Below are 142,876 nucleotides of genomic sequence, written 5' to 3'. Positions count from 1 at the left end.
CTTTCACTGTAAGTTTTCATTCCACGAGAAGCGACGCTCGAGTCAAGTTTGACAGTGGCGTGATTTTCCTCGACCAATCACAATTCTTTGCTACGCATAGCAACCAATGAGATTGCTTCATTTTGTATAGACAATAGATTATGTCCAATAGCTTTTTTCGTGTTCGCCAAAGTGGGCAAAGGCGGCTATTTGTTCTTACCACATTTTGACGTCATCTGTGATCTATTACTGAAAAGACGCACGGCAACATGGAATCTAGTCAGTACAAGCTCTACTAGGTGCGTAAAGAATTCTGTGCGGCTTTAAAAATCATTTTTCCTTGAAGATGATTGGTCAATTATTTACGGTCAGATCACCTGGCGTAAGCACGGCGCAAAACCTCCAAATATGGAATTGACCTATTCAACCGTTGTACAACCACCATTTTTGAAAAGAAAATTTCTTTGGGGTTCTGCAAGGCTAAAAGTTCACTGAAAATTACGTCGATTTATTCAAGATTTTTCGCTGGATTTGGGAGAATAAGTGTAGACAGAATTACCTTGATAATACGGCGTTTTTGGGCGCGGGAAATCTGGACGCGTCCGACCATCAGAATTCTTCACGTGAAGGTGCGTTTGTAGATTTCGCTGTCAGTTTGACAGTGAGTAAACTAAGGATTATCCCTCCATTTACAGTTGAACATTCCCATTTAAATGTCTATAGGAAAGTTATTTCTAGAAACTGCCATGATCTCGGGAAATATGCGTAAAGACAGAACATAATTATTAAATCTTAGTACAAAAATAGTTGCACAAGCTCGTATGGTTCCATTCTTCGCTAGCTTGTACCTTGTCTGAGATATTCAAGCTAGGACATTTAGAGATATTTAGAGATGTCTCAGAGGACCGAAGCAATTTTGATAGGCAACATCGATAATCTGAAGACATAGGGAAAGAAGGAATTAAAGCCGTTGGCTTAGAACTCATCAAAGTTTTACAACGAATTGGTTGTTTTAACTTTTTCCTGATATCGTAAGCTTATTGTGTACATTATATTTTATTGTTTGACTTCAAATTTTAGGAAGCTCCAGCTCCGCTATGGAAACTCGACTTTGTGTAGTGGGAAAAGAAAATGGAGAAAATAAAGAACTCATGCAAGCGATTGAGGTAATGTTACAGTTAGTATATTTTGTTGGAACAGTCTAGTTCAATAGGCTACACATCTGAAAGGAGCCTTGAAGTGTCTATAGGCGTATTGCTCCTCCCTCTAGAACTAGAAGGGGCTGAACTGTTAAACTGTATATTGGGACATTCAATTAAATTTTTCTTCTTGCACCCCTCCACTCCTCCACCTCTCCCCTATGGAGGACAGATTCCGACAACCTAGTTTTTCGTTGTCGGCACCTTTGAAGTTTGGATCGAAGGGGTTAAAAATTTGTTGGACGGTTTTATGACTGGCCCTGTTGCCCTCCATAGGGGGTAGGGGAATATAAATATGGAATGCCCCATTTGTATAATTTTCAAGTTTAAGGTTACAGTATACCTTCAGATCGGCAATTTTCTTCAAATTTGGATTTTTGGTTCAAAGTAATTGTCGAAGAGTAATCTCTAATTTCTGAAAACAACATTGAAAAAAACTTAATATTGGCGGAGAAATGGAGGGTTTACGTTATGGCCGGAAGTAAAAGTTCCCTCTTGATTGACAGCCCTATACCGTGCATGCAATCAACCGAGACTGCTTTCGCGGGAATATTACCTATATGGATACCACGAATTGGCTGGCTATTCAGTTATAATCAGCATCGTTAATCCAAACATTTTTCGTATTAGATGTAATTCTATTAAGTTATAAGTAAACATGGATCACGGAAAACTCCGTTTACCAGTTCGAAAAAGCGAAGAACGAATGAAAATACATCAATGAGTGAAGAAGCGAAAGTTGGCCTCGCGGATGAAGCTACTGACGTATCAAGCGGGCAAAAAGATCGAGTCAAGAGAAGAGAAAGGTTCCGTAAAAATTTGGGACCTCGACAGCGATAACAGCGATGTTTACAATGACTCTTTTGTTGAGTCCGATACCGATGAATCGTCTGACTCATTGAGATCCATTGGAATATAATCCATGCACATTTGCTCCGCCGCGCTTTCTTTAGTTTGTTCTCGTCGCCCAGCTACTCTAGCGTTCGTATCCTTTTCCGTCTTCCCCATTTTGCCAAACCAGCTTCAAGAAAAATCCAGCTGCAGAAAAATTATCTCTCCGCCTTGAGCGCATTGCGAAACACAAAGTTTTTTTTGGAGATTCACGCGTAAGTTTCACCGCGAGTTAATGGTAGTAAATTTTCCAAGCGCTGATTGGCTCAGTGATCTGAGAACCCCGTTGAAGGCGTTTGTGGACGGAGTTTGTTTGCGAAGCAAGAGATTTTTCTTAGCGATGTTTTCTCGAATAAATTTTTTCGCTTGAAGCAGACACTTTAAAAAGTTACAACTCAAAGTGAATTTGTTTGTTTGCCCTCAAATTTGTACAGTAGCTAGATTAACATATAAAAAACAAAAAGCTCTCTGCAAATTGTTTATTTCGAAATATTTTTTCTCCGAGAGCGATTTTTGTACGATCACTTCACATTTTTTAAATCCTATTTCGAAAATGTTCTGTAACTTTTTACTGTGATTGAATATGGAAAAACGCAGACACACTTTTTAGCGCTTTTTGTGCTGAAACCGAGGGAAAAAATAAATTGGCGAAAAACAAAATTCGGTTTGACTTGTAGCTTCCCAAAGGTGATTAGGACGCTTCCATTTAGTGGCCCTGAAAAAATTGGCAATTCATTTTATTTCAAACGTTTTGGTATGGTTTGATAGCCAGCTCTATGAGCTTTAATTTGATATCGGGGTTTAGGTATCTACAGCTTAAACCGGACGCGCTACATCGCTTGGACGCGAGACACCCCTGAAGGTATACGGTAACCTTAATGCTGCCCCCAGCATTGCATTTACATCTGGTAACCTAACAATTAAGCAATCTACATGCTTTGTTTTTTATATATCTACGGTATATATTAGTAAAGTACAATGTGTCTTAGCTGAAAAAACACACCCCTTATCCTTCTAATTTCAAGCCCAATGTACTGTACCAAAAATTAGACCATGGCCCCTAAAGAAATAGGTCTACAGTGACTGCAGCCTCAATGTAGGTTTATAGAGATCCTTCTCACCCTGTCATGTTATTGACATGAGAACTACAGTATGCTTTAGAAACATTTTATGCTACACAGATATGACAGTAACTTGTTGTTGTTTAAGATCTGATATCCTTTTCTTTCCTCTTTTCCTGTAGGCTCTTAATGTTCCTGTAACCATATCAGATAATGTCAAAGAATCATTACAAGCAGTAACCGATAACATTGAACTAGTCTTTGTATGTGACCCATTTGAAGGGGAAGACTTTGAGCTTTTATGCAAGGAGGAGCAAAGGATCATTGGACCTCCGATAGTGCATTCGTGCGCTAAGCAAGGACAGCCTTTACCGTACAATTCCAGACCTCTTTATTGTGCAGTGATGAGTAATCTTATCATATGTTTTACTGGATTTCGAAAGAAAGAAGAACTTGGACGACTTTGTAATCTAGTTCATCATATGGGTGGTAGTATACGACGAGAATTCAGTGGAAGGGTGACACAGCTTGTTGCCAACTCAATACATGGGCAGAAGTACAGAGTAAGTATGTGGTACACTGCATACAGATGGGTTCTTGATGAAGCATGAGGATGAAATGGCTGGATATTGCCAAAGTTAGTTTTTTTTAATGTTTATGGACCTCAACTGCATCGTGGTCCATAAACAGGCAAAAATTGAAAATAACAAGGCTAAAATCCAGAGCCATCATTAACGGCCGTAAACATCCAACCATTTTGACCATACAAGCTCTAGGTCATTAGAGCATTTATTGTTTGTCATGAAGAAAATGCTTTTCTCGCAGGACAGTAGGTAACCTCAAGTGGGCAAGATACTCCATCTTGCCTGCTGGTGGCTTGAGAAGCCTGAAGCACAGTACAGCATTTAATTTATCTTGCCTACTTGCAGACCTTGCCATATAATAAAACAATATCTTCCATCCTGGAAGATAGAGAAAGACTTGGCACTAATACATGTTTCAACAGACTGTTTAAGAATTTAAAGTTTTAAATTGGACAATCATTTACTTGTGCATTAACCCTCAGGCTGCAGTGAGTCTTGGAACCACTGTTATGACAGAACAATAGGTTGCAAAGTGCTGGGAAAGACGACATGAGATGTGAGTAAAAATGTTGTTTGGATGTTCAATACCAAAGTGAAATGGCCATAAAGTCCCAGTTATATCCAATTATTAGGTGACTCTGCCAGGAGCCTACACCAACGTAAAACTAGATGTAGCTTTGATATGACATCCACGGGTTGCAGTCCTCCAGAGGAAAAAAGATACATGTAGCAGCTCAACATTTTACTACTGATGGTACCTTGCAAACTTAACACAACCAATTGGGCCCAAGGAAAGGCATACAGTATCAATGACATGGTGTATGTTAGGTTTGGAGATTTTGGAACTTTTCTGTATGTTGGAAGGTTTCCGTGCCCTTAGAAGCGTGCATTATTTTTTAATTACCAGTTGCCATCTTTTTTCTTATGTATGGAGGATTGGAAGTTTAAGCAGCCCGATTGTCTTTGTACAGTTTCTCGTGAGGAAAGAACTATTGAGCACAAACTGAGACACTTCAGTTCTCTCACTGATGCACAGGGTTCGTACAGTGTCTGAAAATTGCAAGGACATGTGGAGTTTAAGTTTTTGCCAAACTGCAGCAAGTTTGCCAGCTAGTCAAATTTCAAATTTGCCTTGGTCAAAATGTTCAATGGCAGAATCTGGAGAACTCTCCCCATGTTAGCCAGGTACATGTGTTTCCACATTGCACCATGAGGGCTGTAGGTTCACAATGTAAGTTACAATGCATGTATGGTTATTACTAATATTTACGTTTTGAGGAGATCCACTTGTTGTTTGACTATGGAAAAAGAAAATTGATATAATGATTGGAAAATGTACAGAATAGGTCTTGAGTTCTGCATACACTTAAAATAATGTGTAGGAATGCTGTTGGGAATATTACTTTGAAAAAAAGGACATTGTTAATTTTCTTTTGTAGTGGAGCAAACGCAATGGATGATGGAATGGTAAGTTTTTTTCCTCTGATAGTTAAAAAAAAAGCCAACAGATCAGAAGTGATCAGATTCGTCTCAGTTTGCAGTCAGCTGCAGATTCTTGTGCATGAGCAATCCACTGTAGAAAATATTTCAGCACACTTTGGAATCTTGAGCAGGCTGCCTGTTGCCAGCATCTTGTAAGTAAGTCTTAACCTTCCGCTACAGAAATTTCCACCCTTGATCTCAAGTCGCAGGAAAGACCATTAGGCTACCACGCAGACAATGTTGACTTGTTTAATTTGTCACAGGAAAAATTCAAGATGATGCCATTTCATATGGAAGAATCCACAGAGCAGCAAGGTACTAATAACTCCTGCTCAGTTCTAATAAATTCCCTGTAAAAGATAAGGCAATTTTAATACCTCTTTGCTAGCAACTTAGGTGCAAAAACCTCCCTTCAGGTCTAGGGAGACTTGCTTCTGCAGACCCCATCTTGTTTCTCAGTAACACGTCGTAGACTTGTTTATACATGTAGGTGGATTTTGCGGCAGTTGGCAGAAACAAAATTGTTAACAGCACGTATATTAAGAAAGCTATGTCCGATAACCTGGGGCTACTGCAGGGGTTTCATTAACATTTTCAGTAGGTCGGAATGCAATTGGTTTTCACAGACTGGCAAAACATTTTGAACTGAACTTCTTTATAAGAAAACCACTTACTACATTCTCTATTTTCTAATTGCCCATAATTTACGCTGTTTGCCCCCCAAATTTGCATAAACTGAACTATTGTTGTAAAATGGTTTTGGGAGGTCCGCATATTCCTAAGAACATTTCACAACAATAGTTTATGCAAAATTTGGGGGGCAAACAGCGTGAATTACGGCAATTGGGAAATAGAGAATTCAATTTGTAGGGCTCCTTGATTAACCTTTTGGCTTCTATTAAATCTCATCAGTCAAACTAAAGCTTAAATGGTTGTTTACAATTTACCCAAAAATTCCGGAAATTTCGATCAGAATGTAGATGATAAGACAATTTTGGCTCGACCAACCGGAAAATTTCCGAAATAAACGCAACCCTTGGGAAGGGAGTCCAAAATTTTCAGCCAAAATATCCGAGTGAAAAATGTGCTTACTATTCGCAGTTCTTCACCGTCATCTTGGAATAATGATCAGGTCGAACTCGTCTTTTGTCTCTTTCGGTAACTTGGGTATTTTGGGTAAATAGTAAAGAGCCAATCCAAACGGAACTTACCATGCGACATTTTTGCTTACCATTTGCTCAACCGTTGACGAACGTAAATGATAATTGACCGATGTCTCCTACATATCTATACAACCATCTTTCCAATATGTGAATAACTGTTTACAGCAGCCGTGGATAATAAACTCTCCATACAGCTCTTTTTCCTTTTGTATCGTCCCTCTACAGAGACCGCAAGCAGTACCATCTCCCCTCTGAGCACACCCGTCCCAGGTCCCCCCAAGCCTTTGACGTCACGGCAGCAAGTGGCCATGGAACTTTTGCAAACAGAAAGAAACTACGTGGAGATTCTTACAAACATCCTCAAGGTATCAGAATGGCTGCGGCTGGCTAAACGGGTCAATTTAAGCAAAAATGTTATAGGTTTGGGTTTTTGTGTACTTTCATCCGCAGGTAGTGATTTTGAAGCACGTGGCTTAAGGAAAGGTGTGACCCAACTTTATTAAAGTTGGTTTTAAAGGAGCTCAGTGACGGTGTTTTGAGTTATTTTGGCCACATACAAAATTACCTTTAAATGGTAGGATACCTGAATTCGAAAATAACAGTTTAATAAGATAGCAAAGCGTACAAAAATTATTGCAATGATCATTGTCACAGCCGGCGTTATAAAAACTTCTAAATTAAGAATTTCACTCTACTTCGTGAAGGGCCTGCTACGACAAAACCTTTGCGAGGCTTGTTCATTTCAGGTACGTGGTACTTGGCCAAGGAAGTTTCTCATGCGACTAGTGTCCGCTATAAATTGCCGGAGAAATTTCGTCGTGTGATAGCGCCTGTTGAATTTAATTCATGTCTGATTTCTCAAGCGCCTTATTTCATTTAGGTTTTCAAAGAGCCACTTGAAAAGGAACCACGGGGTGGATCAATCATCTCGGCTGAAGACATCAAGACGATCTTTGGTCGTTTACCTGGCATTTTGGCGGTTCACAAAAAAAAATCATGGTGAGATACCCCATAACAGCGAATTACAAAAAAAAACTCGCGGCTTTGTGTGTTGAGCAGTTTTTTTGTGTGTTGTGTGTTGCGCAGTTTAAAGACCGTTCATAGTTCATAGGAAAGCAAACAAAATTTTAATAGAATAATTCAATTAAAAATGACAGGATAAATGACAGTTATCACTGAGGTTTTTAACAGGGTTTAGCATTTTATATTTAACAAAGGTTTTATTCCGCGCGAAATTTACGGAACGTTCAGCGCGGTCAGAGAGAAGGCAGTATTTACGTGGAAGTATTTTAATTAAAAAGCGTGCTTGTGAGGATGAATCCCTAGGAGCTATCAGGAAATTTTTGAAAGATTTTTTAAATTATGCAAGAGCCACTCGAAGGCATTTCTGTCAACCTTGCTCTTTAATTTTTTGGTTACTTGCCGCGTATTTTTAATACGATGTAACACTCGGTTCATCCTGCTTCAATATACGAGATGCCCGCTCCTGATGTGCAAAATATTTCATAATCGTTCCAGTGTGATTAGAGTATAACGATCTTTGGTATAAGTGAAAGGGTTTTATATTGTGAGTAACTTGTTTTATTTGTGAGTATTGTTCATATTCTCTTCTTTGCAGAATGAACTTGAAGTGCTAGTGAATGAATGGAAAGAGGACAAATGTATCGGGAACATCATTATTAACCACGTAAGCGATTACTTTACAAGAAAACGCCATTGGTAAACTATCCTCCCTACCCTTCTCTTTCGCGCGCTTGATTCCCATTCCCCCTACTCCTCCTCCCTCCCCCTCCCCCCCCCCCCGCTCTCAATTCCATTTCCGATAGAGTCTGAGATTCAGCCAGAAATTTGCCACACCTGCTTGGCGCAGCGCTCTGTTATCTCCCCTCGGGTCGAACCTAAGACTTCCCCCTCAAGGGGCAGAATGACTTGACCGCGCAAATGAGATTGAAATGAAACTCTTACTAAGGTTGTTGGTACTATGTGGGATTGCTAAATACTTTAATATTAGATTTGCCAGTTTTAGAAAACGGTTCTATTCGGTTTGGATTTACTCAGGCTGAAGACATGGTTAGAGTTTATCCACCGTTCGTGAACTACTTTGAGATGACGAACGAAACCGTGGCGAGATGTGATCGAGATGTTCCAAGATTTCACGCCTTTTTGAAGGTTAAAAGGGCTATTCCAACCAATGAACCTGCCCATAGCCTACCCGTTCTCATAACTGTGAGCCAGCATCAAGTGAACGTTTTTTTGGTCAGTTTTATTTGTTCCATGATTCATTCAATAATTTACTGTTAACTGACTTTTTACGGTAACTGCTGAAATTCTCGCGCGCTCATTGGCTAATTTTCATCGTGTCAACGAGCGAGAGCGAACAATTTGACTATTCGTTATCGTGAAAAAACAAATTGAAGTCAGTTTTTCATGCGTTTGTCCTGTTATTGATCATGAATTTCGTCATAACATTGTCAAAGTAGTCTGCGGACCCTTTAACAATGTTATGAAAAAATTCATGATCAATAACGGGACAGACGCATGAAAAACTGACGTCAATTTTTTAACTCCTCTATGTTATGTAGCAGGTGCTACATACCGCCGGTTACTTACAGGGAAATTTCCGTCTGCACCACATGCTGACTGACTCTTCATTTGTTGTGTTTGTTTAACTAGGCATGTCTTAACAGCCGGAATGCGAGGGACAGAGCTTGGCTGACCTTCTCATCAGACCGGTTCAAAGACTGCCAAGCATGAATTTACTTCTTTTAGGTAAACAGAACTGATAAAATTACAGCCCATCAAACACTGGTGGGTAAACGTAAAACACAACCCAACGCCTTTCAACTTGCTTAAATGTTTTGAGATCCCCACGAACCACGAGTGGTTTTCATTAAAACGCTTGTGACTGTCCCGATCACCCGCCCCAAACGGGATTGTATTCTTAACAAGCGATCCCAGTTGTCAAGGCCAGGTCCTCTCCATTGTGACGCCTCGATAGTCTTTCAATATGATCGTCTTTGCATCTTAGTCCTTTTTGGAAACGACTGAAGCGATTGATCAGTTAATTTTTTCCCATTTATCCTTCGATTCGATGTTTCATGTTTGCACGTTGCTATCAAACGTTGTGGCTTGGAATTAATCAATTTAAGTGATTTTAGTCAGTTCAGAAAAATTGACTGGGATTCTGGTTCCTCAGATCTTCTGAAACACACAGACAAGAAGAACCCCGATCACTCAGCCCTTGTCAAGGCAGTGAATTCACTCAAGAAAGTTGTGACGTAAGGCTGTTGTTAGATGTGATTGTAGAAATAGGAATCCTACAGAATACTGTAGACTGCGGGCAGTGTCTCTTTTGCTCGAAAATCCGTGGGGAAGAACGCAAAAACGACCGCTCACTTCTGTTGAACTCTTCTTTGCGTTCTTCCCCACGGATTTTCGTTCGAGTTAAAGAGAGACTGCTCGCAGTCTAAGAATACCGGTATCCTCGAAAATGTACCTCGAACAAAAGAACATTGGCCATCTCCTTTAAACGTGATTCTGAGAAGTTCAAAGGAAGAAGCGTTTTTAGACTGTAAAATGTAGAAATAAACTTCACTTGTATTATGATGTCACACGTAACATGTGCATTTTCTACTCTTGCTGTGCAAAATGTAATTCCAAATGGCTGTTGGAGTGTGACTGCGATCACGCCAAAAAAGAGTAGCGCATGGAAAGGTCACAGAAAACCGAATAGCATTTGAAATTCTCAGCGCAGTATGGTTGTCGTGATGAGTTTATGCGATGGTTAATTTATCCGTCCTTATGTCCTTATGGTACTGTCCTTTCGTGGCGTGATCTATGAACATGAATACGAACTTCGTGATTTACGAAGAATGCCTGACTTTCAACAATGCGTGATTATTTTTCTACGTTTCTCTGTAGCCCTAAATAGTTTAGCGATTAATTGGGGTTTCCTATATATGATAGCTCATGAACAGTTCGTTTTCCTTTATTTGACAGCTCATGAATAGTTCGTTTTAGGACTAGAATTTTAGATTTCGATTTCAGTTGCGATCAGCGTCAGTATTGCGAACATTCAGTTGTATTCAAGCTTAGTAGTAAACTTCATCGTATTAGTTCTTCCAAGTCACAGAGATCCACTTTTCAGAATCTACTAATCAACTTAAGTAAAGATTAAACAAATCTCTGGTGGTTTGATTCGTTTGTTGCCTTCTGCACCATGGCAGTTGTGTTTTTATGGCGATTTAAAGACTACGAGTGGTCCCTCTTTCGCTTAGTCCATCGTGCGTGACGCATAAGAAAAGCTCGAGGAAAAAATTTCACGCGAGCATTTTTTTCCTCGAGGTTTACTTACGGTTAACTAAGGGAAAGAGGAATTCTCCTAGTCTAATGGCGATTCTGTACTTTGTGACGCAAACACAACAACAACAAATTGGACAAAATAAATAAAACCCCAAACCCGTCAAAAATTGACGCAATTTGAATGTATGTAAGTTTATTTTTATGCTTGATTTTAGTATATTTAGGACCAGGAAAGGGAATTTCCCATAGAAGGTCTATTAAACGCGTGAATCAACAGTGAGATGTTAAGTTTGTGCCGCTTGTGGGTAAATAACAAACATTTCGACATATTGAACACTATTTTGTCACTAGAAGCGAAAAAAAGTGAGTCAAGTGTTGGAAAAAAATTACTCAGTCTGCATGGTCTGTACGGTCTGCAGCCTGCAGTCTGCATGGTCTGCGTTTTGGGGTGACCGACTTTTTACTATTCTAATATATATCGTTAATCTATGTTTTAATGTTCAATTTGTTTATTGCTGACCCCATTTCACTTACACAGGCAAGGTGACACATTTTACATATACAGTATAATTTTATGACTTCAGTAAAATGTAGGGTTATGTTGTGCTATTAAGATACATGTGCTGACTTAAAATCCAGTGGCAGTATTAGTGATCAACAGCTACCAGTAGTAACGAAAAACTACAACTACTCATTTCTTGTCATGCGGCTTCGTTGTCAATGTTCAACCTCCATGAACATCTGTGCCTATAGAGAAGCTGATACAATATTGATTCAAAGACATCTGTTCATCTAGAATCTTTAACAAGAAAGTACTGCTAAATATGCTTGGAGGACTGAATTGTAGACACAAAGAAACGGACTGACTATACAGCTTGTTTTCATTGTTCATATTGGGCATGTTAGAAAAATGCACATTTGCACGTGCTCTGGATTCTAATGTAGGTTGAGAAGTTGAAATCCAGCAGAAGCCATTGTTTTGTCAAGGCAAGATTTAAATGCTTGCCTCTTGGCAATTTCCAGGCTGAGGTTGTCCCTTGTGGCAGCCTTCCTTGGGCAACTGCATGGGTTCTTAATTTCTTATTTGACCTGGCCCACATTATGATGGAAAATATTCCTACTAACAAAATTCAAATTCAGTTCTCTATTTCAAAACTATCCTCCCCGATTCCAAAAATATGAACAGCAACACCACCTGGAATCAACAAGCAGTAAACCTCCAGTTCAGTGCCCCAAGAGTGGAAAGAAAAATGAAAAAAGCATATAAAGAAAGAATCATAAATTAAAAAAAACACTCGTAATAATTGTTTTGCAAAGTAGTTCAGCTTCAGCCAAAGTAATAAAAAAAAATCAAAAATGAAATTAGAGCGAGAAGCAAATAGCAAATGGTTATTTTTTATGGAAGAAAACGAAACTAGCTTTCAGATATACCAAAAAGCATGACAATAAATAGACATTTACAAGCAATAGAAAAGGCTGACAATATTTTAGGGGAGGGTACCTTTGGAACAGGTGTAAAGGGTGATATCAAGGCTAAAATGTTTGTTTCAAGTTCTTTCATAAGAAAAGTCTAAGATCATTAGTGAAAGTATTGTTCATTCCTACGTCTCACTCTAGTTTACTTTTTGGAGTTTGCTTGGATCCAGATCCAATTATGATTAAACCAATTTATTGACTGTGATCAAGAAAGTATAACACTAAACAGACAACTATTTTAGGAAGCTAACATCTGCGAAATGGTGAGGCAATTGCTCACCAGAGCACATAATCTTGATAATGTTTGAACAAATGTGATTGGCTAATTTTAGGTTTTGCCCTTTTACTGCCAAAGTTGTGAAACAATATTAGATACTAGATCTGTTGTTTCTGTTTTTTTAAAGTTTTTATCATTAGACATGCACTTAATTTTAGATATTGCCTCATGGGTTAAATGAAATCACTCTAATTTAAATGTAGGGATTGCGACCAGCCTCGGTGTTCTCATTGACTTGGTTCAGAAGTCATTACCATTGCAATATCAAAACACTTGTATAGCTATGCTTCAATCCTGTCAGAGTTTAAGATTTGTTTTGTTTTATACACGCCTTGATGATATGGTTGCGTTATAGTTGATTATTTTAACCTATCATATACTGCATGATTAATTTCATTTAGTATTTCATTGCAACAATACTTTAAGTAATGATAATATCTACAAATGCAATGTCAACAAATGCAGTTGCAATTTCACTGGAACAATACTTTAAGTAATGATAATATCTACACATGCCATGTTTTGTTTAAAGATTGTAAAAGCAAGATCAGAAATAGCATTAAATAAGAAATACAAACACTCTATTTTATTAGCGCTAGAAACTGTAGAGAGTATACTACAAACATATTAATTCCAGGAATATTTATTTTGAAATGTTTTGGTTGTTATAGAATAATTCTGAGGTGGATGCCAAACTTAAAGGAGAGGTGGAGGCGACAATAGCACCTTGTCTTTTTTCAACCGGAGGTGGAGGGGGGGGGGGGAGTGGTATTTTGACGACGACATCCAGTCATTAGTGCTGGCGGCGGAAAGAATGGTCGTTTGCAAGTTCAAAGAAATTGATCTTGCTAAGGTCATTTAACCTTAATAAGCTGCTATCACAATTGGTGTTCGCAGACAGTAGTCTTGCAGCTAAAGTAGACAACATGCATTATATATTATCTTATTGTTACATTACAAGCATTGATTTTCTGAGGATAAGCATTTGCATAATTGTACTTTTTTTAGCTGAAAACACTGTATTATTTTTAAAACACAGTTATTAAAGAGAGATGCAACGAAAACTAGATGTGAATATGATCTATTTTAAGTTGTTATTTCAATTAATTAAAAACAGTAATTATAACTGATACACTGGAGGTTAAAGTAACTAATTCGTTTAACCCATTCTTTTCAGCTATTTTGACAAGAAGTAACTAAAAAAAATGGGTTCTCTCAGGTGCACCTTGGGTACCATTTTAATTAGTTAAATTAACCAATAAGTGTGGTTACTAAACACACAAAAAAATAGTCATTTTAACCAAAGGTAATGTTTGTCCCAATTTATGATAAACAGGTTAAAACTACTATTTCTTAATGGTTAAAATGACATGAGAAGTGGCGGCAGTTTAACTAAACAAAATAGTCGAAACAAACAAATCAATAGTCATAATAACTATAATAATTAGTTGTTTCAAACCAAAAGAAACCAGTTAATTCAAACCATTTTAAAATGGTGACAACAACCAAAAAGAAAGGGTTCTCGCAGATGCATTTGGCAAATATTTTAATTGGTTGTTTCAACTAGTCAGTTTTTACAGTGTATATGTGCAAATTTCAGCGTGCATTTATCGCCATTTTCTCAATCACTCAGCAGGGATATTGGCTCAAAAAATAATTAAAGGTTTTTGTCTACGTGATGCAAAGTAAGATATAGAGCAAAATTGGAGATGAATAGGAACTGACTTTCGTTCTTCTAGCCGGAAACAGTTACTCATCTTCACTGCTACGCAAAACTTATGTCACCGCATGCAGGGGCCATGTCGCGTGGGTTATTCGGAGAGTTTTCCTGTGACGCTGAAAAAAAGAGCCATACTACACAAAGAAAGTCACGTTTTCGGTTATTTTGGCATGTGTCGTGTTACTTTTTTTTATCCGGTTTTATATGTTACTCTATATATTTAACACTCATTCGTTCTGTTAAATTCCTTACCGAAGTTCTCTTTCTCAAAAAAGGAAATTTCGGAAACCGCAGAATGGCACTAATATTATCAGATCATGTTCCAGTTTCATGTAAAAAGTTGACTTTCCCTTAGATTAAAATAAGTAATGACTAATTTTAATTTCTTTTTCTCGTGGATAATAATAGTACGGTCCACCTACTTTATTAAACGCCAATTCCGGGAACGCCTCATCGTAACTCTAGTAACAGCTTTGAATATGACCACAAATTTTCCCTAACTACAAATTCAGACCTCTCTTGCCTTGCTTGAAAAATAAGTAAATTTGTTAAAATGGGCCGGATTGTTCGAAAGCTGGTTAATGGCAACCTAGGATTTAAATTTAACCGATGCATTCTGAATTTCTCTCGGCGTATAAAAACGTTTCTTTTTTTTTCTTTTAATCATCGGCTGATGTTTTGCGTAGTTTGAGATTACTCAAACTCAGAACTGAGGCCAAGTACCATAAACAGAAAACTTCACTGAAAAGTTACAAAACTAAAATCCTCACTTATCCTGGGTTAGCGTAATCGCGGGCTTTGAGCAACCTGGCGCAAGTTTCGTACCGTGCAAAAACCTGCGGTATAAAATAACAGGACTGATTATTCTTATTTTGGTTCTGCTTATTAAAACTTGGCGATGATTTCCCAGCCGTCGGTTGCCAAGTCGGACCAAGATGAATGTTGACAAAATATTCCTCCACATTGTCAGTGCGTCTATTGTCAAAATTCGATTACCTTCTGCAGAAACCACTAAATGGTTCCTTCGCTCCGCTTCCTCGACATGTTGCGCGTGAACTGCGAGGCTGTCTTGTTAGTAAACCGGCACAAGTTTCGACAACTTCCGTTTAGTAATAACTTTCACCGAAACCTCGATATCTAACACAAGTGACCTCTAAACAGATTTAGTGCCGGTTCTGCGAGGTCTGCAGACTGTTATATTTTTACATTTGTCAGTCTTTATAAACATAACGATGTATTTAGCCAAACCGGTTTTCAACAAACTTTTATTTTATTCGGCGAAAGCTCTGATTATGAATGATATTTATGATCAGTATCAAGAAGCTTAGTTGAATTTCTCTCTTTTGTTGAGAAATTCCAAATTATAACGACAGAGACACCCAACAAAATACAACGTACTAAATTTTTCCTTGCGTGATCAACACAATGGTGGTTTGTAGACAGGCACAAAAGTAAGCAAAACAGGCGTGCCTGAGGGTCTCTGATGCGGGAACTGTTTACCGCAATTAAAAGAGAAATCGAATTACACGGGCGAAAGACCCTGCCTATCCATCCGATATATTATGGAGTTTAAAAACTACAGGCAGCATTTGCTGTGTGATTGATTGATTTTCAATCACACATCTTGTTTTCGAATAAACAAGCAAATGTCTATTGGTTTTTCAATCCGTGAGAAAAAAATCAATATCTCGTTAACAAACTCGAAAGACAAAAGACAACAGCTTTCACAGCTGTATTTTTTGAAAAAACTCGAGAAATTTCTAGCCAAAACATTGAACAGAACAGTTCTTTGATCAGTTAGGATTCCGACCGATGATCAATGTTTCAGTGTTATTTTTGTATCTACCCCCCGGGCAATATATTTGTTTTCTGTGTCCGCTCTTTTATCGAAGCGTTATATTTTTGGAAAGAGGGCAAAGGTTCGCAAGATCTTTCATCTCCGGTTAATCTTCTGAAATAGAAACGCTTCTCATTGACTTAAGTTGTTTTGATTTGCAAAATCGAAGAGGTATAAAAGCTAACCGTTTTATCCTGATAAAAGCATCTGTCTATTAATACCAGATGAAGCTTTGAAATCTTTTTAACGAGAGGCGAGTTGTTCTCTTAAAAAACGAACCAACCCACTAAAAGTAGTTGTTAGTTAACTTATCAGTGAGTCTCTCGAGCTTTAATTAGATCCAGATGACAACGGTTAGGCAGTCTTTGTTCCCTGCACTGTTTTTTAGAGACTCAACACGCAGTTAATTCAGACTAAACAAAAGGGTTATCGCTTCCATTGACTGGACACAAACACTGAGTCACGAAATCACGACAATAAAAACACATCCGTCAGCAACAACTGATCTGTTATATCCTTTGCTTTGTGAATGGCGGCGGATTCTTTTGAAACATGATGATGGCTTGCTGGGTGAGGTGAGGTGAGGTGAAGAACTGAAAAAAAAAAAAAAATCGGGCTAAAGGCAGTTGGAAATTGAATCTAGGATGTTTAGATGGCACGAAAACATAACAGATGGACGAGAACCATAAAAACTTAACTTGGTGAAACTTGGAAGTCTGAAGCACAAAACTGCTCACTTAGGCACACTTTTAATCTGTCCAAGAGGCTAAACGCGCCCCTGAACTGACGGAATTTTTAATGTTAATTCATGTTTCCCTTCAATGATGTATTGTTCATAACAGGATATGAAACCAAACTAATGTTTATGAAAATATTGATTGAATACAAATGTGACATTAAAATAACGGTTGGTCGATGAACTATTCCCAGCATGTGAAATAGTGATTCATTTTCCATGACAGACGAGGCTCTTCTGTTTATTTGTTTCTTCGCACGAAACAAAACCGCAATAACAAAGATTTCAAACCACACAGACAATTATAAACTTATGGGCGACACTCTTGTACAATGTTGGAAGATTTAAAAGTAATTATCTTGTAAGCAGAATAATCTCCTTGAAAGAATCTAATCCGAGATCTGTAGAGAAGATCTAGAGATAAGCAATTGCCAGAAACTATACATCTTCTTACAGAAGCAAATTCGAGACCCGTACGTGTCGTGCGTGATGTCCTCGATCCACGCGCGTAACTCACCTTGGCACAACTCCAGTGCTACACTGTTTTACAATCGCCCCATCTGGCGCTTTTCGACGCTATGGTGAGTGAGTACATGACCGAGAGAGTCTACTCGAATAAGCTTATTTAGAGGTTTTCATTGGCATTAACCCAGAGATTATCAGATGATATTCTTTTTCATTAATATATTTGATAGCCCGATTCTTTTCAGACCATTGCAAAAATCTTTCGAAATAAACTAAATTTAGCCTTCAAGACTATTCTTGAAACGCAAATTACCTTCGGTAAAAAGCCCCCCAAAAATAATGGCGCCCGAAAAATGAACCAACCAAAATATTCTTAGTTAGAGGACAATCTATATGGTACTACACAACGAATGCTTTGCTTAAAAGTACCGCTGACAAGGAAATGTAAGCACGGCGCAAAACCTCCAAATATGGAATTGACCTATTCAACCGTTGTACAACCGCCATTTTTGAAAAGGAAATTTCTTTGGGGTTCAGCAACAATTGAAGGCTAAAAGTTCTGTGAAAACTACGTCGATTTATTTAAGATTTTTCGCTGGATTTGAGAGAATAAGTGTAGACAGAATTACCTTGATAATACGGCGTTTTTAGGCGCAATGGATGCCGATAATTCGGGAAATCTGGACTCGTCCGACCATCAGAATTCTTCACGTGAAGGTGGGTTTGTAGATTTCGCTGTCAGTTTGACAGTGAGTAAACTAAGGATTATCCCTCCATTTACAGTTGAACGTTCCCATTTAAATGTCTATAGGAAAGTTATTTCTAGAAACTGCCATAATCTCGGGAAATATGCGTAAAGACAGAACATAATTATTAAATCTTAGTACAAAAATAGTTGCGCGAGCTCGTATGGTTCCATTCTTCGCTAGCTTAGTACCTTGTCTGAGATATTCAAGCTAGGACATTTAGAGATATTTAGAGATGTCTCAGAGGACCGAAGCAATTTTGTGAAACATTGTTTGGAAAATTATATCATCATCTATCGATAGACAACATGATCTGAAGACATAGGGAAAAAAGGAGTTAAAGCCGTTGGCTTAGAACTCATCAAAGTTTTACAACGAATTGGTTGTTTTAACTTTTTCCTGATATCGTAAGCTTATTGTGTATATTATATTTTATTGTTTGACCTCAAATTTTAGGAAGCAGCAGCTCCAGCTCCGCTATGGAAACTCGACTTTGTGTAGTGGGAAAAGAAAATGGAGAAAATAAAGAACTCATGCAAGCGATTGAGGTAATATTACAGCATTTTGTTGGAACAGTCTAGTTCAATAGGCTACATATCTGAAAGGAGCCTTGAAGTGTCTATAGGCGTATTGCTCCCCCCTCCAGGACTAGAAGGGGTTGAACTGTTAAACTGTATATTGAGACATTCAATTAAATTTTTCTTCTTGCATCTCTCCACTCCCCCACCTCTCTCCCCTATGGAGGACAGATTCCGACAGCCTAGTTTTTTGTTGTCGGCACCTTTGAAGTTTGGATCGAAGGGGTTAAAAATTTGTTGGACGGTTTTATGACTGGCTCTGTTGTCCTCCATAGGGGGTAGGGGGAATAAAAATATGGAATGCCCCATTTGTATAATTTTCAAGTTTAATGCTGCTCCCAGCATTGCATTTACATGTGGTAACCTATCAGTTCAGCAATCTATATGCTTTGTTGTTTATATATCTACGGTATATATTAGTAAAGTACAATGTGTCTTAGCTGAAAAATCGCACCCCTTATCCTTCTAATTTCAAGCCCAATGTACTGCACCAAAACTTAGACCATGGCCCCTAAAGAAATAGGCCCACAGTGACTGCAGCCTCAATGTAAGTTTATAGCGATCCTTCTCACCCTGTCATGTTACTGACATGAGAACTACAGTATGCTTTAGAAACATTTTATGCTACACAGATATGACAGTAACTTGTTGTTGTTTAAGATCTGATATCCTTTTCTTTCCTCTTTTCCTGTAGGCTCTTAATGTTCCTGTAACCATATCAGATAATGTCAAAGAATCATTACAAGCAGTAACTGATAACATTGAACTAGTCTTTGTATGTGACCCATTTGAAGGGGAAGACTTTGAGCTTTTACGCAAGGAGGAGCAAAGAATCATTGGACCTCCGATAGTGCATTCGTGCGCTAAGCAAGGACAGCCTTTACCGTACAATTCCAGACCTCTTTATTGTGCAGTGATGAGTAATCTTATCATATGTTTTACTGGATTTCGAAAGAAAGAAGAACTTGGACGACTTTGTAATCTAGTTCATCATATGGGTGGTAGTATACGACGAGAATTCAGTGGAAGGGTGACACAGCTTGTTGCCAACTCAATACATGGGCAGAAGTACAGAGTAAGTATGTGGTACACTGCATACAGATGGGTTCTTGATGAAGCGTGAGGTTGAAATGGCTGGATATTGCCAAAGTTAGTTCTTTTTAATGTTTGTGGACCTCAACTGCATCATGGTCCATAAACAGACAAAAATTGAAAATAACAAGGCTAAAATCCAGAGCCATCATTAATGGCCGTAAACCGCAACACCTGTTACGGCTGAGTATGTTTGATGAGCCCTTGGTGTTACAGCTGAAATTGTCTCTTGTTGATACAATTCAGCCACATTGTAACAAGCTTGTTGGAATGAAGATCGAGGCAACAGGTGTCTGGAAATTTAATGACAGCCCTGAACATCCAACCATTTTGACCATACAAGCTCTAGGTCATTAGAGCATTTATTGTTTGTCATGAAGAAAATGCTTTTCTTGCAGGACAGTAGGTAACCTCAAGTGGGCAAGATACTGCATCTTGCCTGCTGGTGGCTTGAGAAGCCTGAAGTACAGCACAGCATTTGATTTATCTTGCCTACTTGCAGACCTTGCCATATAATAAAACAATATCTTCCATCCTGGAAGATAGACAGACTTACCACTAATAAATGTTTCAACAGACTGCTTAAGAATTTAAAGTTTCAAATTGAACAATCATTTACTTGTGCATTAACCCTCAGGCTGCAGTGAGTCTTGGAACTACCATTATGACAGAACAATGGGTTGCAAAGTGCTGGGAAAGACGACATGAGATGTGAGTAAAAATGTTTTTTGGATGTTCAATACCAAAGTGAAATGGCCATAAAGTCCCAGTTATATGCAATTATTAGGTGACTCTACTAGGAGCCTACGTTAACGTAAAACTAGATGTAGCTTTGATATGACATCCATGGGTTGCAGTCCTCCAGAGGAAAAAAGATACATGTAGCAGCTGAACATTTTACTACTGATGGTAGCTTGCAAACCTAACACAACCAATTGGGCCCAAGGAAAGCCATACAGTATCAATGACGTGGTGTATGCTAGGTTTGAAGATTTTGGAACTTTTCTGTCTGTTTTTATAAGTATTTGGAAGGTTTCCGTGCCCTTAGAAACATGGGTTATTTGTTAATTACCAGTTGCCATCTTTTTTCTTACGAATGGAGGATTAGAAGTTTAAGCAGCCCGATTGTCTTTTACAGTTTCTCGTGAGGAAAGAACTCTTGAGCACAAACTGAGACACTTCAGTTCTCTCACAGATGCACAGGGTTTGTACAGTGTCTGGAATATTAAATGGTAAATTTGCAAACAGTTTTTCGAGGCCTGCCAGAGTCTAGAAAATAAAGATCACACCTGAAAATTGGAAGGACATGTGGAGTTTATGTTTTTGCCAAGCTGCAGCAAGTTTGCCAGCTAGTCAAATTTCAAATTTGCCTTGGTCAAAATGTTCAATGGCAGAATTTGGAGGACTCTCCCCATGTTACCCAGGTACATGTGTGTCCACATTGCACCATGAGGGCTGTAGGTTCACAATGCAAGTTACAGTACATGCACGGTTATTAATTATATTTTGGTTACGTTTTGAGGAAATCTACTTGTTGTTTGACTCTGGAAAAAGAAAATTACTTGATATAATGATTGGAAAATGTACAAAATAGGTCTTGAATTCTGCATACATTTAAAATAATGTATAGGAACGCTGTTGGGAATATTACTTTTAAAAAAAATTGTTAATTTTCTTTTGTAGTGGAGCAAATGCAATGGATGATGGAATGGTAAGTTTTTTCCTCTGATAGTTAAAGAAAAGCCAACAGATCAGAAGTGATCAGATTCGTCTCAATTTGCAGTCAGCTGCAGATTCTTGTGCATGAGCAGTCCACTATAGCAAATATTTCAGCACACTTTAGAATCTTGAGCAGTCTGCCTGTTGCCAGCATCTTGTAAGTAGGTCTTAATCTTCCAGAAATTTCCACCCTTGATCTCAAGCCGCAGCAAAGACCATTAGGCTACCACGCAGACAATGTTGACTTGTTTAATTTGTCACAGGAAAAATTCAAGATGATGCCATTTCATAGATGTTTTCTCAGTTTCCATGGATTTTCTGATGACGAGAAAAAACACATGGAAGAATCCACAGAGCAGCAAGGTACTAATAACTCCTGCTCAGTTCTAATACATTCCCTGTAAAAGATAAGGCAATTTTAATACCTCTTTGCTAGCAACTTAGGTGCAAAAATCTCCCTTCAGGTCTAGGGAGACATGCTTCTGCAGACCCCATCTTGTTTCTCTGGAACACGTCGTAGACTTGTTTATAGGTGGATTTTGTGACAATTGGCAGAAATAAAATTGTTAACAGCATGTAAAGAAAGCTATGTCTCATGACCTGAGGCTAGTGCAAGGGTTTCATGAACGTTTTCAGCAGGTCAGAGAGCAACGGGTTTTCACAGACTGGCAAAACATTTTGAAATGAACTTCTTTATGAGAAAACTTACCTCAAGATGGTTGGTAATTGGTTTTCTTGATGCACGCTCCACAGAGCCATTATGCAATTATTTTGACAACATTGCCTTCTAGGTGGGGTGCCCGTGGAAGCCAGTGATAGTCGCTGTACACATCTTGTTGTGGAAGACAGTGTCACAGAGCTACCAAGTGGTTTAGTGGACCAGTCTCATTGTCAAGTTGTTAAGCAGGAGGTATGTCTACGTGTGTTGAACTCTAGAACTGCAACTGCTGTTGAGAAAAAAAAAACCACCAGGATTGTGAGAAAGTTTTGAACTTAAGGTGGCTATTATGTTGTCGATGGAGTAGGTAGCTGGTTTGCCACCATTTTCTCAAGAATGCAGTAAATATCCCAACAAAGTAGACAGCTGAGACCACGAGGCAGATGATGATTTTGCCAGTAGTCAGCTAATTTTGTCAATCCTGACTACCGCATAGTAAATGTTGATCTTGTTGTTATGAGTACTCATGGGATGGGAGAAGAAAATTTTTCAAGGCAGGGTGTCGACAAGGAATTCGAACGGGTCAATTCCCACTGCTCCCACCAAATTATATTAATTTGCTGGGTCATGAAGTTGACCTTGTAGGGTTTTTGATCTGAGAACCCTCTCTTCTCTGGAAGACTTCAGTACATGTATGGACATACGAAGACAAGCCCTTCAACTTTGTATACAAAAATTTGTAAACTGACACATTCATGTTAGTAACTCTTATGATACTTCTTTGGTAATTTTATATTTATAATTAACGAGTGCATGAGAGGAACAATTTATTTGATTCTTAAGCTTGTGGTCTTAATTGACTTGCAGTGGTTCTGGGCCAGTATTCACATGGATGCATGTGCAGATGAGTCATTTTATCACTTCATTGCTATGGTGAGTACTAACAGGCAGACAGGCAGACAGACAGACTGACAGACAGACAGACAGACAGACAGACAGAGTAATTGAACATTACTTCAAAAACATTGGTTACTCCCACAAGTGACAAAATTCATTTTTCTTTAAAATCGCAAATTTATTTCTACAAGAAAAGTTTCATCCTCAGATGAGCTTGAGCTACCTTGTACATGTATGTTAAGTTGCTTTACTGACTTGGGTGTTGACTTTTGGAGAAAAAATTCAAAGAGGAGCAATTATGCTGTTTAAAGAACATTTCCTCAAATCTGACCCTTAGTTGTGGTCTTAGCAAGTTGTAACTTTGTAACTTTAACCAGGGAACATTTAAAAGCAACCCTGAAATGCTAAAACCGTCCTGTTGACAGCGATTTGATTGCACCCACACATACACTGAACTATGAAGCTGTTTCATCTGGAAGTGTCATTTGATAGGTTATTGTCCTGTTGTATCTATTACCAGGACCCCTCTGTGACCACCTCCCAGCAAATCACACCAGTTGGCAGTCGAAAGAGGAAACGCCGCAAACTCAAGGACTCAGACCTCAGTGACTTGCTCTCCCCAGAGTCCCCTCTGTTCCGTACAAAGCGTAAGAGTGGCGACCTGTTGTCTGTTTCCGCTTCTCTTCTGGACAACACCTTAGTGTCACCTGCCACGCCCAAAGGTAACACGCTTTACCAACTTCTGTCCCTTACTACATTCTCTATTTTCTAATTGCCCATAATTCACGCTGTTTGCCCCCCACATTTACACAAAATATTGTTGTGAAATGCTTTTGGGAGGCCCGCATATTCCCAAGAGCATTTCACAACAATAGTTTATGCAAAATTTGGGAGGCAAACAGCGTGAATTACGGCAATTGGAAAATAGAGAATTCAATTTGTAGGGCTCCTTGATTAACCTTTTGGCTTCTATTAAATCTCATCAGTCAAACTAAAGCTTAAACGGTTGTTTACAATTTACCCAAAAATTCCGTAAATTTCGATCAGAATGTAAATGATAAGACAATTTTGGCTCGACCAACCGAAAAATTTCCGAAATAAACGCAACCCCTGTGAAGGGAGTCCAAAATTTTCAGCCAAAATATCCGAGTCAAAAATGTGCTTACTATTTGCAATTCTCCACCGTCATGTTGGAATAATGATCAGGTCGAACTCGTCTTTTGTCTCTTTCGGTAACTTGGGTATTTTGGGTAAATAGTAAATGGCCAATCCAAACGGAGCTTACCATGCGGCATTTTTGCTTACCATTTGCTCAACCGTTGACGAACGAAAATGATAATTGACCGATGTCTCCTACATATCTATACAACCATCTTTCCGATGTGTGAATAACTGTTTGCACCAGCAGTGTATAATGAACTCGCAATACAGCTCTGTTTCCTTTTGTATCGTCCCTCTACAGAGACCCCAAGCGGTACCATCTCCCCTCTCAGCACACCCATCCCAGGTCCCCCAAAACCTCTGACTTCACGGCAGCAAGTGGCCATGGAACTTCTACAGACAGAAAGGAACTACGTGGAGATTCTTACAAACATCCTCAAGGTATCAAAATGGCTGCGGCTTGCTGAACGGGTCATTTTAAGATAAAATGTCATAGGTTTGGATTTTTGTATACTTTCACCCGCAGCTAGTGATTTTAAGAAGACGTGGCTTAAGGAAAGGTGTGACCCAACTTTATTAAAGGGGCTTTGTTAAAGTTGGTTTGGACAGCGACTGGGCAAAGCATACAAAAATTATTACAATGCTCATTGTCACAGCCGGCGTTATATAAAAACGTCTAAATTCAGAAGTTCACTCTACTTCGTGAAGGGCTTGCTACGACAAAACCTTTCCGAGGCTTGTTCATTTCAGGTACGTGGCACTTGGTCGAGGAAGTTTCTCATGCGACTAGTGTCCGCTGTAAATTGCCAGGGAAATTTCGTCGTGTGATAGCGCCTGTTAAACTTAATTCGTGTTTCATTTCTGATTTCTCAAGCGCCTTATTTCATTTAGGTTTTCAAAGAGCCACTTGAAAAGGAACCGCGGGGTGGATCAATCATTTCTGCTGAAGACATCAAGACGATCTTTGGTCGTTTACCAGGCATTTTGGAGGTTCACAATAAAATCATGGTGAGATATCCCGCAACAGCGAATTAGAAGAAAACTCGCGGTTTTGTTTGTTGTGTGTTGCGCAGTTTAAAAGACCGTTTATAGTTCGTAGAAAACCAAACAAAAATTTAATAGAATGATTCGATCGAAAATGACAGGAACGTTTAGGAACTGAAGCAAAATTGACTGGACATGTAATTGAGGTTTTTAACAGGATTTGATATTTTATAAAGGTTTTATTCCGCGAGAAATCCAGGGAACGTTCAACAAGGTCAGAGAGAAGCCAGTATTTACATGTATGTTCCGTGTTAACCGTAGAAGTATCTTAATTAAATAATTAATGCTCTTGAAGATGAATCCCTAGGACCTATCACGAAATTTTTAAAAGATTTTGTAAGTTATGCAAAAGCCACTCGAAGGCATCTCTGTCAGCCTTGCTTTTTAATTTTTTGGCTACTTACCGCAGTATTTTTCTTATGATGTAAGGTCTATGATGTGAGTAACTTGTTTTGTTTGTGAGTATTGCACATATTCTCTTCTTTGCAGAATGAACTTGAAGTGCTAGTGAATGAATGGAAAGAGGACAAATGTATCGGGAACATCATTATTAACCACGTAAGCGATTACTTTACAAGAAAAGCCATTGGTAAACTATCCTCCCTACCCTTTTCTTTCGCCCGCTTGATTCCCATTCCCCCTCCTCCCCCTCCCCCCTCCCCCCTTCCCCCCTCCCCCTTCCCCCCTCCCCCCAATTCCATTTCCGATAGAGTCTGAGATTCGGTCAGAAAAATGCCACACTGCTTGGCGCAGCTCTCTGTTATCTCTCTGATTGGTTGCCCGCTCGATTTTCAATTTTCGCGCGTAAGTAACAACGTCATCAATAGAGAATTCCTCGGGTCAAACCTAAGACCTCCCTCTCACGGGGCAGACTGACTTGACCGCGCAAGTGACAATGAAAGAAAACTCTTTACTATGGCTGTTGGTTCTGTGTGCGATTGCTAAATACTTTAGTATCAGACTTGCCAGTTTTAGAGAACCGCTCTGTTTGGTTTTGATTTCCTCAGGCTGAAGACATGGTTAAAGTTTATCCACCGTTCGTGAACTACTTTGAGATGACGAAAGAAACCGTGGCGAGGTGTGATCGAGATGTTCCAAGATTTCACGCCTTTTTGAAGGTAAAGAACGCTGTCCTCACCAATGAGCCTGCCCATAGGCTACCCGTCGTTCTCATAACTGTAAGCCAGCATCAAGTGAACGACATTTTACGATAACTGCAGAAATTCTCGCGCGCTCATTGGCTAATTTTCATTTTCAATAAGCGGACAGACACAGACATGAATTTATAAGACACGATGCGTCAGCGAGCGAGAGCAGAGAAGTTCAACAATGAATTTCGTCATAACATTGTCAAAGTAGTCTGCGGAACCACTCGACTATCGCCTCACGGGTCCACAGCTACTTTGACAATGTTATTGCGAAATTCGTTGTCAATAACAAGACAGACGCATGAAAAACGGACGTCAATTTGTTAACTCCCATATGTCGGAGACGCCACCGGTTATTTACAAGGAAATTTCCGTCCGCAACGCGGGCTGATTGACTGTTCATTTGTTGTGTAACTTGTTTTACCAGGCATGTCTTAGCAGACCGGAATGCGGGCGACAGACCTTGGCTGAACTTCTCATCAGACCGGTTCAAAGACTGCCAAGCATGAATTTACTTCTTTCAGGTAAACAGAACTGATTAAATTAAAGCCCAGCAAACACTGAGCCAAACTTGGTGAGTAAACGTAAAACACAACCCAACGTCTTTCAACTTGCTTAAATGTTTTACAGATCCCCACGAACCACGAGTGGTTTTCATTTTAAAAACGCTTGTGACTGTCCCTACCACCCATCCCGACCGGGATCGTCTCCATTGTGACGCCTCGATAGTCTTTCAATATGATCGTCTTTGCATCTTAGTCCTTTTTGGAAACGACTGAAGCGATTGATCAGTTAATTTTTTCCCATTTATCCTTCGATTTGATGCTTCATGTTTGCACGTTGCTATCAAACGTTGTGGCTTGGAATTAATCAATTTAAGTGGTTTTAGTTCCGAAAAATTGACTGGGATTCTGGTTTCTCAGATCTTCTGAAACACACAGACAAGAAGAACCCCGATCACTCAGCCCTTGGCAAGGCAGTGGACTCACTCAAGAACGTTACGACGTAAGGCTGTTATTAGATGTAATTGTAGAAATAGGAATCCTATAGAATACTGTAGACTGCGGGCAATGTCTCTTTTGCTCGAAAATCCGTGGGGAAGAACGCAAAAACGACCGCTCACTTCTGTTGAGCTCTTCTTTGCGTTCTTCCCCACGGATTTTCGAGTTAAAGAGAGACTGCTGGCAGTCTAAGAATACCGGTATCCTCGAAAATGTACCTCGAACAAAAGAACATTGACCAGCTCCTTTAAACGTGATTCAGAGAAGCTCAAATCATAATTTTATAGCACAGTAAATGGTTTAAACCCAGGAGTATCAGCACGAACTATTTTTCAACGACTGACTCTGGAAAGCGGGTACACCAACTAAAGAACAAAAGCGTCTCACAGATGCTAACAACTACCAACACCATATAAACAACTTATTTACGACATAAACAAACCCGACGGACGGACCTCAAACAGAACGACGTAATTGACCAGCAATAGATGGATCGAAACTGACCAATGAGTATCTGGCAACCTTTACACGGGTCTTTCAGCCAATACCATTACGGCCGAACTGACCAATCACTTTCAACGGACCAGACTTAAGACACCATCGACAGGCAAGTATTTTTCATTTGACCGTGAAAAAGAAGTTCGCTTAACAGTTCTTTTCAGAACTACCTCCACCGAGACGATTCCTCTATACGCACAATGAATTCCCCAAATCAGAAAACCCAGTAACAATGGATTAATGATGAAGAACAACACTCGACAACTGATTGAAATCAATTCTGAGGACTAAACATGTCGAGGATGAAAATGGATCGCAATGTGTTGCAGAAGGAGCAAATTGGGAATACGTGACTGACGCTCGCGTTTACACATTTTGCCCATATTTCTGTAAAATTTAACAGCAACAAGCTTTATTACCAAATAGAAAAAAGAAGTTAAACTTTACAATATAATATATTAATACAAAAAAGAGGTAATGTTTACTCAGGATAACTATAAAGCTAATCGAGCTGAGTAAAACTGAAGTAATGTTTAAGTACAGGAGGTAGGTTGGCACTAAAGCTTGCTGAAAGCAATTAATTAGTCAATAAAAGAGAGACGAAAAGAAGAAATAAATAAATAAATAGATAAATAAAAATAAATAAATAAAATAAATAAACAAATACCAGTTGAAAACTCATGAACAGTAAGACTGTAAGATGTTTAGCTTGACTTTGTTTTTAAACGTTTTAAGGGTAGGTGTTTAATGCTTAACAGTGCTACAGACTATATCTAATATTGGTAATATTCCACACTTATCTAATTCTGACCCTGAATCCAACACACCTTTTCCAACCTTTTCCTTCGCCAAAAACTGTTATTAATTTAGCAAATGCCCGATATCTGCTCCGCTTTATACATCATACCTTTGTGATCGTGCTTAATGAGTGTTTAGCTTTTCTTCTCTCTAGCCATATCAACGAAGACAAACGAAAGACAGAAGGTCAAGTCCAAATGTTTGAAATCCTCCGAGACGTCGATGGCTGCCCTGTGAGTATGACTAATTTTCATTTTTGAGATATTTATAATTGGTCTGTTGTGGTTTAAACGCTTTTCATGTCTTATTTTACGTTTCATTCTTATCTTCCTTTTCACAGGCATACGTACTGTCTTCACACCGTGTTTACGTGTCCAAAGCCGACACGTTTGAACTGAGCGACACGATCTGTGGTAAAGGAGAAGCTGTGACTATATTCCTCTTTAATGATAGTCTGGAGGTAAGTTTTAAAACATCATGAGTGTAGAGAAGTAAAAAGCTTATACTCGGGAACAATCGACGGTTTCCTAAGTTCCCGAAGAGTTTTCGATTCTTTGTTACTAGTGCTTACCAATCTAAAATAGCACGAGTACTCCAAGAGTTTTCAGGTAACCCTATTCGCTACCGCTATTAGCTTACGACACGTTGCTTAGCGACAGTCTTTCTGAGGACCGCTGGCCAGCCAGTTCTCGGAGATGAGCGCTATAATTGTGTTACTTGCAGGTGACAAAACGGCGAGGCTTGAAAGTGATGAACAACGTACCGCTCCCCATGAAAAGCCCGGCAGGGCGCACGCCGCAAAAGGCCTACAAACACGTGAAGTTCATGCCCCTGGCACATGTCAGACGCGTGGTGGACATCCGGGATAATGATGGTAAGAAGTGCACCACCAGAGTTAAATAAAACTTACCTTACCAAGTCATTCACGTCTTTTTGTTTATTTTCCAAACTTCCCAGTGAATCAGAGATGCAGAAACGGCAAGTACAATTTATCGGCGTGAGATTATTTGATTCCAGAGCCTTTTCCGTCACAGCAATCAAGAATATTTTGTTTTTGTTGTCTTTTTCGTTGATTATTGGCAACTATACAACTTACATGTACACCAACTGTATATCTCTAAGTCTCCATCGTCGATAGCTCTGCTTTTCACATTAAAATATTTGTGTTGTGTCTTGTTTTTTCTTTCCTAGATTGTCAAAATCTGTTTGGAATCATCTATCGCTGCCCTCAGGAAATGAAAGAGACGCTTCTGATGTTCAGACTGGTAGGGGAAGATATGAACAAATCAGAATGGCTTCAAAACCTCACTACGGAACTAGCCAATACCACTTGCACTGCAGACAAGGTAAGACCTGGACACTAAACCTTACCTACCACTCCCATCCTGCGCTAAATTGTCTTGGATCACGTATCATGAAACTTAACTGCCATATTATTGCTTTACAGGAGAATTTTCTGACCACAGTTGACCCACAGGAACTGATGTTGTCAAAAAGCGATATGTCAAACGGAACTCTCAGTAGAGCTGTCAGGTAAGCAGTTAGGCCTCGAACATTGCTCGTTAGCTATTTTCTATCTCTATCCGTGGTTTGTCGGGCGAGACAAAGTACAGTAAAGAAAAAAAATGTATGAACCCTGTATTACGAATGTGAAACTCTCGGCTTTTTGGTGAAATTTCGACCAATATGATCTCGACGTGCGTTTCTGTACTATCAAGTGGTTTTTTTTTTTCCTTCAGTCGTGGATATAATCAATTGTAAGTTTATTCTAAGTTGTAATACACTGTTTGTTTTCGTCGCCATCAACACAGGGTGGCGAAAAGGACAACAAGAAAGGTCAGCCGAGCGTTTTCAATGAACAAAACACCCAAACGAGCAGGAGGAACCATAAGACGTTCGGTATCCACGTAAGTTTCCAACAGTTAAGGATGTGTTTAAAAAAAAAAAAAAACCTTAGTGAGAGTTGCGGTCACGGGTCTTCTCATGGTTAGTGCGCTCGTCTCCGGATCGAGCGGTCCGGGTTCAAGCCCTGGTTGGACACATTGTGTTGTATTCTGGGGTGGGACACTTTACTCTCACAGTGTCTCTCTCCACCCAGGTGTATGAATGGGTACCGGCGAATTTAATGCTGGGGGTAACCCTGCGATGGACCAGCATCCCGTACAGGGTGGGGTAGAAATACTCCTAATCACTTCATGCTACAGAAACCTGAGATAAGCGCCGGCCTGATGGACAACTTGACTCGCATGCAGACTCAACTATTAAAAAAAAAAATGCTTGTTGTTGTTTTTTTTTTATCGATATTAATCAGCTCTTTTTGTTACTTTTTCAGTTCATCACCAACAAGGCGATTTTCTTGCACAAGCCCTCTCGGTGTATCAACGCGAAACAATCAAGCCTGCTTCCAGGGGGGTAGGGTGAGGGCAACAAGTGTAGGAGCCGAACCCATGAGCCCGTCATAAACACGTCAGCGTCTGTGGTATCAAAAAGGATTTGACCTTCAGCTAAATATTCATGCTCTAACAATTTCAGTGACAGAAAAAATTTCTTCCACCTAAGGGAAAATTGAGAAATAAATTAATGCAAGCGATTTACTATTCCAGGGTCGAAGAAGGGATGAAATGAATGAGTTGCCAGTAATCGGATACCCATGTTTGCGCGAAGAACTCGGATCGTCAGGGGGCAAACATCGCTAGTCCCTAGAAGGAAATGTATGGCGAAAAGTTGTTTCGAGGTACAAGAAAACGATTTTTGAGAGAGATCAACGCTTTTTCGCCGTCGTTTTTAACGCGAATGGATTTGGGCAATGTTGATATGTGGAATACGTAAGTTTTTGTTTGAATAACCGTGAAATATGCGACAAAATCTACCGATAAACACCGTTGCTTGCGTGAGGTTTAGTGCGAAATTTACATCGCGTAATGGTCTGAAAATATTACAAAATTAATTAGGTATAAATCGAGAGGAAATAACCCAGTAAAGTCTTTTAAGTCGTGTACAGGCTACTTTTTGCTTATTTGAAAGCTAATAATACTGGAAATAAGCCCGGTGGCGATCATTGTACTATCTGGGGTTGATTTAATGACAAATGAGTCCGCGCGACTCATGCTGTGTGGCTACTGTGTTGCTCAAAGCCTTTGTTTTGCTTCTAAAAGCACGTATTTCAGTGATTTTCCTTTTCTATAACAGATCGAGGGTGGCTCCTTGAATATATCACTGAGTATTTGTATTTAAAAGTGCCATTTGTGCGTGATTATGCTTTCCAAAGTTTGGTATTGACGGTTGAGTGAAATTGCCTGACACAAAGGGCAGTAGTTCCTTCTGCAATTTTCGATTTCTGTTTTAGAGCTTCTTTTCTGTCTTTATATTTAACTTCTCGGAGGGTCTTTTCTACCATTTGCTCCGGGTAGCCTCTCGAGATCAGGCGTGTATTGAAATTTTCAATATTCTCTTCAATATATTTCACAATAAACCTCACGCAAGCAAAAGGGAGTTTATCGGTAAATTTGATTACTTATTTCACGGTTATTCAAACGGCAACATACATTTTCCACGTATCAACATTGCCAAAATTCATTTGCGTTAAAACAACGGCGGAAAAGCGTTGATCTCTCCCCAAAACCATGTTTTTGGGCGTCGAAACAACTTTTCGCCATACATTTCCTTCTAGCGACTTGCAATGTTTGCCCCCTGACGATCCCAGAGTTCTTTGCGCAAACACGGGTATCCGATTACTGGCAACTCATTCATTGTACCAGTCAACATAACTTCATTGCTTGTTATAACGAGTTACTTACAGAACAAGCAATGATGCAAGTGCATCTAAAATTACGCTGACCATCATTCAACTGTTTGCTTATCGTGTGCTAAGATTCGAACCACAAAGCTCTGTGTTTCCTCTGAGTTTACGAGGAATATCTCCTTTGCTGTGCTAGGTTGTAAGGACGTTTAAGAGAATGAGTAACGTTTTTGACAAAAAAAATCCTTCAAACTTTGCTTCACCAGGAAAGGTTGTGTTGCATACTGAGCTTTTCAATGATGGATTAAAACGAGGCATTTATCGTACGAATGCGATCAAAAAAAACAGTAGTAGAATACGATTTGGAGGAGTCGATTGTATAAAATTCTGGCGACCAGGAAAATCGTCTGCCAGGGAAGAGAACGGAAGAGCAGTTTAGTTTGTTTGGGGAGACTAAACATTTTCTTATGTTTTCCAACGGAAAAGTAGCACTTAGCTTAGCTGACAAGAAGGCCCTTGTCCTTTCAGTGATCAGTAAGGCCTTCTTTCTTCGCCGGTCGCGAAGCACAGATTCATTTGTCTGTAAATTAGATAAAACAAGGCTAGTTAGAGGCGCCATTCTCATTTTGTGGAAGATTATAAGAGATTAACAAGAGATAATTTAATTGTAACCTTTTTTAGCGTTAGTTTATGAAGTTTAGCTAAGATTTTTAGGGCCTGTTTACAAGGAGGGAGTGTTACCCTAGCAAGCGGGTTAACCCTAGCCGGAGGGCAAAAGATAGCCGAGTTTAGAAGCAAAATTTCACGGGCAGGGTAACCCTACAACCCGGGACAACTTAATGCGCGGTTGCAATCAAAGGGTCTGGAAACAAGTAGAAAGTTAACCCGCCTGCCAGGCTAACCCTAGCACGCAGATAGGGTAACCCGCCTACCCGACTAACCCTGGCTGCCTTGTAAACACGACGAAGGAAAAAAAGAGGAAATGTGTGAGTGCAAGGGTAACCCGCTTGCTAGGGTAACCTCTCCTTGTAAACAGGCCCTTAGTAGGGCAGGAGACTTTTTCAGCCATGTTAGAAACCCTTGTTTATAACTGGTTGGTTGAAAAAGGAATGAAGTAAGTGGTCTCTAGAGTATTTGAAGAACCTTAGTAATCATATGTAATGCGGTTTTTCCAATGACTTTGGGAATTTTGTTGTTTTTGCCATTTGCGTCGTGATACACTTGAACAATCTCGGAACATGCTCAGAACAAACTTGCAACATGCTCAGAACAAACTTGGAATTTGCTTGAACTCGAAGAAGTGACCAGACTTCCTCTTTGCCCGATTTCCCGCGCTTGCCATAACTTTTATGTTTTCTCCAGCGTTTTTGATCGGTTACAACACTTTTGGTTGTTCCTTGACTCCTATGTTGTCCGAGTTTGAAGCGAAAATATGCCAGACGTCCGTGAGAAAATGTTAGTAAAGGCCGCAGCAGTGGTAAACCAAGTTATTAGGCGATAAAGTAGGTAGATAACACTTTCTATGCATTTGTGGCGCTTAATTTTCGGTGACTTTTTTTAACTTAGAACTTGAAAGAAAGGAGTATTTCCAAAAGAAATGAGACGTTATTAAACGGCTGCTTTAGGAATCTCGTTCCCAAAGGTCACGATCCGTTTGCGCGCGGGCTCTGGAAAAAAATCTGCAGTTTTTGGCGGGAACTGCGCGCGTGCAGTGCCTTTGACCGCTGTCGGTTTGGTTTTTTCCCGCCTTTTTCACTGATGCTACAAGTCACATGCTGATTGGTTTAGAGTTCAATATATGTTCCGTTTGACGACAGTCCTTGGAAAACCGCTGAAAATGATTAAGAAGATTACATTTCTCTACTTTTAAAAGGAGATTCAATGTAAAGAACTTGTGGATGGAAAGGAGAACGATGAAAGTATTTAACTGATTGAAAGACTATTCATGCTTGTAATTGCATGTAACGCAGAAATGTAACGAGTCTGTAAATATGTTGTTTAAAATATTAATAGATAATTATGATTAAATAAATCACTTTTTGTGGTATCACATCCTTAGTTGTTGCTTCTAAACACATTTCTTGTTATTGTCTTGCTTGATTGCCTTGGCAGTAACTTACCCTTTCTTCATACAGTACACCAATATTCTGTTAATGCAGTGAAAGTCCGAAAATATGCTCCCAAATCTTAGACGCAAAAGTCCGTTCAAGAATTAACCATGTCAAATAATTGCCATTTCGTAGGAGGTGTAATAGACGAATTCGGCTAACGTTTTTGCATCTTTGTTGCCACCCAACTCACATCGTCTATATGCATGTGAGAGGGTCGTCAACATACCAAAGTTTTCGGGTTTGACTCTAAGTGTTGACTTAGATTTTTGGTAGAAAAAAATGAGAAGGGAAATATAGTTAAGCATTGTTGCATGGCATCGATCGTTTACGAAAGGGAAAAACGTTTCTCCCCGCCCGTGACTAATCTCATATAGGGATACATTTGACAACAACTTGACTCAGCAACTGAGGAAGTGTACAAAGCTTCCGCGAACTCTGCGAGAGGGCTCCTCCAGGGAAAATAAAGTAGCCACGCGAAGAGCCTGCTCGCAGACTACTGCGAACAGATTTGTTCAGAATAAGAAAGCGCCAACACCACTCCAGGAAACTTAAAACACATCACATTCATTCTCACCTTGTATCGCTGTGCGTACTACGTCAAACACGAGAGAAAGTGTTTCATCGGGATATCCAAACACTGAGAAGAGAGTTGAAAATACGACACGCTGCAAAGTAGTTTTTAACGAAATTCGAAGTGTTTGGATGGCCAATGAAACAGTCTCAAGTATTTGGTATATCTTCTCAATCGAAACAAAAACTAAAGAGTAAACGGAGAAGTAAAATCGTCAAAATCTATGACCGGCTATCCAAACCTTCACGATTGTGATTTTCTTTGTTTTAACTTGATGAATTGTTAATGAGTTTGAGAAGCCACAATCATGTGCAGATGGCTGAAAAGACTTCAACACGAGATTTCACCGACAAAGGGATGTCAATTTCTCCGCCAATTCCTTACGTTTGCTTGCGATTGCAGCCTAGAAAAGGGTTCAGCGAGGACGGTAAACTTTTCAAGATGATTATATATGCGTTATAAAACCCAAAACTCCTGAAAATCGGCATAGACGAGGTCAAACAAACAACGAGCTTGCCACAGTTAACAATTTTTAATGTGCCTTCAATGCCGTACAACGTTACAAATATGTCACTAAATATGATGTATAATGTCCACATAATCAGGTAACAACAAAAGTAAAAAGAGACGGCATGACACAAGTTCAAAGCGTGTGAGATTAAAACAAAACTAAAATTTTTAATTTTCTAAAAGCTTAATCGCAGAGGCCTGTTGTGTCAAATTTTAGAGGCCAGCTTGAATATAAAGAAGAAATGAATAATTGATGTACCCAGAAGGACCCAGCTCATTATCATCCATCAAATAAAGCCCGGCGTGATGTTCTTCATTCATACATCAGTAGCACTGAAGGTTTTATAAGTCGGTATCAACCCCGCAACTCCTAGTGTCCAAAATGTTCAAATTATAGATCTTACCACAGCAATCAGTTGATAAAAGGAAAATAAATAACTGAAAAAAAAATTGTCAGAAGTCGATAAAACTTTTGCCATTACAAATTAACACCATCGTTACATGTATTATAAACAAGAAAACTTTAATTTACACTGCTTCAGTAAAACATTTTAACTGTTTTGCAGTTGCAGTTGGTACAAGGAATTACTTCTTCTCGGCTAGGGTATATCACAGACTTATTCAAATCCATGTAAGCGCCGCACTCGTGGACAAGTTTGAAAAGTGACCAAAAGTGGTAGGCGTGAAAACTAGCGCCTCCGCAAGTTACCAGAGACATTTTAGAGTAACAAAAGGTAATTTAATTAAACCGCAACAATAGAATTTTGTGCTAAACGAAGCACATCTTTAAAGCAAAAACTTAACGTGCAAAATATCAACGTGAAAGTGTGCGCAAATTCTGGAGTTCGGGATAAACGGCTCCGTCATTTACACACAACCTCCAAAATTAAATCATCAGCAATCCGCTGGATTCGAATCCAACGTAACTACAACACAATTGATTGTTTTCGTCCCGTGTGTTTTTCGCCCATTGTTTTGTAACACAGGGAATTGCTAACTCTTCAGGGGGCCAACAGCGATGTAATTATATAATTCCAAGAGGTTTGCTTGTTTTTCTTCATTCAGATGTACATCTGCAGCCGCACTGAAAGTTAATGAGTCTCAGTCAGTTAGAAACTTCGCCTAAAATTTGACAGCTTGCAATTGTTTCGTCCAGGTTTGTTGAACTATTTTTAATTAACAAATTTGTTCAGTTTAATCTCAGTGGTAGAACTAAAACTACACAGTCGCAATTTCTACTATACTTCAATAGCTTCGCTGCTTAACGTGCAGAGTATCCAAGTAAATAAGAAGTCGTATACCACGCAATTTCTCTGTTTATATCGTTAGTAACAGTTAAGAAGGTGCCTTATTTCAACAGAATATAATGTTATAGAAACTAAAGAAATGTTTTCATAATTTGTTTCGTAAATACATCATTTCTAGTTAAAGCAAGTGGTACAATGAAATAATGTCGCAGTTAGTAACAGTTTTTAATGCTTCTTCTCTCTCCTTGTATGAATGTAAAGAAGAATCTTCAGTTCGGTTTGAAAAACCGAATTGATGCAAAGTGTTCTATATTTCGTTTAACTATCTAGTGATTCACCTTTATTCAGTTTGACGAATAGAACATCTGAAAAAATATAATTAAACGAGTCGAGCATCTGAAAAAAATCCTGCCAGTAACTTGATTTTTCCCCGCTAATCCTGAGTTCAAATCGATATTCGGCTACGCTTACAGTTAGTAGTTCTCAACTCCCAATTGATGGTTTGCAACCAATCCCGAGGAATTGAAATGACAAAGGCATAGAGGCCGTGTTTGATGACCCAAACAAAAGAGGCTAGTTAGATATATTTTGTTAATGCCATCCGATGTTCAAAGATTGTTCAAATGTTGTTGCTTACAATGGTCAATGCGCTTAGCTACACCTAGCTAGTTCACAACATTTTCGATGCCATCGAAATTATTGATATTGTATGGTGAAGCGAAATCGTACATGTATTGCTTTGTGTTCCCGAAGGTATGTTTAATTATCTTTCGTAGTTTCAAAGCGATTCGCCTCGTTTCGATATGCTCCGAATAAAATATAATAGCCAAACTCTCGCATGTAAAGAAAAACAAAGTTGTGACTGACTAGGGTCCTTTAAACTGAAAGAAACGAATTTATCATCTAAACACAATAGGCTTAAAATCCTAACTGACGGGAGGCAGATCAGTTGGCTATTTACAGGCATGACCGAGGAGTTGAACTAGGGTCTACCGAGAAACAACTCCAATCCAATATGGCGGGGATTACAGTGCGTCAAGTGAGAACCAAAAATTAGAACTGTTTCAGGGGAACAAGATATCCATATAAGCCTGCGAAGGTCACACACGCCGCGCCCTGTGCCCCACCGTTCTGCAACAAGGTAGTATTGTTAGTTCATACCTCAAATGCTTTTTGTTTTTTTTTTGTTTTTTTTACAGGCGATGATTCGCTCTTACAATAACCTGAAGAAGTAAAAATGGCACGCCAAATGATTCTCGTTATCACGATACTGTTAATGGTGTCTGTAATGTTCTACAACATTTCCAGCCAGCAATGCGGGATTGACACCTATTCCGTCTACCAAATGATGCTTCGGGGCCACACCTTTAAGAAGTTGAGGGCTCGGCCACTTTCGCTCGACTGCAGAGAGGCTTGCATTTCTGATGTCAGATGTCAAAGCTATAACTACGTCATGTTTAAAGACATATGTGAGTTGAACAACAGGACCAAGGAGGCTAAACCAGAGGACTTTGTCAAGGACAGCGACAGATACTACATCACTAAGGCCCCAAAGAGAGGTAATAGGTTAAGTCTCTATACGAGCCAAGTGACCCAACATGCTGGTGCACATCTCTTTCTTCTGTAGCATGAAGCGACTAGGAGTATCTACTTTCCCCCTTCCCCACGATGGGATGCTCCCCATTAATACACCTGGCTGAAGAGAAAAACTGTGAGATTAAAGTGGTTTCCCCAAGAACACAACACAATGTCCCTGGCCAAGGCTCGCACCTGGATTGCTCGATCCGGAGTCGGGCAAACTAACCATGAGGCTACGGCGGTAATACACCACGCAAACGATAAGAAGAACAAGATTAGGTGACATGAATCCTTTTTCCAAGCTGACGATACTGGAACGATTTTTTTTCCTGTTGCCTTTAACACTTTTCAAAAATTCCAGAAATTGTTTTTGCTTTGGCGACAACCTTGAGTTCTCATGTGATTATTTCTTTCAAATCCAGTTCCCCTTGGTTCCATTCCCGCGCTTCCTGCAGATTCGTGTAAAGAGATCAAGGCGAGTGAAGGAGAAGCAGTGGTCAGCGGTAATTACTGGTTGGACCTCGAGAAGAACGGAGACCCTTTAAACCTTTACTGTGACATGACAACTGACGGAGGTAAGCAATGGATAGAATTCTCTGACTAAAAGAGGCCATGTCATGCAAGTACAGGACAACAAGTACAGGACCCTCGAGTTATCAGCACAAATACCTGGAATAGCTTAGTCCTGGGAGTAAAGACCACAATTTTGTTCACACTCATACAGAAGATTGCAATAAATTTTTATTACTTCTTGGTACTACTTGCAAACGTAGTAGAATAAAAGACAATCTTTCTGTTATAGTCTTACCTCCAGGTTGGTATTGCTATCGTCCGGGTGACTCTTGTAAGCACATCCGGAACTCTGGGTACTCCAAGGGAGACGGGGAGTACTGGATCGACCCCGAGAAGAACGGAAACCCTTTAAAAGTCTACTGTGACATGACAACTGACGGTGGTAAGTGATGGCTAATTTCTTGAGTAACAAAAAAGCAACTTTTGATTTTGATTATCCTGAAAATCACAAAAAGGCAAAATGCAGTTGCTTATTGCGGGTAATCAAATAATTAAATCCACCCTTAGTTAGATCCTTACTCCAGTGAAAATTGTGTAGGATGAAAGATCATGAAAATCTAGCGCGAAATTTTTTAGTGTTGGTGGGATCGAATTTCTGCCCTAAATTCAGAACATTTGTAAACTAATTGAGTAAAACCAAATTTTTAAATTTTGACGCCATGCCAACAGGATATATTCCGATAGTATGAGAAACTCCGGATACTTTCGTAAACTGATTAGGATTCTCGAGGGTTTTCAAACTTGGAGAAAGATGAAAGTTGAAATCAAATCTGTGAGAAAAAACTATCAACCAGAGACTCGGAAGTAACGGAAACAGCCTCTACAGTTAATTTGCCAGCTTTAAAATGTTGTTTCACAATTTTGACGGCTTAAATTGGAAAACTTTTGGGAAACACGATTCTTCAGGATTTTTTGCAAGATTTCTCTTTTGTCTGCAACAAACTCCTGCAAATTTTCACGGTAGATGCATCACATGGAATATTTCATTTAACACACTCACAATGTTTACTTGACCATAAGCCAGACCTCAATGAATCACCTCCAGGTCCCTGGTAACGGTTTCCAATCCAATACTGACCTCCTTTAGCTCACTAAAGGAGCTCAGTCAGTTGTTTTGGACGCGAAGAGAATCTGACCGTTAAATTGAAGGAAACCTGAAAATAGTAGTTTGCAAAGATGGAAAAACACCAAAGAGATAATCATAAACTACGAAGGAACATATTGATGTCCGGATTTATATTATGAAAACCGTGCTAATTTCAACACGAGCACCCTGACACTTTTCCCAGAAAACACAAAGGCTTTTTCACTCAATCAGTCACAGGCATTGTGTCACTACACAGCCTACTCACCCACCTTGCTTGTGGCTGGCTGGCTATCTGCCAGCCCCCAAGGCTGCAGGGCGTGAGTGGCCAAAGCTTGTCCTGCAAAGAAAAGGACCAGTTCAACTGAATAAAATGCCACTCTCTGTGACCCACCCCTCCCCCCTGGGGTTAGACCCTGGGTCCCCAACTTGGAATCAGCTGGTAGCCAGGCAGCTGGGCTGCCTGTCTCAATCCTTGTCAACGGAGGCTTCACTAGGTTTTCGAGCAAGTGCACGGTTTCATATAGCCCGTACACGGTTTTTATAAATTCAGACAAGTATATATGTATGTTTTGTAAAATTGTAAATGTATGAGTAAAAAAATCAAGTCGTTGTTGTTCTTGGTGGTGGTTTCAGGAGGCTGGCTTCTTGTCTCTAAAGTTGGGATTGACGAGTTATTAGCCACTCCGCAGTTATCAGTTGAGACAACATACCAAGGAATAAGCAGCTATCACAACAACAGAACGGTTCTCTCGCAAAGCGCCATGAATGAACTGAGAGCACACCTGTCTTTTACACAACTGAGATTCCACTGCAGTAAACAACAGGGACGTACGTTCCACGTGACTACGGTAACTAACAGCACTGGGGAAGCTGTGGTCCAGTACTTTAGCGGTCAGACAGATGTCCAACCCGAAGCCTGTGGTTCGTTTGTAAAAATGGATAATGACGACTCTCTAATGTCCGGAGTTTGCCATAAGTGGGGATTTGAAGCGGGTGTGTATCGAGTTGGTAAATGGGGACATGACGGCAATAACCAAAACCGGTTATACAAACACCCTGCTTTTGTTGATTCATTATATCACTGGATCGTGGGAATCTCAATGTGTGATGATTGGATATCTGACGTGTCTTTTGGTGATTTCTGGAAAGTCTATGTTCGTTAAAAAAGCGGATCGAATTGATCTGGTACCGCAAATACCGCCCAGTAGGCCGTTTCCGAGTTGCCTTTACCATTTGTGTCAAAACGAGACTGCTAATCCTTTCACATGATAACGTGTTCCGCCTACAGGTACATTGGCTTATGAATCAAACTCATTTTCATATGAAGAGTTTTGCACGAAGACTCGTTTTCAAACAGAGGCACAAGCTAACTCGGAAATGGCGTGTTGTCGCCTGTTATGTGACTTACATTATCCGCCATTATGCAATTTTAACACAAGGCTCTAGCTGTACACAGTGGTAAACATAATTAAGGTGCTGGGAAGTTTTAGAATAGCTTAATCGGTTATTACGCTGTATTATGTAACTACCAAGGCAATTATAATCAGATTACCAGTCTAGAAAATACCAGGTGACGTCCTGTTACTAGTTTACCATGAGTAATATATAGATTTAGGCCAGCCTAAAAGCGTAGCTCCTGGGCCGGGTTGTTCAAAGCCCGATTAAGCTAACCCAGAAAAAGGTAGAATTTTGATTTGAGTTTTGTAACTTTGCGGTGAGGTTTCTGTGTATTGTTTGGCCTTCTGTTTTGAGTTTTAATAATCACCATATACGCAAAACAAAACAGCAAAACACATTTGTATAGAAGAAAAAGTTATAATTCGATTAACTTTTAATCCTGGGTTAGCATAAACTGGCTTCCGAGCAATCCTGCCCTGTTTCCAACAAGCTAACCCAATATGAGCCGGCGATCCAATCAATAACCAGCGCTTGGTCAGCGGTCAACTTCAAGAAAACACGTGACCTCGAGGAGCTGTAAACCTGAGCCCGCGATATGGTCACGTGATACTGGTCAGCGGATACCTTGTATTGACAGGTGTCAATTGATCATAACATGGATGTCCAATGTCAAGGAAGCACACGGTAAACCAAGGCTGCATGTCTTTGTCAACCTATTATTTGGAGTATGGCCGCTATGTTGGGCAACTCCGCCGTCGCCGTCGTCGTCGTCGTGCGTACGCGCCCACGAGCAATACCGCTAGCCATGGTAACCATGAGAAAATCAACTCATGGGTTTCCTTTTCTTTCCCATATGAGTATGGGGCTCCGCTTGGCGGCCCTTCGGGCCGCCGGAGCTCCGCTATAAAAAACTAGAGGACAAAACGTGGACGAAGTAAAGCCTGGTGAGATTGAAATGCACTGTTGTTGGGAAAACAAAGATGTGGCCGGTCCAGTTTGGTGGAAAAGAGGGTGTGGTAAGAACAAATCAGATTGGAGAATTGTGGCTTAGCTTAATTATGAAGGGAGGGATTCTCTGACACCCGTGATTTCGAGTTTCGTGATCGTTTGCTTACAATGGAACAAAGAATTTGCCTTTTGACATCTCGTATTCGCGACATTTTTAGCTTTTAATTAAATAAATTAGTTTCTTAAAAGTCTTTAAAAGCCAATGTTAGTTCGGGTGGTTTAAAACCTACCAAATTGTCTATTATCGAGCTGATTTGACTTAGAATCCTCTTCTGTAAAAAGTTATTAAAAACACCCAAAACTCCGTCTTGTTGGGTATTTACAATTCAGATCAAATCAATTCTAACTATAAACAAACTGAAAATAGCGTAGCATCTTGTTTGGGACAGTTCCAAACGACAGAGACATCAGTTCTTACGAAGTGTTCTGCATGTTGTGAGCCAACGCCTGTGGTACTGATACCCTTTGTCCAACGTTAACGCATGATCCTTTTAGGTGGGATTATCTCACCCTCCTCTCCCTACTGCTAGGTTTGAACGAAATGTGTCCCAGCTGAGTCATTCACTTCTCGTCACACAGAATCGGCAGATGTCGGGGTTACTTCACTGTCCGCGTCGGACTGGACTTGATGCAAATTCTCCTCAACTTACTTAGCACTGTTAGAATGGTATTTCTATAGCAACATAATCTGGTATAATTCCAAAACCAAAACACGTCCAAAATTTTTCTGGTAAAATTGAATTCATTTCGTTTCTGTTTTATCTTAGCCTGCGTTAGTACTACTCTCCTCCATAGTCTCTTGTTTCGGAATGACACGCAACGCTCCCGCAAAGAAACAGTCTCTGATTGGGCAAGTCTCAAAAGGCGAATTTTAGGCTAAAAGGTTTTTGCAACTAAAACCGAAGCTGTGATTGGCTGATGTCGGCAAGGGAATGCTGTGTCGGTAGTTGGCAGCCGTTTCTTTGGGGGAGGGTTGCGTGACATCCCAAAAGAGACTACTTTGGTACCTGTAAGTAGAAACGAAAAAAAAAACTGAAAACACATATTTAACAACAGTAACGGTGCGTTTATTGTGCAAATTTAGCCTATTACCACGACAAAACCCTTCATGTTACATTCATTGGATTGCTATTGTTTCTAAACTCCCTCGCGTTTGTTATTTTCTTAGCTTTCCTTCCTTGGTCGATATCACATTATATTTCTCAGCTTAAATCGAAGAATTACTTTTCAGTCCCTAATCACATCGCACGGACGCTTTCTTAAAGTGCTGTATCTTTCAAAAATGTTATTTTATCGATATAACACAAGATAATGGCTAGAACTTGCGCCAATTTTTGCCCACTGCCCGAAATATATTTAAACTTTGTCATGGTCACTTTTCATGAAAAAAGAAAAGAATCTAGATACAAACAAACCAACAAACAAAAAGAAATAAGTTTTCTGTTCACGCTAACGGAAGCGCTCGAGCAGCAGGCTCTCCTTCAATCACATGCCCATCACGTGCTCTATAACACTGTCCATCTCTACACACTGGGAAGTCCGCAGTACAACAGTAGGTAGGCACTGCGGGCGGAGGTGGGCAGCAGACCGTGTACATAGCCTTCGTGCAGCATCTGTTGTGTTGGCAACAAGTAGCGCTCGGATGGGGACAGCATAATTGCTCTTCAAAGGTTTTTCCTTTAAAGGTCAAGGTACCTAAGGGAGAACGGTGGTGTTACTTCAGTGAATTAAGAAGAGCTGATGGAGTCTGTTAAAAATTTGGCTTATACTCAGCCAGCAGCCACCTTCTCCAGATCTTGATATTGGGAATTTTATAACTTTTATTGATGTTTCTAAAACTTCACCATATTAAGTTCATCGATTTGGGTAGCGAATGGGTTTAATTTAAAACGATATTTCTCCGCAGATTGGCTCCAAACATAACGTACAGGCCTAACGTACAAATAATTTAACTATCGTTTCCTCGTCATTCGAAGCATCACAACGGAGAATAATATATATATATCTCTTTGGTGGACACATAACAGCTGTAAGACAAGTTTTGACATCGACATCAAAATTTTGACTTCAAAATACCTTGTTTATTACCCATCCCTCTACCCTACCTCCTCTTTACTCCTTAGGAATTCGATTCGGTTGGTTAACTGCAGTAAGCCGGGATTCCGTTAGCTAAGTTTCCATGGTGTTTATAACTGTTGCATCGTCGAATTCTCACGTTTGAGATGGTGATGACCTTTTTTAATTAATTCAATACACAAAACTGACCCATAAGTCTAATAAGACAGCATCGCTCTTCTAGAACCAACTTCCGCCGGGTTTGTTTATATCCAAACATGTGAATTCTGCCTGTTTGCCATACATGTTTTACCATGTTTAATGGTTGTTTGAGAATTTGATCAGTTGCAAAAGACTGACAACCTTCTCTTTTTCATTCTGAATAGAAAAGAATATATATAGGTAGGGGATGAGTTTGTTTATACCAGTTGTCACGCTATGATCATTTGCTCGACAACTGTGAATCGATCACTCGATCTTACGAAAGTGAAAGTGTGGAAGGCGGAAGTAAAGCACAGGGCGGTAAATGATAGCTCCGTCTTCTCTTTTGATTTGTATCCTACCTTTGCAACAAGTCTGTTGTTCTTTACTGCCACAACAGGCTGATGTCTGAGGGTCACAAGCTTGAGGATAAGGCTGGGAACAACCGCATCCTGCACGAACGTAATTTGCGTCTTCCATACACCGAGCAGTTGCTTGTTTGCACCAAAGAGACACGGTCAAATCATCGCCTGCCGCCTTCCAGTATTGCCTGGCCACGAGGTTTGCAAACGTTGTGAACTGAGAAAATCCTGGCCCACCAAGTGTGAACGACATGTCGACCATCACATTTTGTACGGAGCAGCAGAGACCGTCGAAGGTTGCAATCACTTTCTGGGCATCTGCGATGGCTGTCTTCAAGCTGATATCCAACAATTCTTCGATCTGCTCTTCGGTAAGGCAAGGAACGGAGGAACAATTGCAAGGAACATTCCACCTTGTCACAGGACCGTTCTCAAACTTGTTGTAGTCAGCTCCAATGGAGTCAAACACTTCTGGGGCGTCCTTGTTTTGCATGTTGTAACCCACGCCTATGGTTTTGATGCCCTTTGTGTCGAGGTAAACGCAGGCTTTTTTTCCTTCATGTCTGATTATCATTGGCTTTGGATCGCATTGATCAGCTCTGAAACCTTGGACTAAGGTAATCAGAGAAAGGGATAGTACAATCATCTCTCTTAACTCCATGTTTCTACGCTCGGAATTCTCGGAAAGTTTTACGCCTTGTTCACTTCCTCATGTCTCGTTCTCATGTGTCACGCGTATCACGCACTAACAGTCACGACTGGAAGAGTCACGTACCACGGAGGTACACCAACATGCCGTTTTCATACTGGGCTCTGTAAATATCTGCGAAACATTTCGACGAATATCTGAAGTTTGGGGAAACGCACAGGCCTAAAACTTGGAGAAGTGTCTTATTTAGTTATCTTCTATAATTAACATCATAATTTCATAGCTTTTTCCACTGGATGGTCTTCGATTTATTTTTGAGTTATTTTTTTGTAAAAAAAATACCTCTTAGTCGGCGCGTCGGGTATGTTATGGACGGGTCAATGGGTGAGTGAGTGAGTGAGTGAGTGAGTGAGTGAGTGAGTGAGTGAGTGAGTGAGTGAGTGAGAGATGTATGTATGTCACACCAATCAGATTGGATCTACTATAAACAGCTAATCAAATTTCTTGTTGTAAAGGTAAATGGTATGTGAGAAGATTTGATCCCGATAGAGTTCAGAACGGCCATATTTATTCTTCTATAAAAGAGGAGGAAGTATTCATATATTGGGTTTACTTCGACATTTTCTGTGGGTTAGGCTGAGGATTTTAGTTAAATGAACGAGATGAGCCTTGAGGTTTGAAACAGTTCGCGAGTTAGTAGTATGCAAATGCAACGAGATATTTTTATTTTTAGTTACAAAGGTAACTTGATACTTTTGTTTTTCACAAGGAGTAAATTCAATTAGAGGTCACGAATCGTCGCGTCTAGTTCTTAGGACATGTTTTAGAGGGGACGAGACTTTAGATTTGAAACAGTTCTAACGTTTACAATAGTAAGTGCGGGTAACAATTGTTTTGTTCTTGTTGCATGCAAATATAACGAGGCATTTCTGTTTTTTAGTTAAAAAGGGTAATTTGACACTCTTGTTTTTCACAAGGGAGTAAATTCAATTAGAGCGGACGAATCGTCACCACTCTTTCCCACGAGATGTTTGCTATCTTTAGTAACAAATGGTAACTTAACACTTTTGTTTTTTATATGGGAGTAAATTCAATTAGAGCTGACAAGTTATCGGCTATTGTTTCCAGGATATTAAACAAAAAAGAAGGTCTCGTTTCTGGACGGTTTTTACGTCTCTGCAGTAGCAGTTTAATAGTTTTATTTGATGACATTCATTTCAGTCCGATATTTTTAAAGGTAAAAAGTATGAAAACTGTTCAAATGTTCTTTGAAGACTGCGTGGCACCAAGTTAAATTGCATTTAATTAAATCAGACTTTCAACGTGTCAGAGGTTTTTTTTCTCTTTCTTTCTATTTTCGGTGAAGTTGTGTTGTGTTCTGTAAAAAGGTAAACGTACGACTTATATAAAATGCGAGAAAGTCTCTAAACTAACTTGAGTATTTTTGAGCAAAAATTTCTCTTGGGGGTTGGAAGGGTTATGTGATCGGTGAGCGAGGGAGTTATGCATGTGCGCGTGTCACACCAATCACAGTGCGGGTTGTATCAAAGAGCGAATCAAGTTGCCTGTTAGAAAATGAGATGGTATCTACATTAATCTGGAGACGGGTCAGATTACTGTAGTTTGTTCAGTCAAACATTTTATGGCTTACTATTTAGCTATCTTACCATGACCGATGTAACATCGCAACCAAAAAAACTTGTCAAATTAACCAAATCATTACTGTACCATGAATACTTCTATCTCCAAAACTTCACAGGAAAAAAATAACTCTTGCACGCCTTGCGTGCCTATGTTTTTATTGCGTTACAGTGAAAACGATCTATAAAAAATACGCAGGATCTGAAACGTCACTTAGCAACTTCGCTGATAAGATGGCTCTCAAAGGTAAAAAGTAGTTATTTTCATCACCCCTCCCCCCCCCCCAAATAAACTAGCCCTGATTACGAGAAAACGTGCACTGTAGACTGCTCAACAACTTATTTTTCTACTAATACCTTGTCTCTCCTTCATTTGCTTAGCATTGTCAACATTGTGATTCTACGGCAACGCAACCTAGTATAACCCCTCTAGACACTTTTAGGTAAAAATGTTTCTTTTATCTCGACCTCGTAAATAGTGCAAATGCCAGGGAACGTCGAGAGTTACTATTCCTGAAAAATTGTTGGATCGGAATGAAAAGTCGAACGTTGGATCGGAAATGTAGCATAAAAAGTAAACAAACAATCCAAAAACAAAGTTGAAAGAATAAAGCTTATAAATTAAAACGGCTTCTCAACTCTAAATTGTGCTTCACTGAAAAGCTTTCTTTCAAATTCTAATTAGCGAATTTTTTTGACAACAAGTCCCCCGCTGATTTACCTTTTATCAAGTTTTGATGGAAACATAACGAAACCTCAGACAATTATGGCGCAGTTTGTATGTTTATGCTGGGTGTGGCGTGAGAAAAAAGCTTATTTACAAATCTATCGCAAAAACAAATCATGTTTCCTCATACGTGATCGAAAACTCACTACACGAGAGTTTGTTCGAGTGTTCGGCTAACAAGCTGCTAAAGAGGTGACAACAGGATTACACTCCAGTTCTAGAACAAGTTTTTAACAGCTGGTCGTTTTAAAAGTGATTATTAATTCCCAAAAGCCCCGCGCGTGTGGCGTGTAAGTCACGCTTGACATGACTTGACATTTTTGACAATTTGAATTTTAGCGCGAGACAGCCATGTGCAAATTGAGTGTTATCGCTTTCCGAATTCGATCGGGTTGCTTTCCGTTTTATTTGTGTGCATGTGGTATGGATACTTTCGAATGACTATGGAGTCGATTGGGAAAGTTTTGGCCTTTTCTGTCCTGTTTCAAGGGTACACATTCATAACTTGTCAACGGTGCGATTTTTCGATTCAAACTTCGCCGTCAAATTGGGTTCGAAAACCTTGTGCTTTCTTCTTCGACAACAAGCCCGAAACGAAATACATTGGATTTGAATTCCGATTGAGAGATGACACGGCGACGAAACTAGCTTTTGAAGTCGTGGAAGCGAATTTTTACAAGTTCTTTCACAGCCCTTTGACGCCTTGGAACGATAGCTGTGATTGTACTGAAGTACCATGTTTGAACGACGAGCAATTGATCAAGTTGTTTGTTTTCAGCGTGGAACAAACTCGCGAAGAAGCGAGATGGGCATTTTCATTTATTTCTACGTTATGCTGCTCTTTACAACAAGCTTTAGAGGAAACTGTCTATCGTTTAACCGAAGAACAAGTCACCGAGTTAACAAAAATCCCTTTGAAAGAAATTAACATGCAAAAATGGACAACACATTTGATTGATGGACTTCGACAAACGGAATGGTGTGAATCTTTCAAAGCGAAATGTGACAATGTTGTTCATCGCATTTGGGAAGGATGCGAAGAGAAAAGGAGGGAAAAAAGAGATATTGGTGTCAAATCTACGACAATGTGTGGTCCGTCTTCTTGCAATCACGGTAAGCTGCGATTATTCAGATCTTTCAGTCTCGTTTCATTCATGTTTGCATAGTGTTGTTTACAACAGGTAGCGGTTCCCGAATAAACAAATTAGGAAAGAATGCCCGAGAAATGCATTTCCGACGAGAAAACTTTCGAATTATTTTTACTTTCATGTGGTATTTATTATTGCTATGACTAAAATTGGTACAATATCTCTAAAAGAAAGCGAAAATGAGCTGAATATCTGATATTTGAGGTATATATAAACTTAGACTAAAGCTTCCGCGAGTTTCATTGTAATTTTTTTTGTTCTGTATGTTCTGCCAAGGAATAAATGCTTTCCTTTCAGGGAAGCGTTTCTTGAAAACAAACCAACATATTAAAATCATATTGTTATCACTTTTATTGCTCAGTTTAAGCGTTCAACCTCTTTGAATGTATTAAATGTTTGGCAATGATGTAATTAATAAGCTTACATATTGCTTTTTCATTTATAATAAGTGAAAGATATTTGCCCATTTCGGAAAGCACAAATTACAATTTGTGACTTCAGGAAAAGCAGAATACAAATTGGAATAAAAATACGGTTGCCGTTATCAAAAAATCAACAGAAGAAAAATTGAAAAGGTCAGATTATGTTAACTAATAAACGCTTGAGGCAGTCAGAATCATTTATCACATAACTCACTGATAAGCAGTTACAAACTGAAACAAAAACACAATAGCCATCAATTGAGGACAAATTAATTATATCTTTCTCCACATATTTGATGGATTCGTCAAAAGGGAACCGCGGAAACATTTGCTAAACATTAAGGGGCCGACTTCATCTTTAATGTAAAAGGAGGAACTAAAATGGAGCGTTAAGTGCAATTTTAATATACCGATTGCATAAATGCTATTGACAACTCCAAAGTAATTTTTTTCAATTGTTATTAATTTTCGTCGTCAGTGTGTTGGCAGTCGTCAGGGCCGAATGAATGCAAAGAGATCGTCGAGGAGAAAGCTCTGTTACTATTTAGGGTAGTTTGGTTTACATCGTACTGTAATTAAATATTCGTTGTGGTATAGTGGCCTATAGTAAGTCGTTTTAGTATGATTCATTTTTCAGGTGCATGAACCATACAAAATTTTTAAAACTGGCTATTCAGCATCACTGAAACCCCAAATCAGGTCTTATAAATTAAAATAACAGAGGACTTTAAAACGCACCGCCACGAAAACTCGGGCAGGGAAATAAAAAGATTTTCGTAACGCCATCATTTTCGAAAAGCTCCGCTCTCAAAATGTTTTCCGTCCACGTTAAGACGCAAAGCCGGCGTTTTCAAAATCCACCGGTTTGAATAGCGTTTTCGAAAAGCTTCGTTTTCGTGACGGATTAGTGTGGACGGTAGGCCTAACCGTAGAAATAAAGCTGCGTTTTCACATTTCTCGGGCGTAGTGCAGTGTGGGACGGGGCCTTACTAGCGAGTGTGACGCGGTTTCCTCCCCTGAGGTGCACGCGGTGCGCATGGCGTTCTGGGCCTGTCACCTAACCATCAAGCCTAGGCGGCCTGGGGACTAGGCAGCAAGATATTTTTCCCCTTTCTTATTTTGTCCCGTTGCAGTACCTCGTGTACGCTTTTAAGAAGCCACGTTCGATATATCAATATTCTAACATGGCTCCGAGGCTTTCGGGTGTAAAAATTGTAATTTTTTTAAGTTTCTTTAGTCTCTCAATTACCAAAAGAGACTTGGATACAAAGAAAACACCACCAAGTATAGAAATGTGTCCTGAAAGCCTCGGAGCCGTGTTAGAATATTGGTATGTCGAACGTGGCCTATTGCTACTCCTTACTGTTGTTTTGTGATGGTCGAAGACACATTCGCTGAATTGCACATTTGGACCAAACTCGGGTTTTTCCCTTTTGCTGTTTGCTGAGTCTCGTTTACACATACCAAGGTAGTCGGTGCAACCAACTGGTCAGCCCTGCTCCTACAGGTTGAGAACCTACTTATAAGTTACGTAAAAGATATATGCGCTGCTCACAATAAAACAAAAATTCATCTTGCAGATATTGGACCAGTCTCTCCTACGCCTCTGATGAGAGTGAGGGAAACATCTCATGTTGGTGTACAAAACTCGGTGAGCACATCTGAGCAACGCTTGGTCACATCGAGAACGCTTTCAAACAGTGTAAGTCAAGATGAAAAGAGTTCAGAAATGGCGTCATTAAAAACAAGCAACATTGACATAGGTAGCCTTCAAGAAAGAACTGTTGGTGTTTTCACCTCGAGTTTTCTCACTGAAACCGCAGCGACGCCCTCCGCCAAATCTCTCCTGACCATGGTGGAGTCGATGTCACTGTCCGCGTTACCTTTCACATCTCCCTGCTCGAAGTCTTTATTGGTTGACAAGGAAGGTATATCCTCAGAAGACACGAAAATTTCATCTGAGCGCATTCGTACATTTGCTGCATTTTCCACTGAATCGTCTTGGCACTCCACGGAGAGTTATTCCAAAGGTAAAGCTACTGGAATCTTCACAGCTTCTTTTCATAAGTCTAATGCCTCCATTTCTCGGACCACGGTGTACCTGTCAACCATCGTTTCGCCATTACACAACACTCAGTCATCCAACGATTTGTCAACGCAAACTTCCAATGTTAAAGAAGGCAATGTAACGGGATATTTGACGAAGAAGCTTTCCACATCGACAACGCCCGTGATAGCATATTCACCGGTGCTGGGGACACGACAACCGAGTAATCGCACATCGACGAAAATGTCAGGCACTATTACTTCAACATACCGAATCACTGACATGGAGAAATCCGAAAAAACTTCAGCGCCCCTTGTTAGTTTAACGTACTACATGCTGGATAAGTCAGTGCCCATGGCAACCGATGAAACGCAAAACAAGGCGTCTTCGAAGTCAACCAACTCTTCCCATGAACTGGGAAAATCTTCCTTGTTTTCTTCAAAGCTCTCGTCTGATTCTCTACAGTCTAAAACGCTACAACGGTCTGTTATAACGCCTTCGAAGTTTCCGCATTTGTCAAAGAGCTCATCAGCATTAGATTCGGCTTCAGGAGAAATCTCAAGTGGACAGAATAAAATTATAATGGGAGTGAGTGCTGCTTCCCTCGCGACAAGCCTTTTAAGGTCTTCACTCACCAATCCCCTTTGGTACAAAACAGGAATTCTACGCTACTCATCGTCGAGTAAAGGCAGCAAGAGTCGTGTAGAAGCTACCTCTTTTGTGCTGGTATCTGGATTAAAAGAGAACTTGAAGTCGTCTTCATTGTCCCTTATGCCAAAGATAACATTATTATTGACATCAACTTTGTCGTACTCGTCTTCATCCTCTCCCTCCATCATGATCAGCACCCTCTCCTCCTCACCAGTACCATCTTCATCTTCGTTGGTTTTGCCTTCACTGTCTTTGGAGCTGCGTTCGTCTTCATCATCGTTGTCCTCGTCATCAACACTGAAAGACACGGTGGCCGTACCCATTCCTGCTTCACCTCGGTTATCACTTTCTGTATTACCATCAAATTCAAGTCGGCTGTTATTACCCTCTGCTCAACCAACACCTTCAACTTTGTCATTACCTGTGACAATTTCCGTGACAAACGCTGTGTTGTTGACACAACAGTCACGTGTACAACCTATGTCACACTCATCAGTGACGTCATTGTCACGTGCATTGACATTGCCATTACGGCTGTGGCCCTTATCATCCAAAGAATCAAAATTAAAATCCACAGTTGAGTCACTGCCATTACCTTTGTCATCGTTGCCGTCAACATTTCAGGATACATTACGAATAAGAACAGCATCGTTGTCGACGTTATCTTCATTGCAAACAACAGACTTATCGTTGTTTTTATCAACATCGACATCGTCATCGTCATCGTCAGCATCCTCAACAACAACAAAGACCAGACCAGCAACGACACCTATCAGTCCAGCAACAGTACCAAAACCTTCTTCTCCAACATTCTCACCGTTGCCTTTGTCATTGCAGTTGTCATTAACTGCTTCTTTACCACCAGTATCCTTAGAATCAGTGTCTACATCAATGACAGAAAAAATATCACCTTTGCCGTTGTTACCGTCTTCATTTTCCTCATTATTATCATTGTCATCGCCATTGGTAACAACCACATCAAAGTTTCAACCTTCACTTTCGCGCTTCTCTACGCTTCCGCATCAAGCATTCAACACAAAAACATCCCTTATGCCGCAAAGAACTACACTCTCTTCTTTATTGTTAACGTCCCTGGGAACAAAATCATCTTCTCGTTCGAGCGAAACCCTCGGCAATTTGTCTTACACTGGAATAAAAGTTTCTTCTTCCAACAACCTGCACACATTGGAATCGTCTTCTTCAAAGCCAAGTGCAGCTTCACCGGTAGTCAATGAAACGTTTCTGGTAAAGTTCCACGCTAATTGTAGCGCCATCACAAACGAGGATGATTTCAAAGCTAGTTTCATAACCACACTGACCTATCTGCTACAGATCTCTAAGTCTGACGTCATAGTTCATGAAGTAATCTGCGGCTCTGTAGATGTTCTTTTCGTGATCAAAAGCGCACGTGGCAGAAACTTGACAAGCGAACTTTGGGCAGTAATAAAAAACGGATCATTCGTATTTACATACAACGGAACGAGATTTGTAGCGTTTGAATTAAGAGAGATCTCGAGGCCATCCGTAACTCCGACAGCTCCCTTCACGTCTCCTTCGACGCCATCAAAGAATTCCAAACATGAGAGGAAAAAGATCGTGTTTATAATATTCGTGTTTATCGGATCAGTCTTTGTAGCCTTGTTTATATTTTTGCTGGTAGTATTTTTGGCCAGGTTTTCTCGCTGCTGCCGGAAAACTGGAAAATTGCTTGTGCGCAGAAACGGTCGTTTCCATGCTCCCTTGGAATCGGAGTTAAAACGGTTTGCGGTGCGCAGGAGCCTTTTCCAAGGAATAAACTTCTACGGTGATATCACACAGTTGGAGGAAATGAAACAAGACGCTGAAATTGTTGAGGATGACATTGACATTGAGGAAGAGTTTTCCGAGATTCATCCAGTCGACACAAACACTTGTTTGTTAAATGGCAGCAGTCACACAAATTCCAACAATGTAGAAGAACACAAGTTTGTTTTTGATGATGAGGACTCATGTTCAAGTGTACTCTTTTACTAAACTGTGTAATAGTTTCGAAAAGCGCGAAAGTTATATTTTATAATTGGGTCTTTTTCTCGCATTTGCCCCAGAGACATATATAAACTTTTCATAAAGAGTTGTAAAATTTTTCTGGAGTTATATTTCGTCCAGAAATTATATATTACTGAGCAATTTTATATATTTTTATGGATAGATTTGTATAAACCTTTATGAACAAAATAAACTTAAACTGTGAGCGGTAGCTAGATTCCTTCGATTAACTTGTCTTTGAGAGTTGTCCTCGAAAAGTTTATTTACAGTTGACAACTTGACGGTCTGGCGGTCGCATCTCGAATGTTTTCGGGCATGTTTCCTCGCTCCAGACGTGATTTCAGACACGCGTTTGCGTCAGCGTTTTCCAGAATGTACCTTTTAAGGTGATTCCCTAGTAAAAGAACCCACCATAGATTTCCGATGAAACTTGGTATGCTGTTGTTACAGGACAAGGTGATATTAAAAACGTAGTAAAGAGAGGGGGTCACCGTGCTTGTTTTCACGCCACAATGCTGACAAATACGGTTATTTAGGTGACTTTTGGTAATCTTCGTGCGCAACAGATAAGCTCGATTATTTTTCAATGCAGCGCGTTAGACACACAGAGTTGGACGTTGTTGGGCCCGTTATGTCTCCCTCTGTAGTATTTATTTCATTTGTCGAAAAAGTAGCCATAGATTTCTGCTAATTTTTTTCTCAGTTACTAAGGATATAGTTCTCATTGCGATTATGAAATGAAAAGTGGAGGTTACCGTGCTCGTTTAAGAGAAAACGAGTATTTATTTAGCTATCGAGCTTAGTTTGAGGGAAATCTCGTTTTGTACGCGCAAGTGTTCATGTGCGCGCTAATGACGCGAAAATCGTGCGCAGTACGGGATGCGCAATGCAATAGTAGATAATTTTAAGGAAAACGACCAATCTTTTAAGTTTACAAGACATGTTTCGACAGAACTTCTGTCATCTTCAGTTGAATGATTACAAAGCAAGTTGAATAATAAGTAGACAAAAATGCTAATTAAGACAAATAGTAACAAAAGAACGTGAAAAGGTGTAAATTAAAAGGATAATTTTAGATTTACATGGTGTAATGGATGATTGAGGCAAGGTAGTTCTTTTTGAATATGGATAGCCTCCTTTATCTTGAGTTGAAAGCTGGTAGCGGCGTGATCTAAAATATGAAAGCAGTCTATTGAACACAATGAGCGACAACGTTCAGAATTCTGAAGATGTTTGAAAATGTGAGAGGCCTTGTCAACGGCTAAGTGCTCACGTACGCGTGTGGAAAGATGTCGGGTGGTTTCGCCGACATAACAGGCATTTACAGCCCGCACATGTAAACTTATAAACCACATGTGAACGGAACCCGCCGGGGATAGGGTCTTTCACACCAAAAAGGTTACCTATCTTAAAGGAAGAAAACACTAATTTGATGTCTAAATCATTACAATAACGCTTGATTAAGTGTCGAGTCTTCAAATAGTAGATAACTAAAAAACCATTTAGTGGATGAAGTCAAGAAATTGTGATCGGAAATAGTGTAAACATCTGGAACTTACTTTGGCTATCTAGGCGACTGATTATCTGTACTGAACAAACAAACATTTACATAAGCACTTTTCCTAATGATCTAAGTTCTAAAAAAGCTAAAAATCATGAGACAGGTATATATTTTTCGACAAATGCAATTGTAGCTTTGTGTCACGCACCGCCATAACTCTGAAATGCAAAATACGCTGGTTTTCAAACGAAGCACACTATTGAGCTGTAACATTGTGAACAGATACAAATTTACCCCCTCTTATGCCTGATGGGCATAAAAACTTCGGTGGCTCTTCAGTTTTCGATTTTAGAAAATGATGACGTCACATGAAAAGGACGAAGGTCGACTACAGGGACTGGGTACGACTACTTTCGTCATGGGGACATGACAAATCACCATACATGATGTAGTTACTCATTCATTGGAAAAGATGGCGACCCGGTTTTCATGGCGGGCAAAGAACTAGACAGCAACTTTTTGATCTTTCTGCCTCAGGTTTTCACGAATGATCCTGTATCAGACATAGAGCTAGGCTCGAGGAATTCATGCTACGCCGGAGAGCGCCTATGCTTTTTTCTGATCGCTCAGTTTCGAGGAAGGAATCGAGAAGATGCGAATTTCCAAGCATGGAAAAAACGCCTGCTGCATGTGTGTATGTCTGTTAGTGTGAGCAGCATTGATTTAATGAGCAGAAAGGATGACGCACATGCAGGCGGACTTATTACTTGCTGGCCTATTAACTCTTCGAAAGTGAAGGGAAAAGATGATGACTTGCGAAAAAAGGTAACCTTAATCTCTTTAGCATCAATAATTTGGCTTTGGAACCATTTTCTAAGCAATTCTGTGTCTACCAGTTTGTGTGCGCAAAATGAGGTTAAAATTCCTATAATTTATTAAAGCGATAACTTATTTGACCATTTTTGAGACGAAATGTGATATGTTTGCCATTTTAACTGTTGTTTAGTGTGCAACAATTTAAAGTAGTTTTAAAATCTATTTTGTTAAAATGTTTTATGGTAAATGTATAACTAACACTGTTGATTTTTACTATGATTGTTTCTCTTTTTTTGCGGAGCGCGATCTCTGGCCAAATCTTGGGAAGGAAATCACTATAAACCAATTTTTGATACATTTTGTTGCTCTATTGTTAATCATTACACACCATTCTCGTTTGAAAGAAAGTCTAAAAAAAGTCGAATTCATGAATGCAATTATTACAGTGGTGGATAACATTTTCTCGATTGAAATTTCTCCCAATTCTGCCTAAACATAATCTTTCAGATCATGTAGCTGATGTGAATAGCTGTGCCTGGTTGTTTGAAGGGTAATGCCATATACAAGTACATGTATATTCACCAAATGAATCAGTCCCTAATAGATGCTAACAAAACCAACTACATATCCTATCCACTGGAGAGTGATTTATACAGGGGATATATTTAGTTTTATCCTCCCTTTGAATAACATTTACTGTGATAATGTTAATATTAAAGTCAGAATATAAGTGCAGAGCCAAGCAGCGATATTAAGTTTTAAAATATAGTTTTGCCAGATATTGAAAACAGAGAGGGATTGATAAGATTCTCAAGTGGGTGCCTATGTTAATCATTGATATTGAAAAGATGATCTCAATGACCTCTAAAAGGAAGTATGGAAATTTCAGCTGTTAATATTGAGGTACAATAGAACCTTTAGAGCCACCCCATTAATATGGCCACCTTGTTATTATGACCACTTTGGACGAAAAGTCTTTATTGAAAGATCAGGCACAATATACGTGTGACGTTACAATCAATAATAAACTTAGCTGAAAACCAGTCATATGTATAAAAAAATATATGAAGTTAAAAAAGATATTAAGAAATATATCTAAAAAGACATCAATTTACAAAAGCCTGTCTTAACTGTTCAGTTTTCACTCGAGGGAGTATGAAGATATGACCCCTATATGAGGGGTTTCATTAGAAGCCGGCAACCAGCGAAAATCGCTGCTTACTTTGTCAGAATTTACCTCTTACCGCCACCAACTTTGTCTGTATTTTCACTCAAATTATTAAAAAAATTCATCAGTTTGCCACCTACTTTAGTTAGCTCAGACGGCTATTTCAAAACTTATTGAAAGCCCTGCCTATACTCCTCTTTAAAACGATGGAAGAGAGACTACATAAATAAAAATTATTATGGGCATGTATCATTAAAGTTGTCAGTTTCTGCCATTTTTTGAAGGGTGCAAGGATGTAGACATGTAAACTACAGTTAAGCCCATAAACAATAATGACATTATATTATTTGACAGTCGATTATAAATACTGTATGTTATGTACATGTGTAATGTTTAAAAAACGAGCAGTGGTGTTTTATCGGATTTCAAACACGAAGCATAACCGAGTGTTTTAAACCCAATAAAACACATGCTGCAAGTTTTTTGAACAGCTTCAAAAGCGTTTGTGGTAGATCTACTCATTTGTAGAATAATCTTTGCGTTTATCATTATTTTTCTGGAGAAAATTGGCTGCAAAATTTAGCGGTGTCTTTATCAAATTTAAAGACACTCATTAAACATTCATTTCTGTTGTATTTCAGTTATGAATTATTAACAAGTTTCTGAACTCTTTATAACAGATTGAGCCAAAAATTACAACTCGGGGAGATATCATTTATCCTCTGAATGTTGTGCTCGACTCATTGCCAGCATTGACCAGAAGAATGCGTTTGTCTGTGAATGTCTGGACACCTGAATTAAACATCCTTCATGAAACAGAAGCTGCTCACAATATTGACTTTAAACGATATTTAGTACACCATGATCCAGATGATCTTATGGAAGAATCAAAGAATGCATGGCGGTGTATAGGTAAGTTAAGTCACGACAGTATCTCCCAGGTGATGGTCGACCTTCTTCTGGCTGTTGTCTATCGGCTAACTCAGTTCCAAATGAATGTGGGTCATTAAATGTTTGTGACATATTCATTGAAAAAAGGCCAACCCATGTGTTGATTTTTCATTAATTATTAATGAAATGGCTAGTTTATTTATTATCGTCAGAAGTTTAAAGTGTGTTAGATCATTCAAGGTTGCGCTGTATTCAAGTTCTCGAGTAGAACTTACATTATTTTATTTATACATGCAGTTGTTGTCCACAATAAAATGATGTTGTAAAGACTTTACTTTGTTCTTTCATTGATAAGCATTTTATTTTGTGCAATGCATGAAATTCCTTGGTATATAGATCCATTTTCCCAACAGTGTCAAGGTTATTAGACTAGTTAAGTCAAAATAGAATTATATACTCCACATTCTTGAACATCCTTTCACGTTTAGTCCTGTTAGTATGTAAAAGTAATCTGTTAAATTATTGGAAAGAGTGTACCATCAAGCTGTTGTCAATCAAGTTCTCTATATTATTGTTGTTTGATTTGCAGTGAATGCTACTCTTCCAGTTATAACGCCTCCAACACTTCGTTGCAAGTATTTTCAAGTGGCCGGCAAGCATTTTCTTTGCATTGAAGGTGAAGTTTGTATAGGGCAGATTTCAATTGTTGAGTGCTCTCTTACAGTTGTATTCAATGCCATGCACAAAAAATTTCTTTCTTGTCTCTTTGCATGGCTCAGTCAACTAAAAGTTAGAACATTTTCCTTTTAGTGTGACTAGTTTTCATGTGGATCCCACTTGTTCAGTTTCTTTTTATTAGAGATGGATTTTTGTCTTCTCTAATTCTAGTTGTATTCCTTGCCATGCACAAGAACTTTCTTTCTTGTCGATATTTCGCATAGTTCAGTCAGTGAAAACAACATTTTCCTTTTAGTCTTACTAATTTTTGTGTGGATCCCATTTGTTCAGTTTCTTTTTGTTTCCTTCAAGTTAGAGACTGATTTTTTTCTTCAATTCCAGTTATCAACATTTTGGGTAAATCAGTCCATCTTAATGAAGTTGCTATACACACTAGCTCTGATGTAGCTGTGGAAAATGTAAAGAACATGATCCACAGTCTAGGTCACTTGAAACAGGACTCAAAACCAAGGTACAGTACATTGTATGACTTTTAATTTACTTTCCTGTTCTTATTGATTTTCATGTGCAGAACTAAATCAATTAAACAATTCTCTGGGTCCCATGGAACTGTACTTTGCTTACAAAAAGTAAATAATATTCATTTGGTTTATTCGTGGGTAAGTTAAATGTTTAAGAGTATCATCTTATCACAAGACTATGTCAAATAACATAATCAGGGCTTGACAAAAAACTTGAGTAGCAGCTTGCCCTTTGGACAAGCGGTTTTTATTTGTATGTTTACTTTTTTCTTATTTAATTGCAAGATGACTTGCTTGAGCCCTTGCCCATCAGGCAAGTGAGAATGAAAAGTAACCTACCTAGCAAGAAAGTCTACAAGTTTGTCCCAGACAACTGGGTGACCCTTTTTTCGAGCCCTGATGACAATTCTTTTCTATGATGATACGTAGAAACAAAATAATATCAATTGACAGTTAAAAGCTTTTTTAAACTTCTATTTGCATATTAACTATTTTTTTCTATTTTGCTTTTGCAGGTTTTCCTGTTTAGACGTTTTCCCAGTCACAGCCAGTGAAAATTTATCAAGTGAACATCCAATTCTTCTCAGACCATGGGAGCACTATGCATTTCTATTCAGAATCATCTATCACGAGAACCAGATGGCTTTTAACAAGGTATTAATTATACTAAAATTATAAAGTGTGGCATGAGGTTTATGCAAACTAAGACTTCTTCACATACACTTCTCCTTACCACTATTATTGCTCGCAATACCATCATCTTGTAAGGTTGTCACAAAGTTGTGAAATAGGCAGCTTTACTGCTGGGGTGGGTGACTGATTTTGCCCTCTATTTCTAAGGAATCAGTCGGAGATTGAATAGCCCGGTAGAGTACATGTTCAATGTAGTAAAAACCCAAGTGTAAGAACCTACACTGTTTGAAGTCTGCCAAAGTATGTTCTGGTAATTTGGGATACTTATTGGCAATTTAGGCTACATGTAAGTAGGGTCTTAATTTCTATGGAGGAGATATAGTTGTTGATAAGCAGACAAATTAATAAACTTGGGTTTGGCCCTTAAGTGTACAGTATTTGTTCACAACATGATAAGCTTAACACAACTGATTATAGCTTGGTAATATCATGTAGTGTTGCCTCTATAACAAGAGTTCATAATTTAACTGTAACTCACATATAAGAACCTGCTTGATCTTGCTTGGCTATGCAGGTTTTTATGTTTTGGGGTTTTGAAATGGCAATTTCTGCCAGCAGGTTTTTAAACCACTACATGTAGGTTTTTACCCATGGGTTTTTATTGTAGCCAGCCAAGAGCATGACTTAGATGCCTGGGCGCTTTTTGCTTGCTGCGTGGGACCATTTCGCAATGCTTATTTAGCAGTCTGGGTGATGAAAATAAATAAATAAAATCATGAACAGAACTAGAAGATATCATATTAATATTGCTACCAAGATAAAATAAATTGTTATACACATGTGTTAGTAGGGGTTACTGGCTTTGCCATCATCACTGTTTACCCATGGGGGGCAAAAAAGTTCCAAACCAGACTGCAGTGTGCCCTCTAGTCTGTTAGGGTTTGTGGATTGTCTCAGCTTTAATTCTGGTACGTAACAAGTTATTATCTTTTGACATAATTACATGTATGCGTTATGTATGTTTGCATGAAAATGATCACGATATTTTCTTTTTCAGCAACTGGAAGTGGCACTTAAAGGGTCAATAACTTGGGGTGTTGAAACACTCAAGGAACGATATCAAACAATAAACACCACTTACAGGTACTATTATGTATTTTGTTATCAACAATTTGCCAGACAGCCTAGATCTATTCAAATAATAGTGTCAATGTATTGAACAGTTCTAGATCCACATCACTGACAAATCTGAGGAAGGGATCAGGGTCCACATTCCCTATTTTAGAAGAAAAATGTAAGACCTGAAGTGCTTTAAATGTCTCTCTTCCCCCCATCCATTCCCTCATTCAGTGGGCAACAAAGGGCTCACTTGCACTCTTGGCCTATTTTAAGCAAGGGTACCTGAGTCTTATCTCCCATACCCAGGCTGTATAATCTCCATGTTTACAATCAGCATTTTCTTTGTTTGTTTTTTCTCCTTTTCAACAGTCTTCCTGTCTTTGTTGTAAGAAGGTCTTCTGTCAGTGTTAGAGCACGTTGTCAGTCAAGTGTTAGAAAGGGAGAAAGGTATTTAGTTTTAATAAATAATAATTAAAAATGAAATACAATAATACTTAGCTCTTATTAACCGAGCAGGAGGTCTGTATGGGAGAATCTTGACCGAGGTCATGAGTACAGACCAAATGTAGTGAGGTCTGTACACACGACTGAGGTCAAGATTCTCCCATACAGACTGACTTAGCTCGGTTAATAACATGTTTATTATATGGCAAAGAAGAAAACTTTAATTTGTTTAATGTAACTGGTTTGTACTAGCTGACATTTTGCTTGCAAACGGCGATGGGCATAACTTAAACCTGCCAAAATTTGCTTGTCCTCTCTACTTTTTTTTTGTCATCAGGCTTTTTGGCACTTCCATAAATGATTGAGAAGAAAATAAAAGAAAATGGTGAACATTTTTGTCTTTTAGTTTGCTACTTTTTCAACGCAAAATGAAACCGGTCTGGATGCCGGTCCAGATGGGAAAATCTAGACCGCGGTCAATATCGATTTCAGCCAATCAAATTCGTGAATTCGGTAGTTCCCAGTCCTTGTGAGACACAGCCATATAATAAATATAAATAATTAATGTTCTAAGAGGAGGCCTCCAATCACCTAGCGGTGGTTTTCAGGAGGGTCCTCCTAAAAATAAAAGTCTAAAATATACATTAAATGTCTAAAATACAGAAGTAATAAAAGCTAAAAACTTAAGACAATACAATACATCTAATAAATAGTCATAACATTAAAATTTTGGGTTTTGGCAAGGAACAGCTCCAAATGAACATTGTCAGACATTTTCAGTAAATGTTAATTCTTTTTAATTACCTGGTTTGTTTTCATGCGAGTGAAAGCTACAGCCCACTACATAAACTAATTTAAATAAAAGTTTTGGAATTCAAAACTGTTATAGATCTTTAATGCTGGCAGCATACCTGCAATTCTGGCTGCTAATGGCTTTCATGTCCTGTTTAGATTCCAGGTGAAGTACACAGTCACAAACACTGACCAAGATGATGGGAATGTGTCCCTGATCTGGAATCCTGTAAATAATGGCTCGGCAAGAACACGCGATATTTCTGCTACTGAGCAATCTGTAGTGTGTTTGCAACCTAAAGTGAGAATAGGGTAAGATTATTCTTTCTACCTTTCCTAAAATAGAAGCACTGTGTAAAACAGGTCAGCCCTCCTGGTAAAAAAAGTTAGGTCTGCATACAAGCCAAGAGACCCATTAGGCTGGTGCTTATCTCCGGTTTCAGTAGCATTTAGCAACTAAGAGTATTTCTACTCCCCCCTGGATGGGATGCTAGTCCATCACAGGTTTAACTCAAGCATTAAATTGGGTGTTATCCATTTATACACCTGGATGGAGAGAGGCACTGTGAGAGTAAAGTGTCTTGCCCAAGAACACAAAACAATGTCCCCAGCCAGGGCTTGAACCATGACTGCTCAATCTGGAGGCGAGTTGATTCTGCACTGCAAATTTAAAGTACAGTGTATATGAACAAGGGTCAGATTGTTTTTATAGCGTCAGATTGTTTTCAGACTTTTTACACAAATTACCTAGTATCTTTTTTCACTTAAATGAGCCAGGTTTGACATTTCAAGTTATTAATTAACAATACATTTACCTACTCTCAGCCATTGTCATTGATTAGTAATTTTCACAGTCATTTAACTTGTAACTGTTTATTAACAGTCTTCATAGTTACATACCCTGTATAATAAGCAGTTGCAGTTTTGTTTTAATAACCATGTCCTCATCTGTGACAGATGTTGTCCATCGGGATCTTCAGTGACAGTAAATGTGGAGTTTTTAGCAGTGCAAGAAGGACTACATGAGGTAGGCAGAGCACACAGCAACTGACAAAAGTTTCTTCAAGGGCATGTTTAAAACCAGAAATGGCGAAATGATGAAATGGCACTTAACAATGTGGGATACGGTTAACTTATTACTTACTTATTGAGCACTACCTACCTTCAAGTCAGTGATATTTAGGCCACCCTGAACACCATATTTACAAATGTAGGCTAACCAGAGAGCTATTTAGGCTAATTGTAGTACATTTTGTCATTTCACCATTTCGTGTAAGTATTGATGAATTGTTATGTAGCCGTTAGTGACCAGTTTCCTTTGGTTTGGAATGTCAAATAGAGAAAGGTGTTAGCATTGAAAAGAGTTTGAAAAAGAAAATGAGTAGTGACTAAAAGAAAGCAGCCTTATTTGCTGACACATATAATGCCCAGGGGGGGGGGGGGGAGGGGGGAGTGGACTCCCATATCAAAAAGACGGGGTGCCTGTTGAAAATTTTGAAAAGAACCAAGATCCTGTTTTGTGGGTGTGGCTTGAAATTTTTTTCACCTCTAAGAGGTTCCAATTCCTACATAAACCCTGTCACATTTTTTTGGCTTGATACCCTAAAAGGTACTGCATAAGCTCCTGCTGTAGATCTTTTGAGGCTCAACACCCTGAGAAGTGCCAAAGCCACATTGTTAGCCCCTGAAAGGTACACCGAGCATACCCAGGTCATTATTATATGGGAGGCCCCCCCTGGATATAATGATGATGATGCATTGAAACAAAGAATGAACATATCAATTTTTCTTATTTTTGAGGAGGAATGCTTGATTTGGTTTGACTGTAAATTAGTATGCATGACATCATGCTTATAAAGGGACAAGCTTGGTAACTATATTTTTGTAATCATTTTCAAAATCAACTAAAATTCGATTAATAGTGAATTAATAAATGAATTTTAACAAACATTACCAAGTAGTTAGATTGTACTGTATCTTTGCTACTAGCATAAAACACTAAATAAATATTTTTTTCATTCATTTCAGGTTGGTAAATTTATGAAGTGCAAATGGCGCAGTGAGTCAACTGAGCAAGATTTTCCAGACAGCCAACCCAGAGAGCAGAACCTTATTCCTGGGTTCACAACGGTGTCACATTCATGTCAAGTTTTTGTGACAGGTGTCAGGTAGTTGCTGACATGGCATTGGTTTCTTATATACGTAAGAAAAATATTATACTGCAATTACTAAATTTATTAATTCTATAGAATAATAATTATTGAGTAATTCATTTCAAAGATATTTAAAAGATATGCTGTGATGAAAATACTTCTATCTCAAATCAACCTCAGGTTTTCTGTTGTTGCTGTGTTAACTATAAAAAAATAAGTTATAGAATTTTTGATTGGGGAAGAACATAATTAATACTTTTATAGCGAAGACCATCAGGATGATTGTTAATGAGTGAAATCTTTATGTGCCAAAACAAATAAAAATTGTGAGAAGAAAAAAATCACCAAATGAATGTAAGTAATGTTTGATGTGACTTAGTTGCAGCAATTGAACTGATACACGTTTGAGAAAATGTAATTAATGTCATTGAGGTCTACATCAGGCTTTTAAAAATTAATTAAAAAACAATCAATAATTCTGAGATGAAATAATACACACAAAATGTAGTTCTAATGAGGGGTATCCTACTGAATAGTAAATTAAGACATTGTTATTGTTGAATAATAGTTACATAAATATTAGAGTAAAAATATAGTAATCAATTTTCCTCGTTCATCTTGAATATTATAATTATATAGATTATTGTACATTTTTACACACAGACCAGAGATTAAGCTTATTAGTGTCTAATAACAGAAAAAAAAACTCAGTAATTAAAAATTTCTAAATTAAGACTTGTTAACTAGTAACAAGTTATTGTTTTGCTGCAGTGCAAAATGCTACCTCTTTGATCTAGTTATAGATCATTTTTCACTCACGTGGCCAGTACTTAGCCATGCAAATTAATTGGAACAAAAGAAAGTGTAACTTACAAAAGAAAGGAGTTCAACTCTCACAGGATTGGTTTGGTATACATGTGTACCAACGTGGCTGCTGTTTCACTGTTGTGGTATACCAATATGACTGCCACGTGACGTCATGTGAAAATTCTCTATAGCTTCTTGAGCTAGTCAGCATCTTGCACTGACGTGAAAGGTTGTCTTCACTCAGACCAAACAAGCATGAAATCCTCTTTTCCAACTTCAAGGAGGCTGCTCGTTCAAATATCTGGAGTACAAATATTGGTTTCAATGTCTTTGTTATTCACATATTTATGATAACAAGTTGAACTTTTCTGTGCAAGATGTAAACGATATTTTTAGCTATCTATAGTATTTTGAATTTCCTATTTGTGAATGGCAATGCATTAAATATTATTTGGCTCCAGTGATACAAATTATTATCAATTAAAGGCCAATCAAGGCCAAGGAACAACTTCAAAGTAAGTTTTATAAGTTATAAGTGATCAATAATTTATTGTGTTGACTTTGTTGGGAAGAACATTTACTTTTAATTACTAAAAAACTTGGGTATCTGGTCACCTCGCCACCAGAGAACTTCGCCACAAACGAACTTGCCACCAAGAGAAGTCTCGTCGCCACCAGACACCAAGAGAAAGATAAACCAGAGTAAAGTAGTCAAGGTGTATTAGCTGTTTGAGCGACTACAGTGTTAATCGACTCGTTTGTTAGCTTGTCTGTTTGCAAATTTCGATGTCAATATGTTGTCGGTGATGTGATATATGTGTTCCATTGTCTAACAAGAAACCATAGCTTTCTAAAATTCAACTACAGGTATATTTCTTTGAGAACTGACTGTTCTGTTATTGCTCAGTTGCTTTGCCGTTGCATTTGCATTTAAGCTTACATAAGTGTTTCATTAAAGGCTTCGGCTGAACAATCAAATAACTTCAACCTTACACGAGCTGTGTGGGTTGTACAACTAAACAATGTAGAACGAAATTTCAGTTTAATGTTATTAGATCGTTAGTAATTATTTTAGTGGCGAGGAGAATTCGCTTGGTGGCGAGACTTCCTTGTGGCGAGGTGACCGGTAATCAAAATTAGACACTTTCAAAGTACAACTTAGCAGGAGTAAAAAATTAATATTTCTTTGAAATACAAAATTACTTGTTCCTTAGCCTGGGTGAACTTTTAATTTCAGATTATATCTGGGTTTTGAACAACTCGACCAACTCACTATAAATTACCAAAATGCAAGGATAATACACGTATACTCTCACAAGCTTTATAACTATGCAAGTCCAAGTACATGATAATAATATGGCCACTTGGTAAAAAGATGCTGAATATCGTACGCCGTGTATAAATATTTTGTATGTGCTGATCTGGCCCCAGTTATTTAAAGGGCGGACAGCACTATTCAATGCATAAATCCATACCCAGTGAATAACACGGTTGATTTTGTCAACACTTACCCACTGGATAAAGTGATTTACCAGTTGGATAACATTATCCATCTTTTGAACAACTTGGGCCTGATGAATAATTATTTAATTCAATGCAGCATGTCATTTAATTCAACGCATGCATGTCTGGCAAGGCTACAGGCTGGCGGGTCCAAATCTGTGTTCAGGAAAATATTTTTGGCAGACAATGGATAGTTGTTTAATGCCTTCATGTAAAGCATGCCTATGCAAGCGCACACACATTGTAATTATGTAATAATGCGAGGGCGCTTCCGTGATAAGGCACGAGAAGTCGGTGTCTCAGTATAAAACATTTTAAATCCTTAGGTCCTCAATGTTGTTCTATAAAACAACTCGTCCCACTCTTCACTCCCAGGCAGGGCCTAAATTATTCTACTGGGAATTCAATCAAAATTATAGTTAGGTGTAAGGGTTCTGAATTAATGGGAACTTTGGTTTAATAGTTGCGGCTTCGAAAGGGGATATTGTATAATTAGTCATGAACAGAAATGATTTTGCTGTGGTATAGTGTCAGTGTAATATTGGGACTTTTCATATTTATATTAATATTAGTATATACTGCTGTCAGGGAGAGGGAGTATTTTTTCAGAAATGACATGTACTGATAGGGGAATAAAATGTTCAAATGGTAACTCAAGGATGTGTTATTTTTTTTTAATTTAATAGAAGAATTTTTGACTGTTCCCAGCTCCTAAACTGAGGTGAAAATGTGTGAATGATGAATTAAATAATTTCACTTGCATTTTGTCAAAATTCTTGTTATTTCCCTTGCCTAAAATATTCATTAAAACTTTGACAAGAAGGATATAAAATAATTTTCTAATTTCACACCTCACCATTTGATTTGCCAATCCATACATATTATACCGAAACTTCTAATGCTTAGCAGCACAAAATAAGGGCATATCCGTTTAGAAGCTTCACACCAACTATGTATCCATCATGGGCAATAGTCTTTCATTTCAACCTAAGTTCCGTAAACTTCCGATAGAAACTACCCTTGCTACTTTCGGAATTAGCAGCCTTTGGGGCTCGCTTCTTGCTGGGGGGTCGCTACTTTCGGGTGGTCGTTACTTTTGGGGAGCAAAAAACGTAATATAAAGTTGATACACCTGAACTTAAAAAAAAAAGGAAAAAAAAGAAAAAAGGTGTCTGACAATTGCAGACTGCAGACTGCAGACTATATATAGTTTTGTTTCCCAGTGATTTTTAATTAGAGCGTTTTCCTACGAAAGCCTTGTATATTTGCGTGATGATGATACAAATGGTTGACAGGCCAAAAACGGTCAAGATAGAGCTAGCCAATGGCGTAAAGTACTTTTCGATCCTCTTTCGTTTGAAGCTCGACCTCGTAATTTTGTGTTTCTTTAACGCTAGATTTCTAGGCACTCGATGGATAATCTGCAGTGTGTAGCTAGTTAGACTATGCTGTAGTACTTGTGTAGATCCCCTACATGCTGTTAGTTAGATAGTCTATTTTGCTTCACCATATTTAAACAAATGCTACGCTTCTCGAGGGCTCCGGTCTTTGGAAGCTTTTTAGTATGTTTATCCTTGTTACTTTCTAGCGCTTTTATCTTAAATGAAGACCTTAAAGAGTGGTTGGAGAGGTAGATGTCACCAAAGTGTTGATCACGCCGGAAGGCCTCATTCAAAACAGAAAACACAAGGATAACCTAATAAAGACGTGTTTACGCTTTTGCAGCGGTTAAAACAGAATAAATTACGTTTAGAAACACCTTTTGTCCTGATAAGCGTCTTTTTAGCGGGAAAATCCCATCCTACCTTGCTGCGAGGTTGACTGCGAGATACTGGGTACCGTATTTTCTACGATTTGCCACTATTTGCCACGTAATAGCCCTTCTCACGGTTACCTTTGCTCATTTGCATTACAATAAAATCTAGCATGTATGTAAGGCAATTTCGGGCTATTTTGTAGTTTTAGCCCGAAATTGCCTCGCATCCACGTTGGATTACATTGTAATGCAAATGAGAAAATTAACCGTGAAAAGGGTTATTCTATTCGCCACTATTCGAGACTGTTCGCCACTATATCGCACCATTCGAGACTATTCGCACTATTCGCTATTCGCTGTTCGCTATACGCGACTATTCGCTATTCGCTATTCGGGTTTTCCAGACACCCACACCATCCAATAAAAAAAAGGCAATAGGAGGAAATTTTTGTTACTTTAATTTGTGTTTATTCCATAAACAGATAGTTTTACAATACTAAGGAACAGAATCGAACTCTTAAAGTTTAACATTCCTTCTGAAGAGATTCCTCTATCCTTACACAAAGTATTAAAGTCACAAATATATTTCATTAAAATAATATTGATGTCTACAACTTCAAGTCCACTGGACATATCAGAAATGTGTCCCACTGCCTGGACTTGGAGTGAATGCAAAATTAATTCAATTCAATGCCTTTTTGTTCAGGCATTCAGAAATCAAGTGTCTGATAACCTTCATATAATGTGACTCCTCAATATTCTAGCCTGCTTTATGACTTAAGGAATAAGTGGAATGTATCAAACTACTACAAATAAAACTTCGAAGTCCAATTACCTTAAACACAAGCTGTCCGTCTAGCCGGTAGTATTTTCAAGAACCTACCGGCTAGAGGGACAAGATCACAGAAAACTGAAAATATTTAATTTTAGAGTGATTCTAGTGTAGTCTAAAACTAAAGAACGAGGTATCAAACTATTCTACAAATAAAACTGTGTATGGACATGACTCCAATTACCTTATACACAAGCTGTCCCTCTGGTCGGTAGTATTTTCAAGATCCTACCGGCCAGAGGGACAAGATCACAGAAAACTGAAAACATTTAATTTTAGAGTGATTCTAGTGTAGTATAAAATTAAAGAACAATGTATCAAACTATTCTACAAATAAAACTGTGCATGGACTTAAGTCCAATTACCTAGCTTATACACAAGCTGTTCCTCTGGTCGGTAGTCGATTTTCAAGATCCTGGCGGCCAGAGAGACAAGATCACAGAAAACTGAAAATGTTTAACCGTAGAGTGATTCTAGTGTAGTGTAAGACTAAAAAGCAATTTATCAAACTATTCTACAAATAAAACTGTACATGGACTGTTGTGTTCAAAAAATGGAAATTCCGAGGAGGAAGGAGGCTTACGGGGCCTCCGTGGTGGGGGGATGGATATTTTCTGGAACTACACAATGTCCAAAAGTAATATTGCTTTTGTACGACTACACTACATGATTGGCACCACTTTTCCATCCGATCAGGAGTGATACTAAAGCCAATCGCTTCGCATCAGGTACATGTATTGATTTTATGTTTTAATTGGTTCATTAGATAGTCTGTATCTTTTGTGACTGGCTAGAGTGATAACTTTAGTTTTGGTTTTGAGACACTCGAATGAAAACCTCTATGCTCTTATACAATTGGAAAGAAGAAAGGTTTGGCATGCATTTACTTAGCTCGTGATTTTACAAGAACTTTAACATCTCCAATTGTCATGTCTGTCAAGGTACTTCTAATGACAATTTCAGGCGGGATCTTTGTATCTGGAGCGGCCTCCAAACGATATTTCTTCAACATTCGCACCAACACAAGCTTCATTTCCACCTGAGCAAACCGCATACCAATACAGTTGTGTGGTCCGTGACCAAACGGCATGTAAGTGTAGGAATCACGAGACTGTTTAGCTGCAGCTGAAAAACGCTCAGGGTCAAATTTTTCCGGGTCAGGATAAATGGACGGGTCATGATGAATGCTGTATGCTGGTATTACGGCCATTGTACCCTCCTGTATTTTCACTCCTTTGATGATACATTCTTTTGTACAGGAACGAGCCAGAATAAACCCTAAAAAAAAAGCATGTAAAGGAAAATTGTGAATCATGAAAGCTCCCTCAAGTAGTTTCTTGGAACATTTAATGCTCAACATATGGAAGACTACTCAGGAAGAATATTATATGTATTCTGTACATGCATTACATGCCTATGCTCCTTGATTTCTCTTAGAGCGCCAAAAAATCACAAGATGGTATCAACCCTTGATCAACACTCGATCTACATAGATCTTGATCATCAACACTGAATGGAAATCTCGATTGACACTTGGTCGACACTTGATCAGCATCTCAATCAACACCTGATTGACATTTGACTGACAGTCAGTCAATAGTCGGCTGAGCGTCAACTGACTCATACGTATCAATCGATGCTCAATGGCGTGTCTATAAAAATTAGCCGACTCTCTCTCGACTGACTGTCGACAAAGATGTTGATTGAGTGTCGATCGAGTGTCAACGGGGGGTGTCGTCTGAGCGTTAATTGAGCATCGATAGCGCGTCAATTGAGGGCAACGATCAACACTCGACTGTGGATGCCTTTAGAACACATTGTCCAATAATCCTCTCTCCTACCTGGAGGGTACATCCTCAGCGCCTCTGATATCACCATGTCGAGGTATGGTAGCTCATGAACCGTCTCGTATGACAGCATCTGGTTTTCATCTGGCCAAGCATTGTCAATCTCTTGCTGCAGCTTGTCCTGAATCTCAGGACTTGTTGCCAAATGGTGACATACAAAACCTAACGTGGTACTGGAGGTTTCATATCCTGCAGCAAGGAAGACAAAGCTTTGTGCTAAAACTTCTGCGTCAGAGAGCTTCTTAGACTCTGGAACTGAAGGGTCGTCTGAAGCAGCCAGCATAAGGTCCAACATGTCCTATATTTAAGGTAATAAACAGTCAGTGGAACCTTTCACAAGTTGATAAAAAATAAACTAACAATATTTAGAGAGGAAGCCACGTCAGCCTTAACTGGTTTTTATTGGAATTTGCAGTGTTGGTTTTTGAGGAGGGAGGAAAACCAGAGAATCCCGAGAAAAACCCTTGGAGCAAAGCGAGCACCAACAACAAACTCAAGCCACATATGGCACCGAGCCGGGATCGAACCTGGGCGTTCCCACCACTGCGCAATCCCTGCTCCCTAATTCCTGATACGTGTAAGCCTAGTGCAAATCCGAACATGATTGTGTGAATAATACCATGAAAGAGAAAATAGCTGTTTTGGAACTGCTCAGTGCTTTAAGTCTGGTGCACACTTGTGAGACAAGCACAAACATATGGATGTTCACACTAAGGACATACACAGTCGAGCATGAGCGTATTTCATGCTACTTGTAAAATAAGCACAAGCATAAACATAAGAACAAGATATGTTTCTTTTTCTTGTGCTTATGACTGAACGCATTCATTCCACCTCGGTGCGCACCAGCATTTTCGATATTACATGTATGCTTGCGCTTACCAATGTGCTTATCTCACAAGTGTGAAGCAGGCTTTATAGAGACTACTTGGCTTGCTTAAAAACAATCGACCACACCGCCTGATTTTCTTTTCTTTTCTGATTTTCTTGGAAGGATAGTCAACTTGGCTGTACCTCAGTGACCATTCATACTGAATATATGATATCAAGTCAATATTAATTGATCATAATAATTATAATATTTATTACTATTTACCTTTTTAACTGAGTTCCCTGTGTTTTCTCTCTTCGTGCGAACTATTTCCTCGGCAATGTTGAGGAGTGGTTTTAGATTATTCATATACAGTTGTGGCACTTTTTCCATAATTTTCAATCCATAAGGCATCAAACTAAGAACCCCAAATAAAATTAACTGAAAGGTAGTCTCATTGATAGCAAGCTCAGCTGCTTTGAGGACTGGATCATCAGGATTATTTTGTGAGTTCACTTCAATGCCAAATGCCGCAGAAACAATGACATCCATCGCCAGGCGTTGTTGAAATCTGGGAGAATTGTACATAAAACAGAAACTTCTTTTACGGTACAGTTCAATGGGATCATTTTCACAAAGCTAGCAAATAAAACAAAACACTCACAAAAAATGATTCACAATATCATTTGAACATGATGAGGGTCTTTGTCAAAAAACAAAGATAAGAATGATTGAAATATTGCGGTTGTAAACATGGAAGATCTAGAAGAGTGGCTTATTCTGTCTATTACACAAAGAATTTCCTTGTGTGTTCCAAGTTCCAAAAGTCAGGCAGAAAATGGGCCAGTGTAATTTTTACACAGCTGTCTAGCACCTACTACTCCCCCTGGATGGGGCACTACTCCATCATCAGTTACTCCCTAGCATTCTGTCAGGTTGCCTCATAATTCACTGGATTAAATTTGTATACTCCTGAGTGAAGGTATGAGCACAGTCAGAGATGAGAGTCCATGTCTTGTCTAACAGCACCACACAATGACCCTGGTCAGGGCTCATAACCGAACCATTCAATCTGGAGTCCAAGGACACACCACTAACTGTGGTGTACTGGGAACTAGCCTACAACCGGGAACCACATGTGAACTGAAGTTGTTGATTAATACACCAGTGGTGAATCATAAGGCGTTCAGAAGACAGAAAAATCAAGTGGAAGATTATGTGGCGGGTAGCAGTCAAGAAGAAGAAAACGTAACCCTGGCTTTGCGTTCACTGTGATGGACGAAAATGAGGAGGGTGTTTGTAGGGTGTCGACCGCACGTCACGTGCCGACGATAAGTGTGAGTATTGATGGAATTGTTCAGGAAGTTTTGATTGATTCAGGGTCTGTGAGTAATCTGATGGGGGAAGATGATTTTCAGAAATTGAAGAATGCGGGTTTCAAGGGGAACCTTGAACATTGTTCGAGGAAATTGTATGCCTATGGTGGCAAAGAAATTGGCCAGTTCAAAGCGGAAATTTCGGTGGGAAATGCTACAGTAGTTTCCAGTTTTGTTGTAGTTAAGTACGGGCGTTGCATACTGGCGAATGCTACTGCCACTGAGCTTGGTGTTCTCCCCATTGGTCCAAAGGCCAGTCTCATTGGTGGCAGTTGTAATGAAGTCAAGAGTGACTTTGCCGACCAGCTCAAAGCTCAATACCCTCAATTGTTCACGGGAGTTGGCAAACTAAAAGACTTTGGGTTGAAACTGCATGTTGACCCCAAATGTACCACCTGTTACACAAAAGTTGAGGCGAGTTCCTTTTGCGCTTCGAGACAAAGTGAAAGCCAAGATCCATGAACTGTTCCAAGGGGATATCATTGAGAGAGTGGAAGGCCCCACCACATGGGCTAGTTCGGTTGTCCTAGCACCCAAGCCGTCAGGTGATATAAGACTTTGTGTGGACATGCATCGCGCAAATGAGGCCATTATCCAAGAACAGCTGCCAAACCCACTGTCAATGAAGTACTAGAAGAACTAAATGACAGTATTGTCTTTTCGGAGCTAGATCTGCGTCATGGTTTTCACTAGGTAGAGCTGCATACAGATTCCAGGGACATTGCCACCTTTGTAACACATGACGGTTTGTTCCGCTATAAAGAGGCTAAGTTTTGGGGTTAATATGGCACCTGAGAACCGTGACCAAAACATCATCAGTCAGGTTATAGCAGACACTGAGGGAGTTGTAAACATCGCTGATGATTTGATTGTTACAATACAATACAATACAAATTTTATTGTCAACTCCCCATGGGGGCTTTTCAGAGACAATGATAAAGATAATTAAAAAAATACTCAAAGATTATAGATAAACAATTTCACAAATAAACAATTTTCACATAAAGACTGTTGTGAAACATGACCAGAGTTTACACAAGCTATTAGTTAGGCTGAAGGAGAAAAATCTTACCATGAATGGTGAGAAGTGTACTTTTGGAATGGGTAAGTAATTTTCATGGGCATTATTCTCCTTTCGAAGAACAGCATCGGGCCCACCGAGGAAAAGGTCGTCAGCTTCCGATGTGAGAAGTTTTCTGGGTCTTGTGGGATTTAGCTCGAGACTCATTCCTGTCGAAAGGATGAGAAGTTTCTATGGGGCAAGGCACAAGAGAAGGCTTTCAACACGCTGAAAGAAGACATGGCAGGAGCATCCATGCTGGCTTATTTTGACCGGGGAGCACCCACAGAAGTCATAGCAGATGCCAGCCCAGTGTTCAGGAGGTAGACGGGAAATGTTGTGCAGTATCTTATGCTAGTAGAAGTCTTAGTGACACTGAACGTTGGTACAGTTAAACTGAAAAGGAGGCACTTGTGCTTGTTTGGTCCTGCGAAAGATTTAACTTGTACCTGTGGTCTACCCGAGTTTGACCTGGTGACCTGACCATCAAGCTCTGAAAACCATCTATGGCCCAACTCGGAGTCATCCGCTTGAATAGAACGCTGGGTGCTGCGATTGCAACCTTTTAACTACAAAGTTCGCTAGTATGTGACCTCCAGGGAGAACATTGCGGATGTCCTGTCCCCCCTAACTAAAATTTCAACTTCGAAAGGATATGTCCAAGTTGAAGAGTACGTGCGCGAAGTGACCCTACAAGCAGTACCAGTGGCCCCACGGATTGAAGAGATTGAAGAAGTCTCATTTCAAGATGAAGACTAGGAGGTGGTGCGTGAGGCATTGGAAACAGGGCATTTGGAGCAAGGCCCCAAAAGCCTATAAACTGGTATCCCATGAATTAGCTTGTATTGACCAGGTCGTTCTACGTGGAACAAGAACTCCTTGGTTCCCAGAAAACTGAAGAGAAGAGTGTTAGATTTAGCCCATGAGGGGCATCAGGGAATCGTGAAGACCAAGGAACGTCTAAGGTCAAAAGTATGTTGGCCAGGAATCGATAAAGAAGCAGAGAAGAAGTGCAGAGAATGTTTTGGCTTCCAGATGGTATAAGAGCATGTCCCACCTCCGCCCATTGAGCCCACAAGATTGCCTGAGAGAGCCTGGCAAGAGATTGTAGTTGATTTGCTTGGGCCCTTACCTACTGGAGAGCACCTACTTGTGGTGGTCGATTATTTCTCGAGATGGATTGAAGTAGACGTGCTTCGCTCTACTACAAGTGCTGCAGTCATCAAATGCTTAGACAGCTATTTTTCAAGGTATGGTGTGCCAGCTGGTTTAAGAACTGTTCCAATCTGGTGTCTGAGGAGATGGAGAAATATTTGGAGGAAATAGGGATTGTGCATCACTGCAACACACCCTTGTGGCCCAGAGCCAATGGAGGGGTTGAGCGCCAGAACCGCTGACTTCTCAAAGCCATGAGAGTCTCCCAAGCAGAAGGGAAAGATTGGCAGCTGGAGCTCAACAAGTTTCTACTGGCCTACCAATCCACAACCTATGTTAGCCCAGCGGAACTGTTTTTCAACACTGAGGAAACTAACTACCAAGCTACCAGAGTTTAAGGAAGGTGGAGAGAGTCAGGTGGATGTGGCTTTGCAACAAGTGACGGATCGGGAGTCTGAAAAGAAGCAGCAGGCAAAACACTATGCTGAGATGAGATATCACTCCAAAGATAGACCCATCGCTGTGGGAAATGCTGTACTGCTTATGAAGAAGCCATGCCTTGCCTTATTTAAAGTCATGAACGCTGTTTACATTGGTTTTGTTTAGATTGATTATTTATGAGCATGTTCACAGTTGGACCTTCGTTTAAGTTTATGTTCACATAGTTTAGTCTCTTTGTCCAGTTTTGTAGATTTCTAGGACTTAGGCTGTTCAGTTTTCATTTCTGCAGAGAAAAAGAGAGATTGTGGTGTACTGGGAACTAGCCTATGTCCAGGAACCACATGTGAACCGAAGTTGTTGATTAAAACATGGCGGTTGTGTTTTATTAGGCTTGCCTGATCTGGATTCCAAAGCACTTAGCTATATACCCATACATTGCATTTGGAGACTACAAGCAAGTGGTAATTAGAGAGGTGCTTAACACTTACGTTTTGATGTTAACACTTTCTTCCTTGTCAGCTACTTCAGCAAGTTTCTTGATCAAATTATCACTGCATGCATTCATCAATGGCACCATCTGTTTCATTTTCAGAGCGCTGAAAGCTGGTGTCAAGGTGCTACGAATACGTTTCCAATTCTCCTGTTTGACTTCAATCAACATGCTGTTCAGAGGTTCAGGTTGTTTCATAAATTGCTATTAACAAATAATTCAAACTTTAATGGGTAAATGAAACTTGTTCAACTTTAATGAGGTAAAAAGGAATTACAGTTTTGAATTGTTGCTGAAATAACACCAGTGTGAATAAAAATCCTTATACATTGGAACCTCGATTTAACGAACCTCTGTTAAACGAAGTCCTCGATATAACGAACGATATCCTATGTCCCGGCCAAAGTTACAGTGAAACGTATGGAATAGAACCTCGATATAACGAATTCTTCGATATAACGTACATAATCCGGAAGCCCAAACGTAAAATCTACCTCGATATAACGAATTACAGTGTCAACACGTGACAGAAGATAAACGCTGAACAGATCAACAGGCAGCAAATCCTTGTAATCCTTATGGTAAAGAGACAGCAAACTTTCAGTCAACGGCTTATTATATGTCATAGACATTGGCACCATAGTATTTCGACATCAATTAACCTCTGCTCTATCATCTTTGAAATCCGGAAATGTTGGGTAGTGCAACATAACACTCGATATAACGAACATTTTGGTCGTTTCCCCGCAAATTCGTTATATCGAGGTTTTCGATATAACGAGCCCTCGATTTAGCGAACAAATTTGGCCGATCCCCAGCGCCTTCGTTAAATTGAGGTTCCACTGTAATCCATCAAATATTTCCACTCGTGTCCGACTGGGCTAAACGGATCATGTGACTGAATATGCCCCAGTTAAAACTGGAGGATGTGAGTGATATTCTCCAATTTTCAAACTGGCGTGTGCTGTAAAAAATACTTTAAGGATAATAAACATATCAGCCTCTATCTGGCGCAAAAATATGCTCTTGGAAAACTGCTCCCTTCTCAGAAGAGATCATGTCCACGGACAAATATAAGAACACGTTTTCTCACCAAATGGAGACTATTTTTAATAATAGTCTAATATCAAACAACACCGATTATCTGTTTTCCAATTTGATGCAAATATCCCATAATTAGGGAGGACTTCCATAGAAAAAGGAGTGCCTAAAGGGTACCAGAATTTTGCCTTGTGGCTGTGGTTCAAATTCATTTTCATCGCTTAGACTGCCTAGGTCAGGGGGCACAGGATTTCAGTGATTCTTCACCACTCGCTCCGGTGAACCACAGGTAGGCCTCCTCCCAACATTTCCATGTTTCCAGAAAATATCCATACCCCCACGGAGGATCACGGAAATTCCGAGGGGTAGGGGGCTCTGAAAGCGGTAAATCTCCGAAGGGGAGGGGGCTACTCAAAGAGTTTTTCTTTCCAGTGGGTGTGAACTGCGATTGAATGATACTCTCGTACTTTCCCAAACGATTCAGGTAACCAAACCGACAGAAATAAACGTTAGATTCTTTGTCATGTATTTTCCATTTTTCTTCCGACGTTGTACGTATTGTACGACAGATGGCAATCCTGAGCATCGTGTTTGTTGGACGTCAAGTTGAACAAAATGCCGACGGAGAGGTGCAGCAATTAATGAACAATGAAGTTGATGATATTTTATTCTTTGAAGATTGTGCTGTATTTAGCTTAAACGCAGCTCAGATGCTTTTTCCAGCGTTAATCATGCTGTCAATTAAATGAGGTTCGTACTTTGTTTATTTCGTTTGATACTCGTACAAAATTATTCCCCGTTTCGGTCTTGCCGTAACTAGGTTATCACATATTTTCATTGTTATCCGTGTAGTTAATAGTTTGCTAAGTGAGCAAAGTCGATTCAAAGCCATTTGTCTTGAACTATAGGTAACTGTGGACAGCGAGGGGCATTGGAGCGGTAGCCGAGATTTCATGTCATTTATACACTGTTTATAGAACGACTGAACAATGCGTGTTTCACATGTGAAATGTATGACAAATTAAAAAACTAAGGCATAAAATGAATTTACTATCATTTACAAACTACAGAGACAAAGCGTATGACTTAATTGATGTATTCCTTTGGTAAAAGAAAAAAATAAAACGACATTTGAGAAACAGCTGTTTTGAAAAAAATGTTGCGTGACGACTTTACTCCGTGTGTAAAGTAATTCGATTTGTTGTTTTGACCATGCATAAATTAAAACTTTGACTGGGCTATTGTACGTTCCGAGATTCTTGTACGAAAAATGAAGAAAAAGTCAGCTGCTATGCCATTTGAAGTGAAGCACTTCTAAGTCAGTTGTTTATTAGTTCAAACGCCGGTTCAAACATTTTAACATGACATGAATTAATGTGTTAGGTCTCGATATTTATGAATACGGAATTTCCGAGAGGTGGGGGGGGGGGGGAAGTAGAAAAATCATGGAAATTCTAGGGGGCGGGGGAAGTACCGTGAAGACCCCTAGAACGGAAAATCCTGGGGAGTGGGGGGGGGGGGTCAAATTGGAAAAAAACTCTCCGTGGGGGGGAGGGGTATGGATATATTTCTGGAACCACACATTCTATTTCAAGTTGAAAAGGTTTGATGAGCTCCCCAGTCAATTGCTGGTTTTCAGTGTCACGCCATTCAAAATAAGTCAAAATAAAAATCAAAACCGTTCAACAGATAAAGTCCAGAATCTGAGAAAAGAAAGAAAGTGAATATGCAGACTCTCGCCAAGATTCAGGTCACAGCAATTTTTCTTATGCAAGATATGCGGAGAAACTTTTTACCCGAATTTGTAGAGATTTGTATGGAGAAGCCATGCTGGTGCCCATTCGGATGGGCACCAACATGGTGGCCAGAAACCAACAGAAACATCTGTCATTGAGTTTTGCTACAAAAGCGTGAATTTATCTATCGAGGAATTCAAAAACATTAAAATAGTACTTTATTCTAATATAAGAACTGTTCGGATAGCCAAATTACCCGAATTAAGTCACATTTTTAACCAACATGACAGCTCTCTCGGCCGTCATGTAAATCCCGGGGGAGGTACTTTGGGAATTTCTGCGTGGGGATTTGCCGCTGGGACCCTGGAACTCTTAGCCTATACCAGAGCTAGTTCAGCTGAATTTTGCTAACCTATAATAGATTAAACTCCCCAAATCCCCCCATCTATCGACACTGTTGAGGCTGATTTGCGTAAATTTAAACTTGCCGATTTAATTTTTTTATATTTTTGAGTGGCAATTCCTGGTTTCCTTACTCTAGATAAAATCTTCAACCAACCAGTCAGTTTTGTGAAAAATGATACCCTATATCTAGACCCAAACGCTCTGATTTATATACCCTATCCTAGAGTAAACTGCTCGTAAACCATACCCTTCACAGCGGCACATACCTATATAGCCCATATATGGCGGTGCCCCCCCCCCCCGGGATGTAAATGCCGCGTCGCGCAAAAGCTCAGAAATTCAAGCGTAGTCTGTCACAAAACCAAGAACCCATTCATAGCAAAAATTTGTATGAATATTACTTTTCAGCTGCTCTTATACATCATGGAAGAAAAATGTCAGGAGGATCAATAGTTTTGTAGTTTGAATTTTAGTGACGTCATGTGAAAACCGGCAATTTTTTCATGAGGTATCACTGGGCACATGAATAATGTTAAATAATTTAACAAGACTGTCAAATGCTTCTCTGCAGTGAAAATTGCTATGGACAAATTTCATCCGTTTTTTATGTTACGTAAATTTTAGCCAGCTCAGTAGAGAACAATCCTATTATGGTTCAAATCCCTCAATAGTTCCTTCCCTTGAATTTCTGTTTTAACTGAAAGGTCACTTTTAAAAAGAAGCCAATATTAATGTGAGCTGTGCAGAATGGAAGTGTCACCCACGGTGTGCTATGAACAAATTGCACACTGCCCGCGTGCAAATATATTCAAACCTATGAGTATGGTACAGAATGACAGTGTCTATTTTTGGTGGTTAGATCAGACCGTCACGTGTCTATTTTTTGGTGGTGAAATCATTTGATATGATTACTTCTGATTATGGTTCGATCAGGCCACATATCAGGCCATGCAAACAAAACCTGAAGATCAGCTGACAAAGCGACATGGATATGGGCTAATGCCCTCCTGGTACCAAATAGAACTAATGCTGGGTCCTTGGAAGGCACTAGGTGATGTAATCATTAATTTTTAAATGTCAGCTGCCTTACAGTAGAACACACCATACAATGTTCAGGACCCCAAAATCTATCAAGACGGGCATATTAATAACAACTTAATACGGGAAGTATCGACAGGAGACGCTTGCATGGTAACTGTACTGAATTATAACGGGAGTCTTCAAATAAAGTGCAAGGCTAGACGTAAGTACTAATTCATCTTACTTACAGGACGATCGTAGAAAGAAGCTGATTCTTTAACCAGTATATCCTTTATCATCTCTGGATCACCGATGACTATACAGGGTATACCGCCAAAGAATAACATGGAATAAATCTGGCCGTATTTTTTGTAATATTCATCCATCTGCAGATGAATTTGGCCCTTGTGCTTCATGATATCCACTAGATGTCCGATCAGTGGAAGAGGTGTAGGCCCCTTGTGATAAACAACTCTCAGCATCCGGTACGGAGCTATCCCGTGAAAATACACAGCAAGCAAAATGACCGAGGCAATCAAAATCGTCTGCCAGTGCTCAAGGAGCGACTCTACAGAGTCAAGAAGCGCCATCCTGTGTCGCTAAACAACTTCGCTTTTTTGAGCCTGCAAAGCCGATCTGCAAAGCTATATTGGCCAAAACTGCAAAGGTCTGCAAAATTACGAGATGTCAAGTCAGCTTTTTTGGAGTTATTGCGCGGCCCGGTTACATTTTTTTGCATATAGAGTTTTCCTTGTTTACATAGCCTCATCATCCAAACACACAAGCAGTCTCTCTTTCGTTTAGTCCGTCGTGCGTGACGCGAAAGAAAACTGCGGGAAAAAATTACCCACGCGAAATCCTCGCCCCCAGGATTTCGCGCGGCCATGTTTTTCTCGCGGTTTTTTTTCGCGTCACGCACGACGGACCAAGCGTCGTAGTCTACCAAACACGTGGGGGGCTTGGAGAGGTTTAGAGAATTCGTGACAGTTATGCAAACCCGAGACGCAGTCGAGGGTCTGCCTAACTTTCGAGAGTACCCCCAACCCCTCATGTGTTTAGACGTAAACACGAAAAAAGAACTCAATCAACAATCAAAGAAAAAGGTTTTCAGAGGTTTTACCCATAATGGCCCTAAATTTTTTTTGGACCAGCCCCTCCCCGTCAGAATCGGAGGTTACACGGAATGGACCGTTTTCGGTATATTAAAATTCAGCTTGGCAGTGAGGCTTAGAAGACTCAAACAAAGGAAATTGAATGACCATGTTTATTCATTTCTTTTGTTTGAGTCCTCTAGGACTCACTATCAAGCTGAATTTTAATATATTGAAAGTGGCCTCTTGGGGCAATCACATCAAACAGGTGACCCATCAAACAATTGTGTTAAGTATTTACAGATGCCGGCTTTGCTGAGGTTAAGTCCGAGAAATCAAGAGCGTTTTGGAATTGTCGCGTTCCTTAAGCCATGGGGAAAACTTTAGAAGAGTGCTACGAGATCCTTGGCCTAAAATATGCCGCGAAAGAAGGTGTAGTTATCAAAGAACTGCGAGGATTTATCTGCCGGTTAAGCTTTTTCCTCCCATGCATGTAGGAATTCACACTCTCGTGTCGTTCGTAAGCTAGCCTGCGTAGCAATCTTTTCCGTTTCCTTTCAGGCAAGCGGGAGTCGCGCGAGGGCACGGGGACTTCCCCTTGGCTCTCGCTTTCTTCCGCTAAGAGGAAACGGAGAAGACTGCTACGCAGGCTAATTGCCGAATTAAGAGCATGTAAAATGCGACATTTAAATCAATTAAATGCGACTTCCTTTGAGGAAGATAATTTATTTGTAATTTTGTAGAATGCAATTGGTCTTAATTCTATGGGAGACATTTTTGCTGCAAGGTCTGGTCACCAAGAGGTATCAATAGGAAGTATTGCTAAGATATTGGTCAGAGGTATTGCCTCAACTAAAACAGATCAGTGGAGCTTGCCAAGTCAATCTCTTCCACCATTAGTATCAAGTAACTTCTTGAATTTTCATTAATTTTTTTTGCACCCTTCCTGCAGCAGCCAGTGGATTTGCTTGGATGTAACACTCTTTAGTATTTCTCATTTCATTCACTTTCCTGTTTCAAAGGCCTCTTAACAACAAATATCTTTTGATTTGATACTGTTGCCATCAAAGTGAAGTCTCTATAATACACTGCAATGAAAAATAAATAGAAAAGGGAATGTTAGAAGTAATAAATAATATATCAAACACGAGAGTGGAAAATATGACATGCAGCAGAGTATTTTTGACAAACTTCGAGGTGTCTGGATAGCCAATGAAACACTGTCTCGAGTGTTTGATATATCTTCTTAATCGAAACAAAAACTAAGGGGTAAACGGAGAAGTGAAATCGTCAAAATTTACACTAATTAAGACTGGGCATCCAAACCTCCTTCATGGTAGTGGTTTTCTTTGTTTTAACTTGATGAATTATTAATGAGTTTAAAAAAATTATAATCCTGACACGGTGTCTACACTGTGCAGACTGGGCTTAAAATATTATTTCCAGTCTGTTTGTTTACGTTTTTTGTTTTGTTTCATGTAAGACATCACACATAAACATTTTGCGACTACGTAATGAAATAAATTCAAAGTTTCAAAACAACCATCATTATGGATGCAAAGCAGTCAAAGCTCTTTGTTCCATTCTTTCTCATATCACTTGATGAGACAACTTTGCAGCTGTAAAAATCAATGAAGCTATTGGAAAAAGAATTTGAAAGGCCGCAAAGATACTTCTTGGTACATGGTTCGTAATGAATAACATCGATTCTCAAACACTGATTCTCAAACATTGATTCACATTCAGTCGAGTGAGATTTACAATGATTATAAACATTAGGGTGAGACTGTGCAGTACAGTGCAGTATGGACTGGAAATTTCATTTGAGCTATCATGCAAAAAACATTGCATGACAACGTGACAATCCCAGTGACAGCTGTTATGGAAATTACTCATAAAGCAATGAAAAACTAATTAAATACATGTACCAACAATTTAATAGTTTAATAAAGTCATTGACTCTTGCACAGATTAGCTTATTCAGTAGTGGATCCAGACTTTGAGCTAAGGGGGTGGGGGAGGGGGGGTTGTTTTACTTGCCCTGCCGGCTTTTCTTCCTTCAGTCATTTCTTCTTTTTTCATTTCTTTTGACATTTCTTCTTTTTTCATTTCTTTTGTCACATCTTTTCTGTTTTGCCCCACTGGGCCCCTCCCCTAGATCTGCCACTGTTATTTGTGTTTGCTCAGCATTGTATTTAGTTAAAAAACATTGACATAGAACATGATGTAACCAGCAAGAACAGCTGGGAACTTTTCTCACTTGCCATTGACAGCAAGATGTTCTAAATGGTTATTTGCACTATTTAAGAGTGCTGTATGTTACATTATCAAAAACTGGATCATTGGATAATGCAGTTTGAGAGTTTTCATTGGCTTAGCCATCATGGGTTATGAGCCATTATACCATGCTTTACTAATAGTATATAAAGCATACATGTGAATTTTTGGGGTATCTTTACGTTTATTTCAGTCTAGTTTTCTATAATTTTGCGGCATTTTTAATAAAACAGTTATTCCACTTGCACTTGTGGGATATGACATGATTATAGCCAACTAGGCACTACACTCCTCATTGGCTATCTACCATCTCATATGCAATGCACGCTCGTTGAATAATAATTGTTAACTACATATTGGATGAAATAACGTTGCTTTTGGACTATAAATCACAGGGTGTGTTTGATTCCACCTCAGTAATAATATTGTGAATTCATCCAAGCTAATTCTTGTGAGTTTTCTACTTGTTACACGTACATCATGGAAACAACTCTTATTTGCTTGTACAAGGGAAGGAAAAGAATCACCTCTTAGCTCTTTTGTCCTCTTTCTAAAATGAATGTGTTATACCTGTCCAGAAAATAATGCTTTTATTTTTTGTTTGAAACCCTCATCCCCCTGGATTTCAGTTTCGATTCATACTTTCCTTCAAAAGCTTGCGCTTTTGATACCCCTCTTCCATTCGAAACTTCCAATAACCCTCCTTGGGGTGGGTATGGGTATTTTCTTGAACAATAAAATCAAGTGGAAAGGTTACTTGGATCATGTGTAGGAAAGGCTTCTGCAGTCGAGAGTTGATCAATACTCTTAAGTGACCCTCAATCCACTCTTGATCGATACAAGATCAACACTCCATCAACACCTTGGTTGCATGAAATTGACACTCGATCAACACTCCATCAACATCTCGGTCGACAGTCAGTCAACAGTCAACTAATTTTCAATCCGTGCATATGAGTTGGTTGACACTCGGCCGATTACGGACTGAATTTCAATCAAGTGTTGATAGAGTGTTGACTGAGTATCGATTGGGATGTCAAGCAAGCACCGATTGAGATGTCGATTCAATGAGGGTATTAATACAGCGTATCGATCTGTTTAAGGGTCACAAGTGATGTCACTATTATACAATGCAGACTACTGAGTACCTTGAGTATTCTGCTCCCTAGATTAAAAAACAGAATGCTCAGAATACATGAATACATTCCAGGTAAGCCTACCTGACATTCTCTTGAAGGTCTGTGTTCTGTCTCCAGATATTGGTATTTTGGCTGCTGTTTGAAGCATCTTGGTTATGGCAGAAGCAATATTCTCTTCATTTTCTAGATCACCAGATGACTACAGAAATCAAACTATAGAAGTCAAGCTAAGGTTGTAATCACACTGTAATCACACGATCCTGTCTCTGGATCAAAGCATCATTTTAATTACTGACACCTGATGTCGTAAATGCTGCATTTATTTCTTTTTCCCCACCCAGATGTATGAATGAGTACTGTTGAATTGTTCATAGCACATAATGGTAATAAAGCATTGGGGTATCTTGCCACACTCTATGTCGCAGAAACTGCAATTACGTGCTAGCCTGTAGAACCCACTAGACTTTACAAATGAAACCCAAGCTAGTAACATTTAGCATGATTTCCGAACAAGACATAGACAATATGCACCAGTGACACTTACTGCAAGCACTGCACCATCTGAATTTAACACAAGGTGTCCCTGGACATCTGGTATTTTGTCTAACCCATGAGGTAAAGGATTTGCCTGACAAAAGAGAAAGAGAGAACACTGAACTTTAACACTATCAGAATAGACATTTTCCTTGTTTAAAAAAAAAAGAAATACGAAAACATCAATCAGATAAACACCTCCAACAGGACTCAAACCTGTGGCTCTTTAGTTGAGGTTAATTTCTCTGAATATGAACAGACTGCGCGAGAGACTCGAACTCATCACTTGGGCAGTTCGATTCGCAGAAGACTGAGGGTTCGAGTCCGTTAATTGCAAGTTTAACTTTTAATACGTTTTGTAGAAGCTGTCACGACTTTCATAGAGGAACGTATATAACCTGCAACCTTCGAATAATTTTGACTTGCCAACATCAAAGTGTTCCATTGAGGTTTTTAGAGTTTCTCCACGTTTTCTTCCAGTAAACGTAAGAGATACTACTTTCTGTAAATGAACTACTGAATGTACACGCAACTAACAAGAAAATGAATCAAATAAGAGCTTTAAACTGCTACCTTGTACTTACCATTTTGTCGGAAATCTCGAAAAATCACGAGATCCACAGATAAGACTTAGCAACCATGCCTTTTGTGGGCTATTGTTTAGTACCCAGGTTTAAAATAATAACTTTTCCGCCCCAAAGACATGCTCGCCTCCGTGGCCTAATGGATAAGGCGTCGGCCTCCTAGTCGGAGTGCCAGGTGAGCACTTACTTAGTCAGCCGAAGATTGCGGGTTCGAGTCCCGTCGGAGGTGCTTTTTTTTCTCTCTCTCTCTTTTTCTTTTTTTGGTTACATTGAATGAACTTAAAAAAAAAAAAGTGTTTTATCTGTTTCTGTCATACTTATTAGGATAAACCAACTGAAAGAGTGATTTTGCAAGTCCCGCGGTTCCTTCCACGCCACAACCACACAAAGGAGGAGATTGTCACGATCAGCGATCAGGTCAAAAGCCTAAAAGGCAGTAAAAATGGAATGTTGCGAAGATTCCAAGTTCGAGTCCATCAAAGATTTCAAATTTCCTTAGGACTCGCAAGTCACAATAGACCTTATCACGGTTTTCGACGCCATCTTGACGAGTAGGCAAAGCGGCCAGAAAATGATTCCCGTGTTTGTATGGCAATCCGATGGCAAATAACTTTTTCCAAAATTGAATTTTACACAATTTGTGAATCAAAATATTAAGATACTAGCTAGAAGATTGTATTCACCAAGTGTGAAGGATGTGGCTTGGCTAGAAGACGCTCAGTTATTATTTTCTAATTTTCCAAACATTTGTCTTTAATTTTTTTTTCCCGCGAACCGAGTCTAGACGTCAATCTACCCAGCCAAATTTACAAACAAATGTATGAAAAATTAGAAAAATTAACTGAGCGTCTTCTAGCTAAATCCTTCAAACTTGGTGAATACAATCTTCTACCTAGTATTTTAACGTTTTGATTCACAAATTGTGTAATGAAAACCGTGATGAGATCTATCGTTGTCGCTCAATGGAGTTCAGGCTTCTCCGCGGAGGTGAGACTGTTCGGTGTCACACACAAAGTTTATCTTGGGCAAATAGTTGAATTTTGATTTTAGTATTACGTGTTTCGCGGCTATAATATCAGCCAATTAAGCGAGTCTGCCTGTTAGCAAAGGATTTTCATCTTCGCAGTTATTTTTCAGTGATGCAGCAAAATAATTAAGGAAGCTGGTGCATATGGTTATTTCGTTTGCCACTATCAGTATCAGTTTTGCTGTTAAAAAAAAAGTTATTGCCCACCAAAAAAATTCATGCACAACCTAAAGGCAAGAAAAAAATTCAGGCCTCAGAAAATTTTTCTTCAGTTTTGTCTTGGGTGACCCCCTGGGGATTCCAGAATAGTGCGTTGTCTGGTGATTTTGTTCAGCACTATGAGCGTGTACCCCTACCATATCTTGTCTAATATATATCTTGCCTAGTTCATGAGGTGTACAGCTTTCTCCCAGGCTTTCATGGTTAGTTGATTTCGGTGACGTATCCGAGACGAACGGCCGGACACTTTTCGCCTCGGACCACGTGACCCGAGGGCAATCCTCTTTCACCACTTGTAAAAAAAAAAAAAATAGGCACACAAGGCGTGCATAATCTACTCCATCATTGACTGACTGATCGATTGATGGATGTGTTTTCATATTTGTTCTTAGATGGTGGATAATGGCGTTCTTTGATGCCTGATAGGAATTGGCGTTTTCAAATATTGAGAAGCTGGGCAGTGTCATAGTGGCAAATTTTCGTTTGATAGAGAATAAAAAATAAAATAATTTTCGTTTGATGCTGGTAGTCGACGATTCTAGTCGACACAATCAACCTCTCTGGGTGCACTGAGTCAGTCTCGTGACTTCAGGTTTTCGATTACTTCTGAAGGACTGCGTCTCAAAATTACTTTACGAAGGGCTGTGGCGTAGTCAGAAGAGATTAATATGTGTCTTTTTAATCCACTGTCAAATATATTAAAACCGCGTATTGTTTTTATGTTTTGTTTTGTTTTGGTGGAAACGTAAGCTCTCATAAATTTGGAAAGGTTGTTTGTTCATCCCTACTCCATCCTCCCAGTCTCTATGCGAAAAGCCCTGGGAACAAGGTTGAAAACTATTTTAAAAAACAGTGAACTGTTTCGCAGCATTAAGCAATAGAGGACTTTTTCCTTGTTTACATAGCCTCATCTAAACACTTGGGGGGTTCGGAAAATTCGAGACAGTTATGCAAACCCTCGACTGTATCTCTGGTTTGCATAACTTTCGAGAGTTCTCACAGCTCCCAAGTGTTTAGATGTGGCAATGTAAACACGTACAAAGCACTCTGTTGCTTTTATAAAATATTTCTCAAAAATACGCGCGAATCTAAAACGTCACAACCGGGTTTTTACATACTCTCATCTCAGCACACCTATCGACCAATGGGAGCGCGCGTAGTATCTCACGTATTTTATAACACAGTTCGCGATTTTTTTTAAGAGGCCGCTAAACACTAAGTCTAATTTGATTAAATTGAATCAAGGAACAACGACCCCCAGTGACTATAGTGTACACATTCTTTATTGTAACGAACGTTAATATTTAACAATACAGCTATTAAAATTACAAAGTCGTTGCTGGTCAACGATGGAGCATTAACCTACAGTTTTTATTTAATAATTTTCATCGTCAACTGATCGATAGTAACGAACGATAGCGTTGATTAATTATATAGCTTTATTCCCTTTTCGCTGACTGGTGGATAATAGGGCCAGTATTAATTTTCAACCTGAGCAAAACAACTGCGGCCGAAATAATTTTGCGATCATTAAATAACTGATTTAAGAGCCCGTTCAGACTACTTAATGGTTTACCTATTACACAATAACCGGGGATCCGTTTGATGCAAGCTTTATCGCTTTAAGCTTGTATTGGCATCACTAAGGATAAAATAATTCCGATATTTTTCGATATCTCATATATATCACTATCACTTGATAACGTTTTTGATATATTTTATTTTTTACATCTTAACGTTGGTTTTTTACCATGACAAATCAAAAGCAGAGCACAACTTACTCGGAATCTTGGATTCAGAAAACACAAACAAAACTCGAGTGAGCTTCCAAGCTGGATCATAGAGCTTGTATAAAACGAACGATTATCAACCTTAACCGGGTAATTTGTATGGAGTAACCTTACAAAGTTTGACGCTTTTATGAAAACTATACATAACAACAAACAGACCAACGATGGAATAATAAATATACTTTTTTTTCCCTCTGTTTTACAGAATTTACTCGTATGCTCGTATTTTTCTTTTCTCGTTTACATTTTATACAAAATTAATAACATTTCAAATTTCTCTCGTGTCTCTACACTTCACTGTACAACAGTTGAGCTGGTTACCTGACCACTCATAGAAGTTCAACACTAAACAAAGCTTTGTTAACCCTATACTCCAAGCTAACAAACGTCTCTCTCTTAACGCGCTCAGTCACATCCGGGTCATTTGAGAATCGACCCAAAACATTCCATACTGATCACATGGATCTAAAGATCTGTGTCTCTGATTGGCTGTTGCTCGGTGACAAATTTTCGCGCGCAAATAACAACCAATCAGAGCCAATACATGGACAACTGCGTCATCAATATGAAATGATCGAGTCAATAATCTCGCTTGGATGACGAAAGCGCGAAGTAAAAGGTTTGCTCTATTGGGGGCTCCTAACAGTGCACATCGGTTTGAAACGCTAACATGAGAACCCTACTCAATATTGTTGATTAAATACTCTTAACATTGGTATTTGGTTTCTAAATGTTCTTTTTAAAAAGGCCGAGAAAAAGATGGAGACAAACTAAGGTTGTATCTGAGAGGACTGTAATACGGAGGTGACTTTCACCACAAAACGAAAAAGCAGAGCTTGAAGTTAGGCGTGATTTGTCCAACGATCCCTAGAAAGTGAAACTTCAAAATATGATATGTTCTATCCACAAGAAAACTAGTTCTAAAACGACATACAACCAAGCAAACACAGGAACATGCAGGAGATTCAAACTGATGTGCAAGTAACGCTACCAGACATGGACAATTCACATTAGTATATAAATATCAAATAATGCTTGGAATAGAATTTAGCATAACACGGAATACCTAAACACGGAGAAAATTTATCAAGTGCGGTGCGGTTCACAACTTCTCTTTCACTTGAAGTAAAACCCGCAATATATACTATATATATATATTAGACCCTCCAAATATTCAACACATTCCAGACGGTAAGGAGTTGAAATCACATATTCAAAAGGTGGTTGTAAAGCTGAGCGAGAAAATAAGACGAACGCCGATATACTCAATTGTTAATAAGTCATTAACGTTCTCCAGTTTTATCGGTTCTTGCCGTACAAATTAAACTTACAATAAGGGCCTCAACAGACTAGACATTTAGTTGACGACCAATGTTTGTTATCGACAACTCAATGTTATTGACAACTAAGGGCCTCCACAGACTAAACGATTAGTTGTCGACAACTATTTGTTATCGACAACTAAACAATTGTCGACGACCAAAAGACAGTCTGTGGGACAGGTTGTGGACAACTAAATGCGAAAATTTTACGTTGTCGACAACTTCGCAGTTTCCCTTTTCCAGAAGAGAAACTGCTAGTCGTCGACAACGTAAAATTTTCGCATTTAGTTGTGGACAACCTGTCCCACAGACTATGTTTTTTGGTCGTCGACAACTGTTTAGTTGTCGATAACAAATAGTTGTCGACAATTTAGTGTCTAGTCTGTGGAGGCCCTTACTAGATCGGAAGCGAGCATTCCATTCAGTGGAAAACGGTGAAAAACGCCGACGACAACTTTAGTTGTCGACAACTACTAAGCAGTTCCCTTTTTCGAAAAGGGAAACTGCTTTAAAACTAAAAATTTAGCGTTTTGTTGTCGACAACTCATCCCACACATTACGCTTTTTAGCTGCCGATAACATTTAGTTGTGGATAATTAATAATTGTCGACAACTAAACGTGTAGTCTTTGGAGGCCCTGGGTACATTTATGACAATGCCACAAAATTTTAGTGCAGTAAATAAAAATTATTTCAATAAAAGATTCAAGGATATTGGCCAAGATTGCAATATAGTTACAGAAAGTCATAATTCTACATATTTTCAGAATTTCAAGCCAAGATGATGCATTCATTTTGATTCCAATTTTAATTCTCAGATGGTTCAGTTGAGTAAACGTAGAAGGCTTTGTATCTTTTCTTCGTCATTTCACCTCCTGATTTTAACGCCAATTTTCAATACTGTTGGAGAATTATATTTAATATCATAGCATTCCCCTGCAGTGAGTATTACGGCTAAATCTTTTTCGACGGATATTTCCCTCTTTCGCCAAAACCGTCGAACATACGTCTATAAAGGCTGAGTGAATTAATATAGTCACTTTCAACCAACGATAAATGAATGAAGCTTACACGAATAACTGGACTGACTTTGCATAATGATTTACCTTGAGACACTAGTTCAACATTAACACTAATCTTAGGCCTCGTCCACTCTACGCCGGAGGAATTTGAAAACGCAACAATAACCGGTCATTTTGGAATTGTGTTTGACGAAACCTTGGGCAGGGAAATCACAATAATATCGTGATGTCATCGTTTTCAAAATGTTTTCCGTCCACACGAAAACGTGAAGCCGGCGTTTTCAAGTTCTTCCGGTTTGAAAAGCGTTTTCTAAAAGCTCCGTTTTCCTGACAGCTTAGTGTGGACGGCAGGACTAACCGTCGCAAAAAGCTGCGTTTTCAAATTTATCCAGCGTAGTGTGGTCTCTGCCTTATAGGCTGTTTGAATATTCTTTTTCAAATGTATCTGACCTTTATCTCTAAAACACTATTCTGACAATAGTTACTTTATAATGCTGCGAAATTTTCTTACCCTTTCTCTTCCCTTGGGCGTCTTGAAGACGAATATTTTAAGACATTTTTTTTTATAATAAACAGCGCTTTACTGGAGCACACTACGGACCTATGCGCTTCGGTTTAATGTGGAGTGTAAACTTTCTGCATATAATGGAAACTGCATTTTTCAGTTCCCCTCAGATATAAATACATAATTACACCAATTGCAAGATATTTTACAAACTTTAAGGGTATCATTCTCAACAAGTAACCAGTAAAAAGATGACTTTGACAAAAAACGCGTTACTGACATCTAGGGATGAAAAGTTTAAAATTGCTGTAAATCTTGCAAATAGCGCACTAATTAAATTTACTACGTTTTGAATCCTGCGAATAGCTATTTAACAAAACCGGCTGTGAATGATAAATTAAAAGCCTTTCAGCTAGAATAATGAATTTAATACAACATTTCATTCTCTTTACGGCTTTGCTTCTCGTCACGCGAAAAAGACGATTGCGTGACGAGCAACGGGAGCACTTCGAACTGACTTGTGACGTCAGTTACCCGCCAAAAGAAAGGTTGCTAAGAAACGACATGCACTTTGCAAACGCTCCTACAGAACTAAACAATCAAATGGCCGAAATAAATAGTAACGCGGCTGTACAGTTATTCAATTTGTAATTTTGTTTGGATTCACGGACAGATGTTTAAGAAATTGATAATTGCATACTTTCAGTGGCTGTCTTCCTTGTCAATAGCTCTTTTGAGCCGTCCTGCCCTCTCCTCAGCTTTCGCCGTCCGTTCAATCCTCTCAGCTGATTTCGGTGACACGCCGCCGCACAAAGCTCTGACGCCGTGAAGAATGCGCTTCACGTGACCAACTTTCGTCACGCCAAGTTCCTAATGAGGGAAAAAAGGAATGCAAACTCCGTTATGAGAGGAAGTCCACTTTGCAGATGTTAAGATAACCTCCCAAACAATTCATCACGTGATCTGAATGAACACATTGGCGGAATCCGTCTATGCCATCTTGTCACCTGATTATCAAAGGACCTGGCCTATCACGTACCTTTAAATCCGGTCTCTCAAGATTTAACAGTTCAGGTCCCCGGACGTCATGCTTTGCAAATTGTTCCTTGTATTCGGCTAGTCCCAAGCTCTCCAGCCAATTCCCGACCTCTTCCACTCCCCAGAACTTAATCATGCGACCTGGGGACAAATAGAGGTCAGTGAGCAGCAATTACGATATTCTAAATTCGAAACAGAAGGCCAAGCTACTCAGTTTATGGACGCCACTGTTTCAGGCTTGACGATATTAGAACCTTCTTCCATCCCTGACATCATAAGCCATCCCAGCTTACAAATTGGTTCACGTCATTTCTTCAAGATCGGTCTTTAAATTTAGCCATTGTGGTTGGATTTCCTCTTTCAGTTGTATAATTTTTCAGCCGTCTTGAATTACTGACCAACTTACAGAACGTAACAAATACGCGGCAATTGCTAACCTGAAGGAGCTGACCCAACTTTCGTCATTTCCGGTTTCTTGGACTTCAGCAGTCCAGAAAAAGAGAACTTGCTTCGTCCTTTGCCTGAAGACTGCCTTTCAACCTGAAATCCACAAATTGAATTTCACCGTAATTCAGTATTAAATAATATTGTTATATCAATTTTTGTTTGCACTAAATTTGTCCATGAAATAACCCCCGTATCTCTCTCAAGGACTAGTCTACTTTCGAATCTCCGCCACCAAATTTGACTTAACTATATACTTTTACTTTTACAACTTCTATCAACCAAAGTCACAACTTAAGAGGAGCTTGTTTTTTGGTTCGGCGGAGACTTCCAACCATTCAGACCTTTTTCTGCATTCTTCGTGCAGTGGTCTCACACGAGGGAGCGTGGAAGATACTCCGTGACCGTGTACGTGAACCAATTACGTTTCGTGGCTGCTTGTATAATCTGATTTACGGAAGCCAACATACCGCACAACTGATTAGGCTAGTCAGTAGTGTTTCAGCGAAATATATTTTGTAGTGCCAATTTCAGCGTTTTTAAACAGTTTAAAAAACTTTTTACAGTGTGTCGAAGAAATATCGAAGACGAGATAGAGGCTTTAAGACCTAGAAGCTGGCGGGATGAAGATTAATCAATTTAATTTTGCTGTAATCGTGTGATGAATATCTCACTTCTTCCTCAGTTAGATTTGTGAGTCCGTAGGCTTCAACTGTCTTGCTGATGAGAGGTTTCACTGATGAAACAGCAGACCAGAGGTTCCGTTCCACTTCTGGCGGTACCGACTGCAAGTTGATTAACAAAATAATTTTTAAAACGGCGAATAACTTTAACTATACCATGCACAATTAATTAACTTGAAGGTTGAAATCGTACGGAGTATCTTTCGCAAAAGACTGGTGGTTAAAACTACCAAGTTTATGGATGAAACCCTAGTACAGTTTGTGACCACTCAAATGAAAGCTATTGAGCAGTACTTCCATGTGGTGCTGTTTATTATGCTGTACAAGGTGGTTCTAACAAGGTGGTTCTAACTTCTTAGTCTGTGGATGAAACCCTAGTGTGTGACCATTCAAATGAAAGCTATTGAGCAGTACTTTCATGTGGTACCGTTTATTATGCTGTACAAGGTGGTTCTAACCTTTAAGTCCGTGGATAAAACCTTAGTGTGTGACCATTCAAATGAAAGCTATATTGAGCAATACTTTCATGTGATGCTGTTTATTACGCTGTACAAGGTGGTTCTAACTTCTAAGTCTGTGGATGAAACCCTAGTGTGTGACCATTCAAATGAAAGCTATTGAGCAGTACTTTCATGTGGTACCGTTTATTATGCTGTGCAAGGTGGTTCTAACCTTTAAGTCCGTGGATGAAACCCTAGTGTGTGACCATTCAAATGAAAGCTATTGAGCAGTACTTTCATGTGGTACCGTTTATTATGCTGTGCAAGGTGGTTCTAACTTCTAAGTCTGTGGATGAAACCCTAGTGTGACCATTCAAACGAAAGCTACTGAACAGTACTTTCATACTGCTGATTTTGCTGTTAAAGTTTCAGGTATGTGTATATGTAATGATGACTCAAACGAAAGCTATTTGAAAATCAGCACTTTTATGTAGTGTTCTTTCTTCTTGTGGACACTGCCTATGAGCGTGAGCTTATCTGTATGTCATACTTTATTTTCAATTAAATACTCACTGGTAAAAGCGTGGGCAGCTCAATTTGAAGAAAATATGTGACCGTTTGAACCAAGGCCCTCCCGGTGGTCACAAGTTCCGTTATACGTCCTTTATTTGGGGCCTGGGTAAGATAACAAAACATGAAAATACCACGTGTCTCCAACAGGGTAACAGCAACGAGGAAATCTAGGAACGAGACCTCACTCTCAAGACGAGGCTTCATTCTGAGAAAAGTTAAATTTTCGTATCATTGCATTTATTATAAAGGCTAAGAGCCTACATAGCCCTAACAAGCAAGTAATTAGTCGTGCAGCACCATTTCGCGTCACATATTTGTAGCTTCCAAACACTGTCACGCAAAAACTCCTCACACTTCAAAAGAAAAGCTGCGTGATGACCAAGACCACAGAGGACACTGGACTCACCTCAGGGATTTTTCCACCATCAGGCACAAGTTTCTCTATGGAATTCGCGGCGGAATCCGCTAAACTTAGCAAATCCTGAAGATCATTTTCACGCGATTCACACGCGGTCTTTACACTGAAAAAAAGAATGAAACAACACTGAGTCAATCTGTCTGTAACAATGTTACGGAGCCTGAAAATGGGCCAGTGGCGTCAAGTGCTGGCGCATGCCTCCTCGTGTTATATTCTTTAGCAAGCGCAATTTGAGACCCCGGGGGGGTACTCTCATAAATAAGCCATATAGATATAAGCCGCTGTGAAGGGTATGGTTTTCAGGCAGTTCAGTCTGGGATAGCGTATAGAAATCAGACAGTTTTGGTCAAGAATAGGATATAATCTACCGAAAAAGTGGTCAATGTATAAATAATTTAGTCTAGAACAGGGTTCTTTACTCGAGGTTCTATAATAGAAATTTAAACTCGGAAGTCACTTTGTAAAATATTGGTATACTGTAGTTAGCGTACGTTGGACTACGATAGTGATTAAGTTCCTGCATGGAAAACAGCTAGTCTGGGATAAAACGTTTTGGTGTCTTGTCTACAATAGGGCTGCAAATTCAAGCTGAGCATGGCCTACTATAGGGTAAGGGTTTCAGTGTACTAGTCGCAAACTCCTACCGAATGATTTACAGAGTACCCCACGGGCTTGAGAAGAACGATAGGCGCTCTTGAGCGAAGTCAAAGAATGATCTCTAAGTGCAGAACGAAACTTGCGATGAACAGTTCAACTTGCATCAACGTAACAACAATACTTCTACCCGGTACACATCATAGAAATAACTTGACTTGAAATGTTGTGGCAGACAAGCATGACATTGACACATTTGATGAGGGTGCCTTCACCAACGATCAAAGAGTATTCTTAACCATAACCGCTGGTCCCTAATATCTCGGGCGCTGTAATGTAAGTATGTCAGCTCTCGGCTTGTCAAACTGTTGAAAATTCACGGAATGTGCCAACACTGTGACAAGACATTACAGAGATACACACATTTCTTACCAGTTGACTAAAATACTCAGACACTGCACGAGGGAGGTCAGCACCTCCGCTTGCGCGCTGGTCACACTCGAGCTGATCTTTTCCTGGAGTTCTGTCCATTCTCGCAACGTTAACTCGAATTCCTGAAATAAAAATCACAGTAAAAAAAAAAAAATAACTAAATAAATACACGTTCTGTAACAGAATCCATTTCGAAATACACTGTTTTTTTCTATAATAAATATCGACTGAAATTTGCGAAATTTTAAGGATATTTGAACAAAAACCCGAAGCTGAGACTTTGAAAAGAATATAATTTTGTGTTGAAAATTTGTGAATACAATACAATTATATGCTTTGAGCTAAACAGCATAAAATTCTTCCTTTCTCTAAACGGCAAACTAAGAAAGAAGAAGTTGTGTGTGTCGTACCAGGCTTAATTGCCTGCAGTCTGGCAGAGTCAATAAAACGGAAACGTCATAGCAATAATCTAAGAATATTCACAAGAATATTATCAGCCTTAAGTCGGCAGAAAAATAACTTCAGCCTGGGCCGGAAAAAACAATATTCTTATGGGAAAAAAAGAAAGCCAAAAACCAACTCCATAACAGTCATTTACCATTTATTTATTCAAATAACCTTACCCTGTCTCTAACCAACATCTGCGCGCGGTTTTTATGAACAATCTTGATATATCCCGGAGGTTGCATCCAGGCTTCCCCGTCCACTTGAACGGGAACTGATTCACCAAATATGGAAATTTTAACCGACCGGCACTGAAAGTAAACCAAACCAACACTGAGAAAACAATCTCACAACGCAAGAGTTTGAAAACCATTACATGATATTAATAGCAAGAACGTCAAATAAAAAAATATATATATATTAAGAAAAAGAAATTTAGCCAAGCAAACTACCTTGCATGAAGGCTGACTGGCGTCAAAAGAACTACGCGAACGAAGAGGTTGTAAAAGTACTTCAAGTCTTAAAGACGCGACTGCGACACCAAAGGTAATGTTTTTATCGGCAGATTTACGAGCTAAACAGCTTACCTGAGCGATCCTGTGGTGCTGCATTCCTCCAAACACTTTACACATACCCTGATGTACAACAGAAACGAGTCAAATATTGCTTACAAGTACCAATTACATTTATGAAACAACACGAGTAAGATACAAGTTAATTTCGCTCACAGTTCCCACATAAAAACACCCAAAACGGATTGTGGACCTGCTGCCTCGGCGCCGATTAGAAAAAATACTAAAAATGAGCTCATTCTCTAACTCAAGATTACTTAAAGAATTGCCTGATAGGGTGGGGGGGGGGGGGGGGGGGAGAGAAAGGCGGGGAATCCATTCAAGGTTCTTGTTGTACCATTTCCGCGCACACTTTGTAAGCGAACTCGCCAACAGTAGTGTTGCTAACCAATACTAGTCAGCTGGCACTGAAAGTAAACCAAGTAAACCATTTGCCAGCTGACCAGCAAATGAAACCCCGTGCTCATCTAATAAATAAGGGGACTGCGACTTTAAAAACAGCGCTAATTGCACAAAAAATTAAAGCTTCCTTACCATTTGACTAGCACCGAGAACAGCCACAACTTCAAGGATGTTGTCATCGTTCGAAGGCTCTGTAAAACCCTGCAACATTCAACAATAGTATTAAGCAACGAAGGCATTGACGGGCTCAATACTTAATAGCCTAGCAGTCTGCGGTTGATAACAAAATGACGGCCGCTTCTTGGCGTTTTCGAAGTGTGTGTGAAGAGGATTTCGTTAAACTTTGGAACGACTATTAGATCTAAACTAAAACAATTAGATTATTCGCTCTCGATTTCTATGCGTGTTAGTTGACTCGGTCTGCACCCTCGGCAACTATCACGCGATAGAAATCTTGAGCTCATAATCTAATTGCTAAAGAGAACTATTATCAAAGAGTTGAGCACTAACGTCATCTCTCCCGGTCCCCCAGAAGTTAGCTCCACCCATGTAACTGCAGAACAACAAAACAAAGGTGATATCAATCAGAGAAGAAAGTTATGTGCAATTTACAGCTGACTGTCAAAAAGTAGAGACGAATTAAATCAGTGTTTACGGTATTTTCTCACTTTGCGAGCTCTACAACTGTTTCTTAACACTCGTTCAACGAGCTCCTCAATCTTCTACATGTAAATAGGCCATTTTCGTATTCTCGGTATTGGACTGGGACTAGCTTGCAATGGAGGCTCATGCGGGGAATATCATTAAAAAGAGATTACCGTCAAAGACTCCCCGCATTAGCCTCGGTTGCAAGCTAGTTCCAGCCCAATACCGAGAATACGAATATGGCCTATTGCAATAAAACATCGTCTTTCCTAGCGACAGTGAAGATTATATGCTTGATATATTTTTCCATTTGTCAAAAACGTTTAATTAGTACCTTGCTATGTTTAATACTACAATTCCTTGAAGGCTTGGAAGATTAATTTTGTGTCCATCGCACTGCAAATTAAACAAATAACAAATATCAATGGCAGTCAAATGCACCATATATGTTAATTGCCACGTGATATCCAGGTTGGTCTGGGAAGAAGAGCAATAAAATTCAATATTCGCATGCGATTGGATGAGAGGTTCGGAAAACCAACACAGGACAAGAAACGGTAAGACAACTTTTATTCAAACACGGAAAGAAGGCCATAAGACCCTTTTATAACGGTGAGATTTTGCTGTTTTTTGGCTTATGATTTCAAAGTTCAAATCGCCGCCTAAACGCTCGTAATTCACACAGACAGCTGAAATGATCACTACAAAATAGTACTTGAAGACACAGCTCTATTAGCCGTCTGAAATAACGACAGTGCAGGTACATCTGACAGAATCCGGAAATATAACAGGTACCAAACAAAAACCCATTGATTCTTCTTACCTCTAGCCTCACTCTCTGATCTAGATTCTTATAAGTTCTCTGTAACAGCTCTCGTCCACCCAACAAACCATAGTAGAGCAAATTTAGCGCCCGAACCCTACAACCAAAGGAGAGAAAGTGTCGAAACGATGGTAAGCATAATTTTCTGCATCTAGCGAGATGAAAAATGTAACTTCTTCTTACAGTTTGTCTGACTGTCCAGCAAAAAGGTGGTTAGAAAAATGAAAATCATCAGGTAACAGATTGATAAAACACCAAATTCTCATTATTGTTATAGGAAATGTATGGAAAACCGAACAGAAAATTTACATGTCAAGCGTGGAACTGATAGGACTACAAGTTAAAACACCGTTTCAATATCGTACCTGAATTTCTCTGGATGTTCTTCCCTCCTGGTGTGAAAATCCAGCGCAATCTTAGCGTCCAGTCCGATTCCAAAGTAATTGTTCATGACGCATTTTTCCGTGAAACCCTCACTGTAAATAAAATGTCAATTCGCCATACAGTCAGTACACGCGTAAACGTTGGATACTGATTTTGGATTTATAAGTTTTATTTTGTAGTAAAAAACAAAGTGCTCGACGACCATAATGTTCTCTTTGTTAGCTCGTGAGCAAGCTTTCTGGGAGTAGCGGGTCCAAGAACACCCATGAGACCTTGCTCACAAGCTGCGTTATTCCAATAAGCACCGCGTTTGAAATTGTTGTTTATAAATACAGGCTTCATTGCACTCCACTCGCACTCCACCTTTACAGTGACGCCAAAGTGACGATTTTTCAAATTTTCTCAAATTCTACCCATTAATTAAGGAATAGTGTCCAATTTTGTTTTAGTTATACCATGTGCAGGGTGCTGTTTGTGTACTGTCGTGAACTGGCGTCTCGTCATGAAAGATCATAAGTACATTGTACGAGAGTTATGAACCGATCAATGGCGAGTGAGCTAAACACAAACACAAAGCCGCTAGAAAAACCCACCCCGATGAGGACAACCCTTCCTCTTACGCGTCAAAAAGTCGGAACTTCCCTGAAGTCTTTTATTGGGAGAAAACGTTAAAGAAGCTGAGTCACGGTTTGCGCATATTAAAAAGTTTAGCCTCAATTTTCAAATTCGTCGTTCGTAATCCGTGTTCATCTTCTTCATCCTTAGCCATCCTAGTTCCTTTATGGTTTATCATTATCTCTTTGGTGTTTTTCTATCTTGTTAAACTGTTATTTTCAGGTTTCCTACTATTTAAAGGTAATTTTTTATGTGGCCAAAATAACTCAAAATGCCGTGACTGAGCCCTTTTAAACTTCATGAAGTCTCAACTTACACATCAAGCACGTTGTTCATCATGGGCGTGGCTGCAGCGCACAGCGCGTCAGCACTGGCAAATAGCGCTCGACCAATCAGAGAGCCCACCAGCCTCTCACTGGGTCTCTCCTTAAGAAACGCTCTGGAGATTATACAACCGCTGAATTGTACCGTGGGCCTGCCACTTGTTCCAAAAAGCTTTTCGTCAAATGGCGGTTCAAAGCTGAATGGACGCGCGCAGCCTCGGCTGATGCATCTCGGGGATTTTCGCTGCTCTAAGGAGGAACAGCCGGCAGGAGTGGAGTCTGGATCTAGCAATCGATTATCGGAGGGACCTGGGTCAGAATTTGGACCCCCTTGGGAGTGGCCTGGAACGGTAGCCAAGATGTTCCCATCGTTATCTGAAATGACGGTCAAAGCAAAGTCAGACGAAAAACTTTTCTGAGGACAATCAACATTAATTTCCGTGTATCAGTGTTCTAACCATGCAAAAATTGCAAATATGATGTTCTTTACGCTTCAGGTAATAGTGCGTAACTAGAGAATGTAGCGTGACTCTAGAGCACTGATGTCACGCAAAATGAACCAGTCACACTAACAGAATAAGAAAACTGACACGCGCATTACTTTATAATTAGAATTTTGCGCCACGGCAGACAACACAGACAAAGTGGAAACATACAAGTGAGTTTTATTTTCCTTGTGTCTCGTAACTCCATGAAATGACGGGATGATTAAAAGGTCTGTATGATTGACACACATATACCTTGTACGGGTTCCAGTTCCTCCTCAATGCGAGCTGTAGATGTGGTTACGACTTCCCCAGCCGCTGACGCGGCCACCGTCACAATAGCTTCCGCTAAGGAGCTAGTGGACGCACTCGTCTGTGCATTCTGCTCATCTACAGCTGTGACAACAACCACAAAAACAAGTGAAATATAGTTTATTACACACTCAGCTATACTCGCAGAATATCTCCCTGAAACAGACACTTTGGATTGGAGAATCAAAGATAAAGACTTGACAGCTGCCAGGAAATAACCAAACTTCCAGAGGTGACTCCAGACCCTTTGTAGAAAAACCCAAAGCATCTCCCCCGAAACGCATGGATCGTGCTTCATACATACAATTAAGAAAGCCTCTAAAAGTGGTACTATTAAGTGTTTTTGTTCCCAATGTAACATCTAGCACATACCTTGTTCTGCATGTTCTATAATCTGTTTCAGCGCCTTTTTCAAGCTGTTCGCTCTGGACATAAGAGCTTCCCTGGGAACGAACACTTTCTGCTTTCCGTTACCATTCCCAGCATTCCCTAGGCCCTCAGGTGACACTCCCTCCTTTGCAGGGGTGGGCAGGGCTTCTGATTCTATGCTCAGCGTGTTCAGGAGAAGGTTCAGCTTCTCATTAAGTACTGCGCACTGAAAAAGGAACACATGTGGCTGATAGAGAAGTACTGATACAGGTTAAAAGAGCTGTGAGCTGGTAGACTACGAGTAGTCCCTCTTTCGCTTAGTCCATGACCGTAAATAAGCCTCGAGGACAAAATGGCCGCGCGAAATCCTGGGGGCGAGAAGCCCTTCGCGCGCTTCTCGGCCTCAGGATTTCGCGCAGTCATTCTTTTTTTTTTTTTTTTTTGCGGTTTTCTTTCGCGTCACCCACGACCGCCTAAGCGAAAGAGGAACTACCCGTAGTCTAGTTAGTTTGCAGCTGTAATAGCGTTTATTGCACTAAGTCCACTAAAACAAATGTGCGCAGGTAATAAATAATCACCATAAATTAAAGCAAATCTGTCTATGACGGCGCCTCGAAAAATTTTAAGGCTAGTCCATCGTTCGGGATTCGTCTCAATCTTGCCTTATCTTAACCATTCTTTTTCATTTCTGATTTATCATCACCTCCTTGGTGTTATGGTGTTGTTCTACCTTTCTAAAGCATAATTTCGTGGCTTCTTTTATAATTTGTAACTGACTTTACATTCGCTAACAAAGCTCCTTGGAGGATGCACCTGACAAAATTATGCATCAAAACTCAGTCCTTGGCGTCAACAGAAATTCAAGAGTGATAAAACGATGCTATGTAAAAGACAAAGTGAGGCAAGTGCTCAGAACACACTGTGACGATGCTAAACACTTGTGCTAACCTTTTGTGCCAGGGAATCTGGATCGTCGGCCTCAGACGGATCAGAAGTAGCTGATGCACTACCAACCTTGGACACAAAATCCTTGACTGTCTCACATAGGACTCTAGGGAAAAAACGAAACAAGCAAACATGAAACCTTCAAATATTGACTCTTCATTCTTAGTGATCGCTAGGTTTTTTCCTTGAAAGTCAGTGCGGAGAATTTGCTAATACATCAATTAAGACAACATTTCCTCGTTGATGATTTCGGTCTTGATTCTCACCACTTGTTTGCTTGACATTGGGTTGATATTATAAGAGGAAATTTGCAGTCGATCACTCCTGGCACGAGCAACTATATCTGTTTAATTAGACTACTTGATCCTTCTGATGTTTCCAAACGACGTCTTAAATTTGAAATGCTACAATAAAACTCTTAACTGCTGAAACTGGTTCTTCAGATTTAAATAATTATTATCTAGAAAGTAATTTTTTCTACCTTGCGGAAGAGATGACGACAGAATGATCACTGGAATTCAAAATTCTTGTTAAATGTGTTGCAACGTTATTCTCGAATGTGTCCATCATGTCGACTTCATGTCTGTACTGATAAATACCAAAAAAAATTGACATGAAAACGAGAGCTCCGAAACTGAACTTGGAAACACCTCCTCCACCAAACAGGGGGGGGGGGGGGGGGGAGCGGGGAGCAACTCTGGCAAGGGGGGAAGGGGCTGTCCCATGTTTCCAACTACGTAAAACACTAGTTCGTATAGTGTGATCGTCCGGGTGAGTGTAGTTCTGAAAAGAACCGATGTTCATTGAACCAATGACTGATGACAAACTTTACACGAGTCTTTCAGCCAATACCATCATGGCTATACTGACCAATCACGTTCAACGGACCAGACTTATAACATCATCGACTGACAAACACTATTCACTTGACTCTGAAGATGACTTCCGCTCAGGTTGTCGAAACGTCAGTCACCAACAACAGTTCTTTTCAAAACTACACTCACCCGGACGATCACACTATACGAACTACTGATACTCCTGGGTTCAAACCATTTACTATGCTACGTAAAACACAGAAGGCATTCTTTGAGTACTCCATTCCACAATAATGGCAACCTCTACAAAGATCTCTTAACTTATTAAATCAAACTTTTGTGACAATAAACTTCTGTGCTTCTTTCTCTCTTGAGTTTTAAAACAGCCAATCGCAGTCAGAACATGGACCTTTAAAGTGTAGCATCATCAGGATGGAATTTTTCATATCGAATTTCACATACCTATCTCAGAAGAGACGGTACGGGTACCAAACTAGAGATGAGTGTTTTCACACAAAGAATTACACCAAATTAAAGACTTACTGGCGTATCAAGTGTTTCTATCGATGAACTTCTAGACGCCGACAAGGGCCGCTCCTCTATCATAATACTCCATCTACAAAAAGAAGTGTACAGATCAGCATCGTATAACGATCATATGATGTGTCTCTCTGGACTTTGACCTACCTGTCAAGCACTGCTGCCTTTGCTCTCTCAAGATGTTGGAGAAACTGCGTCACTGCATTGTCGTCATCAAATGATGTTCCCCACCCAAGAACTCTTGATAAGTCATTTCCAGTCCCGAGTGGTAAAACACCAAGTTGACACTTTGAACAAGAGGAGTAAATTAGCACAATGCACTACAGTAGTAAATAATGTTTGTAGACTACAAGCTCTGAAATTCACGCATTCTTGGCACAAAGGCCTACTACCAAGCTTGTTCCACGATTTCTTTCAATACGCCAGTGAAGTACATGGATACTACACCAGATATGCATCTGGACAAAATCTATACATATCTACATGTAAAGTGCATACCAATTCTGGTAAACAAACAATTGCTTATACAGCGACTATACTCTGGGACAATATCCCTACTCGTCTTGAAGATCTCAATGCGTTCAACTTCTCGAAACATCTGAAACTTTATTTACTGTCTGAACAACATTCTGAAAACAAGTAATATTTCTATATGCTCCTTTTTTCCAATTTTATGTACATATCTCATTCTCTTAATAGCTTTTTTTCTCTTAAATCTCCATAGAAACATAATAAGGCTGACTAGAAAACCCTTGGTTACTTCAGTCTCCAGACTCATATAATACACTTTTCTTTGTCTTTACATTTCACTGATATAAAAAAAACTGTAAATGCACGAGTAAATAAAGTTATTGTTGTTGTACAGTAAGTTGTCAAGCAAGCTTGAAAGCATGGAAAGTTGGGTTGCGGAAATACTGGGCGATTTCTGGAATACTAGTAATTTTCAGACACGTATGGCAAATAGGGCTAGCAATTTGCTAATCATTTTTTTAAGACAGATAGAAACAAAATGACCAGTCATTCCCAGAGATTTTCAACCAGCTCTGAAAATAAAACTGGCCATATCTAGAAATCACCTCAGTTGTCACTTACATGTAAGTTAACAGAATAGTGTGTTTTATGGGTTAATTTAATTAAAGAATGCATGTGAATGGACTTCAGTATGCAGGCAATAAAAACACTGTGTGTAATAATGTGGTGTCAGTATTCAAACAACTATGAATTTAAGCATTCACACCTGAGTAGACAAATTCATCTGGTCTACTTCATTCATTACCCAACCTACGGAGCCATCACCGCCACACACCAGAATACGAAAATGATCAAACTTTTGGAACAGCTTAAGTCTGTTGACAAACACAGTAAAACCAATCATGTTAAGCTACTATAGTTATCTTCAATAATCTTTTCCATTAACCAAAACAAATGGTCATACAGCTGATAGCCATGTACACAACTGTTTGAAACACTTGCAAGAAGATCGACTACATCAACAACTGAAAGAAGTTCTACAGATACATTTAAAACAGACCCCTCCCTCTATTTCCTCTGTTATGCTCTCTGTAATGATTGTGTCACTTACCCTTTTGAAGGGCCGCCTAATGCCAGATCAAACACTTGAATTGGATTTAATAATTGTTTAAATTTTCTAACAAATTTAACACCCTGGAAAAAAGACCAACAAGAAAGTTATTTGTTACGTGGATTTACTTATAGGAGATCCTAGCAGGATAGGGTAGGGTTAGGAACTCCCAGGAGTGGGTGGGTGGTGTGCAAATCATTATTTTTAAAAGCCCCCCAAAAAATGAAAATATCACTGGTTTGAAAAGTTTAGCTTATGTTGAAACAAATTCATCTAGGTTGAAATAATTCTGACCTAAGAAACAAATTGGCCTACAAGCTTGCAACAACAAGAAATTCAAAAACAGATCCTTTGATGTTGCAAATTTTCTGGTGGAGCAGACTCCTCTAGGATGATGGGGTTCGCCTCACATTTTCAATATCCCTGCTCAAGTTCTGGCTAAAGGCCTGATGACCTGCATCAAAGGCTGGTCATGTACAAGAGGAAAATCAACACAAAGATGTAAAAAATATATTAATACTTGATAACTTCATAAAAACTTCAACAAGTGAAGTGGAATATGAATACAGTAAAGTAATAACCAACCTGATTTTTGCCACTTTTAGAATTGACAAAGACAAGCATAGGAAGACATCCTTGAGGTCTGATGGACTAGAAGAACAAAAACAATTAAAACAATTTCTTCTGTTTTTTCAATGCATGTACATAACTATACTATGTCACCCTCAGATTGTCAATGTTTTATGCTCATGAGATAGAACCTATCTTTCTGCTTTAATACTTACATTCCAAACAAGAGAACCAGAGGAGCTTAGAACAGAAACAGGAGGCAGGGTGAAGAGCGCATTTTCACCAAAAGAACAATTCAGTGACTGAGATCTACATGTCTGGTGAGTCTGTGAATCAAAGCAAAAATTCTACATAAGTGCATAGAAATAAACAGTAATGTTATTATTTGAATGGCCTATTCTGTCACAGGTTAATGACCACCATTTTGTTAAGCTTCCCTAACAGATCGTCAGTACCTATGTATTCTCCTGGGTGGAGTGAAGCTCTTGTTCTTAAACCTTTCACCACCACTGGCCAGGCTACTGGCGAGGCTACTGGCCATAAAGCAAAACTGCAAGGCTATATAAACCCAATAGCTCGCCCAAACAAAATGATGCTTTTAGACAATGTTCTTAAACAGTCTTTACATAATGTGGTAAGAGTTGCCCACCACTTTTAATTGTTTAAATTGTGATTGTTTTGAATGAGAATTAAACCACGTCCACAAAGCAGGATCTTGGTAGCTCTTAGGAGTTCTTTTCAAAATTTTCAACAGGCATCCCCATCCTTTTTATATCGGAGTCTCCCCAAGTCAGTAGCATGCAGTGGTCAAAAGGTTCAACATTTTTCTATTTAAAATTACACATCCACCAAATTGGCATACCATTAAATTACACCAAAGACATCTGAATCCCTGAAGCCGCCTTTTACTTCCACATATTTCATCGCATACTCCGCATTTCGCTGATGGAGGGAGATTTCCTTCAAGCCACTGATGCGGCACTGACAGCTAGAAATGAATGAATAGATAAATACTGGTCTGGGCAAAATCAGGCCATCTGATTTGCTCTTTCATGAAAGAGAACAGTGATCACTTTTCGTAAAAAGTCATGGTCTTCATTGAGGGGATAGCATTATCTTTGTTGATGTCTTCACGCTACAAATTTCAAATTTCAAAGTTTTAATATCCAAACAATCTAAAAGCAGGTACTTAACTTGTAAGATGAAAGAACACAAAAGAATGTTAGTGCCAAGTTTTAAGAGAGATGATGTTCAAAAACTGCTTCAAATGATACACATGTTCAAAAGTGTCAACAATTTACGTGCAAAGGGCAAAATAACGTCTGTCCTTGCATTACATATGACACAGACAATAATCAATAATTAGACATGAAGCAGAGCTACATGTACTTATCTATGCACCATATTGTACCATTGCTATACTTAATTTAATTTTCAATTATCCTTATTCTACATGTAACTTTGGCTAGTAACACCGAAGTAACATAGACCACTTACAAGTGATGGGGGAGGGGGCAAGAACCTGGGAAATAGCAGAAGGGCAAAGACAGTGGAAGAGAAAATGGCAGGGAGGGGGGATTCTACAAGGGTGGGAAGCAGAATTAAAAGGACAAGAACATGCTGGAGCATATAGGCAAGGCGCAAGGGCAGGACTCAGAAAAAAAAGTTAATTCTAGCTTGCACTTTCAGACAAGCAGCTCTCAAATTTTGCTTGCCCTGGGCAAGTCTTACTTCACTTTTGGTCGAGGACTTGCCTGGGGCAAGTGAGAACGAAAAATTAGCGTGCTTGTCCAGCAGGAAAATCTACTTGTCTCAGACGACCATACAGTACTTTTTTCAAGCCCTGGGCAAGGGTAGGGAGATAACAGGTGTTAAGGAGGTGGGACGTTTAGGTGTCCCCCTGTCCTGGTGTCCCCACCAACTCCTAACTGCAAGTCAGAGTAAATGGCTTGAGAAATCTTCAGACGTTTAATACATAATTAAACTCATCAACAATAGATGAGCTTGGGGAGTGGTGCCTAAAAGGAGGGTGAAGCCACGAGTGCCACCGAGCCGAACGCATAGGGTAACCATGACAACCCTGTGAGCGGCAACCACCCAACCGGCACCATCACACTGAAAAACAGTGGAAACACAGATACTTACCACATACTTACCATGACTAGAGGGAGGGATGGGCCGGGAATAAAAGCACTGTGAGAGCTATCCGATAGCGATAACAGACGCGGAATGACTTGACCTCTGAAGCTTAACTGTAAACCATGTGGTGCCCCTGCACGAAACCCCCGGCCACCCCTTACCAAAACCCTGGGAGATACTGCTGGCCAGCATTGTCTCGCATTTAACTTAGCCTAAATTACATTTAGCCACATTTATGCATGATGTTTGTCAAGTGTGCTGTTGTTACTACAACACCTGTTCAACTTACAGGGTCTGACTCATCAAATTCGCAATGTTCTCTCTTGAGTGATTGTACTGTTGTCCATTTGCAGTTGTTCTTAGCTCGCACAGCACATCTTCTGTGAACTTTAAATCTACAAACTAGAGAAAAATATGATAACAAGAGAATTGTCTCTCACTCATTTGCTCTTAATGTACCATCAAAAAATCTTGTATCAGTAATTTCAACTTGAAAATGTTAAATAAAAGATATTGCATATTCTGGTCAATTCCTGCTTGAGAATGAATTTACATGTATGCAAAGAGAAGATAGATTTTATCTCTCCAGAAAAGGCTTGCATGAAACTCTCTCTGGACTACAGGAGGGGTGTGGAAAGCACCTGTAATGATTTCAGACTTATTTTATAGATGATTTGTAACTTTTTGTGCCTGACAAGTTTTTGTCGACACAATTTGATATTTCTGTGATAACAGCCTATGTTTTGGGAAACTTTTGAATCAATATTTAGAAATGTTCTTGCAGGGCCATTTTGAAATTTTGAGCAAATCAGTTAAGATAGTAGGTTTTGAATGTTTCAATATATGTGCAATAAATGTGCAATAAATGTGAGCACAACAAAATAGAATATTTCATGCTTTGAAAACTATACAGCACACCTGTCAACAGTGTTTTCCACCAAATCAAACAAACTCAATATCATTATTCATATGAAAAATACTAAACTACTCATTATTCAAGACATATACCTTCACACGATAATCCCTTTGATGTGCCTGACAACGTTTCTCTGCAAACATTGCAAAATGTTGGTTTTGCATGGGAACACGAGTACATATACCAATTATGGGCCCCAGATAGTCTGTCTAACAGATCTGATTGCTGCAAAAACAAACAAAATGATCATGTCAACAGTTATACGCATCAGAGTAACACAATTAAATAGGAATGAAAATGAAAAATTAATGACCTATTTATGAAGTAAATAAGGACAAGACCATTCTTTAACATTGCAAAAATATCATATGGCTAATGTTTCAACCTGATCATTTTCATTTGCTTCACCAATCACTTTCAGAAAAAGTCTCACTAACAAAGTGTCGTTACAGTTGATTCAGACAAAAAGAAGTCTCGAGGATTTACCCAGGGTTGTTAAAAGCAGCTGACTGCCGATGAAACCTAATCACCATCTAGTTCATGATCTCAACTGGCTACTATGCTGAGTTTCTTGTCTGTGAGTCTTTGAAAAAAGATCAACCACTCATTTAAGAACAGTAAAGCCGCGGCTATACTTCAAACCTTCGTGACAACCTTCTTGCTGCTATGAAATAATGGTTTAATTTCAAAAACATTATAAACAACATGATTGCATCTTTTCAAGAAAATATCAATAAATTGACATGTTCATGTGATGATACCTTCAAAATAACATGATTGAGCTACTTACAGAGCAGGTCCGAGAGCCAACAGACTTCAAACAACTTATCCACTCTTCCATTTCCTTTCTGGAGTCAGCACTTAGATTAATATTTTGAAATGCTGTAATAACCTGTTGGAAAATGAAACAGAAAACAAAATCAGTAATCACATGTAACTATGAATAATTTTATACCTATTAATATTGAAAAACAGATTCATTCAGTTTCTCCCAAGAAATCAATTGACAAATCAAAATAAATCTATGGATGAGGAGGATGAACAACATAATTTTACATTTCAAACATTTTCAATATTTAAAATTAAAAGCAATCTGCAAAATTACTGTCTAATAATTATTTCAAGCTGTACTTACAGTAAAACTGGCATGTTTAATACCAGATTCTGCAACACTAAAATCCTGCAGATCTATTTCAGTAAATAAAGTTTCCTAGAAATCAAAAATAAAATTATCAAATGAGTCAAGTATGGCCAGATACCCTATTAAATAAATGTTAAATAAATTAAATCATTTCATAACAAGCAAGACATTATGAAATATCTTCTTTGGAGATAAATCATCATGCAAGCAAAGCAAGGTGCCCTAGAGTCACACATGCCATAATTACAAAATGCCTATTAAAATAAACATAAAATTTCTACCTCTTACTAACCAAGTTTGCGGTCCATACTGTAAGTCAGGGACTAACTTTTTTCCCCCTTCAACTTGTGGCCCACACATGAAGCACCTGGGCCACAAATCGAAGGGGAATAAAAAGGATCTGTAGCTTACACTATGGACTGAGAAGACGAGGTTAGTAACTAAAGATATTTATTATATCTCTACCGTGTGTCTGATGGGTTCAGGAATGATTTCTACTGTATTCATGTGAAATGGTTTCAAACTTTTGACGCACATCAAAGGCAAACCAAGTCAATTTGAAATCATTGTTAAGCACATTTTAATTTAAAATTAAATTTCAAAAAGTTTGTGGGCTGCACAGTAGAATATAGCCCACTAAATTGACCAATCACAGTGAGTGTAGTAACTAAGAGATAAAATGATTTCAAATAGACCAGTAAAAAATAAGTACAAAATAAAAAAATGAATGATAAATAAATAAACCTGTCCTTGACAGATTTGATTGATCCCCTAACCTCACTGGATTTTGCATAATAAAGCTTGTTTCCTTCTCTCAATTTGAAATATCTCCTTTTCCATCTCTGAAAAAAAAAATTCCCACATGATTACTACCAATAGCTCTTGTGCAAAGAGAACATGAAGTTGAAAATGTTTCGTTAGGATTAAACGAATATTCATCTTATTATGCGCCCACTAACTGTATATGGAACTTTGCAAAATATTTACAAAAAATACAATGTATATAATATTAATAAATTAAAATAATTTTAAAAAAATTATATTAGAAGACATTATTCTACAAAATACAAAGGCTAGCCATTATTTTATTTTAAGGTTAGAATGTTTTAAAATTGAACTGGTACATCCATGCAAGCTGACTATTTATTCATTCTGAAAATATGTTATTATTTATCAGTGTTACACTTCAGCGTACATTTCAGCGCTACAAGGATTTGAGCAACATAATTTAATACACTATATTCAGTACACATGTATATATGTATATATTCATATCCCATCAAATATTCTTGCTTGCGTACAATTGGTTTACACACGTCACATGATTGAATATTCCCCAGAAAAAACTGCCTTTTCCTTGAGCTACGCTGTTGGAAAACTGTTTGCTTCTCAGAACAGATAATGTCCGCGGACAAATATCCGAGCATATTTCCGCACCAAATGGGGGCTATTGTTTATGTATGTTACCAGACTGAGTATCATTTTACTCAGGACGTCTAATTAGTGAAACATCGACTATTTTGAGATTTTATTATTAATATTACTATTGTTAAGTATTTACTATTAATTATTTTTCTCCCTTGTGCTAAGTTTCTTTTTTTTCCCAAAATGAATGCAATTATAAATTCCAGAGGATATAATTTAGTCTTACTGACTATTAATATCTTGCCCTTCTCTACTTCATACTACTCTAACTGTATATTGTTTCAAACCGTCACATTATAACAGGAAGTGGAGGGACATATACATAAAATACAAGGGATTTATTATGACTAGACAGTGCATTTCAGGTCACAATGACATCAAGAAAATTCACTTGTTGATCAACAAATAAAACTCTTATGGTCATTCCCCAGTATTGCACTGCGCATCTCTGCTGCGCATAATTTCACGTGTGATTAGCACGGGCGCATTAAAAAATGGCAGCTTTTTCTTTGCGGCTGGACCTCGCCATACAGGTAAATTGTCATTTTCTCGAAAACGAGTACGGTGACCTATCATTTTTTCTGTTATGTTGAATTGAGTAATAAATTTCTCTATGTAAAATAAATATGGGCCAATTCTCAGTGTTGAGCGAGAAACAATCGTCGGAAACGTGATTTTAGCAAGCAATCATGACTATAATCATGGTGTTATTGTAAGGAATTTATATGGTATAAACAAGGTGCTGCTGCTCCGAAACGAACATGGGGACCCCTCATTTTTATTTCCAAATTTAAGTTCCTACAATATAAGCAGTCAATAAGCAAAGTTTGACAAAAATATTAGTGCTGGTTCTATTTCAGTGGAATGACCTTAAACTGGCACCTTTCCAGTTGCTAATTAAATAAATGTAATTTTTCATGAATTTCTCCAAAATGTTTTTAGTGAAGCCCACAATGCAAAAATAGAGTAGAAATGTGAAAAAAGACTAATCAATAACCCACTGCCATGGCAAGAGTCCTTACATCAAGGAGACAAACTTTCCTGGTAGTTTTAAAGAAGCTATGCCACAGCTTACACATCTTGAAAATTTTAGCCTAAATTCTTCAAGTTCGTCGTTTGTAATCCTTGCCAATCTTCTCCATCCTGAACCATCGTTGTTCCTTTATGATTATTATTGTCCCTTTAGTGTTCTTCCATTTTAAAGCAAACTACTAGTTTCAGGTTTCCTTCAATTTAAAGGTAATTCTGTATACGCAGCCAAATTAACTTAACATAGTGTGACTGATCTCCTTTGAAGGAGCTCAGTCACGGTTTGTGCATATTGAAAAGTTTAGCCTCATTTTTTCAAATTTGTTGTTTGTAATCCATGTTAATCTTCTCCATCCTTAGCCATCCTCATTGTTCCTTTATGGTTTATCATTATCTCACTGATGTTTTTCTATCTTGTTAAACTGTTATTTTCAGGTTTCCTACCATTTAAAAGTAATTTTGTATGTGGCCAAAATAACTCAAAATACCGTGACTGAGCCCCTTTAAGGTTCTCAGATGCCTGAGGCTAGAAAACGGACAACTTCTCCCCCTCCTCCCCTCTCCCCCCCCCCCCCACTTCCCCACTCTACTAGATTCCCTTATCCTAATGACACAGAGAATTTTGTTTGTCATTAAAAATTCATTTTGTTTCCAGCATCTCATTAATATTTCAGAAATTTTCCATGATTCCATACTCTTGTTTATTTGTAACTTTCACAAGATTCCCAATACATGATCTTGAATATTCAAGGGCTGGATTATTCTGTCATTTCAAGCTCATTTGTGATGCGATCTTTATTGAACGTAAGGTCTTTCACCATGGTAACATACAAAACCATAGATTATAATCTTTACGTCTCATATAGAATAAAACAAAAATAACTTAGTGATTAGGAAGCACCTGCGTTGTTTTACAGGGCATTGCTAGACTCAAGACAAAACGTAAAGAATAATAGTAAGGGCAATGTAATCACTTGTAATAAACCTCTTATTACAGCTGATGGTTGCATATAAACAGCACAAGTTAACCTAAAATGGCTTGTACCAATCCAAACATACACTCAATCTGATCGCGAGCAAAACTTTCAGCAGTATGGTATAAGCAGCATAATAAGATGTCATTTTTTCACTTTGATATCTCAGTTTAATTAGAAAATATTCCATTGTTGTGCTGGCTACACAAAAGACTGTTTTTTGAAATTATCATCCTTAAATTGGGATTTAAATTTTGATTGGGAAAATGCCATTAATTATTAACAAAGGCTGGAGAACATTATCGAGAGGGATGGGCTGACAATTTTATGCATTAAATCTCTTTAGATTATACTTTCCTTACTAATTTGCCAAAGATTACAAAAGATTTTTTGATCTGGACAAACAACTAATGTTGCGCTTCATCTTTAGTTAGTGGGCAAATAAGAATTCTCGTCACAAAATTGATATGACCACTGCAAAGTTATATTTAAATTGCTCATTGTCTTACTTCACTGAGTGCAAACAAAATTTCAAGGACAAATTTATACTGTCCTGGTTGTATTATAATGTATCTGTGTTATTTTAGGTTGACAAGGTCAATTTCCAGAGAAAAATACTGGACCTACCTGAAATGAACCGGTTTGTTTGAGCAAAAATCCCTCCTTGATACAACCCTGAAAAACATAACTGAAAATATGAGTAACTGCGATCAGAATTAAAACATGTACAAGCTGATACAATATTGATTTACACCTCTACCGTTTGATCTCCCCTTTGGACCTTTTCGGTTGCAAATTCTGCCATCATACTAAGCAATCTTTTTTGGCCAGGGTTGTATGAAAGGCGACTGAGATCGATTTTCTTACAAATATCTCATACGGACAGTGTAACTTGAAGCAATGATCCCGAAGAAAATAAATCTAAAAACCGTTTGACAGGCGAGCATTAGAAAGAGTGACGAGAAAATAATCGCAGAGTAATTCTTTCTGCTCACAATAACAACGATTTTCAATAGTTTTGCACCATCTCATTTTCCGGTCTCAATGAGCCGTGACGCAAACCCACAACAACAGGGACTACTCAGTAACTATATTTATATTCAAAACGAACATACAGGTGCATACATTAGGTAGCTAGCTAGCTTGCGGTCTGGTAATCAAAAATTCTCTTAGCCAAAACATCAACCCACATAAGATCACCAAAATGTTACAACAGGCAAGACTAATGCTACTTAAAATGAACCTATAAATATATTGGTTTCACGGCCGGCCGAATGAAAATCCTCACATTTTGACCTACAGTGCGATTCAAAAATAGCGGATCGAATATTAAGCGTACCATCATGTTGGGCATGAATGCCATTTTTTGAAACGTAAAAGTGCAAATTTTAGGCATGTTTTAGAGGAGACAGGTAGAAACAGGTTACAGTTACAAAGGTTCTTATAAACAGCGAGAGATTTGTTTTGATATACGCTAGCACAATGCCAAAAGTCACCCTGTACGGGTGACCGAATCTTCGTGATCATATGCCACGAAAATTACCAGAAATCTAGATTTCGTGGAAATATTCTTCGATCACATTTTTCCTCCTAGAACATGGCGGAAAAAATAGAATCTAAAACTCTCGTTGCCGTACAGCAGCAAAGATCAATTCCACAGCGAGTACAACTCACCACAGATTTCTCCACAATCGAACATCGACCGAATTCACACTGGCAGTGTTTCGTAAACAAAAGAAAACTAGAAATTAAAAAACATTCTAGGGTTAAAAGTTTCAAAATATTGCCTTTGGAAATTCCTAGAATGGTCTGTCAAGAATAAAGCGACGACAGGTTGCCTCGAATCTCGAGAAGAGCTGAGCATTTCTTGCCGGTTGTAATTTTTAGCCAACATGACTTTACTCACCCTGGCTTTCACAGCAGTTACCGTAGATTTTCTTCGGTGATACAATTTAAGGTTTTCGGTTCCAGCTTCGGAGTCACTGTCGTCTGACGAATCCAATTCATTTTCTACTACCCGTGGAGTAAAATCATACGATCTTCTCCAAGCCATCTTCATCTCCCGTTATTCATGAAGGCGACCATTACTATGTCCGCCATTATTTTCTGTGGCCACGTGACAAGAACACCAATCGAGACGCTTTGGTGACCTCACTTCCGCTTCCTTCGCACCCCCCTGAAAATAAGAAAAACATGACGAAATCTGGGAAAGAACGGCACGGCTCACGTACACTGGCTGCGTGAGTGATGGAAGTAAACAGGAAAAATTCAGGTAAAATTAAACTGCGGCAATTAATACTGAATTAATAATAAACTGGATGACATAGCAAGCATGCTTTAAACACAGCCTTAGGCTACAAAATATTGCAAATAAAACCCGTTATAGGTACGTAGAGTTGGTACGTTCCGTCACAAGAAATCAAATCAAGCATTGTCATAAATATAAGGAGATGATATATTTTCAATTAAAACTTTTCTGCTCCACCATATTTTATGCTATGCTGAGAGCCTACAAAGAACTATTCGCTCTTAGCGCCTAACGTAACCTATCTGTTCTTAGTCTAAACAACACAAGCTGATTCCAACTGTTCCTTATTCCTCGTTCTGTACTCTTTTTTTAGACATTGCTTACGCTGTTTTTCCCGACTTACTAATTCTTCACGGAAGGAAAATATGCAGGAAAAAATCGTTATACGTCAGTCATTAAAATCGTCCTACTTTCCGGGAGTGTGAAAGAGAATCAAGCACAAACCCACTCGATCTTATGTTTCACTAAAAGTTTAGGGACGTTCAAAGCGAATGCAAATTTGCAGAAAAAAAAAAAAAGAAATAACTTACCCCGAGCAAGAAGAGAAAATTGCCTTTTGACGTAGCTACTTTGGGCAAAGATAAAAGACCAGATGCTTCACGTCAAAATAACATAAATGGAAGAAAAATCGATGAAACTTATCGTTAGAAGCTGATCTTGAAATAGATGCGGCTATTTGGAGAGAGGTCGTCGAGAGAGTGTCATGCTCCGCTTGGTGTTAATTTGACTAATGAGCCAACGATTTGCTAATTCGCTTGTTTAAAAAGTCATTCCATTAATTTCTGTGGCGAAAATTGCAAATTCGGTCAATTGAATCTCGAGCCAGTTTGCAACACGTAGGTCTTGCAGTCAAGAAGTCACTCTTGATTAATTTCCAATGTACATTAAATTTCGCAACATACGTCGATTATGACGACTGATCTTTTTCTTACTTTAAGGCGTAAGTCATCAAAGACAGCAAAAGTAGAGTGCAATTTATTTTTGCACATGTCGTGTTTGCAGTTTATATGAAATTGTTTGACTCATCGCTCCAATGACGTCATAATGACGTAAGAGTCACGCGTGATTGGAGAATTCCATTTTTTTCGTGAAGACTATTCAGGCGCTAAGTGTCATAACAAGCTTTCCTTTCACGGACATAATTAAACGAATAGAGCAGTATAATACAGCGGATATAGTTTATTGTCTTCTACAAGTTGTCATGTGTGCGTTTTTTCTTAGGATGATGTATCACAGCTGATTCACATATTTGTAAAAAACTGCGTTCCCTCTCAATAACAATTACACGGCATTATTCCAACTAAGAAACGGCGAGAAGCGAAAACAAAGAGACGGAGTAACAGCCCGGAACGAAACAAAACCGCATCATCGCTTGTAGTGGGAGTAATTTGTTTTGTTACCCAAGGAGCGAAGCGTACATGTGTAACAGCACGGCTTTTTTCAGACGTTTCAGTCCGTAAGTTCGCGAACTGCTTACAAATTCACGTCTTGTTTGCACAGGATGCGGCAAATGACGAAATGAAACTTGAACGACCTCAAGCTTTTTATATGAAAACACATTCACTTTCAGGGTTGACCAAGCACTAGTGTCGTGGAAAAAGAAAACACCTTGTCATGATGACTTCGTAGAAACTACATCTGCACAACTACTTTAACGCTCCCACTCAGTCTCATACTAATAGGTACTACAGTCGTGATAATCTTTATGCGTAGTCCTTTAGGCAACATTTGGGAGCTAAATTTACATTTCGATTACACAATGCATGTTCATTCCCCTCTACACAAATTTAACAAAAAGCGCACGTCATATCATACACTGATATGCTTCCATTCGTGCAACATTTTTTCCATGTTTTTCAGTTTGCGACTCGGTATATAAGCTAAAGCCTCAAACAATTACGTGATTCACATGCAAGAGTCTGTCACCCTAAAGGACTTTTTTTATAGCCGGCAGGTGTCAAAATGGCGTCTTGGATAACGTTTTGGTCAAGCTGTGACCAACTTATTAAAAGCTCTAGGTAGAGACTAAATCATATCCGTGGATATTAAAAACTCAAAGAAAAACTTACAGAGAGAAGCTTGATTGCTTGTATGAAACTGACACTGACAGGGTTTGTGGTGACCACTGAAAAAGTAGCCGTAATAATATCATGGGTGACAAATTACTCCTTAATTTTGGCGCAAAATTTCAGCGTCTAATTTCACATGTCAAATTATAAAATTGCCATAGTAACGTTTTCGCGCGAAATTTCGGATACAATAAACAAATCAAAATCTCATGATTGTAAGCGTAATTTGTCATCCGCGATTTTTAAAGGTAATCAGATGGTATAATTAATTAGGAAATAATTTCACTTACGTTTTGTCAACGTTCTAATAATTTCCCTCGCCTAGAATTTTGACAAAACGCACGTGAAATTATTTCCTAAATTTACTCAATCGTCAACATTTGATTATCCATGCTTGTTTCATTTGAAAAATGTTTACCTATTGCAACTTGACCTGATCGATGATAGAATTAAAAGAAGCATTCAGATCCGATTCCTTGACCTTTATTCAAGAGGATCCAACAGCTAAGATGGACGAGTCCGAATACACAACTTAATTTCTGTCATGTGTTCCCACCAGTTTTGGTCAAAGTTTTTCCTGCGAAAATGCTCGAGTATACCCTGAACTCGATCTGTCGTGTGCAATTACTAAGCATGTAAGTATTTATTTATCGAAAATGTCATATTAAAAAGATCTTTAATAAATTCAGCATCTTTATTGAATTAGCTTGTTCAGTCTGTATTGACAGATATTGGTGTGATAGGGTGGCCTCGTGGTTAGTGCGCATGCGCTCGTCTCCGGATCGAGCGGTCCAGGTTCGAGTTCTGGCCGGGGACATTGCGTTGTTTTCTTGGGCAAGACACTTTACTCTCATAGTGCCTCTCTTACCTCCAGTGCCTAAATGGATCACTGTGGGGAGGGGAGGGGGAACCCTCCAGGGGGAGGAGAAATACTCCTAGTCTCTTCATGCTACAGAAACCGGGATAAGCTCCGGTCTGATAGGCCACTTGGCTCGTATGCAGATTTGGCCTATACCTACGTTTGGACTGAGCCGTACATACTTGTATGAGAACAATCTGGCCAAATTTTCCATATTGGGACCTTTAGTCTCCGCAACTGCGGTCCAATTCAATAAGTCTAGGTAATCGTATGATTGCGAGTGCAATTAAGTTTTACACGACAAGTGACATATTTGAAAATTCTCTCAACATTCAAGAAATTTCAAATATCACGAGTAGTATAAATGCCTGCTCGAGCTTTCAAACAATTATATACTCATTTATTATATGACTGAGAATAGTGCGAATTAACGCGCTTGCGTTAATTTGCACTGCAGTTCTAATTAAGAGTTAATGATAAATTGGCATGCTCTCAGCCAATCACAGTGAAGTAATTTTCTCAGTCATATAATCATTGTGCAACACTGGCTACGCCGCTTATACCCAAAATGAATTGCTGTCAACTCGTGCGTCTATGAAACTCAATTGCGGCAAGCTCCGATATATATACTCGGTCATGCATGCAATGAGTGTACATGCCTATATATTTGCAACTAGAAAATTAAAACTTTTCAGACCACCGACTATTTTTAATAACAATGACTCGACATAATGGTTAAAGGCCCCAAAACAGCTATATTTTCCCTCTGATATTGAAAATGCGTAACGTTTTTCGATTGGGTACAACTGAAGAATTCACTCAAAATTGACCCTGAAATTCACGTAATGGACATTAATTACTACAATAAAATGACCTCCCTGATAGCGGTAATAACGTCAAGTGAGTATATAGACAGAAGGTGACGAGAGGAGAGGTACGTCATTTACCGACTTGGAACGCTTTTCATGACTTTATGAACATTCATTTTAAGTTCTGATCAGTTACATTCATTTCGACCAGGATGTCCGCGCGCATAATAATTCAGTTTCAAGCAGATCTGCGCCACTGAACAGGCTTATCACGGACGCAAAGGTTTGATTTGTTCAATATCTTTACAGACCATTTGGACTGGCAAAGGAGGTTTTATCCGAAAAGTCTGCGTTGTTGTCTGCCGATTTTAGCCTGAATATATTTATGTGAATATTCTTAGATAACAGCATAAGACATATCTGTTTTCGAATGTATTTGGTGTCTACATGTTGTTAAACTAATTTTAGTTCCAGCCTGCAGGCAATAAGGTCTGATGACGCACATTAGCATCAAACATACGGCTATAGTGCTGTTTTTGTTGCTTTTTGGATAATTTTGCCGTTTATAGATAGAGGAAGAATTATATAGTGCGGTTTGTTTAAAAACATATAATTGTTTGTGTTTACAAATTTCAACACGCAAAATTATATTCTTTTCAAAATCTAAACTTCGGGCTTATTCCTTTCCAAATTTCAGCCTCGATATTCCTATAAAATATATCAGCAGAATTGAATGAGTCTTAGACGAAACGAGAGCTTCTTGCTCAAGTCTTCACATTCAGACCGATATTCAAGCTTTCTTTCTAGCCTTACTAGTTTTCAATCAGACCTAACATGTGAAACAATATCAGCTCTGCGTATTTGGTAACAGTTCTGTAAAACACCTTCACTTGATGTGTAATTGATTACAGGTTGGACTGATTTGGGAAGCTGAGGAAAATTAGATTTTCCGAGGAAATTTGCGTTGCAAAGTCTTCAAGCTAAGGGCCTGCTAAATACTAGATAGGTCATCAGGCCTTTCATGTGTATTGTATTTCAAATTCAGTTAGATGTGTTTCTAGTAGTTTAAGACAGTGTGACGGCAGTTTTAATAAAAAGCTCAGTCAAGATGTATTCTTTCTTGACTTCATAAAAAGAGCTGCCTTTGCAGTTATCAACATGTTTCACAATTTCAGTGCCAAGTTGCATTATTGAAAGGGGAGGAAATTTGGAAAGAACGAAAAGTTTGTTCAACTTAGATGATTGATATCCGAAGGCATTTGACTTTATGTATGAAGTTAAGGAAAACACCACCTCATTTTCCCAATGTTCGACATGGAATCGAATACAATAACAAAGGATAAAATTCTTACCCGTCAGATCTGTAGCTTCCTATACCAGATAGGCAAATCTGTTATTTGGAATGGAGAACGTTTCTTCAGTCTTAAATCATCTCTTTTTGCATGGCAACCAGGTTTGGTTTTTTCCGGTTAACACTGATACCAATTGAAGTCGCCGACTAATTCAAGTTTACGTCACTGTGTGTCATCATTATTCAATAAATCGGTTTCTATTTTGAGGAATTCAATAACAGAAACTGCAATGGTCCTTGAAAAAAAAAGTTTTTATAATTTTATAAAACCTATTTTTGGTCTACTGAGCGATACGTATAATATGAAAACAAATAATAGGGAGTTTTAGCGATGACGACGGCGACGCGCCGAGGACGACACCTTGTAAAAAAGGTACTTATATTTTACCCTCGAATCTTGCAACTGTGTAGATCTGTTCAGTACGCCTATCGGTCTAAAAAGCTGCTCGGGCTAAATATGCTATGACAGCGTTCAATTCCAAAGGAAGGCACGACAAATTAGCCATTGCGGTAACACGTTCTCCAAAATACGTGCGACTCTGTCATTTCACGTTGTTGATTTGCAGAGGACGGCAAAGAAATTTACAAAGATTCAAAACGCACTTGCAGAACCACTTTTTTGCTCACCTTTTGTTTGGTGACGTTCCCTTTGCCGTCACCGTCTTTTTGGTCGGGATGCAGTGTCTAAGTTATATGAAGCATAATTCATAATTTTGTGGTGGGAGGAACTTCGCAATTACCAAAGAGTCGTTGCACACCTTGACTAAACTAACAAAACTATGCGAGCGAGCCACGCAAGACCAAAAGTGTCGAACAAGCCAATTAAATTCTGCATGTCCTGAAGATGGACAAGTCGGACAAGATTCCTACTCTGAAAAATTGCACCCTCATCCTCAAAAATAAGTCGAAAATATAATGGTTCATTCAGCGAACTTCTGTAGTATTCAGGGGCCCTAAATAATATAGAAGAAGACAATTATTAATAATTTTCTATTAAACAATTAGATTATGAGCTCGAGAATTCTATCGCGTGATAGTTGACGACAACTAATTATCTAATTGTTTTAGTCTAAATCTACTAGTCGTTCAAAACGTTGTCTAAATCCTCTTCACAGACACTTCGAAAACGCCAAGAAGCGGCCGTCATTTTGTTAACAAGCGCACGCTGCTATGCTACTCACTGTCTATCACGTAATAGATAGTGAGTAGCGTAGCCAATCAGAGAACGGCATTCGTGATAAAATAATACTAATAATACAGTCGGCCTCCGGTCGCTTCCAGTGCATATGGCATTAAAAAGCGCTGAAATCAAACCGATCAAGTCACAAGTCTTATAGTGAAGAAAGAAAAATGAACTTTCATACAAATTCGCAAGTCGCAGAAAAAGCCAACTAATTTAGAAATATCAAAGGTAATACGCACTTAATGATTGGCCCCAAGGGAAAAAGTAAGTTTTGTTTCCCCGAGCCCCTCAATGCTGGAATGGAACATTAAGGTCGAGGGGAAACAAGACTCAATGAGCCCCTCAATGTTGGAATGGAACATTAAGGTCGAGGGGAAACAAGACTCAATGAGCCCCTCAATGTTGGAATGGAACATTGAGGTCGAGGGGAAACAAGACTCATGTTTCCACCGGGACCAGTCATTAAGTGTTTTGTTATACGCCCCAACTTAAAAATAGAAAAAAAAAAATGCGAAGAAATCGATTGCTTGAATTGACGCCGGTTGGCTCACAAATTTGCCTCGATTTCAAGGAGCACGAACTGATCACGTGTGAGCGGAAAGTTCAAGTTGTTGTTTCCCTAGGGAGTTAGTGAATTTTGTTCGCCCTAGGGAGTTAGTGAGTTTTGGACCACGACATGTGATACGTTCTCCTCCAATCGGAAAACGTATCTAAGTTGGGAGCTATAACAATGTCAATTGACGTTTCGATGTATCAAGCATCATTCTCTTGATGCTTGATGCTTTCATTCATTATCCTATCTCTTAATGTAGAAATGTATGATTATTTTAGAAAATAATAATGATAAGAAAGACCCCGACTGATTTGCGTCTATACTTAAGTGCAAATTAGACCTCCATCAAGGCAAACGACGTCATTATCAGTCATCACAAGTAAACGCAAGAGCGCGTATTTTTCGCCGGCTAGACAAAAGGTAAGTCCGTCGAGACACAAGCGGGTAATTTGTTACTCTTTTTAGCCAGGGCTTCATTCGATTCTGTAATTTTAATATCAATTCCTAGTACAAGTATACTAGTGTTAGATGGTTATGGCTTTTGTGTCTTCTTAGAATGATTTTTTAACATAACATTTTGCAGGCATCCCGTCATACATAATCCCAATAGACGCCAAATATTATCAGATTGATTGAGTGAGGTCGGCGCGGACGGGAAAGATATTTGGCTAGAAGAGAGGGCGTTATGGACCAAGTGCACGTCCGGCCCTCCCACTCAGTCGATAAGTACATAAAATCAAACAAAATACTCGTGCCCACGCGTGTCTTAAGACGGCAAAATACGAGATACAAAAACCATCAACTTGTCGCGCAACATTGTTTCGTTGCAAGTTTTGGGCTGATGAAAAACGAGCAACAAAGCGAAAATTTGTTGCTCAAAGGAAACCCGCGCTCTACTTTTCGCAACAACTTTCTTCAATCCGTAACAAATGTTTTTGCTGCGCGACAAGTTGATCACGCAAAGTGAAAAACGCGAAACATCAACCCAAAACTTGCAACGAAACAATGTTGCGCGACTACGCCGGGGCAAATTTGAAACGACGGAATTTCACTCTGAAAACGCATCAAATGTTTTCCGTCCACACTTCGCCAGTCACTTTGGTTTAGTGCTTGAGGAAAATTCGGGAAGGAAAGTCAAATGGCTATCGGGGACGTCGTCGTTTTCGAAAAGCTCCGTATTTAAAATGGTTCCCTTCCACACTAAAACGCAAAACCGGCGTTTCAAATTCCTCCGGTTTGAAGACCGCTTTTTTAAAAGTTCCGTTTTCGTAACGGATTAGTGTAGACGGAAGGCCCAACTGTGGAAATAAAGCTGCGTTAAGGCGTGGGCCCGTTAAAAATTTACATAAATCATGCCAAGAGAGCAAGGACATTACGTGATAGTGGTTGTATGCGATGACAAAGCTGGACCACGAGAATCATTGCCAGGTGCAGTAACCGTCCCTTAGTGTAATAAGCAACCCCCCCCCCCATTAATTTATCAGTTTAAACACTATATGAACTGTTGTTTTTTGATTGACAACGAGGTTTTTCTCAAACTATCTAAAATTTCCGTCTTAAAGAGTTCGCTTTAAACAGCTTTGCTAAATACTTGAACGGAACAGCTGCTTGACAACCCGCGTTTATTCAGAGGGTGGCAGAGGGCACATGTTCTATAAACATAAATTAATGTCCCTCAAAGCGGGAGATTTTTCTTTAAATTTCACACAACACAACATACACCCCATGCTAACCAATCTGATATATATATCCTAAGTTAGTGACTCAATTAAATTTATTTAGAAAAAATATAGCCTGTTCCAGACTCGGTAGTTGGGGACGAGCGAAAAAAAGAGAGCGAGATTCCATAGTCTTTCCTCTATTTTATATAAAAAAAAAAACTTGGGGGCACCCAGTATGTACACAGGACACCAATACAAAATTAGGTTTGCGTTCTCCTTCGGTCGAAAGCAACCAAATTGGGTTGAATTATGTGTCACTGCAGACATTTTTAGCGCCATATTTCTGCTGGTAAAGTCGAACTTTATTTGCTTTGCTCGAAATGCGATATTCAATGAAACGGAACCAATTATAAATTGTAAAATGCAGTTGCTTTAACTCGGTTTGAAAATCGATTACAAGAACTGGAGTAAATCTCGAGGTATTTCGATCTAACTGAGATCGCTGCAAAAGCTTCCGAATAGGCCGTTCCTTGTCTCTTAGAAACCCGATGACATAATGGCGCTGGCTTAGGCCAGCAACCATAAAAATTAAAAACTGCACACAAAAATTAATGTGAATTAAAGGCAACTTACCACAACGGCTGGTTTTGTTATTTACCACCTCTTTACAACTAATTCGCCATAAAATTACAACTCAAGAAGCTCAAAAATCAGCTTTTGAATTTTCTTTCCACTTCCGCCGAAATAGGCGACAAAAAAGTACTTCTCATTTCAAGAACCCCGCTCGCCCTAAGCCGCGCGGTTAATAAATTAGTGACACATTCGTGGCTCGATCACGAAATTTCCAAATGATCACATAGGAACGAGGAGAACTAAGGTGAGTTAACGAGTAGATTGTTGATAATGGGGTGCTGACGGGGTGATGGATATATAAGATGTTTAAACGATTCTCTCTTCCCAGGCAATAAACTCGAATAAAATTATTTTTAAGCGCGACTTTTCTTAAAAACTGCACACAAAAATTAATGTGAATAAAAGCCAACTTACCACAACGGCTGGTTTTGCTATTTACCACCTCTTTACAACCAATTCGCCATAAAATTACAACTCAAGAAGCTCAAAAATCAGGAAGAAGAGGAAAATGAGGAAGAAGGAGGATAAATTTGACCAGAATAGGGAGGACCCACATGAAAACCAAGTAAGGCTGATGTGGCTTCTTCTCTCTTTATTATAATTTAAAATTCATATAAAGCGCTTTTTAATCTGGCGTTGATCATGATAAAACGTTAAAAGCATGCGCGAATTTTGGTCGCCGCCGGGCTCCAGGTTTGAAAAAATGGCGGGAATTTCGTCGATCTTGATATGCTTTCCCACTTTTCTCGGTAAGGAGGAACATTTTCTCGTCAGTCACGGAAAGCTGGTGTAATGTTTTCTTGGGATATGATATTTTTAGATAAAATTAACTTTATTTCCCCCGGGCCATGTAGGAAATTTTAATGCGAAGATACATTTGTTTCCACAAATCCTGTTTACATATTACATCCTAAAAAGCATATCACTTCAGGCAGGGAGAGCCTTGTTTTCTTAACAGTTTGGCCAAGTAGGCAGTTTTTAAGGCTAATCTTAAGACTTATCTTTTTAAGCGTGCATTTGATTTGTAGTTTTTACTTTTTATTTGTAGCCTAATTGTATTATATAGCGTATTTAATTCTTAGGATTTTAACTTTTAGGATTTAGGATTTTAGGTTTTTAAAGAATTAGGATTTTAATTTTAAAGTATTGTAAAGCGCCATGGACAATTAGTGGAAAATGGCGCTATATAAATGTATATTTATTTATTTATTTATTATTTTTAAGTATAAACAAATCAACCGAGCGACATCCTCGTGGTCAGTAACCGTCAGTTATTACAGTCCATCATTCTCTCTGCCTTTGTACCCTGCATTGGCTAAAGAAAGAAAGCGTAGAAAACTGCAGCTGAAAGCTGCGCAGTGCGTTTTTCCGCTCTGAAGCGTTGTTATAAGCGTTGATACACGTATGGCTGCTACACACGTTCTCGCTTCCTAATTCGTTCCCAGAACATTCGTCTCCGTCAAATAGGAGCAGATCCTGCGGAGGGCCTGGAACGAAATTGCCCTTTTACCCGCACTTCTCCGTCACGTAAAGTAAGTAAGTAAGTAAAAGCTTTATTAATGTGTCAATGTATTTAGTTTTCACAACTAATTGGGGACATAACAAAAAAAAATTAAAACTATTTACAAATAAGAAATAATAATAAAAATGTATATACAATTAAAACATGTAGCATGTATAAGTTGTACAATAAAACAATGGGTGTTCGGCGCCATTCTTGTCCTCAGCGCTACTCGTTTTAAAATGCCTTTACTCTCCGTTTCACTGACCTTGTGAGCAAAGGAAATGAAGGCTCGGGGACAGAGCGCAATTTTGTAACTAACTTACGTTGCAGCTGCAATGTGCATGTATGACCCTGCCACATGCATATTGCCCTCACGCTATGTGCCTGGCCCTGGGAAGTGCTATGGGGTGTACTCCGGGCAGTAAAGAGGATAAGGGAATGCCAGCTGGAAGTTTTAATATTCCCCGCCGTAAAACGTACCGCAGTTTATTTATCAACCAGCAGCTGGATTCCATTCTAAAATATTCTATTAATGAGTGATATTGCCTGCCTTTAACCACGTCGTACAAAAAAAGAGAAAAGATTGTTCCATCTAATTCCATTTTCCTGTTTAAATGTGGCTTATATACTCTATATACGAAACGTATCTAAAGAGGTGTCTTTATACGTATAAACTGTCAAAATTCGTCAGTGGAACCCCTAAGCGTTATATATTTTTCAACCACGCAAGTATTCATTTCCAATGGGGTTAGGATTAATCCGAACCTCATCCAATTCTCGGCCAATCAGATTTGAGCGATTGCATGCGAATCGAGAACTCACTAAAATCGTTCTGGGAGTGACCATAAGCATTGCGAACTCTAAGGACGAAAATGGCCTTGCTGACTACTTCTGCGCTAATTCTTGCCTCCAATGATCCGATTCGGTCTTCGGGAGGCCAAAATAAATAAATAAAAAAAAGAGAGAAATGAAATAAAAATTTAAATAACCTTTATTTACCCTCGGCAGTGTTAATAGCACCTGAAGGCTAGCTGGGCCAAGCAAACAATTGAAACAAATAATTTTTACTGAAAATAGCTTGTTAAGAATTCCAAATGGCCGGGGGCAAACCAGTTGGCTATTTACAAGGACCCTACAAGCGTGGCCGAGGATTCTTGGGGCTACCGTGAAACAAATCCAGGTAGTGGTCAGAGCGAACTCGAACCCGGGACTTCTATTAAAGTACAACAGGAATTTTGTACTGAGAAGTACTGTGAAGACTTAATGCGCAGTTTCCGGTATCAGTTGTCCCGTTGCATGAGCGGGAAATAACCTCTCGTACCCAGGGTAGAGTGAACCAGGATTTCACTCAGAAACTGAAAAATTGGGTGGCCGTGAAGATTGCCTTCTCTAAGAGATGAGGTGAAATCTCACTGAATGTGACCGCGGGGAATTACTTGTACAGTTGCTATGGATACTGAGCAACAGCATAAACCTCTTAATGATCAAGGAACAGAGGAGAGAGAAGAGAAAGAGAAATGAACTAACCACAAGAAAAAAGAAGCCAGAGGACAAAGAGACAGACAAAGGGGAAGGGTGGTTGGGTAGGCAGACACTAAATGTTTAAGTACAAAAACAGCCAGACTACTCAGGTAACCTGAAAATTAATGGTAGCAAGCACGGCAGCCTGTGGACCTTGCAGAAAAATTCCCAACACATGAGCAAATAAATACTACAAGGCCTGGTCAGGTTGAATTACACTTTTGGCAAGATATGTATAAATCACTGTCCAGAAAATGGGATGGTACAGTTATAGCTTTGTCAATACTTATCCACTGATAGCAATATTATCAATTTGTTGTTTAGCATTATCCACCCTGAAAATAACCTGGGCCTGCTTGTCACTTTGCATCTGATAAGCAGGGCTCGAAAAAAGTGCCGTGCAGTCATCCGGGGCAACTAGATTTTCCTGCCGGGCAAGAAATTTTCATTCAAGAAATCTTAATTCTCATGGCGATTGCCAACTAAATTAAAAAAAAAAAGTGAACTAAGACTTGCCAGGGCAAGCAAAATTTGAGAGCTGCTCATCCCCAAGGCAAGCTGGAATTCAAGTTTTTTTGAGCCCTGAATAAGAACAAAAAAATTAAACACCAAGGCATCCATCACCAACTTCATGTAAGTTTAAAACAGCTTTAATAAAACCCTTCACAACAAGCCATCAAGGCCATAATGAAAACATCACAGAGAATGACATTGCAGAAAATTATACACCAATAAAATGACCATGGCACAAGACCTGTCAAAGGAGCCAAGATTAGTAATGCCTAAATTGGATACTCATAGGTGAGCAACGACAACTTTACATATCAGAAGTGTTTCAGTTTTAGGGTGTTGGCAAAAAAATGTTATTCTGTGGTTAAGAAGTTTATGGAATAGTAACAATGAACAGCTACGCTTTATGTTAAGTTTTGGCAAACATCAAAAGATGAAAAAAAGCATGTTAACTACACATACCTACAGAGTATCCAATTTAGTGCTGGCCACCAAGAATGTAAGTCTGTGCAAGCCATAATCAACACTACTGAGTAATTTGTCTCCTTGACTACTATTTAAACTATTCAGCACGTGCCTTATTAACAAATTGATTTGATATATTGCAGACCCGTCCCAGATATTATGTGCAACAATGTTTCGTCCTTAGCAGCAACCACCTATTTATAGGCTGTTTTGACAAAATTAATGGAAGTAGACAGAAAAGGATAACAAAATGCCTGATATATGAGAGATTTACTAAAAGCCAAATTATCCTAAATTCACATGGAGGCCAAGTGAAATTTACTGCTTAAAGGATTAAACAGATGAAACTGGTTGGCAATACTCCCAATACTTAATAGCTATGTACAGCAGAAGCAATGTATAAAATCAACCTTCAACACTACCGCAGGCGGAGAGTTTATAACAATTATGTAACATCAATACAGACTAATCAATGATTATAAAATGTGCTTGATTACTTATGCCATAGTTATTTTGGACGGTTGCGTCCACTAAAAAGGAAACTCCAAGATTCTTTAGTAATCCAAACAGACAGTGTATCATGTTCAGCAAAGGACCTTGGAAAATAGCTATGCAATCTAATACTAATAAGCTCTAAATGTTTCAAGACAATCAAGATCCTTTACAGGATCTTGTTACATAACAACTACCAAGAAATAAATGTTACCACAATAATGGTGACAAAAACTGAACTCTCCAGCACTACAGATTCAAAAATTAAGACAGCTCATTTTGCTTGATGGCAGTGTGTGTGTGCATTTGTGCTGACACCCAATTTTTTTGGAAACATCTCTCTATGATTCAATTGGTAGCCATGTGTCAGAGCAGATCCTACCGAAGGCCTACCGAGAGCTCATGTCCATAACACACCACACGACTACCTTACTGAAGAGAAAAGTTACAAATTGCTCTCTGACTTCATTCAGTGTTGATAAAACAATGAGAGCTTCTTTTAATTACCTATTATTGAAGAAAGACACTCCCATAAATTGTTAAGTCATGAGTGCATGAATAATGTTTACATCAAGTCTAAAAAAAACCTTGACAAATTTATTATTGTTGAAAATTTTTTTATCTAATTTAAAAAAAAAAAAACCAGAAGCTGTTACAATGGTTGGCCTTAAACACGAGCAACCTCAACAAAGGCAAAACCAAGCTAAAGCAACTCATTTACTGACACCAAGGAAATGACAGCTACCGTCCTGCCACTCTCAAAATCACAGACACTTTCAGATTATCCCACTGCGAACTCAAGGCATTTTAAAAACAAATATCATGAGGTGATTAAATAATGCAAACAGGAGCCACAAAGGAACCTAACAGATGACTTACTTATACTGCAGAAAAATCAACAAATTCCTTTCTTAGAAACAATAATACTCACTTTTGAAAATGCTTCACACAACTAGTGAAATCACTACTTATTGATATCTAATTGACAGTGCAGTTAACTGTTCAAATGTGATCCACAGAAACCAATCAAAGACTACTAAAAGATGGCCTTCAAAATCGAGAAACCTTTGAAACATAGATTCCTTTAAATCAGCCCTAATTAACAAATCTTCCCAGAAGTTTTCTTTAAAAATATGACCAAACCTTACACAAAGTAAGCAGAAAAAAAAATGTGTTCGTCCATCATCTCATATGGAGATGATGATACATGAGATATGGATAAAGCAGAGTTAAAAAAGAAAAGTGAAACAAACCAAAGAAAATAGGATCACTAAATAAGCACAAAGTTAAGGCAATCAGTTTCTGCATTTCACAATTCGAAGTTTCTTTACTGCTTAATTTCAATCCTTGCTCTTCCAGTTGCACCTCGATTAAGACGGTATGTCTCTGACAGCTCTATATTCTTGGCCAAGGCCTCACAGAGAACTACGACTGGAGATGTGGTGTTGACCTTGATGGCAGCAATTGGTCCAAGCCAAGCTTCTTCCGAAAAAAATGGGTAGAAATTTACGGGAAAGCCGGGCTTGTCTGTTGGCAGAATTGATAGCGCATCCTAAAAAAATACAAGAAAGGGAAAAATATCAGTATGGGACATGAGATACTCAGGTACCCACCAGTCTTGTTCAAGTCGAAGTCTAGAAGTTCTTCTTATGTGTGGTGAATTTAATTTAACTCAGTTCCAACATCTTCTTCAGTTTTGAAGGACCCAATGTACTTTATAAAACTTTCAAAGTCTAGAATTTTGATTTTCAAATTCAAGAACTTTCAAGGTGCATGCAAGTCCTGCAATTGGTGTAGTTTAAAACTCTCAAAAAAATCTGACATGAACATAAATATCAAACTCATTAAAAATTCCTTCCCATTAGAAATTAGATACAGTAACTACCAGATAAGACATCTGACGTTAGTTACAACAGCACAACAAAAGAATACAGTTGACTATGTATACAATGTAAGTCACAACTAACAAGATTCAGCCTGTTGTGATGCTTGCAAAAGTTGTCACTAGAATTTCTTTCATTGTACACAAACTTTTCAAAAAATTGATAGAAGCATAACTTACACTGCTGCCCTCTTCAAATTTGCAGGAGAGTTCTACATAATCTTTGCCATCATTAGGTTCTGGGGCCCAGTTGTATACCTACAAGAGTAAATAATACTGACAATGAAAACAAAACAAAAAACAAAACAATAACGTACAATCACTACACAAAATGGATGATTCCAGAAAATATTCATACGGCCCATAGGATAATTAGGAAATTAAATCCCTAAAGACATAGCCTTAATTGACTCAAGGTTTTATATCACGACATTTTGGTAGCATCTTTTATACCAGAGAGCATTTTTTTTTTATCATTATTGTAAATAGTTTCTGAAAAACCTTTGAGAGAATGAATCTATTGAAGTTTATATCACATTAATATTATATTACCCATACCACGGGCAGCATCTTGGAATTCTGCGGGAGAGGGGGGGGGGGGGGGTAATGCAGTTTGGAATTCCAAACATAAAATATGTCTATGTTTCTTTCCGATTTAAAACAGTAGAGTAACGATCTTGTTGTGTGTGAAAAAATTGCACCAGTCTCTTGTTACCAAATGGAACGCCTGACAGATTTGTGGGCTGTATTACTAGTGGTCAGCAGTTACTCAATGAACAAAATTTTCAACATGGCATGTGATGGCACATCATGAACTTTACTTTTGTCTTCCACTGGTATCAATATGATCTACTCTTCTGAAAATATAAAGCTAATGAATGGAAAACAAAAAGCTTTACTCAACTCAAAGATAATACTTAGGAGGGAAAGCTACGGTGTACTTCACTAAACCTTGACAAACTTGAGTTGCTTGTTTGCTTGACCGAAAATTGTGAGCAGAATTTTCTTGGAGGGGGGAGGGGTGTGGGGGAAGCACAAGTTTCCCGTTAGTTAGAAGTTTTATGAGGTCAAACAGGAATTCCAAAGGGTCTGAAAAAAATTGGAGATTCCAGAGGGGAGGAGGTGTTATCGATTTTGGAATCTGGAGGGCACGGGGGTAGAGCATTTTGGAATTTCAGAAAGCACGGGGGGGGGGGGGGGGGATTAAAATGTTCATGCCACCCATGGTAGGGTATGGATATTATCTGGAATCACCCAACAGTTATGTTGATAACCCTTAAAACTCCAACCCACAAAAATGTTCTAGAATGTTCTTATTTTGCCAGAAAATAATGCACTATCCTGTTCTCGGGACAGTTACTTATCTGCCATTTTCCACATTTGTCATAGACTTTGATGTCCTAGGTCGAATAGAGAAGACAAGAGCCATTTTTTAACCCTATTAATATCAAACTAATTAATACAAAAAAAGTGGAACTAACCCTGTTCAGCTTCATAAAGATGCACGGCTTTCCTTCATCATAACCATATTGAAAGTCCGAGCTATTGTCATAGCATTCACCAAGTGCAGTCAGGTCCATGATACAAGGCTTGGAACCCTTTACACGCTCGTCCTCAGTACAGTTCTGGTACTTGTCATCCTGATTTTCTGCAGCTTTTTTATAAGCTAAAAAAGAGAAAATAATGCTCTCTTGTTGAAACCACAGGCCTTCATAATGTAAGTTGCTACTGGGAACAAATAGATTTGAGAATTCTGTACTGCTTGTACATTGTACATCAAGATAGTATTAACAAACTCCACATGTTATTTTGCCTTACTGATTGCAAAACATTCAGTTTATATAAATTAGTCAGAACTCTGACCAGACCGGCTCACATCCCTGAGGCATATCTCTGTTTTTGTCAGATGGAGCAACTACAAATATTGCATCTGCTGCATGGGATGCCAATACTTTACAAGTTAGCCCCAAGTGTTGCATTTTGACATCCAAAAAATTTGCCAGTACCCATTTATACTACTGGGCCAGGTTGTTTGAATGCCGGTTAATGCCAACTCAGGATTAAAGCAGCTCCGTCAGGGTATTTTAGATTATTTTGGCCACATCCAAAATTACCTTAAAATTGAAGGTAATTTTGTTTAGTTTACTAAGATACAAAAGCACTTACGAGATAATTGTAAACCATAAAGGAAAAGGAATCATTGGTTAAGGATGGAGAAGATTGACAGGGTTTAAAACAATGAACATGAAAAATTTAGGCTAAACCTTTCAAGATGCGAAATGAGACCTAGCTCTTTTAATCCAAAGTATTAATTTTTTCCTGTATAAAACGTTTTCCCCTGCTTATGTTCCATGCAGTTTGTGATTATTCACCCTCCAGACAGAACAACAAGCAATATAAACAGAAAACCTCACCAAAAAGTTCTAAAAATGAAATAAAAATTCTCGCTAATACTAGGTTAGCTTAGTCGAACTTTACGAAATCCAATCCTGGGTGGTTAGAGGCGCGTGCCAGGCTACTACTAATACCCAGACCTGAAGTCTGACCTAAAGTACAAAGTACAATCCATAAGGTCACTGTAAATCCTGTATCAGCAAATCAATATCCCAAGTGAACAATTTCCTTAAAATTACTCTCAGCTCTACTGACAACTAGTATTGTTACATGGCACACAATAATGAGATCTCACATTCAGCATACAAGAATTGTTGTGCTTTGTTGCTACAATATGAGCTTACAGTCTTGATTTGGTTTTAAACCAGAACTTTACTTTAAAAAAATACCCAAATTACAGGCAAGTCCTAACTTTTTTAGTCAAACATTTGATAGGAGAAAGGCAAAACATGCGTTGTTAACCAGTACCAAAAAAATTAAACTTACGCTTCAAAAAGTTGTTGATTGAACTGACAATGTCACTAACTTTTGCATCTGTGACTATTTCCGCTGGAAGGGCAATGAGGCCTGTGAAAAAAAAACAAAAAAACATTTAGTTATGGATAGTATTGCTCACAATGTCATAAAATCATAACCACCAATGATGCTACCTACATGTACAAAGATGTCACAAAGAAGAGCATTAATCTTAATGCAAATTTTTATTTGTGAGGTCCTGAAAGATGTGTTTCGCCATTCCCACAGTAGCTAAAAGTGCTACATTAGCTATGAAGACATGGCTGCCATAGTTTTTAAGAGAAAGACCAGCAAAGTCTCTCATAAAAACCACTGCTATCTGTTTTCAAACCAACTTTAACATTTTAAGGCTACCACATCAACATTCTTACTGCTGCAAATTACTAAAACCTTTTCAAAATTTCTGTTTGAGAATATAGCAGAACTCATATTTGGGTAGCACAATAGAATGGTTGGTTGTGATTTTATAATTTGATTATATCATTCAAGCTGGAGTTTCATATTTTTCAAACTTCATGCTGTTCAATCAAGAGTCAGTGAAATTAAAATGCATATATAAACTGTAATAATACCCTTCTGTATGCATGAATGCATCTAAAAAAGTAAAACTAAATCACTGTTAAAAAAAATCTTAAAAAGCACTTTATTCAATGACAAAGAGGTAGCCGGTGTATTCGTATAGGCATTCTGACTAAATTTGAGGACCTTTTTCTAGGTTCAAGTATTTGAATGTCAATTAAGCTCTCAACAGGTGACGCTTCTGTACAACAAATCAAGCGCAAAATCAATACGATTGAACATGAACAATATCATACTTCATGCAAATACAAAACAAACTTGCTGAATCATATTAGTCCATGTCAACAATATACACGAAGCTGTTCTAATTAAATGTATTAAACGTACTTTTCGGGCAATCACGAAAACTGCTCCGTTTTAACACCTGAAATTTTAAGCTACAAAACTTCATTGATGTTCAATAAACAAGATTGGACGAAAGCTACAGACCACCAAAATTTTGGGACCCACCCCTCGCTTATTTCTTATACACTGTTTTGCATGGAAGATCAAGTAAAATGGAACAGAATTCTTAAAGCAGTTGACATACTTTCACCATCAACTCTTTTTTCCACTCATTTAAAGTTTACATTTAAGCTTGCAAATGCAAATTAAATGTCAACCGCTTCAGTGGGTTTGGAATTAAACGAGCTCGAAATTGATCCAAGCATGTTCGAGTCAAAAACGGAGGAATCATATTTCAAGATTTGTTCTCCCTGTAAAAGTGAATTTAAGGTAAAAGAATTGGAATATTTCGGTGAAATTAACAAAAAATTTAAAGAAAGCTATGATCTCCTTGGTAAAAATATTTACGACGAAACTACTCAACGTGAGGTTCGTTTCTTTATTTGAATTGCTAATGAATGTGAAACCACATGCATACTGAAAGAGGTAAGTCGGCGCACATTTAATTACAGTTCTTTCTGTTTTGACCTTGAAAAGCGTAGCCGAGATACGATCTACTCACTAATGCTTTACGAAAACTACAAAATAAACAGAGAAATAAAAAGAAACCTGGCTTTCCCGCTAAATATCTTGTCATCTTCGGGCCTTCTTCTCGAGCTGGTACCGTGGTCATGAATATAGTCAGCATAGAGGCGAAAAACGCCGCCAAACAGCCATAGAAGATGAAGAAGAAAACCAGGATCTTCGCTGAAATAGAAAAAGAGAGGAAATAAACCTCATTTTAAAAACTAAAAGCTACAGTTTGTGGTGTATTTCATTAACAAATCTGCCAACAACCAACATCGAGCATTGTACAATTCTCCTCGAAGTAAACTTTATGCAAGATCTAAAGACACTTACCCCAGCTCTTGCCATTTCTACCCATAACTTGCACTTCCCCGTTTTCGCCATCTTTGTTGTAAATGAAGTGCCCAAAATCTCGGGCGGTATCCTGAAAACGTTCAAGTCTTGTCTTTCCTTCTTGGCCTTGTTTAGCGTACGCCATCTTGCAAGCCTCACCACGCGAAACACCGGCAAGGAGCACGTGACCTCTCCTTTTCAGGGCACCGAGTCAGAGTAATCCCCAGGGACGGGAGGCTGGCAGTCTTTTCGCTGAATATCAGCTTGAGTGTTGAGTGTTATTGGCCCTTTCGACAAGTGTCCGCCGAAATTAGGAGCTCAAATCCAGAGGCTCCTTCAGTGTATGCATGGTAACGTTTTACATAGCATTTTCGTGTTATTTATGTAATCGTCCGCTGTTGTAGAAAGAAACTGGCGACCTTTTTTTTTTTGTTGTGTCCCCAATTAGTTGTGAAAACTAAATACATTGACACATTAATAAAGCTTTTACTTTACTTTTACTTTACTTTACTTCTCTTTAATGGAGTATTTCTTTCTTATGTTGCACTAACACAATATAGTATTTTATATCTTCCACTCTATCAAGTGACTTAACGCGTCCGAAAATGTTCTGTGTGGCAGTGACGTGTTTAAAGCCAAAAATGTTGCTAATATTATCAGCGTGAATGTCAAATATGGCGAGCACTTGACTTTTACTCACAGTTTAGTATACTGGCTAGAGGCAAAATTCTTTCAGACAAAGGTTGCCAATATTTTTGCACATTGGCTTTCACGTGGCTTGGCACATTATATATTTCAATGAATTGGAGATGCTTGGAGTGCTACAATGATAATGGGGATTAATTTACATAGCGTTAATTCTATACATGTACGGTTCAATTGCGAAACCGTGAAGTGAGATCGGGCCAAGGCACATTTGACTGCTGTTATCATATCAGTTCATTGCAATCTATTTCTTTTTACCCACCTAACGCGAGTTAAATGTTAATATGAACCATATCGAATCACAGTGAAAATTACGTCCCCAACCGGGGTTGTACTGCCATAGTATAAAATCGATCAGTGCTCAGCGCGACCCTACAATGATGTGATTTTTACTGTTGTCTTACAGATATAATCTAAATGACGCGATTTATCGGAATGACGAAGTGAAAGGAGATTGCCACTGGGTGTTATCGACCAGTATCCAGCGAGAGTTAACTTATTGGCCCTATATGACTTAATCATCTGAATTATGTCTTTCAGTCCGTTAAATTAATGACTTTTCGTCGGCTCTTAAGAATGTGTCTTTTCTTCTAGGAGTCACCTCAACTATTTTGTCGCACGTTTCGAATTTCACGATCAGTTTGTCTCAAACAGACCTTCGATGACCAGACACCTCTTTCTTGTAGATATGAGTTACAACCCTCTTAGCTCAGAGTCCTCTATAATTTAAGTGTGCACGTGTACATTCGTTGTATTCACGTGTATTTTCAAAGTACGTCATAACTTTTCAGTACAGCTATTGCGGTTTTTAATGTCGCCTATTTTCTGCCAACCTACTATAACAGACACTTGTGATAAAACGCAGGTTGATATTTATAACTGAATACGATAAAATAATTAAAGTGAAGCCTGATCATGAAAAACGCCATCTGAACAGACGATACTGCCTCAGGGAACGTCCCAGGGTATAAAGTATAAAGTCCTTTCCCCTTATAACAAGTAGCATTTATAGCAGAGCTCCGGCGGCCCGAAGCCAAGCGGAGCCCCAGACTCATATAGGAAAGAAAAGGAAACCCATGAGTTTATTTTCTCATGGTTATCATGGCAAGCGGTATTGCTCGTGGGCGCGTACGCACGACGGCGACGGCGGCGACAACGACGGAGTCGCGCAACATGGCGGCCATACTCCAAATAATAGGTTGACAGAGACATGCAGCCTTGGTTTACCGTGTACTTCTTTGATATTGGACATCCATGTTATGATCAATTAACACCTGTCAAATCAAGGTATCCGCTAACCAGTATCACGTGACCATATCGCGGGCTCAAGTTTACAGCTCAGGCAGCGTGTTTTTTTGAAGTTGACCGCTGACCAAGTGCTGGTTTTGATTGGATCGCGGGCTCGTCTCAGGTTAACTTGTTGAAAACAGAGCAAGATTGTTTGGAAGCCGGTTAACACTAATCCAGGATTAAAAAGTTATTATTTAAGTTATTAAAAGTTAACCAAATTGTAACTTTTTCTTCTATACAAACGTTTTTTGCTGCTTTGTTTTGTGTATATAGTGATTATTAAAACTCAAAACAGAAGGCCAAACAATATACAGAAAACCTCAACGCAAAGTTACAAAACTCAAATCAAAATTCTACCTTTTCCTGGGTCAATTTCGTTCTGAACAACCAGGCCCAGGAGCTACGCTTTTAGGCTGGCCTAAATCTATATGTTAGGGTCTTAGAGCGGAACCAAAAATTATGGGGCTAGGAGGGTCGTGTGTCCGTTTCCAAATATCACGTTTGGACCATTCGCTATTCAGGAAAGTAACGCAAGAAGACTCTCTGATTTGTCTATTTCGATGCACAGTTTTATTTTATCATTTTTTTCTAGAAGTCGTCAGCTTTATGAAAAATTATAATAATAATAAAATAAAATGTATATGGAACCAGGGCGGGAAAAGGTTGGTGGTGCACGATCTTGATAAAACTGGCCGGTCGACCCATTCAGTTGTACCGTGTACAGCGACTTGGAAGATAGGAGAAAATAAAAGTCAATCTAACTTTTATTACCGTTTAGGACTCCTTGCCGCAGGTTTCTACTCTACTGTTGTGAGTTTAGTAACAAGCAATAGGAGCAATTTCTAACTGTGTGATAAAAGCAACAAATTAATGCTAAAGATTTCGGATTCATCCGTTTTTATCACGTTTTTATGTTTTCAAAAACATGAATGAAGACAAATTTTCTTACTATGTTGAAATGTCCCATTGTCACGCGCGCGCTTTTTGCAGCTGCTTCCCTCAATCTGATAGACGGCGCACAGCGGACAGCCGTGCAGCCAACGTCGCTTCTTCATCAACGAAAAACAAAGAAGCTTGGCCACGAGCTTTCAACTTACGTTTAATATTTACTCTTTGAATAATGAGAACAATCCTCTCTAGAATTATACGAAATCCTATGATTTGATTTGAACGTGGAGTGTAATGGTAAGTAAACCCACTGATGTAGGTTTCATTTGCAGCTTTATAAAGCTTCAGCTTATTCAGACTTGATATTTATATTTCACCAGTACCAGATGTTTTTCGCCTGTCTACGGAACTGGCTTTGTAAAAACGCTACAAGATCTGCTTATACATATTCTGTAGGTTTTACGAGTGTGTGAAAAAGCAGTTTGAAAACGGAGTCAACGAACGCCTACTAAAAAGGCTATGTAGAGATAAATTTAAAGCACTTTAGCTAGCGTTTTTAACAGAAAGTCATTTCTGAAAATTTCCTAATTTCCCAATCATGCGGCTAATGCTGAGCTTATGGTTACACTTCTCGTTTCTTGAATAAGTGAATCTCGGTAAGACTTACGGCGGAGAAACCTCCCGGGAGAAGCTTAAACTCAAGCTCAAGCTTAAATCGATACCGATCTTATGAAAGGTTTCAAACGTTTACCCGGAAAAACTTTGGGAGATGTGAATGCCATGCCTAACGTGATAGTCAAGCTCTTCTTTTTCGATCGCTGGCCCTTACAGTGTGCTAGAGAAGTTATATATTTTATTTGAAATATAAATTAAAAATATCACCATGGCGACGAACTCAACTCAGTCGTTTTCAAAATGTCGGACAAACCCGAAGGGTCCGATACTCACATAGATTCACGAGAGGAAGAAAGTGAAGATACTTCAAAATCTCGTTCTCTAAAGAGTGCAACACATAAACTTAAAGCAGAAGCTTTACGGCGATTACAGCTTGGAGATGCTGACTACGATAATGAAGGCGCGAAAAATAACGAAGGGCGCGAAGGTTCGTCCCACGAAGAGACTGCTGTAGACACTGGAAACGATGGTGGAGAACAGAGCGAAATTGGTCCAGGAGAATCTGATGTCTTGAACAAGGAGAAAGAAGACACTGTAGATGTTACAGATGGTCGCGGTGATGATTCAAACGTCGACGAATCCCGAGAAAGTGGAGGTTTTGGTGAGGATTCAGCGAAACCCAACGACGAGGACATTTTGGGAGATTCTGTTGTTGGTGAAAACATAAAATCTAATCGACAGAATGAGGAGGGATCTGATATATCTGCGCATGTAGACGGTCAAAAAGATCCAAAGGTTAATGATCAAGGTTTAAGTAAAGGAAGCGAATCTCTAAGTGAGGGAGAAAACGTAAATCAAGGCATTTCTGATAAGACTGCGAATGAAGGCTCAACTCAAGGACAAGGGGGTACTATGCGCTATTCAAGACCTGGATCGGCGAGCTCACGACCGGGATCAGGCAAAGCAAGACCAGGATCAGGGTCTGAAAAAACAAAAAAAGGAGAAGGAAGTAAACAGAAACCCAGCAGTAGACCTGGATCTGGAGCTGGCAACAGGTCTAGGCCAGGATCGGGGTCTACTAAGGTACCTGGAGGTGGAGGACAAGAGCAGCAACCATCAAGCGGCAGACCTGGTTCAGGCTCAGGTAGCGGGTCTCGACTACAGTCAAGAAGTAAAAGAGGAGCTGCAGGTAAAGATGGTGGAGCTCTTGTGCAAGATGAGTCTGCCAGTGGAGGTGTTGGAGAAGATACCTCAAAGAAAGATGAGGCCTCTCTGGGTGATGGAACGAAACAAACTGCACAAGATATTTCTCAATCCAAAGAAAGCAAGGATAAAGCCGAAGAGGCAACTTCTTCAGATAACACAAGTGAAGGTGTGTCGCAAACATTGGGCACAGGATCGGCTGAACCAGGGCAAGATCACTATGGTGATAAATCAAATTTAGCAGGCTATGATATTGTACATGATAACAATGCTGAAAAGTTAAACAGTGATAGTAAATCTGAATCAAAAGAAACTGGAGGTGATGATAAAATAAGCGATGATGTATCACCTCCGATGAATGAAGGAGCAGAATCTAAAGATCAAGGCATTGATTCTAAACAAAGTTCTGATTCTCTTTCCAACAATAAACAGGATTCTGAAGCAGCAGAAGCTGGTAAAGATTCCAAGGAAGACAAACAGCCCGAAGAAACCAAAGGTGAGAACCAAACCGCAAGCAGTTCTGATCAGCAAGGAGCAGATGATGCAAAGACTAGTGAACACAAAGGTGCATCGGAGGCATTACAAGGAAAAGATGGTTCTAAAGAGGGTAAAACTGCTGAGGGTGAGGAAACCTCAGTGGCAGTTAAAACTGGTGACAAAGATGGATCAGTTACAGAATCTAGTGTAGAAGGGAAAGAACAAGATGGTACTGCATCCAAATCAGGTTCTGGAGCTGCTGAAGGTGATAAACCAGAAACACAAGC

General features: G+C 39.0%; 11 protein-coding genes and 1 non-coding gene across 14 annotated transcripts in view; 7 read left to right on the top strand and 5 right to left on the bottom strand.

Moving 5' to 3' along the window:
- Positions 1-1,123: 1,123 nt before the first annotated feature.
- Positions 1,124-5,478, top strand: LOC145493058 (protein ECT2-like). 2 transcript variants are annotated; one of them, XM_081472464.1, is made up of 5 exons: positions 1,124-1,145; positions 3,313-3,693; positions 4,197-4,270; positions 5,154-5,181; positions 5,460-5,478. In XM_081472464.1, exons 1-3 carry the CDS (start codon positions 1,131-1,133, stop codon positions 4,236-4,238), a joined length of 438 nt encoding a protein of 145 aa, XP_081328590.1. In that variant the 5' UTR covers positions 1,124-1,130; the 3' UTR covers positions 4,239-4,270; positions 5,154-5,181; positions 5,460-5,478. The 2 variants fall into 2 exon arrangements, with proteins under 2 accessions (XP_081328590.1, XP_081328589.1); XM_081472463.1 differs by lacking the exons at positions 4,197-4,270; positions 5,154-5,181; positions 5,460-5,478 and having other exon boundaries at positions 3,313-3,922.
- An 11,134-nt stretch (positions 5,479-16,612) lies between these two features.
- Positions 16,613-34,298, top strand: LOC145493055 (protein ECT2-like). The gene is made up of 22 exons (XM_081472460.1): positions 16,613-17,889; positions 18,375-18,466; positions 19,191-19,571; positions 20,226-20,299; positions 21,272-21,299; positions 21,571-21,670; positions 22,099-22,217; positions 22,833-22,898; positions 23,383-23,584; positions 24,325-24,464; positions 24,915-25,031; positions 25,557-25,625; positions 26,075-26,185; positions 26,643-26,739; positions 27,139-27,220; positions 28,667-28,745; positions 28,853-28,972; positions 29,236-29,386; positions 29,704-29,858; positions 29,960-30,045; positions 30,324-30,419; positions 30,845-34,298. Exons 1-22 carry the CDS (start codon positions 17,829-17,831, stop codon positions 30,972-30,974), a joined length of 2,556 nt encoding a protein of 851 aa, XP_081328586.1. The 5' UTR covers positions 16,613-17,828; the 3' UTR covers positions 30,975-34,298.
- A 3,629-nt stretch (positions 34,299-37,927) lies between these two features.
- Positions 37,928-41,523, top strand: LOC145492806 (uncharacterized). Its single transcript, XM_081472187.1, has 4 exons — positions 37,928-38,249; positions 38,691-38,764; positions 38,947-39,223; positions 40,562-41,523. The coding sequence occupies exons 1-4, from the start codon at positions 37,928-37,930 to the stop codon at positions 41,089-41,091; spliced, it is 1,203 nt and encodes a 400-aa protein (XP_081328313.1). The 3' UTR covers positions 41,092-41,523.
- A 1,831-nt stretch (positions 41,524-43,354) lies between these two features.
- On the bottom strand, positions 43,355-45,690 carry LOC145493056 (uncharacterized). Its single transcript, XM_081472461.1, has 2 exons — positions 44,953-45,690; positions 43,355-44,029 (listed from the first exon to the last, which is right to left on the bottom strand). Exons 1-2 carry the CDS (start codon positions 45,611-45,613, stop codon positions 43,779-43,781), a joined length of 912 nt encoding a protein of 303 aa, XP_081328587.1. The 5' UTR covers positions 45,614-45,690; the 3' UTR covers positions 43,355-43,778.
- Positions 45,691-47,687: 1,997 nt separating this feature from the next.
- LOC145492945 (uncharacterized) lies at positions 47,688-54,472 on the top strand. The gene is made up of 2 exons (XM_081472323.1): positions 47,688-49,081; positions 51,119-54,472. Exons 1-2 carry the CDS (start codon positions 48,385-48,387, stop codon positions 54,247-54,249), a joined length of 3,828 nt encoding a protein of 1,275 aa, XP_081328449.1. The 5' UTR covers positions 47,688-48,384; the 3' UTR covers positions 54,250-54,472.
- Positions 54,473-56,143: 1,671 nt separating this feature from the next.
- On the top strand, positions 56,144-67,939 carry LOC145491757 (trafficking protein particle complex subunit 14-like). Its single transcript, XM_081471005.1, has 10 exons — positions 56,144-56,587; positions 58,427-58,658; positions 59,227-59,313; positions 59,697-59,826; positions 60,352-60,490; positions 61,527-61,612; positions 61,958-62,035; positions 62,984-63,136; positions 63,782-63,851; positions 64,853-67,939. Exons 1-10 carry the CDS (start codon positions 56,252-56,254, stop codon positions 64,994-64,996), a joined length of 1,455 nt encoding a protein of 484 aa, XP_081327131.1. The 5' UTR covers positions 56,144-56,251; the 3' UTR covers positions 64,997-67,939.
- Positions 67,940-69,830: 1,891 nt separating this feature from the next.
- LOC145491756 (cytochrome P450 3A41-like) lies at positions 69,831-82,335 on the bottom strand. Its single transcript, XM_081471003.1, has 5 exons — positions 81,506-82,335; positions 77,054-77,259; positions 72,819-73,104; positions 71,717-72,020; positions 69,831-71,153 (listed from the first exon to the last, which is right to left on the bottom strand). The coding sequence occupies exons 1-5, from the start codon at positions 81,845-81,847 to the stop codon at positions 70,759-70,761; spliced, it is 1,533 nt and encodes a 510-aa protein (XP_081327129.1). The 5' UTR covers positions 81,848-82,335; the 3' UTR covers positions 69,831-70,758.
- Positions 82,336-82,832: 497 nt separating this feature from the next.
- On the bottom strand, positions 82,833-86,885 carry LOC145492805 (ragulator complex protein LAMTOR4 homolog). The gene is made up of 4 exons (XM_081472186.1): positions 86,872-86,885; positions 86,309-86,522; positions 85,846-85,963; positions 82,833-83,436 (listed from the first exon to the last, which is right to left on the bottom strand). Exons 1-4 carry the CDS (start codon positions 86,883-86,885, stop codon positions 83,348-83,350), a joined length of 435 nt encoding a protein of 144 aa, XP_081328312.1. The 3' UTR covers positions 82,833-83,347.
- On the bottom strand, positions 86,885-117,990 carry LOC145493807 (diacylglycerol kinase delta-like). Its single transcript, XM_081473282.1, has 35 exons — positions 117,677-117,990; positions 116,745-117,014; positions 115,466-115,513; positions 112,187-112,252; positions 111,405-111,479; positions 111,060-111,161; positions 110,362-110,494; positions 109,643-109,755; positions 108,077-108,202; positions 107,430-107,540; positions 107,230-107,295; positions 106,645-106,727; positions 106,300-106,408; positions 105,210-105,349; positions 105,066-105,138; positions 104,189-104,295; positions 103,711-103,813; positions 102,766-102,988; positions 102,337-102,477; positions 101,590-101,971; positions 100,640-100,750; positions 100,275-100,371; positions 99,786-99,847; positions 99,317-99,359; positions 98,939-99,007; positions 98,420-98,467; positions 98,012-98,143; positions 97,389-97,510; positions 96,351-96,465; positions 95,945-96,046; positions 94,923-95,033; positions 94,242-94,344; positions 93,806-93,945; positions 89,232-93,636; positions 86,885-89,197 (listed from the first exon to the last, which is right to left on the bottom strand). The coding sequence occupies exons 2-34, from the start codon at positions 116,895-116,897 to the stop codon at positions 93,469-93,471; spliced, it is 3,777 nt and encodes a 1,258-aa protein (XP_081329408.1). The 5' UTR covers positions 116,898-117,014; positions 117,677-117,990; the 3' UTR covers positions 86,885-89,197; positions 89,232-93,468.
- Positions 87,008-87,111, top strand: Trnar-ccu (transfer RNA arginine (anticodon CCU)). The gene is made up of 2 exons: positions 87,008-87,044; positions 87,076-87,111. It is a non-coding gene; the product is annotated as a tRNA-Arg (tRNA).
- An 11,933-nt stretch (positions 117,991-129,923) lies between the features above and the next one.
- On the bottom strand, positions 129,924-137,605 carry LOC145492101 (sodium/potassium-transporting ATPase subunit beta-1-like). Its single transcript, XM_081471429.1, has 6 exons — positions 137,412-137,605; positions 137,121-137,258; positions 135,519-135,599; positions 134,120-134,304; positions 132,819-132,896; positions 129,924-132,308 (listed from the first exon to the last, which is right to left on the bottom strand). Exons 1-6 carry the CDS (start codon positions 137,554-137,556, stop codon positions 132,084-132,086), a joined length of 852 nt encoding a protein of 283 aa, XP_081327555.1. The 5' UTR covers positions 137,557-137,605; the 3' UTR covers positions 129,924-132,083.
- A 2,842-nt stretch (positions 137,606-140,447) lies between these two features.
- The window catches only part of LOC145493053 (cilia- and flagella-associated protein 44-like), a 27,461-nt gene continuing 25,032 nt past the window's right edge, over positions 140,448-142,876 (top strand). The window contains exons 1-2 of one of the 2 annotated variants that reach the window (XM_081472457.1): positions 140,448-140,591; positions 142,545-142,876. The exon at positions 142,545-142,876 is cut by the window's right edge and continues 266 nt beyond it. In XM_081472457.1, coding sequence (XP_081328583.1) covers positions 140,589-140,591; positions 142,545-142,876 — 335 coding nt within the window. In that variant the 5' untranslated portion in view covers positions 140,448-140,588. Of the gene's footprint in view, positions 140,592-140,695 lie in introns of those variants that run through there. The other variant, XM_081472456.1, reaches the window with a different exon arrangement.

This window comes from Orbicella franksi, chromosome 7 (assembly GCF_964199315.1).
Source record: "Orbicella franksi chromosome 7, jaOrbFran1.1, whole genome shotgun sequence".
In the NCBI taxonomy this organism is placed as follows: domain Eukaryota; kingdom Metazoa; phylum Cnidaria; class Anthozoa; order Scleractinia; family Merulinidae; genus Orbicella; species Orbicella franksi.
Note: the sequence above shows the minus strand (reverse complement) of the source record. Positions and strands in the feature narration are given on the sequence as shown.

Bases quoted from the DNA above. Each gene is read 5' to 3' on its own strand.
- LOC145492806 (XM_081472187.1), top strand. From the start codon at position 37,928: ATGGCACGCCAAATGATTCTCGTTATCACGATACTGTTAATGGTGTCT. The intron at 38,765-38,946 runs GTCAGCGGTAAT...TACCTGGAATAG, and splicing joins CGAGTGAAGGAGAAGCAGTG to CTTAGTCCTGGGAGTAAAGA. The intron at 39,224-40,561 runs GTAAGTGATGGC...TGGTGGTTTCAG, and splicing joins TGACATGACAACTGACGGTG to GAGGCTGGCTTCTTGTCTCT.
- LOC145493055 (XM_081472460.1), top strand. From the start codon at position 17,829: ATGGATGCCGATAATTCGGGAAATCTGGACTCGTCCGACCATCAGAAT. The intron at 20,300-21,271 runs GTGAGTAAAAAT...TTTCTTTTGTAG, and splicing joins TGGGAAAGACGACATGAGAT to TGGAGCAAATGCAATGGATG. The intron at 26,186-26,642 runs GTAAAGAACGCT...TTGTTTTACCAG, and splicing joins GATTTCACGCCTTTTTGAAG to GCATGTCTTAGCAGACCGGA.
- LOC145491757 (XM_081471005.1), top strand. From the start codon at position 56,252: ATGGCGGGCAAAGAACTAGACAGCAACTTTTTGATCTTTCTGCCTCAG. The intron at 63,137-63,781 runs GTAAGATTATTC...CATCTGTGACAG, and splicing joins CAACCTAAAGTGAGAATAGG to ATGTTGTCCATCGGGATCTT. The intron at 63,852-64,852 runs GTAGGCAGAGCA...CATTCATTTCAG, and splicing joins TGCAAGAAGGACTACATGAG to GTTGGTAAATTTATGAAGTG.
- LOC145492945 (XM_081472323.1), top strand. From the start codon at position 48,385: ATGTGGTATGGATACTTTCGAATGACTATGGAGTCGATTGGGAAAGTT. The intron at 49,082-51,118 runs GTAAGCTGCGAT...TTCATCTTGCAG, and splicing joins TCCGTCTTCTTGCAATCACG to ATATTGGACCAGTCTCTCCT.
- LOC145492805 (XM_081472186.1), bottom strand. The intron at 85,964-86,308 runs GTAAGTGTCACT...TGATTTCTGTAG, and splicing joins CAGATGGTGCAGTGCTTGCA to TCATCTGGTGATCTAGAAAA. The intron at 83,437-85,845 runs GTAGGCTTACCT...TTTTCATTGCAG, and splicing joins GACCTTCAAGAGAATGTCAG to TGTATTATAGAGACTTCACT.
- LOC145493807 (XM_081473282.1), bottom strand. From the start codon at position 116,897: ATGAAGATGGCTTGGAGAAGATCGTATGATTTTACTCCACGGGTAGTA. The intron at 108,203-109,642 runs GTAAGTTGAACA...ATTCATTTCTAG, and splicing joins AATTTGATGAGTCAGACCCT to CTGTCAGTGCCGCATCAGTG. The intron at 94,345-94,922 runs GTGAGATATTCA...TGTGGATTTCAG, and splicing joins CAAATCTAACTGAGGAAGAA to GTTGAAAGGCAGTCTTCAGG.
- LOC145491756 (XM_081471003.1), bottom strand. From the start codon at position 81,847: ATGGCGCTTCTTGACTCTGTAGAGTCGCTCCTTGAGCACTGGCAGACG. The intron at 72,021-72,818 runs GTAAATAGTAAT...CCTTAAATATAG, and splicing joins CAGGGAACTCAGTTAAAAAG to GACATGTTGGACCTTATGCT. The intron at 71,154-71,716 runs GTAGGAGAGAGG...CTTTTTTTTTAG, and splicing joins GCTGAGGATGTACCCTCCAG to GGTTTATTCTGGCTCGTTCC.
- LOC145493056 (XM_081472461.1), bottom strand. From the start codon at position 45,613: ATGGAGTTAAGAGAGATGATTGTACTATCCCTTTCTCTGATTACCTTA. The intron at 44,030-44,952 runs GTAGGATACAAA...GTTCTCCCTTAG, and splicing joins ACAACAGACTTGTTGCAAAG to GTACCTTGACCTTTAAAGGA.
- LOC145492101 (XM_081471429.1), bottom strand. From the start codon at position 137,556: ATGGCGTACGCTAAACAAGGCCAAGAAGGAAAGACAAGACTTGAACGT. The intron at 135,600-137,120 runs GTTTCTTTTTAT...TTTTTTTCACAG, and splicing joins ATATTTAGCGGGAAAGCCAG to GCCTCATTGCCCTTCCAGCG. The intron at 132,897-134,119 runs GTTAGTTCCACT...TTACTCTTGTAG, and splicing joins TCTTTATGAAGCTGAACAGG to GTATACAACTGGGCCCCAGA.